The sequence below is a fragment of the Triturus cristatus genome, chromosome 6, assembly GCF_964204655.1.
Source record: "Triturus cristatus chromosome 6, aTriCri1.1, whole genome shotgun sequence".
In the NCBI taxonomy this organism is placed as follows: Eukaryota; Metazoa; Chordata; class Amphibia; order Caudata; family Salamandridae; genus Triturus; species Triturus cristatus.
In genome coordinates this window covers 1,811,601,263-1,811,745,441 of record NC_140589.1, presented here as the reverse complement: position 1 = coordinate 1,811,745,441, position 144,179 = coordinate 1,811,601,263, and the positions used below count along the sequence as shown (strand labels likewise).

At 44.6% G+C, this 144,179-nt stretch overlaps 1 protein-coding gene across 1 annotated transcript; it reads right to left on the bottom strand.

Annotated features, from left to right (window-relative positions):
• Positions 1-48,313: 48,313 nt before the first annotated feature.
• Positions 48,314-123,060, bottom strand: LOC146822060 (fucolectin-like). Its single transcript, XM_085609422.1, has 3 exons — positions 122,991-123,060; positions 113,962-114,259; positions 48,314-48,485 (listed from the first exon to the last, which is right to left on the bottom strand). The coding sequence occupies exons 1-3, from the start codon at positions 123,058-123,060 to the stop codon at positions 48,314-48,316; spliced, it is 540 nt and encodes a 179-aa protein (XP_085465548.1).
• Between the last annotated feature and the right edge of the window lie 21,119 nt (positions 123,061-144,179).

Genomic DNA, 144,179 nt, shown 5'->3' with positions numbered 1-144,179 from the left:
GAAGGGTGAAGTAGAGGGATGTGCTACTTTATCAACGGAAGTAATAATTCCTTAGTAGGGCAGAGGTAAGCGCTGCTCTCGGGAAAGACGGAATTCTCGTGAGAAAGGTCTTTTTGCTGTTCTTTGGTTAGTGAAGCGGACAATGGAGATGTTTCTATGTTGTTACTAACAGAAGTGTAGAAATTGAAACAAAAACTTACTGAGCGGATTTGTAAAGGAGGGGTAGACAGAAGCAGGAGCAGGAGCAGGAGCTGCCGCAGCGGCTGCTGACGTCAGAACGACCGCACTGGGATTGGACAGTCGGTCAGAACTGTGAAACGCCCCGGATTGGTATGTTTGTGTACGCCGCGCTAGGATTGGAGGGTGACGTAGACGCTCCTTATTGGTGCGTTAGTGTGAGTTGCGCTAGGATTCGAGGATGTGACAGTGACGTGGACGCTCTGAATGGGTGCGTTAGTGTGAAGTCGCGCTGTGATTGGATAGATTAGCGGTACAGTTGTAAAGAGGGACTAGCGTTGCGCGAAAGACAAGAAAATGTATTATGACTCACCAGAGAAGGAGAAGAAAACCTGATTAGGGAGAATTAATAAGTGGTTTAAGAAAGACAAACCAGTTAAGACTAGGGAAGGACAGTTACTTCCTCCACCGAAAACCCCTGCATCCTTTATGATTGCGAAATATGGGTATCATACTTGTATTTGGTTGGATAACTGGGTGAGATACACCAAGGACGACGGAGTATTAGCTTTCCCAGAGCATGGTTCATTTAATTTGGCTGTTTTAAGAAACTTGAGGGAAAGAATGATGAATTTGGAACCAAGACCTAGACCGACACAGTTTGAGGCTTTGACAGAATGGGAAGACGAAATGCATGAACGAGAAAGACAAAGAAGTGGTAGAGGATATAGGTACTGGTTTGGAAGACCATACGGACACGAAACGCATAGTGATCGAATGAAAAGATGGCGAGATGCGAGCATGACTGAGGGTGTGTTCCCTGTAAGAACTGTAGGAGAGAATGAAGGTCGAAAGTGTGTAGAAAAGAGGCACAATTTGGAGTCAAGAGGGTATGGAGCGAATGAGTCTGAGGATGATGTTCTTGATGATATGTGCAATAAAAATCCACCACCGTATCGATCAGAACCAGAAATGTTAACTCCAAGTGCCCCAATGAGAGTAACAATGCGAATTATAAAGTCGGAACCAGAATCCCTAAGTTTGAGTAAAAATAGTGGTACCAGGGAAGTAGAGAAGAGATCAGAAGGAAGAACAGATGGAGAAAATTCTGTAGAATTAGCAAAAACAACCCTGGAATTAACTGAGAAAATAAGAGAATTGACCAAGAATCTAGAAGCAGTAACTGTTCCAATAACAATAGGTCCAGTAATGCCCATTTTTGAAAAACAGAAGGACAGTGAGCATTGTTTGACAGTCCCTTACAGAAATAGTAACCCTGTAGAACAGCCAAGAGTGAGTCAGAATGAGAATCCATGGAGGCAAACTATGAGTGTAATGGAACCAAATTTTACAAATAATCCATTTGTAGATCAGAATTGTGCAGAGAGACGTATGACAATGATAGAGACAGTGTCAGAAGCACAAAATGATTTTGGACATGGAAGTGTAGAAAAACCAGTAGGACCATCAACAGACGAGTTAAGTGAATGGTTAAGAAGCTTGCAGAGGAAGGACAAAGAATCCCAATCAATTGATGTGGCCAAGTTACGAATGGTATTGGAAGAATTAATTGTAGGATAGATCCCGACAGAAAAATTGAAAACCTATCAGGATGAAGAATTATTATTTCTGTAAAAGTGCAACCTGGAGAGCGAAAAACTTGCATGAAAGGTTAGAAGAAGTAGCAAATGAAATGGGTATTGATATTGAAAAGGTAAAAGCCTTACAGAAACCTTATCGAGTAGAATTCACTGAAAAGGACATTGAGAACATGAACACCACAGGACGAATAGGTCAAATTAAGGACATAATCATTTTACTGAGAAAATGGGGAGACGTGGATAAATGGAGAAGCAGGTGGTATAGAAAATGCGATGATGCCTCAGATAAGACATTTTCAGCTTTTCCGGTAAGAGAAAAGGAGAAGGTAGTGACAGAGTGCCCTATGAGAGAGATTCCAGGAGGAGGATATGTACATGTCCCATGGACGAGACAGGATATTTTGTCTTTTACGAATGATTTCCCTCGACTACGCGAAAAGCCCGTCGAGTGGTACAGACAGGTAGACAGATTTGTGAAATTGTCTAAAGTACGATGGATTGATTTGAATAGTCTGTTTGACATAATAGTACCAGCAGATCTATGGTCAGAGTGCAAATTGATGATAAATTGGCCAACCAAGGAATATCCTAGGGATCCTAAAACAGGAGCACCCGACCCTGAGGTAATGAAGAAATATGAACAGGTTATGGTATTTCTGAAAAATAAAGTGCCCCCTAAAGAAACAGACTGGGTAAAAATTGATCGAACGCACCAGGAAAGTAAAGAGTCAGTACATGCGTACTATGAGAGGCTAATACAAGCTTTTAAGCAGTTTAGCGGAGATGAGAATCTGAGTGAAAAGGATTTGAGCCATTTTGTATACAGATTTGTATATGGTTTACGACCCGAAATTGGTGATATGATTAAACAGCATACGGTAGATTGGCAAAACAAGAAAATAGATGAAGTATTGAGACATGCTAAATACTTCAGTGATGAAATTGAAGCAAAACAGCGAAAGTTAAAGGAGAAGGCAATGTGGGCACAGGTAAAGGTAGCGGAGAGACAGGAAGCACAATTGGTGGAACAAGCAGGGACCAAGCCAAAATTTAATAATGGGAAGTACAAAGGGAACATTGAAGAAGCTAAGAAGAAATTTCCGTGTCATAATTGCGGCAGGATAGGGCATTGGAAATCTGAGTGTAAGTTTCCCTCGAGTACTAACAATGAAAATCCATCATTGAACCCACAGGTGCAGCATGAGGTAAATAAGCTGCCACGCGCTAGCGCTGTCTCGCAGTATTGGCTGCAACACGATGAGAGTGACGCAGACGAGAGCTATTGACGGTGCCGAAGGGAGGAAGAAGAGTGCGTACTTGGTGCAACTCTAGAAGTAGACCAGACAGGACCTTTTGTAGATGGGAGGGTTAATGATGAAAATATTACTTTCCTAGTAGATACTGGTGCTACTCGATCAACTGTTAGATCAGCTGATGTTAAGAATCTTCCTCTCTCGGATGAAACGATCCAAGTAGTGGGTGTGTCCAACAGGCAAATTAAGACTTATCTTACAGAACCAGTGAAAGTCAGCATAGGGAAATTTTCAGAAATGCACCGCTTTGTGGTGTGCGACACCAGTCATGTGAATTTATTAGTTAGGTACCTGTTGTGCAAAATGAATTGCACTATATTTTGTACTCCAGATGGAATAGCTTTTGAAACACCAGATGATGATGTATTGTATAAGATGACCCTAGCTAACAGAGAAAGTGAAGTTACAGAAACATATGCTGTATTCAACCCTGATGAATTACCAAAAGAACTGAGAAACTAAAGGCAGAGGTTTGGGATTTCACTGGAGAGGAGGTAGGACTAATGAGAAATGTAGATGCAGTCAAAATAACTGTAAAAGAAGGAGTAACGTATCCAAATGTTCCACAGTACAGATTGACACCTGAAATAATTGAAGGTGTAACTCCTATAATAGAGAAAATGATCAGACAAGGAATCTTGAGAGAAATAATGTGTAGTCCTTGTAATTCACCGATAATGGGACTGAAAAAGCCTAATGGGAAATTTAGGATAGTGCAAGATTTGAGAAAGGTGAATACAATTGTGGTATCATGTTGTCCCATTGTACCAAATCCATCAGTGATTTTATATCAGATTCCCCATGATGCAGAATGGTACACAGTAATTGATCTGTGTCATGCTTTCTTTTCCATCCCATTGCACCTTGACAGTCAGCACATTTTTGCATTTCGTTTTGGTGAGCGTATTTTGGCATGGTGCCGAATCCCACAGGGGTATACAGAGAGCCCCTCAATATTCAATCAGTTGTTAAAGAGATCTTTGGAGAGTCTAGAAATGCCAGAAAATTCTGTACTGGTACAGTATATTGACGACCTTTTGGTGGCGTCAAAAACACGTGAAGTCTGTGAAGTAGATACAATAGCCTTACTGAATCATTTGGCAGATGGAGGACTTAAAGTGTCACCTGCAAAACTACAGTTTTGCAAGAAGTAAGTGCAGTATCTGGGACACAATATTGAGAAAGGACTAAGGAAAATAACCATAGATAGAATCAGAATAATAAAAGGAATGAGAGCTCCCACGACTCAAAGAGAAGTAAGAATGTTTTTGGGAATGGTAGGGTACTGCTGTCAGTGGATAGGGAACTTTTCCTTGATTGCAAAGCCTTTTGTGCGATTGACGAGAAGTGATGTAAAAGACCCCCTTGAATTAAGCAGAGAAGAATTGGCAGCATTTAGACAATTGAGAGATGGTTTGTGTGAAGCACCTGCATTAGGCATGCCTAACTATGAAAAAGAATTTGAGTTGTATTGCAGTGAGAGGAATGGATGTGCACTTTCCGTGTTGACCCAGAAACACGGAAAAATGAGAAGACCAATAGCATATTTTTCATCAATGCTAGATACAGTGGCTGTAGGTTTACCTGGATGTTTGAAAGCGGTGGCTGCAACATGTCGAAGTTTGGAGCAAAGTGAAGGAATTGTGATGGGATATCCATTGAAAGTGTTTGTACCTCATGATGTAGCGATTCTGTTGACAAGGTGTCGTGCTCAGTATATGACCCACAGTCGGCTGACTAAGTATGAGAAGGTCTTATTAGGTGCAACTAATGTGAGTCTTGCAAGATGTGTGAATGTGAATCCCGCAACATTGTTGCCTGACGCTGAGATTGTGAAAGTAAGAGATGAAGTTGATCATGATTGTCTGGATGTACTTGATTTTTGTACCAAACCACGACCAGACATAAAAGATGTACCTTTGCCAGAAAGTGATTTTGTGATGTTCGTTGATGGGTCATGTTTGAGGACGGATGAAGGAGTGCTGAGTGCAGCGTATGCAGTATGCACAGTCGCAGCAGTAATTGAAGCCTCATATTTGAAAGGCGTGAAATCAGCCCAGGTAGCTGAACTTGTGGCTTTGACTAGAGCATGCAAGATTGGGAAGAGTGTGAGAGTGACTGTAATAACTGACAGCCAGTATGGCTTTGGAGTCGTCCACGACTTCGGCCAACTATGGCTACAAAGAGGTTTCCTGACCTTGAGTGGAACTCCCATTAAGAATGCAGAAGTGGTTGGAAAGTAGCTTGAGGCGATACAGCTGCCTAAACAATTGGCTGTTGTAAAATGTGCTGCACATATTCAAGGTGGGGATTACATTGCCACCGGGAACAGGTATGCAAATGACATGGCACAGTATTGTGCACAAAACTAGAATTCGGTCAATCGGGCTACAGGATTAAGTCCTCATGAAATAATCATGGGACGTGCAATGAGACATGTGTTTATACCAGTCAACAAGCTGATGACAATTTCTGATGACATGGTGTTGGAATACTGTAAAGGCCTGGCTGACGCAGTTCATTCTGTGTTTCATCAGGTTGGACCAGATGCCACCACACTTGAAAAGAAGCAAGCCCATGATCTGAGCCCAGGTGATTGGGTAAGGATAAAAGTCCACAGAAGAAGAAATTGTCTGGTTCCAAGATGGGGAAAACCACGACAAGTCATTTTGACCACAACTACAGCTGTGAAGTGTGCTGGACTGAAAAACTGGATCCATGCCAGTCATACATTGAGAATTCCAAATCCGGTGGACAGCACAGGAAAAGAATACTTTGATGAATCAGAATCAAGCACTGAATCAGATGACGAAGGGTCAAAGACACAAGGAAACTCTGAAAGCGGGGAAACAGAACAAAGATCAGCTTTAGTCCCCAGAAGTATCGCCCTGAGAAGAAGATTGCAGATTTCCGAATCTAGCGATTCTGGAAACGAGCAAGAAGCGCAGGGTTCCAAGAAGGAACACAGTATGAAAAGAGGAAAGAGTACTGAAGACGCAACAAAGGAAATTCGTGAAAAGGAAGTACCAGATGAGAGACTGAGAGAAATTCCACCTGAGGTAACAAATCTAAGTGAACAAGGGACAGGTACAGAGAGAGAGGGACAGATTTCTGCGGAAGACCCCCGAGGAGGTATAGGGAACTGCAACATCGAGTTAGGTGAAGGGACAAGTAGCCAGCAGGAAGATTGCGTGCCGGAGACCCGAGGAGGGACAGAAGTAGGGAAAACAAAACAAGTGGTGGAAGAAGAAGTTGCTGAAAAGACAAAGCAAGTTGAGACAGAGTCTGAAGAGAGTGAAAATGAAATACCTGAAAGTCGAGTTCTAAGAAAGAGAGGTTGGAGGAATGAAAAGAATGACAAAGGAAGTAAAGTAAAAGGAGTTGCAAGAGATGATGTTTGGCCCAATAAAATAAGGAAACTGAGATACAGACTGACACGAGTGAATTCACCGAGAGCTGAACAGGTGAATGAAGTGACAGGTCAAGAGAAATCAAAAGAAGACGAATTAACTGAAGACAAAGAGAGTAGAAGAACAAGGAAACGTAACCAGAAGTATAAGAATGGACGTACTTGGCTCTCCCTGAACAGGGAGAAGAGGCAGATAGTCAAGGAAATCCAGAGGAGACTGTACTGAAAGTGGTCTAGGATGAAATAGAATCGGAAATCCTGAGAGTTCTCTTGTCCGACATTGGAGAAGAAGAAACGGAAGTTCAGGAAAATCCATATTTGGAAGACGAAAAGAGAGTGAAGAACGATGAGATGCCAAACTGAATAAGTTAAGAAAACTATTGATGAAGAAAACAAGATATTGAATTAAAGAAAATAGTGACTGGTAGAACCAAATAGGTATTAGAACCTTAGGTTAGAAAACTAGTTGTGAAGTAAAAGAGGCTAAGTCAAAAGACACGGTCCATTTTAACAAGATAGCTAACATAGAAAGTAGTAAAGGTAGATGTACATTCATGAAAAGATGGTGTAAAATGTGTTGTTGTTGTACAGGAGTATTAATGCTTTTATGGAGCATCCTTGCTCTTGTAATTTCCTTTAAGGCTACTATAGACACATTAGAAGGACATAGTGAGAATAAATTCCAAAAGTAGTTCCAACTAGAATAGATAAAAATTATTTGCATAAAGACAGGTAAAGAAAAGATTTTTCTAACAATGTGTTTTCAAAATTATTGTATGAAAATGTAAAGACAATGGATGTACGGGACTGCTACGTATGTATGTAGTTACCTGCATCTGTTTCTGAGGGAATGACATAACATCACCTTCCGGCAACGTATGGAATAACATGTAGTGTAATAGCTAGTTTGTTTTATGAGACAGGGAAATTAGAATATTATTTTTCAGATGTAGATAACATTTTTGCGCAAGTGCCTTCTTATAATTGAACAAAGTAAAACCTGCTAAGGTATTAGGTCAATTCTTTTTAGAAACTAAGGAACTAACATTAGAGTATATTTTTAGAAACAATCTAACATGCAGTTTGAAGAAGGAGGAAAAGACGTTCCTAGACATGGTCGAGGAAAGGAGATTAAAAATGCAAAGAAAAGCAGCAGAAGGGAAAGTGGAGAAAACAATCTGGGATATAAAGAAAGAAAAACATTTGAAAGGAGAAGCTATTCCAACTATAGCTTTAGATTGACCTCAGAAAGGGAAATTTTGCATTCGAAAAAATCAAACTGTGTATGATAATTATTTTCTAGGTAATAGTGAGTGCCATAATACATATCGAATCATGGGTGGATGGCTATTCAAAGGTGGAAGAGATCCAGTCTTTCCTGGATTATATTTTATTTGCGGGAACAGGGCATATTATCGTTTGCCAGACCATTGGTATGGCACATGTTACGTAGGCCTGGTCTTTCCAAAAATCTTTCATATGGATAGAGGAGAACATGGTGTACATAGCTTAAGTAATCATTTAGCTAGGACCAAGAGAGAATCTTGGGCAGAAATTGTAGGTGACATTTTTCAGACATTGATACCAGCAGTGGGAATAACTCTGAATGCAAACAAAATTAGAAAATTGTCAACTGTAGTGGATCGATTGTCAACAAGCACCGCTGGAGGATTTTTATTGGTTAAAACTGAAATGGTTGCCATGCGTGCTATGGTAATGCAAAATCGACTTGCCCTTGATATTTTATTGGCAAAAGAGGGTGGAGTCTGTGGAATGCTGAAAGTTCAACATTGTTGTACTTACATTCCTGACGAAAGCAAATATCTGAAAACTTATATTAAGAATATTACTGAATTGCATGATGAACTTGCACCACTGGAGGTTGAAAGTGTTTGGGATAGAATTGGAAAGAAAATAGCTGCTATTAAGAATTTCTTAGTGAAAATAGGTAGTACTCTGTCTTATAGGTAAAATATTGTTTCCATTAACATGTGTAATCTGCATAGTTTTAATGATAAGATTATGTTGTATCTGCTGTAGAAACAAGAAAAATAAGAAAAGAATAAAAAGTGAAAATTCAAAAAGAAAAGATAAGAAACAAGAAAGAGAAATTGAAGAAATAGAATTGGAGGAGTGGAAGGAAAGTATTTATGAATCAGTAAAAAGAGACGACGTAGGTGAAACTGAATTATGATTAAGAGCAAGAAAACATTTTAAAGATTCCGTAAAGACAGAACAACATTTTTGGGTGGTGTGGTGATAAAATCACCAAAGGGGGGATTGCTGGAGCGGGTTATGCAAAATTTTGTATACCCACCCCATTTTGCATGTCATTTTATTAATTAGTTTAATTAATTAATTAATTATAATCGTACTAAAGGTTTGGAGTGATGTGGAAATAACTAATCAACCTTATTAATGACCAAAATACACGTGGGATTTGCATCTGCATGGCCTAAATAATTACGTGAACTAAATTTCGTTCGCATACTAATGATAGATAAATAGAACATTGCATGATATATGTCGCTTTGGTGATGTAATTGTGATTCGTGCTTTATTTAGTAAGTATAAACCGCATTGAGTGTTGCTGTTGGCTAGATAAATACACACACATATGGGTATTAGCGAGGGAATAACATTTAATTAGCCATTTCTATGTATTAATTACGTTATTGTGTTTCTTTGTTTAAGTTGACCATTTCGAGTGGCCACAAAATGGCTGACTCCTGTATCCGATGAAACTGGCTCCATTGCTCAAGGTTCGGGGTGAAGTGCGCATGCGTCACCGCTAGCAACTGTGGCCTGGACCTGACCCCAGATGAACATGTACCTTCCAAGGACAGCCTGGGAAGTCAGCCAAATATATTTGAACAAAGACTGTTGTGTGAACCGGAACTGGCAAGGGTTTAACCCAAAAGACACTTTTGTGAGAATCCAAAAGGATGATCCCTGATTGTCCAATCAGCGAACTCGGATGCCCAAATTTTGTTACTTGTTATCAACATTTTTACTATAAATTATGGTAGAATAGAGAGGTAATTAGATCGGCGGTCACTCCTTCGATTTCCTGATGATATGCTGACGGAGAGGACGGTGACACTGCAGGACAGCTGTTAGCCTGAATCTTTGACGGACTGAATTAATGCCCAAACTCCTGATGAACTGAATTTGCTAAAATTGATGGGCATGGATTTGCGAGACTGAAAAATTTGACATAGAGGACGACTTTAGCCAGAATAGGTAAATATGAATGGCAACTTGATCAAATGAATGATTTAATTTGCAATATTAATATAAAAATTGGATTTGAATATCTACAGAAATGAGTTGGGTTGTTTATTCATTGAAATGTGATAATGAAAAGGTTAATTAGAGAATTAGAATTTCACTTAAACTGCAACTAACAGATCCGTCCCGGTTATGAGGGTAATACCAAATGTGAAATTTAGGGCCTAATGAGTATTAGAAGGGTTTGTAGGTTCATTGCTCATTAGGGTAAAGTGGTATCTTCCTTTCTCATTATTCAGCGCTTGCACGGACTAATGGTAAGTGTGTGTTGGTGTTATGGGTCCCACCAGCGAATGTATGGATAGTGTGCGTGTGTGAGATCTTTTAGTCCGTGGCAGTAGGGAGGGATTTTGAATTCCGCGCTGGAGCACCGCCTCTCTCTTGCTTTCCCTGTCCCTCCCTCTCATCTATGCTGTCCTACCTCGCCTGCCCGTCTCGTGCTCTCGCTCCAATGCTTCCCCACCCGGCTGTCCTCCCCTGCGCCCTCTCTTTGGCCTCTCTAACTTCCCCGTAGTGTTTTATCAGCTTATTCGAGCCACGTTCTATTGCTACGTTCTTGTGCCAAGCTTCTTTGAGACTACTTCTCACCCAGGTGATACCGCCCTTTTTCTCCATAGCAACCCCACCACACACCAGACCCTGTGTTTTGTTGTGTGAAGATTGCCCCTGCAGCAGGGGCATCTGTGACAATTAATGCCCCCTCGCAGAATTTACAGAAGCCAAACGCAGGGCAATATCCGGAGTTGAGGCTAAAAGTACTTCAGCATATGCCACACAGTTTTGGGGGGGGGTCTTGTTCTGCTTACGAGGGGTTAAACCAGATCCAGTGCTACTAAGTGGGGGTATCACCTAGCTCCATATTGTCAGAGCCCCGTGTTTTAAGGCTTGAGTTTTAATCTGACAGCCTAGTGCATTCTGGGAGCTGCTAATCATGCCTCTGCAGGGCTCGCATCTGTAGGGATGATGATCGTGCCTCTCTGTAGGGCTCGTGCCTCTGTAGGGCTCTTGCTTCTTTCTCCATTGTGGGTGCCTTTGAAATTTTGAAAAGTCTACATTTGGCCTTGGCTAGCTCATCTATTGGAGACTTGGAAGAGAAGGAGGGGGAGGGTAGGGGAGACCGGAGGCTTGGAAGAGGAGGAGGGAGACAGACTGAGGGAGAGCAGAGGCTTGAGGGTGGAGAGGGGAGAGACTTAGAGAGGCAGCGGAGCCTTGGAGGTGGACGAGAGAGGCTGAGACTTGAAAATGGAGGAGAGAGAGACTGGAGGGAGAGTGGAAGCTTGGAGGTAAGGGAGAGAGTGGCTGGGGGAGAGCAGAGTCTGAGGAGGATGAGAGAGGAGCTGTGGAGGAGTGGAAACTCAGGAATGCATTGTTGACCTTCTTGCTTTCTCACGTTTGCTTGAAAGTGCACCATTTGCCCACTCTAAAAAAAGAGTTTTCTCAGGGTCATTCCCTCGCCTCAGGGCAATCTTCCCGAGCTTTTACGCCTCACCACTTTCAAATGTCACCAGCCACCACTGCTATTGGTGCATTTCCGTTGAAGTCCCTCCTTCATGTGTTTATCTCTCTGTCCGGGGATTTCACTCTGAGAGCATTTTCTTTGGCTATCACACAGTACAGTGTGTGATGGCCCCTCCTCCCTCTTCCCGTATGGGCATTGCATGTTTAGTGTTGTTCATAGCTCCCTCCCCTCATCTGGTTTTATTTTTTTTTGCAAATCTGTTTTTATTGCTTTTTTCAAAAGATATAGTGAATGAAGAAGACATGGTTCGGCAGGATACGTTACACACAGAAGTATATAAACACATGCGAGTCACTGATCCGTGTCTGGCCTAGCCAGCTAGACATCCCCACAGTCAAGAAATGTACCAACTGCAACCTGCCCGGGAGTTGGGTGCATGTGCCTCAGCAGTTCCAGTGTCGTCTCTTAAAGAGGGGCAGCAGCCACCATATACCAGCCCCTAGCCATACATGCCAGTGTGAGCCACCCAAGCAACTTAGACATTGAGAACAAATAAATCACAAACAGGTCAAAAAGAGAAACTCAGAACAGTGGCAGCTTGAATAGTTGTACACAGAGTGTTCCCCCCCCCCCCTTGTCTCACCCACGACCTCCCCCCCCCCCCAGTCATCCCCGGGACCGCCCCCCCCCAACCCCAAGAATGCCGTTGTCTCCCTGTGGCCGCAGGCGCCCCTATCTACGGGTCAGAAGCATCAGGGGCAATGCTATCTCATCTACGGGGCAGCGGATCGCACGCCGTCACCCGTGCCGGCAGTTCCAGCTATCCCCTCGTGGTCCGTGTGTCCCTTCCCGTCGAAACGCCGGAGCTCACAAGTAGTTGCTCCCAGCGGTCCGCCATAGGTTCCCTCCGCAGCCCCAGGGTCTCCTCCCTGCGGATGGCCGTCCCCTCCGCCCTAGCCCACGCCTGGAATGAGGAGCTCCATGCCCATGTGTGTGGTGAGTCGTGTGCCTTCCATCTCCTGGTAATGAGGCGCTTTGCAACTACGAGCCCCAGGTCCATGAATCGGGACGTCACCTTGTCTTTGGGCGGTCTCTTGAAGTGGTGTAAAATGTGCTCGTGCCAGTCAAATGGGATGGTGCGGCCCACACTCCCCTGCGGCAGCCTATTGACCTCTCTCCAGTAGGCGCTCAACCCAGGGCAGCTCCACAGCATGTGCAAGAACCCCGCCCCCAGCTCTCCGCACCTCGGGCAGAGTGCGTCATTGCGGCGAAAGTACCTGTTAATCAATTCAGGTTTGAGGTAGGCCCTGTGTACTATGAACAGCTGGATTTGTCGGAACCACATATTTCTGGGGATACGCACCGGGCCTTTAAGGCCCCTCTCCCACTCCTTATCCGCGAATGGCCGCCCCAGGTCCCGCTCCCACTTGACGCGGAGTGGGCCCAGATCAACCGCCGTGTGCTCCCGCAACGAAGCCACGAACCAGCGGACCAGGTGCCCGCCCCTCCCCATGACGTGCAGGTATTGCACGGTCAGATGCTGGCGGGGCTCCGTAGTCATGTTCCCCCATTTAGCGGTCAACCTCGCCAGGAGCGAGCGGTGTGTAAGAAACCCGCCGGGCGGGAGCCCGTCCTCTGACACCAAGGTCTCATACGGTATTAGCTCTCCGTCCCTGTATAGGTCCCCCAGCGTGTGCACGTCAGCCTCCCACCAGCCCGCCAGTGCAGGGGCTGCAAGTACCCCACCGCCTCCGGGAGAGCCCTCCAGGGGTATTGCCGGCGCATATGGAACAACCGCGCGAGTGAGGTACAGAGCCCTCCGAAAGCACCTATGTGCCACAGCTAAGAGGAGCGGCAGCGGCCCCGTGACCGCAGCTAGGGGGTGAAAGAGTCCGGTCACACGTTCCAGCGATTAGGGCGCCTCCGTCGTGGCTGTGTCGTCCCTGCCTCTATCAGCCAACCATCGTGCTACCCATTGCAGCTGGGCGGCCAGGTAGTAGTGCTCAAAACAAGGAGCCGCCAGCCCACCCCTGTCCGTTGGCAGATGCAGTTTTGCGAGCGCAAGCCTGTGCCTCGCGGTTCCCCAAACAAAATCTCGCAACATCCTAGTGAGTGTACCGAAAAAGGCGGTGGGGACATACGTCGGTAGGTTAACGAAGAAGTACAGGAGGCGGGGGAGTATGACCATTTTGGCGAGTGCCACCCTGCCCGTGGTCGTTAGAGGGAGCGTGCTCCAAAAGCGCACCTGCGACCTGAGCGCCGTGACCGCCCTTCCCAGGTTGCCATCAAATAAGTCAGTCGGGCAGCGGTATATTTGCAGCCCCAGGTACCGAAAGGTGCCCTCCCGCCATTGAACCGGCGTGCCGTTCAGGTGGTAGCCTGGGTCCTCCGTCCCTGCGCTAAAAGCATAGAGGCAAGATTTGCCTGCATTTACACGGAGCCCCGAGATGGTGGCAAAGGTCTGCAACAACTGGGCCAACTGTTCCGGGATGCGCCCCACATCCTTGACGTATACCAGCAGGTCATCGGCATAGAGCGACACCTGATGAACAGCATCTCCCAGCGGTATACCATCTCCCAGGGTCGTCCGCATGGCCACCGCCAGGGGCTCCATCGCCAGGGCGAACAGCAACGGGGAGAGAGGGCATCCCTGCCGGGTGCCCCGGCCCACCGGCACCGCCTCCGAGACATAGGGGCCCAGCCTGACACGGACCGTGGGGTTCCTGTAGAGCAGGTCGACCATCCTGAGGAACTCCCTGTCCAATCCGTACTGCAACAATACCGTGGACAAGTAGCCCCATTCCAGGCAATCGAACGCCTTCCCCAAATCAAGGAGAAGGCACCCCGCTTGGGGCCACCCGTGCACGTCCTCGCCGGCCACCCGGAAGTATCTCCGAAGGTTCAATGACGTGGACCTCGCAGGGACAAACCCGTTTTGGTCCGGATGTACCAGATGAGGGACCACTGGCGCCAGCCGGTCCGCCAGTGCCTTTGCTAGGATTTTGTAATCCACGTTGAGCATTACCAGGGGTCGGTAGGAGCTCAGGGATGTGCGGTCGCGATCCGGCTTAGGCAGGGAAACCAGGAATGCCTCCCGCATGGAGGGGGGAAGCGACCCGTCCTCTAGCGCCTTGTTGTAGAGCGCTCGCAGCAGCGGCACCAAGACTCGCGGTATGCCTTGTAGTACTCCGCGGGAAGTCCGTCCGGCCCCGGCATTTTTCCCGACGCCATGGACTGTATCGCCTCCCCGATTTCCTCCAGGGAGAGGGGCCCACTGAGTGCTGCGTTATGGTCCCTGGAGGCCACGGGTAAGTGGACGGAAGCCATAAACTCCCCAAGGAGGTGCCGGGGACCCGCCCCCTTGGCCGTGTACAGTTGCCTGTAGTGATCCGTGAAGGCCCGGTGTATTTCACGCTGCGTGTACACCACCACCCCGTCTTCCGTGCAGATCGCCCGACCGGGTCCCGACGATCCTCCTGGCGGATTAACCAGGCCAGCAGACGGCCCGCCCTGTCCGCTCTAGCATGTGTTCTGGCTGTATGCGCCGCATAATTGTGGCAACGGAGCCGCTCCAAGAGCGCCGCGTGTTTCCCACGGAGATCCTTCAGGCTACGGGAATGCCTACCCCCTCCTTCACCCTCCCTCTCATACTGCAAGAGCTCATCCTCAAGACGCGCCAGAGAGTCGGAAAGGGTCTTACGTATGTTCCACTGGGCCCCCAGGCAGTGCCCTCGAACGGCCACCTTATGGGCGTCCCATTCCACCAAGGCGCTACCTGCCGTCCCCTCATTGGCGTCAAAGTATTCCAGCACAGCCGTGCCAAGAGAGGAGCGGAACTCGGGTCCTCCAACGCGCTCGGCTGAAGTCGCCAGGTAGGCACCGGCGGGCGATCCGCCACCCAGCCAATCCTAAACCACAAAGGGTTATGGTCGGAGTGCGTCCGCCCCAGGTACTCCGACTGCTCGATAAGCGGGAGCAGGGACCGGGAGCCCACAATCCTATCCAACCGTACGTGCAGGTCATGAACTGCTGAATAGTAAGAGTATACCCTGTCCTGCGGGTGCAGTATGCGCCACAAGTCCTGCAGTGACCAGTGCGTGAGCCAGTCTCCCAGTGCCCGGGCGCCGGACTCTGCCACTGTGGCGCGGAGGGGAGGAAAGGATCTATCTAACTGGACATCCAACACCATGTTGAAATCTCCTCCTAACATCCAAGTGCACTAAAAAGGAGGCACAGGCTCCAAAGGGAAGCGCCCCAGGAAGATTCCCCCGCACGGGTGGGGCACTCAGGACCGATCACCTCTCACCCCTCAGGGCACCGCACCACTGTACTTGTCCCCCGGTACGACAACTGGCCGTCCTCCAGTCCAGGCCCTCTCCAGCCCTGCCAGGTACACCCGACCGGTGCCCGCTAGCAGATCGCTGCACCCCCCGGCGCAGGGCGTCTTGACTTCATGCGCACTGGGGCGTTAGGCAGTCCAGTCGTACCAGCCCCGTCAGCCAGCCTCACAGGGGGGGGGGGGGGGTCCCACTCCCTCAGTCTCCGCTCTCCACTCCCCGGCTCACCGTCTCATGTGGGGGGCCCGGACTGCTCCGTTGCGTGCCCGGTCGGCGACCCCCGCAGTGTCCGGCAGACCAGGCGCTTCCACGGCCGCACCCAAGATGGCGCCTCCCACTGAGCGTCGTCCGCCCTTGCGTATGCCAGGCCTCAGGTTCAGCAGCGGCCGCCCGCGGCGCGGCCTCCGGGTCCTCTGGGCTCTCTGTGTCCCTCACCGCCTTACGTCCCTCAACGCGCACCAGCTCCAGGCCACCCCAGTCCAGGCTCCTGCGCCCGCTTCTTGCCGCAAGCGCGACCGTGGATCACCCACCGATGCCAGGGCCTTCCGCCCGCACATCTCTCTCACAGTCATGGCGGGCTCACAGTCATCAGGGGGACCGGCACAGGCCCCCAGCTCCAGCTTACCGCACCGTCCAGGTCTCGATGACAGTTCGTGGCCTCAGGCTCCCCCTCACAGTCCGGACCTCCTCAGCCACGCAGGCCACAGCCCCACGATGCTCCATTTCCAGGCGCCCCACAGGGTGCAGCAGGCCTCCAGCAGGCAGTCCTGAGGCGCCGTACTCCTCCTCACGTCACCTCTTCTGGGCCCCTCGCAACGCCCCAGCACCCGGCAGGGCTCCCGCCAGGTCGCGTCCCCAGGCGCCGTGAGTTCGTAGCCCGCAGGCCTCTCCGCTCCAAAGCGCCGTCCCAGGGCCTCCGTCTAGCGCCAGCGCGGGCTCCAGCAGTCAGCCCCTCCTCACAGGCCGCCGCGCACGTCCTTGTCTTCCGAGCCGCGCCGGGTCCCGGCACCGTGAAATCACCGGGCTGCGCGGACTCCTCACAGCCCCCTCTCTCTGTGCCCGCGTTCTGCCACCACGTCCTGTCCCCTCACAGGATCATCACCAGGATTATCAGGGGATTTCGGTCGGAGCCTCAGTAGCTCGCGTCTGCCATGTTGCCCGGTTGGCCACGCCCCCTCCCCTCATCTGGTTTTATATGGTGCTTTGAAAGGCACTACAAGCTCCGGCAATAAGCATTTAAAAAGCATTTATAGACTCTGTTCGAGCAAGCACTCAGCAGTCCCCCTGGGGCACAAGCAGGCATCCACTTCAGTACTGCCTTGTAAGAAGCGCGCAGTTGGTTCCCTCCCACCTTGCTGCTTTACGCCCGCACGGCGCTTGTAAGTGCTCCATGTTATTCTAGTCTTGAGATTGTTACTGGTGTTTATACAGTGCTTGTTCTTTTGTTGTGCAGCGTCTACAAAAAGGCGAGTCCTATTTGCATTGCCGATGCCTAGTTTTAACTTTTAAGGTGAGCATGGCGCCGACTTCACGCATGCCACGCTTAATGTTAAAGCACGCTTGTTAAAAATGTATTTACATTGAAGGTGAGCGTGGTGCCCACTTCACGGACGCCTTGCTAGTGGTTTAGCATGCTTTTTCTAGCTTTAAAGATGAGCGCGGCGCCCTCTTTAGGGCTGCCACGCTGTGTGATTCAGACCCGTTCTAATTGTTTAGCACCTCTACTCTGAGGCTGCACAGAGAGGGAGGCGCTACAATATAAATTACAGTTCACCAACAACTCAATCCAGGTCTTGAAAAGGTCACCCTGCGCTCCACAATCCCAGACCTTTTACCATACTGTGTGACGCAGTGTCCACTGGTGATGGGAGCAGAACGTGGCGGTGATGGTTGTTGCAGCAAGAAAGCCCCAGGCCTGCCTCAGTCGTGCAAAGTGCAGGAGTGAAACTAGATGTGGTTGTAAGGAACACGGGTGTGACTGGTGGCATACTACAGACACGAGCAGCAGTAGCAAACGCCATACACACGGAATGGATTATACAGTTTCATAACAGTGCACCATAACTTAGTCACACCCCTTTTCTTGTCTTTTCAAAAATCTGCTCCAAGGAATATATAAGGGTTCGCTTAGCCAAATGTTCCTTTCTGTGTTGCTATGCTGGCCAATAAGTAAAGAGGTAGATAGCAAAACCTTATGAACCAATCATTGTAAGGAAATGGGTAGACCTGTTGTCATTGAAATCAAACCGGTTTCAAATTGGATCTAAAGGGCGGGGCTACGATCCCTGTCTTCTTATCACGATAAAGTAGAGTCCTCATAATGTAGAACTTGAGAGCTAACTTTCTGTGTGCGGGCATTCAAACAAAAGTAAAGCAGCTACAGATGATATGCTACTGGAATAGAAACTGCAGAATTCCTAGCATTACCAATGGAAATGTTTTCAGTACATGTGCAAAATATGTATTATTATCTTTCTACGTTTTTTTAAATACATATTTAACCACTTAGCTGCTAACCCCGTTTATGACACCGCTGTCTCTCTCGTTGTGAACAGATCTCTTTGGACAAATAGGACTGTTGCCATGGCGACCTTCAAAATACCTCACGGACACACAAATAATCTTTTTATTTAAAATTTCAAACTGGGGGGAAATCTCGCTGAGTGTGGTTGTCAAATCTGAGTGTGTCATATCTAATAATAAATGCAATTAGGAGCCTCACCAGCGTTTTAAATAATAAATTAGGCTAATTTCCCAAACTGGGTTTTCAATCTGGAGGATATCAGCATCACAAGTTTTGCAGTAAATGTATACTATGTGCATTGTGTGTAATTACCTTAAGATCTGTTTTCACAAAAAAAACACACTGATTCACATTTTCTTATTTTTAAAAACACCCACAAACACACATCTGGATCTTAGCTCCTACCTATTTGTTTTTTTTCGCCACAACAAACACAAACCTGTCCACACATTTCCACGTCACACATTTCCAATCCACACCATATAATTTGACTCCAAACCACATAATTCAAGTCATAACACTTTTATACAACACACCACATACATCCAATCCACCCCACACAATTAAACAAATTTCAACACCACACCACATTATAAAGCTCCACTTTATACCGTATGCATATGGCCATGTCTAAACTGGGGTGGTGTAGTGGGCAAAAGAACGATGGATTTAACCCAGATCTCTTGACTGGGGGAGAATGTATGCATTGTCAGCATTCCGTCCATCATTTGTTTGTTGTAACCCACTTTATACCGTGGCATATTTATTGGTACAAAGTGGATAGGTTTGGATTCTCATTTCCATTGCAACAAAAGTGCTTTGAAGCGCTCTCTGTATTAAAGAGCTGCTATATTTTCATTTCCTGTGAAAATGCGTTGGCAACATCTAACACTCCTGGAATACACATTTTTCTTTTAACCATGGCCTTTGCGCACCATCAACCTGCAGTGACTACTCTTGCAGCACATTGCCTTTTCAACTGATATGAAATTATTTGCTTCCTAAACGCCCATTGTCCTATCAGGTGAATATTGACTTTCTTCTAAATATAGGAATCCCCCTAAACTATAGCAGTTTTCCCCTTTTTCTACTGCACATTATTCTATGTCTCAGACAATGTCAAGTGAGAGTGTGTTTGTTTATTAATTGTTGAATCGCATTTTTCATTATGAAATACACTGCGTGTAATGCATTGTGGTGATTGTATGCGACATGACTTCAGGTCTGTACATTTTTAAATGCACATTGTGCCACTGTCTTTGTGTGTGCGTCTATTTTATAATTACCCATGTGCCCATGTGTCGCCTCACATAGATGATTATTTTTCCTACACATTATATGATTCTTCATGCCGAGCAGTTTGCGAGGGCCGGTTTCGGCCGATTTTGTTACAGGTGGCTGATATTGCTGACCCCCGGTAACAAAAACGGCCCCCCAGGGGCCCAAAACCGGTCCCCACTCCAACGGCCCACCGGGGAAAGGCCCGGTGCCCGCTATGGCCAGTCCGGCCCGGATTCTGTTAGCTTAGATTTACTGTGTTTCGTTTGTTCATATTATCTCAACCTCCCAAATTGCTACAAATAATCTAAGTAGTTATGCTATTTGTCAACTATTACATATCTCCCCCAGAACAGTACTTATACAATGGGAACAGAATGTGACATACAGACTAAGCTGATAAATCTGCAACTAGGGAACTACGTTTGACTCTCGGCGTCACCCTGACATCTTGTGATCTTGTGCAATTCACAGTCTTTAAGACCCTTTCAGTGTGGTGATTCCAACAACTTCTACCACCTCTTCACACTAAATACTCAGCCAGCATTTAACACAGTTTTAAGAAGGAACAATGCTTGTTTTCCACTTTTGGCCTTTGATGTTTAACCAGCTTGCTTCCAAGCTGAAGACATATGTGCCAACTACTGTCCTCGGTTCAGTTGCTTTAATAGCTTGCTGGTCGCCACTCTGTCTATTACTTGGAATTTTGCCCATTAGCTGAATTTCACTGCAAGATATTTGTTTTTACAAACCCTGCCCTTAATTAGCATCATCAACCTACAAGTGCTACTACTGCAGCATGCTGTCTTTACAACTAATATGCAATGAATTGCCTCTTTCATTCTAAGTGATTTTTAATTGTCCCCGTCTCCCTAAAAGACACATTTTCTTATCGGGGCAGTTGAAATGTCTCCTAAAAAGATTAACGACCTAGAGAGAGTGTGTATGTTTAGAAAATGCTGAACCGCATTATTCATTATGAAATACACTGCGTGCAAATGTATTGTGGTGATTGTGTGCGCACTGACTTCAGTTCTGTTAATTTTCAATGCACTTTGGGCCACTGTCTTTGTGTGTGTCTTTATTTTGTAATTATCTGTGTGTTGTCTGACATAGCTTATTATCTTATCCTGCATGTTTTGTTATTCTTCAAATGCACTAAAAGAACATTAGCACCATGTGTGGTCCATACGGAATACTTCCAAATAATAATCACAACTGACTTACTCATAGACTGGTTTATCATGGATCCACAGATTTCAAATTTAATGGGTGCATTACTTGAACAGCTGCAAATTAACTGTGACGTAAGTTTCTGTAATGGGTATCCCTTTCAATGGTATGCCTTTTCCCCTCAGAATGCTAAGCCTTTTTTTTGCTATTTGGGATAGTTTGCACATAGGCCTCTGTAGTAAGTTCCCTTCTGGACCTAATTTGGTTGTTCCTTAGTTCTGCATATTACACATTTTAGGCTGCCTTTGCTTCTCACTACCACACATAATACATTTGTTTTTGTGCCATGATATATTTTTTTAAATACTATGCACATATTATTTTTTATGTAGTTCTCCTTCTCAGGAATCAACCTGAACATTGCGTTCAAGGTCAAACAACATGGAGGCAGATTTAAAAGCCCCACTATGCGACATATTTACAATGCGACGCATCTAGTGAGATGCGTCATGTTGTAAAGCCCTGCGCTACATTATAACTGCGTCAGGTATAATGTATGCAGGGTGGGCGTTCCGTCGCAAGGAAGCCCTGTAAAAGTGACTCAGTGAAATCTACAAGATTTCAATGAGTCAAGAAGTCAAGAATACTTTATTCGACTCTAAAAGAGCAATAAAAGATTATACACCCAATTTTCATTTAGCAAAAGAACAATAAATCAAGACAGACAATAATTACAAATTTTAAAATAATCAGTATTTGCTTTGAGTCTTAAAAACAGTAAAAAGATCACTTAAAATACAATGTATGGTCTCAACTGCGCCTAGAGAGAGTAAAAACTCAATTGCCATATTATAATTCGTAATCCCTGCAGCAAGTAGTAGTGGGCGAATAAACTGTTTCCTCTGAGGGCAATATAATCTACAAAAAAGAATAAAGTGCGTATTGCTTTGCAATGAGGAACTATCACTTGGGCAGACTGGGAGTGAGGCAAACCATGAGCCTTGGATAGGGAAAGGCAACTAAGAAGTGTATTGTTTTTAACCGCAGCCTTGTGAACAGAAATTTCCTTCTTTCATTTAGATCGATTTGAAGGTACAGAACAGGTTCTCTTTGCGGCTGAGTCGGGCGCTCTGATTTATTTGTCTCACAGCGTACGGGGACAACCCGAACATAGTTTTGAAAAAAGAGTGACTTTATGGTGGCAGATGATACATTTGTAATGTTTCGGGGTTTGTTTTGGAAAACCATATTTTGACATACCTAAGCCAAGGCATGTCGAAACTATTATCCAACTTCATGCAGTCTGACAGAATTGTTTTACAGAGGACAGGCTCTGGATTATTCCAGTTTTTTTGCCAGTGCAGCAGTGGTTGGATCGCAATGAAATCTTTCAAATAATTCAGACCAACTTCCTCATGACAAAAGGAGACAGAGGAACTCTGGGTTACTGAGAGAAGTCTTCTTAGAAACGTATTCTCTATTATATGAAGTGATTTGCAATTTACGTATCCCCAGCCCCAAAGGTCGCCACAGTAAGGCTTTTGCTCTTATAAATACATAAAGGCTCCTTAGTTGGTTTACATCCCAGTCTTTTTGCAAATCCAAAAATGGCATCAATCGATTTCTGGAATTGCATAATTCTGATATCTAAAGCATGTTTCCAGATAAAATTAGTATCAAATGGCACCCCCAGATAAGTAAAATATGTAACTTTCTCAATTTCTCCCCTGCCCCATAACATTGTTCTTGTTTTGGCTTTTTTTGGACAACATTTCATAATAAATGATTTCGTAGGGTTTACTTTTAATCCCAAGTTATTCATAAAAATATTAAAAGAATCTAGCAGGATTTGTAGTGCATTTGATGTCCTGGCTATCAGGACAGCGTCCTCAGTGTATGGGGATTTGACACATATTACATCTAGGGATGTCCTTTCCCACCTTACACAGTTGGTCTCCCAGCCCATTAATATATAATAAAATAAGAAATGGAAAACACAACCCTATCTTACCCCTATATCCGAGGGAAAACCTTCCTTCGGATCTCCCTCACTGCTATAGCGAACTGTTGCTGTGGTATGTTCATGAAGTCTGCTGATCAGGGTAATAATTGCTCCCTCAATCCCCATTTCTGACATTATGGACCATAACTGACTACGATTGACTGTGTCAAAAGCACAAGTTAGGTCTATAAAAACTAAGTGGACACATCCATTTTGGGCCTTAGTGTACTTTTGGACAATTAATGCCAGATTAAGAGATTGCTCCACGGTTCCGAGTCCTGGTCGGAATCCAAATTGGTAAATTGAAAGCACCTTATGTTCCAGAGCCCAAGATTCTAGTTTCACCAAAATTACCTTGCTCAATATTTTAACTGAGCTATCGAGCAGTGAAATTGGGTGATAACAACAGGGTTGGGTTTTGTCACCCTTTTTGAAAATCGGCACTATAATTGCTTCCTGCCAGGTCCTAACTAGTGGCCCAGCTATTACAGCTTTTAAAACATTTGCAATCAGGTGTGCCCAGAAATCTGCTAGGTACTTATATAGGTCCACAGGAATTCTGTCCGGACTAGGAGCTTTCTCTGGGCGGCTTTGTTCTATGGCTAAAAGTACCTCACTCACCTCTATTGAATTACTTTAAGGCCTGGGCTATACACATATCAAAGGAAAGTTCTATGGGCGAGGGGCGATTTACTATCCTTGGTTCCGGGGAGAAAATGTTAAAAAAATGGGTAACCCAGGCTTCAGCTGGGACTATAGTATCCATTTTAGGTGTCTCATCACCAGTCATAGAGACTGAGTTAACCACCTCCCAAAAAGCACAAAAGTCTTTTACAGCTGCCGCTGCTTTTAGATCTTCCCAGGCCTTTTCCTTCAGGGACCGTTTTCTATCTCCAATTGCATTTCTATAATCTTTCCTTACTTTTATTATTTTATCCTTATTCCTCAGGTACTTTTTTAATGCTGACCGTAACGCCTTATGGGCTTCAGAGCAGATCTTATTCAATCAATCAATCATAACATTTGTAAAGCGCACTACTTACCCGTGATGGTCTCAAGGCGCTTGTGGGTGGGGGGATGCTGCTACTGCTCGAAAAGCCAGGTCTTGAGGAGTCTTCTGAAGGTCAGCAGGTCTTTGGTCTGTCGTAGGTGGGTGGGGAATGTGTTCCAGGTCTTGGCAGCGAGGTGGGAGAACGATCTGCCGCCGGAGGTCACTCTTCGGATGTGGGTGACCGTGGCGAGGGCGGCGGAGCGGAGCTGGCGGGTGGGGGTGTAGAAGCTGAGTCGTATGTTGAGATAAGCTGGTCTGGTAGTGGAGTGCCTTGTGTGCGTGGGTGAGGAGCTTGAAGGTTATCCTCTTGTTGACTGGGAGCCAGTGCAGGTCTCTCAGGTGGGGTGTGATGTGGCTGCGGCGAGGGATGTCGAGGATCAGGCATGCAGAGGCGTTCTGGATGCGTTGCAGCCGTCTCAGGAGTTTGGCTGAGGCTCCTGCGTAGAGTGCGTTTCCGTTGTCCAGTCTGCTGCTGACGAGGGCCTGGGTGACCGTTCATCTAATTTCGGTGGCGATCCACTTGTAGATCCTGCGAAGCATGCGGAGGGTGTTGAAGCATGAGGAAGAGACGGCGTTGACCTGCTTAGTCATGGAGAGGGTGGAGTCGAGGATGACCCCTAGGTTGCATGCATGGTCGGTGGGTGTTGGGGCAGTTCCCAATGCGGTCGGCCACCAGGAGTCATCCCAGGCCGAGGGGGTGGATCCGAAGATGAGGACCTCCGTCTTGTCCGAGTTCAGCTTCAGTCGGCTGTTCCTCATCTATTCGGCAACGGCCTTCATTCCTTCGTGGAGGTTGGTTCTGGTGGTGTGGGGGTCTTTGGTGGTGAGGGAGAGGATCAGCTGGGTGTCGTCGGCATAGGAGATGATATTGAGGTCGTGCAGTTGGGCGACGTGGGCGAGTGGTGCCATGTAGATGTTGAACAGTGTTGGGCTAAGGGATGAGCCTTGGGGTACGCCGCAGATGATCTCGGTGGCTTCGGAGCAGAAGGGGGGAAGGCGGACAATCTGTGTTCTGCCGGCAAGGAAGTAGCTGGTCCAGTCCTGGGCCTTCTCTAGGATCCTGGCGTAGTGGAGGCGTGTTCGTAGTGTGCGGTGGCAGACCGTGTCGAAGGCGGCTGACAGGTCCATAAGGATGAGGGCTGCTGTTTCTCCGTTGTCTAGCAGGGTCCTGTTGTCATCGGTGGCGGTGATGAGGGCAGTTTTCGTGGTGTGGTTGCTGCGGAACCACCTTGGGTGCTCAGGGACCTTTCTGCTGCATTTGGTTAATTTATCAGCCATTTAGATTTGAGAAGGCCACTATAATGTCCTCTGGGGGGGCGGTATCTGAAAGTACTGTGTCCAAGCCTGGCGTATTATTTGTCATAAGATCTTTTCCCATTTGATATTGATACCCTTATTTCTGTTATATACAGCCCTATGCTTTATTTTTTATCCCTTTCTTCTTTAATCACAGACAGATTTAGAGTTAAAACAATGGGGTTATGGTCACTCATACAAATTGCCCTAACTACACAGCTCTTAAAAAATTGTACTAAATCTTTATTAATTAAAATGGGATCTACAGTCGAAGATGAAAAGGGTCCACATATGTTTGGATCGAGGGGGAAATAACAGCATCCATATCTTGTGCAAATTTCAGGTTCTTAGCCGTAATAACTCTATTTAATGAATCCCCATATGTCGGGTTTAAGATGGTTCACAGGCTGGTCCCTCTCATCACAGATGTCACATGATTCCCGGACCCTGAGGTCACATGTTCCTATATTAAAATCCTCCACCCAGATTATTTGCAGATCCTTTCTATACTTTTTCTGGACATCTGTTATGGCATCCTCCAGCTCATCTACAATATTTGTCACAGTTGGATCAAAACTATTATAATGATAATTGATTAAAAGCAGATCAAACTACTTTGATGTAATAACTAAAAGCAGCTGATAATACTGAGATTTACATAATTCTCTTATTAAAATATGTGTTAATGCCACTGATATAAAGGTAACTAGTCCACCTCTCGCTCGGCCCGCTCTAGACAGGGCAGCTGGAATATAAAAAGAGGTAAAGCGATCAATATACTTAGGGTCCACTGCCCAAGTCTCTTGGCAACAAACAATGTGATATTGGTAAAGCAATGTTCTCCAATCCGGATTATCGATCTTAGACCGGAGGCCAGCAATGTTCCATGAGACAATACTAAGACCCTCTTTTTGTGTATTGATTGCAGGATGGAATAACGCCTAGGGGGAAGTAGAATGTTCTTGTGAAATTTCTTTACCCTCTGAGTCCAGTAACTCTCAGTCTTGTGTATCCAATACTGACAGGACTTCAAATCTATTGGAGAGCGGGAGACAGTTTGCAGGTCTCTGGATGGTGATCTTATCTCTTTTAGTATCAGGTTGCCATAAACTGTTTACGTGACCTGTCAATGTGTGGGCTTTTGGATGATAAAAGAAGCCTAGAGGCTGTGCTCTAACATCTTCAACATTGGAAGAGACTTTTAACCAAACACGGGTTCCTAAAGTTCACAATTATACAGTCCCCTGGTGATGATTTTGGTGCTAGTCCCACCCAGCTAACTTGTCTTGTAGAGATTATTTCCCTGGATAGATCATAGGACCAGTTTGAGTTTCTTTTCAGCCAAAAATAGACCTCATTTACCAGGGATATGTGAGATTCAGATTGACCTTGTTGGAGTGGAGGAACATTTTTCAAAACTATTATACATGGAGGTGCATTCTGGTGGGATATTAGGACATATATTGTTTTGGTTACTTTGATTGGTGCCACTAGGCCCTTTTGGCCCTACACGAGTTGTATTCCGTAAGTCGCATGCCAATTGTTTATCCTGCGGCAGTCCAGAAGATGGTAAGTTATTAGGCCTTAATGTTAAATTGGGTTTTAACTTTTGACTCTGAGTTAGCAGCATTTACTATGCTTTTATGGCCTAAATTTACCCCTTGGGTCACATTAGGTGTTCCTTGTTCTTCCAAAGTGCTTACTCTTCTTATGAGGGTTTCTTGGGCAGTAATTACGTTCTCGATCTTCTCCTCATAATTAGCTAATTTTTCAAATGTGCTAGAGCACAACTTAAATACAGAATTTATCTGCAGATGCAATTGGCCAAGACTAATAATGTTGTTTGTGCCCAATGTTCTCCTAGCGGTTTCCCCCTTTGTAGAATTTTTCCCTGTGCCTTTCTTTATCTTTTCACCACTTTTAACTTGAGAGCAAGGGGTTAATTCTGCAGGGTTTATTGTTGGCAACTCTCCGAGATTGTCTAAATCTTGTCTACTTTTTTGCAGGGAGGGCTATCTAGCTGTGATATTGCCTCTAGTGTAGTCAAGATTTGCGTGTCCTAAATCACACAGGGGTTTGAGGACTGACCCAGAGGGCACTCCAAAGGATTTCTAGGGGGTAATGGGTCCTCTCCGTTTAAAGTCTTAGGTGTTATCAGGACCTTGACTGCCATGTTTTCTTTGTATGTGTCGCCCCACCATCCACCTGGATAACAATTGGAATTGTGTCGCCAGGAAATATGCCTAAAAATAATGGAGTCCTTAACCCTCCATGGTCTACAGGCAATTGCATAGTTTTAAGGGCTACTCTATGTCGACGGTTACCCCATAGAAGCAAGGCCGGACTGGTGATTCTGGGCACCGGGCAATCCCCGGTAGGCTGGATGGTGTGGGGGCCGGTTTTAGCAGAGGGGGCCGGTTTTGCTGGGGCTGACGTGACTCCGTGAGTCAGTGAACTGACAGCGGGGGAAAAAGCACAACTGGCATGATTGGCATCCTGGTGGCATTTCTTTGGCCAGGACTGATCATGGCATTGATTTGGGTGCAGGCAGAGGCAGGCAGGTCAGTCAGTGATATTAATAAGGTGCCCTGCCTGCCCCTGTCCACTGCTGTGTCGGTGCGCAGCACGCAGATGTCTCCTCGTCTGCACACGCGGTCTTCCTTAGGGTGGGGCTGGGGCTGCCTGGTGACCAATTGTGTCATGCGCATTGAGGGCGAGCCACGAGGCCGAGGCTCGCGCAATTAAAAGTTCGCGTTTGGCCTTTGTCTTGCCCAGGCTAGTTCGTTCTGCTCTCCTCTGCCTGACTGTGTTTGCCGCCCGCAGGCGAGTGTCTGTCACTCAGGCCTGGACCTGGAGTCTGTTGTGTCGTCCGTCACAGTCCACTTCATCATGGGCACAATCAAGAGGGTGCAGGCGGCCGGGCCGGGATTAAATGCAAATGTAACTATAGGCCCCGGCCCGGTTCTGCATGGGATTGTATTGCTCCTCCAGTTTGTGAGAGGCTGAGCGTGAGCGTCCTCAACGGAGCGAGGTGGCTTGCGCACCGCGCGGGCCAGCATGGTGGATGATAAATCAAAATGTTTAATCATGATGATTGTCACTGTGACCATGACAATCATCATGATTAAAAATGTTGATTTATTGCAGCCACTGACCGCGAGCAGCGCAACAGCCGCAACTGCATGATGGCCCTGGGGCTGGCTGGCATCGCGTCCGGGGCCGGGACGTGATCAAAAGTAGTAGAAGACTGTCGTCTCCACTGCTGCTCACTGTGCTGTGCACAGCGCAGGACCGGACCCGGGGCCAGGCCTGTATTCATTTACAAATTACCTTCTAGGGACTAGAAGGTAATTTGTAAATGAATACAGCCCGGCCCCGGGCCGTGTTCTGCGCTGCATAGCAGTGGAGACGACCATGATTGCCAGGCCAGTTTGTGAATGTGAGAGCCTGAGTGAGGAGCGAGGTGGCCTGATGGGGAGGGGGCCCTCCATGTTCTTTGCAGGGGCCCCCCTGAAATTTCGTTACACTGTCCTGGCCACTGGGCTGCACACGGTAACCCCCCGCCCGATCATCCCCTCCATAGGGCCGGCCACAGTCACTCTCCCTGGAGTATTTAACACACAGAAAGAGGGAAGGGGGGTCCGAGGGACAAATTTTAAGACCTGCGAGTAGTTTATCTCCCCAATACGTACTGTAACACACAAATCAACTCTCGGGTCTGAGAAACTTTAGAACCAGAAAGGAGGAATACTAAGTGGAAGCTGTGTCTGAAATGGTAGTACCCTAAAAAAGAAAGGAATCCCTTTCAGGACGAATGCCCTCACTCACCTAAAGGTGACATGCTTCATCATTTGGGCTTTCTCCTCTCAGTGGGAAAACCTAGTCCCACTGAGGGCTACAACCACCGCACTGAGAGGTGGGAGCTCAGGGATGTTTTAGGGTTTTAGGATACTCAGATCCCAAAGATGAGCACTAGCGTAAAGTGAGGGCGCAGCGCAAAGAAAATATTTTTTGTTTTAAGAAAGATGTGCAAAAGTGATCCGCCTCGGGTCACAAAAACCATGGCAATTTACCCAGGCATAAGGACTAACACCAACGCCGAACACTCTGTGAACTAGCAATTTAACCAATCTACACTCCCAAGTACTCACCTCTCCGTCGGTACTCCGTCGTAGTACAAAGATTGCAACCGGAGGTACCGATGGGGTGGGAGAAGTGAGGATAAATACCCATCAGGTTTCAAGTAATTCCTTTCTTTTTTAGGGTACTACCATTTCAGACACAGCTTCCACTTAGTATTCCTCCTTTCACGCTCTGGTTCTAAAGTTGCTCAGACCCGAGAGTTGATTTGTGTGTTACTCTCCCTGGAGTCCCTGCTGCCTGCGCAGTGCGCACACGCACTATTAAATTACTGGGCAAGCAGACACTTTCACTTTTGGCACCTGGCTGCAACAACTACTCGTGACCCACTGACCCGACCAGGCCCGATCGATGAGTCACGTCACCAGAGAGACCATGTGATGATCATCTCTCATACCAGGCATCAGATTGTTGTCCTCGCACTCGCATATTTACTGCAGCATTACGATGCAATTAATGTACAGCACAGGAGCCTGTGGTTCACATCAATTGCATTGTTATGCCACATTTAATATACAAGTGCGACCAGCTATGCTCATCATCTGGGGATTCATTTGCTTTCTGCTGATAATTGCAATTACCAGACAATCAGCATTATTGTCAGTGAGGCTTAAACGGGCAAAAGTGAAGGTTTGTTGCCAGGTAAAGTCCAGTCAGTCATTAACCTAATATTGCACCAACCATGCCGTTAACAGAGGTACAACCTTTTCACAGCCTCATCTCTTGTGAGGGTTTTTGAGGATTACAGGCTTTGACTCACAACAGCGATGCAGACTAGAGCCAAGGTAATGATGAGGAGGATGCAAAGACGATTAAGCAATAGTAAGAGGGGTCCATATCCTTGTTTGAATTAGGGTTCCCTAAAACATTGCTGGGCCAGGACCACTGTCACCAATGCAGTGTAAATATTACTATGCCCACCTCATCATACCCTCCAACTTCCTTCCCTTGCCCCTGTGCCTCAGGTACCAACCTCTTTTGGGAGGACTGCCTGGTGCAGCCACACCTGATGCTGACCTGGGGTGAGCTGTGTAAAGAAATAACTTATAGGTTTAATAGCACCTGCTGCAAAGTACCTTGTGTGTAGTGTGTCCAGCAGTTTTCAGGCAACAATAAAAATGCCAAGTTAACTCTGGTGGTTAAAGTTCCTGCTGGAGAGAGATCGGAGTTTGGGCTAGTGACAGTTTTGACTCATCATAAAGTAGCACAAAGGGTTAATATGTCTGCTGCAAAGAACATGTACCATGCAAATCACATAACTGTATTTTATGTGCATAGCTCAGTGGGTACTGCTTTTGCCACAGAGATGTTTTTGTAACCAGCAGTTCCTAAATTACAATCCTAATATAGCGCAATGACCAATAAACTGTCATCAAAGAGATGCAGGCAACATTATTTTCCCTCAGTTTTTCATTATCCAAATGCTGCTAAAAATGGTTTGTTTGGGTGGAAATATATTCTTAATAGTGAAGCCAACCCCAACCACTGAGGTACATTTTAAATCCTGAGTTTGTGCTTCTCCAGAACACACATTCTTAAAATGTACTGCCTACCGGTATGGAGGATATGTGATTCCTACACCCTGCAGTTCACATTGTCTTATGTATTATTTCCTATAGACTGATTTTACACATGTATAATTCATTGTCTCCATATATAATGTGTGTGTGTTGTAAAGTGTTCACACAACCTACACTGCCTGGTATGAGTAGCGCTATAAAACAAATTAAATGCATTGTCAGAGTGGCTATGCAGAGAAGAAGGGCACTGTTGCAGGGTGTTGGCGAGGGATTCCACGGAGAAGGAGATGATGGGGTGTTCCAAAAAAGACTGTTGCCCCTGGTACCACCAGCGCTAAAGGCGGCTCTGCCTTCTTCATGTCAGAGTTTACTATTTGTACTCCTTTTCAAAGGGATTAAAGACTGGGCCCCTGGAATTCAAACCCTTGATCCACTCAAGTGCTTATTTACATGTCACCACTAGCTCAAGCCCTGTCCATAAGGCAGGGTGCAGTATGCAGAGTGTAGTGTATTTACATAGTTTGGCATTTACTTTTAAGTTTTATGTGTCCCGGAATATGCAAGACTCAATTGCTACCCTTGTTCTTTGTGTGATTCCTGAATTTTTGACAATCCCATAACTTCAGTGATGTACAATTTTCAAAGCAAATGGGGTGACCCAGTATCCCGCAGAACCTGGGCGTATATACTACAAACAACAATGGTTCTGTCGGGTACTGCTATTTCTTTGTGAATTAGAAGCAATCATATAAACAGTAATTCAAAAAGATGGCGCTAGAACACAGCCCAACGTTACACATTTACTTATGCAATTACAATAATAATTCGCTTAAATTAGGAATTTAAAATCACAAGTTTTATTCACTGAAATTTTCAAAGAAAGGCTGTCAAGTGATTCAATTACTGAAACGGCGCAAGTGATTATTATCTACAGTGACAAGGTGAATAAAGTGCATAAGTGACAAGATCAAAGTGTTTGATCTATTCGTACTAACAAACAAACGATTGACATATTTACAAATGAAGGTATTTTGAAAACAAGTCCAATAACAAACAATAATACAAGTATCTCAAGCCCAGGGGTTGAACCACATTGATTTGGAGACAAAGAGACCTATTATGGATTGGGCAATTAAAACCGTCGACGTTTCGACCCTGACAGTAGCAATAATGTAATTTAGTCAATGTGGGTCTTCTTCAGGACAAGAAGATGATGGGACAGCTGGTTCAACGAGTTGGATTGATGCCAAAAGGTTAGATATTGAAGAATAAAAATGTATTTGATCAGTGGACCCTGCACTAAGTGAATCACACTGTAAACCTTGGGGATGGAATTTAGTACTTCTTCCAACCCTAGTCCTGAATTTAATTGATACCTACTGCATTCCAACTGTATTTTTTGTATTGTCTCTCAACACATGATCCATATATTAACTTGTGTATAGATTAGGGACTTTATGTGTTTGTTTATCAAGAAAATGCGGGAACATTACATGATTTTTATATCCTGAGTTTTGTAAACAGTGCTAAAATAAAGCATCTTAAGTAAAGTGCAACAGTGCACAATATTATGATTGTTGGCGTTTTGACATTTTAAATCGTTAACATGACGTGCCTGCCTGCAGCAGATCCTTAATATGAAATACTGTCGAAAACATAACAATGTACTTCTTCTCAAACAAATGTTATATTCAATCGCACTTCACACTTCTTTGCATTAATTTGCGTCAAGAGGGTATTTCACGGATGAGATGTGGGATCCCCAAGGAAACACCTTACCTACTAACAAAGGTAGACCTAGATTTAAGACAAATGCTGACTCCTTGGTTTTCCAAGAATGCAAGTATGCTCTACAGTACAGCATAAATACACTACAGTAAGCCTTTTAAAGTTTGCCTAAGCATAGAATTTGGTAGTGGATGGATATTACCTGTTGTTTCAGTGCGAAACCTATGCTAGACATAATGCTCACAGCCTTTCACTATGGTACAAAGGTGTGTGCGTGGTGCAAAGTAGGCTCAAAGACAGCCAAAGCAAGGAGGTCAACTCTGGTTATTGCACTGTGTTGTTTGGTATTTATAAATGGCCCTCAAAATGTTGACGTAACGAGTTTTCATGTCCAGAGTACAACCTTCAAATTAAATATTTTATTAGAAGTGCTCAGCTTAGAAATGAGGTAACTTGAGCTCACATTTTAAAGTGTTACCATCCCTTGCATCAATTTGCTTTTGGATGTAAAAAGATCAATTCTTTTCTCATTGCTTACTCGAATTAAAGCATCTTTTTCCACAGACATAAGCATAAAGGCTTCCAAACGTGACTCAGAGAGAGAATTACGCAGCCTGTTCAATATGTACTAGAGCTTAGAAAAAGATCTTTCACAAGCCACCTGAGAGGAGGAATGAGTCAATGCCAATTTATAGGCATTAAAGAGAGAAGATTAGGCTTTACTGTACAGGTTATAACGCAATAATAAACTATAGCGGCAAGCAATACAGTCCTTGCAAGTCTTACACTCATACTTTTTTGGCTCAACATTGGCGTGCTGTACTATCTCATCCTCAAAGTTGAGATAACGGGTGTCTAAGTCTTGCTCATCTTGAACTTCTTGGATGATACTGTACTGTTCCTCAATACTGAGTTTTAGTCTGCTCCACTTAGATGCAAAATCAAGCAACTCAAGCTGCAGTTTTTCAACAGATGCTTTTGGATCAAATTTAGTTAACAAGCCACTTAGTCGTTGAAGAGCATTTTGGGGAAAGTTCTGAAGGACGTCTTCAAAGTTTCTGGGGTCCAGGCATGCCAAATCTGCAAACAACTGGCCAATACCTTGTGTTTGAGATAAAGGAGTGGTATTTTGCATCTGTGCAGTTAAAATGGTGTCAAATGTAACTAGTGACTTTAGAGATGAAGTGGCTTTGTATCTGATCTCATCATTGAAGTTATCTGATGTGGACATCTCTTCTGTAGTTTGAAGAACCTCAATGTACACAGATTTGCTTGGGTCATTGTATAGACCAAAGAGTTTTTTGAGTGCTACATCTTTGGCCCACCATCTTGTTTCTCCAATTATAGAGATGGACCGAAACCGTGCTTCAATACTTTTGTCTCGCCACACGTTCATTCGAAGGTATGAATCTCTGAGAAATATGGCACAAGAATTTAACAGCCCAAACAGTGATACTGCAGATACAGAGATTTTGGTGACATCAGTTATAACAAGGTTAAGTACATGCGCTTAGCACCACACATGAATCTGAAATGGTGCTTTTTTACTCAGTCATGCTGTGAACCCATTATACTGTCCCTGCATATTGGAGGCTCTATCTGTTGAGTTACCAACACAATTTGCAACGTTAATGTTCATGGATTCAAGTGTAGTGCAAACTAGCTCACACAATGCCTTTCCAGTTGTCATTGTACAATTAACAACAGCAACGAGACGTTCGTGGACAACATCGGTCACATATCTGACTATAATAGAGCACTGGTCTACAACATTTTTGTTCTGTGTTGTATCCAGCTGTATTGAGAACATTTTGGCTTCCCTGATTTCTTCAGCAATACCCTCTTTTAGTAATGAGGATATAATATCTATGATAGATTTTACAGTTGTTTACGAAATCAGGGTAACCAGATTGCCACGCCCTTTACCACTCTTTGCAACCTCATGATGTTTTTTACTCTTTTTATGACATCCTCAAGATGACTTTTCAATAATGAATCAATTTTTTTAGGATACTGAAGAAGTTCCCAAAAATGTCCATGATCCAATTTTTCATCTTCTAAGGTGGAGGTAGCTTCTGTAGTTGCTCGACAGCTCCGACCTCTTTTGACAATCAGTTTTATTGTTTCCACTACTCTTTCTAAAATGGCACGTTTTTGCTTGACTTCCTCTTGTTTTGCAGTTGTGTGCTTTTTATAAAGATGGCTACATATATCTATGTTTCTTGATCGCATCATGAAGGATTCCGAAGTACTGTGATGAAGGATGCTGTCTTCGTGCTCATCTATTCTTTGATACATATGCCTTTCATCACAACAGCCATCAATGAAAGCACTTCCATCTGTCTGTTTGCTAAAAGCTAGACATACCACACAGGAAAAGGTTGTGGCTTTGTGTGAATATGTCAACCACTGCCTTGGTTTCCCATTTTTTTGCTGATATAATCTTTTATCATTCCAACGTAGACAATCAGGTTAACAGGGATGAAACTTTAAAAAGGCATTCAAATTTTCAGATGTCGGTCTCAAAAACCATTGGTCCTCCGCTGGATCAATCAAAGTCACATCAGCATATATCCTGATTTCTCAACTATGGGGTCTTTTTGACACTTCTATTTCTAATCTTCCCCACTTTCTATTTCAATGTAATCTTCTAAACACTTGGGAGCTGCCTCATTTACTGTGGAATCACTACTCATTTCAGTCATTTGGCCTTCAGCAGTTAGTTCAACAGCGTCACTTCTGAAGCTGGTAGACTTGATGTCACCTTCGAGAGAAACCAAATCTTTTTTGGGTCTAAAAATATCACTCAATTTTTGGTAATGGCTTGCTTCTTTCTCTTGTATTTTTTTCTTCTTTTCACGTTCTTTCTCAGCTCCGCCTTTCTTGTGCACTTTCCTCTTTCCAAAAGCTCCATGAGTTAAAGTCACATCAGCAACTACAGGGTCCTCTTGACACTTCTCTTCAGAATCTACATTACTTTCTGATTCAATGTAACCTTCTATTTACTTGGGAGCTGCCTCAGTTTCGGTACCTTCACTACTTATTTCAGTTCTTTGGCCTTCAGTATATTTGAGAATCGTCGTATTCAATAATTGACTATACTATACTGGATAGACAAAATAGATGGATTTTTATTATCAATATCACTGAAATTATAGGTTAATAGCACCCAAACAACCGTCTGCGATATTATTTACCTGATAAGATTTCTTGGCAGTAATATAGTATCGGCAATTATTGAATACGGCGATTCTCAAATATGTAGCCAAATCATGGCGCACAGGTTGTGCTATGCACTGACCAGTCTTAATTGGTAAGCTCTCCCTGTCTGTATAGTAAACCTTTGGGGATAATAGGGCTATAGTTAGTAGGAATCTGATCATGTATTTCCTCTGTCTAATCCCTCAAGGCCTTTTTAACTCTACTTACGTTATCTTCATCGGTGGCTCCAACAAACGCAAATTATAAGGATTATTTGACTAATACTAAGGTATGCCACAATAAGATACTGTCTTAATATATAAAAGTAAGTAATTTTTTAATAGCTTGTGTCTAAAGGCTAATTTTGCTTCCATTTAGGTCAATCCTTTTTGTATACTATATGGGTGAGATTTTTCCTTCAACCGCTACTGAGTGACATAGAAATCCTCGCTACTTTGAAATTTTATTTAGGTAGGTTGTAGTAACATTTCTCCACACCTTTTGGATCATGTGTTGTGTATAATTTGAATTTAAGTTGTCTGAACGGAGGTAGTGGGATTATCTCAATAAATGCAATGCGTAAGCAAGATAAATGCTTTGAAAAACTAAAGATGGAAAAAAATCCTTTTGTAATTTGCTTTTAAAAAAAAGATTTCCAATTTTAAACTATGTTAATGGATTGTTTTTGTCAATCAGATTGTTTTTAGAAAACTCTGTCCTGAAAAAGGTGAAGAAGTTTCATCTCACCGAAACGCTGCGTTGACCTTTGTGTAGTTTTCTAGCGTTGTATAAATTGTGTCCGTTGGAACCAACAATATGCAGTAAAGTGCATATATACAATATTTACAAAACACAGCTGATTCTAAAACATATACACGACCATATACACGAACCAACAATATGTTTCTTCGAAAATAAGATGATTTTAAACCTACATGTAACCATTTTGTCCTAATTGTAATACATGTTATATTAACATTTCTGTCTGTATATTGCCTTCATGAATTTGTTTACCTGTTTCATTTAATTGATACCTACTGCATTCCAACTGTATTTTTGTATTGTCTCTCAACACATGATCCATATATTAACTTGTGTATAGATCAGGGACTTTGTGTGTGTGTTTTTCTGGTGCTATCCCGTCCCTTTTCTGAGCATTAGGGTACCTCTCTCTTTTTATTATCTGCACATTGTCATGTAATTTTTTTCCTCTGAACCCTTGCACAATTGTTTGAAGTTAAGTGCGTTTTTAAATGTCTTTATACTATTTTACATTAAGAAAAAATTGGTAATATTTAAATTCATGTTTCGTGCTCGAAATTAGTGTTCTCTGTAGGAATGTCTGTGATTTATGACTGGGTATCCTGGTGCTCCATAAGGTAATCATTTACCTATGCTTTAAAAGTTAATACAATCTAATATGTAATGAAAAATGTGTTGAAAAATGCATTGTTTTGGCCTTTCTGTCTCCAAATTTTCATGGGGTGAGAACCCCCCAAACTCCCCCTAGTAGTGGTTGCTCACTGCGCTTGCTCGCTAAACACCATATGGGGCGGATCTCACTTTTTCTATTTTTCACTACTCGTGTCTATTTTTGGTGCTCTCTGTAAGAATGTCTATGGGTACACATATGACTGGGTGGGTAACCTGGTGCTCATAACGGTCATCATCTACTATTTACTGTGCTTTGAAAGTTGATACAATTAAATATGTAATGAAAAATGTGCTGTTAAATGCACCATTTTGGTCTGTCTTTTTCCAAAGTTTTCTTGGGGGGAGAACCCCCCTAGTACTGGTCGGACTTGTTCGCTGCGCTCTCCCGCAATGCGCCGGACAGGGTCTGGTCTGGAAAAAATGTGACAAGGCTGCTTTCAGTTTCCAGTCCGGCCCTGCATATGAGGGAGCCGAGCAAGGAGTCCAGCTCTCAGAAAAAGGATCTAGGGGGATAACCGGTATGTTGGAAAATGGTATAGGAGTCTATGTGCTATGTTAATCTTTACTATGGCTTTTCTGCCTATTGGGGCCAAGGGAAGAGTTTCCCAGAACCGCACTGAGCTTTGTATGCCCCTCAGTACTTGTCAGTGATTGCCTTCATATAGGGTTATCTTGGGTGTGATAAAGTCGAACACCCAGGTATAGCGGGGCTTGGGCACTCCAGCCGCGTGTTATATTTCCTACCTGTACCACTTGTGGGGGGAGATCTAGAAGGCTTACACAGATATATAATTTAAGTTAGGGTTTTTCATTGTATACAGTTTGCTAGTAATTTTGATTACTTTGCTTAGTTTATAGGTTTTCTAATTGCAGCACACATGCTTAATAATAGACAACAGTAGTTTCAATAAATATTGTAAATTTTCCTCTTGTCTTTCTTTATTCATTATGAACATGCATGAATGAAAACGAAAGGTGGTGTTCTGTTTCCATGATTCTCTTGGGTACTAGAGTGTTGTGCTTTAGGTTGCCAAATCATCTGTTACTCTGGAAGATTAGGAGTTTCAGATGAGACACTGTGAGCTAGTCAGATTTGAGCCCATGGATACTGATGTGATAGGGAGACTCAGTCCTTACGTACTGACGTCCTTTCATCCCGAGGCACAGTTTTGTTTCGAAACAGAATCCCTTCACATGGCGCTACCAGTAGTGGTCTGGTACTTATTCAGCGGGTCTCCTGAATAGTACTTGTGGATGTCCATAATAGCCCTTACACCTGCCACCAGAGACGTTCGTGGTGTTAGGGATAAGTCCTCCCCAGTATTTTAGGAAACACCTAACTCTAAGTGTTGCTTGTGGAAGCTCGAACCTTTAAAAGGATAACCCATTTTGTGTTTGCTCTTTGTTTCCATTGCTCTTTTTGATCCTGGCACAGCCTCAGCCTTTTCAAATTGTAGACAATTGCAGATCTGCTGTCCATACGCATGTAACTCTGCATGGCCTTACAAATGCAGGAGGTGACTTTATCTTCGTGGTTGAATCCCACGACGACTATCATTTCAAAGTCTTTTATTCTTTCGTCAATTTTCAGGCTGTGGATGCTAATACAAACACATTTCATGAATACGCAGATGTTACGCCACCACAAGCATATAGATCATATGTTCTTTTAGAAATACCACTCTCACATTGGGAACATCAAACCTGGTTCCTTCTACATGTACTTGCAGCGGTAAGCAGGGGTCCCACTGGTAATGAAGGGGCTACCTGGCAAACTTTAGCTCTTAACACCCCATTCCCTAATTTAGAGAATTTCAATGCTCAAAGGCTACAAAAATTATGCAGTGGTCTAGTTAGACTATATAGATGCTTAACTCAGTATGTTTCGCACACCTCGCTGGCAGCACCAGCAAGGGCTGGCCTAGCAGGGCAAAACCAGTTGCCTGCAGCGCCAATCATACGTCCTGTGACTGTTCATTCAATTATAGGTGTTCCTATAAATCATGAGGACATTCCAATTTGCATCACACAGAAAATCGACCAGATCAAAGCTGTTTGCCCTTACGGGACCGCAAGACAAGCACCAAACTTTGACTACGTGCTTAACAAGTGGAATGGGTCCTCGAATAGCTGACTGTAACATTTGGGGCACAGTCTTTGCCGCAGTCTATACCATATGTGATGGTACTCCGTCTATGTCAGTGTTGCCGGAGGTGTTAAAAGAAATACGCAATGAACACTGGCAAGCTATTGCCCTGGATTTGGAGATGAAACTAATGTGAAATTTTCCTGTGGTTTCCGCAATGACTTATCGAGCTAGTGTTGAACGCACACTTTTTTATTATTGTCAGGCTCCTCCTTCTCAAATCCTCGTAGTGGTGTTGATGCTCTATGGGGGCCCACCTCACGATAACACCAAGTCTGGAATTATATACTCGCAGACTGTTGGAGTTATCAAGCGGGGGAAGGAAAGGGTAGGTACAGCTGGGAGGGAGACCTGGAAATGGAAATGACATAGGAAAACACCATAAGTATGTGTATTGCAACCTCTCTACTCCGTTTCACAACAGGTACGATTGGAAATCGGCTCTAGAGCAGTTCTCATCCCCCTACCTGTAAAAGAAAAGAAACCGAACAATGGACACCAGAAGAGAGTAGGGTGGTTGTAGGTTCCTCAAAGACAAAGAACAACATACACATTGAGCATCACTTTGTTCCAATGACCCCTTAGTAGAACGCCCCCTTGAAACCCATACATCACATACCACAGTTATATATCAGTATGGCCTTAGACGAACACTGCGAGCTTTGCCCTATACACTCTCTTCTGGAGGAAAACAAAGAGAAGAGCAAAACATGGAACAACCAAGTTGCTGGGTAGTCTGAAGGGGAGCAATGCACACACAGTCTTTGAGAAACGAAGGCAGCCCAGAGACATTGATACTTCTCAATACGCTGAGACAAATTTAAATGTACATGAAAATACGCGGCGCCAGCATACCCCTCTGATGAATCATCACTGGCAACCAGAATGTCAGGGTAGGGTGTCGCTAAGCATGCATTCTGCCCCACGTAGCCTCTACAATGCAGTTCAAGAGACAGTTCCTTTATCCGTGTTCTGGTTGAAACCTGCCTGGTTTCTGCCACCAGATAGAAATAGAGTTACCCAAAATAGCTCACCAAGTGACCGTGAGCCTTCCTCAGCAAGAGACCGTTTAGTACCGGTCCCATCCAAACACGAAAAGCCCTAGGCAAGGACCCTTCCGTGGGAGCCTATAGCCTCCTCTGCATGAGCCCAGCACAGGACTCGTCCAACAGAGGAGGTCTAGTGGAGCAACAAAGCCCAGCTCTCGGCTTCTTGCTCCAGAGTAACGCGGTACCGGGAATGTGCTAAACAGCACTCTTACCGCCTGGCAAACAAGTTTTCAGGAGAAGTCTGATTCCAGCGAGCGACCTGAATAATCGGCAGCATCTTCTCCCGAACCGCTGCCTTTACTTTGCCTCCGCCGTCGCCTCGCGGTCATGTGGGGCGTGACCCGCAGAGCATGCCGGGGGTGGTAGTTCTTTGTTCTTTACTTCCTGGTTCGCGCTAGCGGTACAGCCAATGCGCAACCGGGACAGGTTCCTGACAATTATATAAAATGGGGACATTGCCCCAACTACCCCACAAGGAAGTTCTAAAAGATGTATGGATAAATTTGCATGTTTTTCAGGGTATAATACATCAGGCCTGAATTTGTTTTTATTTTAAACTTGTCTCAAAACCACAAAAGAAATATCTGCTCACACAAACCAAACTAATATTGTCAGATTATTTTGTCACACAATTAGGTGAGAAAGGTTATGACTATTGGAAGGATACCATTGACATGAAAAACAATTTGGGGTACCAAACCTTGGCAAATTCAGGGTACAGGCACCTTATTTCGAGCCTGTTTAACCCCACACAAATGATTTTTCTGAATGATACAGTTCAGCTAACTACATGTCTGGGACTGGCTACAATCAAAGACGTGAGTGCACCCAAAATTCCATCCATTGCCCAATTTGATAATAGGCAACATTTAACAAATTACAATGAAAAACAACTCAACAGATTGTTGCAGAATGGTTCATACAGCTCCACACTTTCAGGTTCTGATATGTGGTTATTGTGGCCAGTGTACAGTAATGGTTGGTATGCTCATTTTTTCAATTTCACACCAGGGTTTAAGACAAGTAGACCCAACTCACTTTATTTTCACTCTCAACACTCAGGTATAGTCACCACTATTCACTAGGGAAATTGTGTCAACAATTGTTGGAACATTCCACACTGTATGCAGTAAAACAACATCTTTCTCTCCTGTTGGAAGATGTGAACCTATCTGATTTCTTATTCGGTTCTATGTCACCACGTTCTAAAAGATTTATTTATGCCACATATAAGGACATTTGGAGATTATTGCAAATGGAAGCTGCCTCACGCTTAAGACAAATTTATCAAGATAATTTTGATAAAGTCAGCCTAGATCTATCATGCAGCTTAGCTGAATACTTCAAGTCCTTAAGAACGGGTGTGTGCCATGGCATTACCTTAATTCGACCAAGCCATTCTTGCCTTTCAACCTGACTCATGGCAAAAAAAGATGCCACTTACACAATGTTACATCTCGAGAAGTTGGAACAACTCCCATTTACAATAGCAGAAACACCTTCCGCTGTCTGGTTAATACATGGCATAATATATTTGCCAATTTCTACATTTCAATTTACAGCTTGCATAAAACACTTCCCCATCAGTAGATATGAATCCCTAGGAGGCAGCTTCATTCATGAATTATGATACCTACCATTTTCTTATTGTTGTGAAAAAGCCAACAAAGAGGTCTTCCTTACTGGAAAAGAATGTGACTCTTCTGTCGGTCACGCACTCGTTTGTTAACACATTACCATTCACTGTGAATGCTTCAGTAGCAAATTTGGCCTGTTTCTAAAAGGAATAACAGCCCCTTCAGTTCTGCCGCTGTTGGAAGGTGGATTATTTTTATGAACAAATAGACACCAAAATGACAGAAATCCAATGTAGGGCCCGTAGATATGAATTTTTAAAGAAGTAACACTTTCTAGTGCTTAAAAGCCTATAGCTCCACTTTGTGACACCTGGTCATGCTTGACCGCGTCAAAGTCAATGTTTGAGGCCAACCGCAATGGAGCCCTGGTCGGATACATTAAGCGGGAGGCCCCAGTCAAACGTTTACCTTCACGCTTAGAAACTTTCCCGGAGTATTTTCTCTCGATGGTGAGCACAGCACTCTTTCAGACGGGATTCACAGTGTGTTGCTGGCTTGGTTCAGCTGGAGCTCTCTGTCAACTCCTGGAAGTCTGGTGCTCTGGAGCTTTCAGCCAGACAAACCTGAAATCCAGGCCTGGTCACAGTTGAAGGTAGTCAGCTTGACTCACAACGTTGGGGCATCCACTTATGCTTATGGAGATTTTTCCAAAAATTGTTTCAAACTTCTGGAACTTCTTCCTGAAGTTCCTCTTGAGGGTTTACCATGTCAAAAACTCAAATACAAGGGTCTAGAAGATCTGAGATGATCCTTGGAAGTTTGGAACTACAATTCCCACAATGTACCTGGCCAAATCTTTGTAACTCCACTGGACGCACTCCAGACTGGGGACCTCTTGAGGGAGATGGTGCAGGAAAGCTCTGTTGACCTGTTGCTTTCAGGGAGTCCACTCCTTAAACCTTTTTGAAGCAAGGCAAAGTCCTCAGAGCTGTAGTTGCAAGTGTGCAGTAGGAGCAGTCCTTCAGATTGCAATCCTTTAAGGTGCAGATCAGGGTTCCAGCAAGGCAGTCGGTCTTCTCCTTGTAGTTTCAGACAGCAAATCTGAGTTGCTATGCAGCTCTCACATATATATTCAATGATCTGGAGTGACAAGCAGGGGGGCACCCCTGTCCAATGGAATGTATGATGTTACATTGCGGTCTTCACGCCGCAATACTTTTACAAGGCAGTCATTACAACGCAAGTCGTTAAAACGACATGCGCTGGAGGGCGCTGGACTTAGGATTAGTATGATTTACTATTTCAACTCCAGCCTACGTAACAGTAGGGAAGGTATTGGAATAGTAAATCATACTGTTCTTTAGTGTATAGCGCCATCCAGCGCAAGTCATTTTAACTACTTGCATTGTAATGGCCACGTTTTAAACTTACGCGGTGTGAAGACCGCGATGTAACAGATGTCTCCCATCCAATGTGGTGCAGAGTGCCACCGAAAAGCATGAGAGTTTACTCCAAAGTGTGGCATATTCTTGTTCCATAGAGCACTGTACTTTAAAATTGAAGATGGATTTTTTCTCTCCTTTGGAGTAGGAGCTGGCTAAATCAACCCACTGGTATGGCACATTTCCCTTAACACTCCCTTTCCAGCCCTTCTGCAAATTTCATGCCTGGGGCTGCCATCTGGATGGGGGGTACAGGAAGAGGGGGTAGGACTGGCTAGCATTCCTTAATGTCCTGCTCTCTTTGAAGCCCAGTTTGATTTATGCAGCCCCTGACCTGGCATGTTCTCTGCAGCTGCAGAGCTGCCCTCTTCAGATAACATCTGCTCTATGCGCATGCCACTTATCACCTCATCATAGCAGCTTGCCTAAGCCTGTTAAGGCTGACCAGTCAGGAGAGCCTGTTGGATGGCTGAATTTTGGCTCATATAAAAGAAAGGTCCATAACTTATTTTCTGTAATAGTTATGATAAATTCAACAATTACAAGGTATTGGATTTATCGTTACCAATCTATTACGTTCTTGAATCCTTGAGTCCTTCCTATCAAAATGTATACTTAAAGAAAATATCCTAATATTAGCCTATGGAGCTAAATCTCTACAATGTGGAAAAACGAAATTAGCAGTTTTCCCTCACCAGGGCATATAAAACATCTTTTATAATGTCCCTGCATATAGTTACATAGCACCCCACCACTGGGGCACCTAAGGGAGACCACGGGGGTGACTTATATGTAAAATTAAGGTAGATTTCCACTAAGAAAGTGCCTTTAATTCCAAAGTCAAATTTGCATATAATTTACTTTTAAAGACAGTCTCCATAGCAGGACTTCCTTTAGAAATGACAGCAGGCAACACAGTAGTGCACAATCCAGTGCAGGAAATCTGCTGGGACTCTAAACCTCCCTGCTCTATTATTTACTAGAGACTTACAGGTAGTTCGAATCCCACTAGCCTTGTTATATACTTGGGGCTAACAGGGGTCTGTCATTGCCAATCGTAATCATACCACATTACCATATACCTTTTCAATCAGAGCACTGGCCCCGGGCCTGGTTAGCAGAGCACAGGGCACAGTCAGAGTCAGTTACCACCAGTATCAGTCAAACAATGTGGGTGAACAGGACAAAAAAGAAAAAAAAATTCACACCCCCTCATTACTGTCTATTCAGATGGAAGCTATCTAATGCTAAGCGACCAGGATTGTCGCAAAATGAAGGCTGGGGTCCTATATATTTTATCTGCACCCCAGATAGTGACCTGCTGTAATAACGTGCTCTTCCCTCCAGCTCAAGGGGGTTTCGATAGCTCACTGTGGCCTTCAATTCCAACTTTGAAGGCATATTTTAACAAGCTAAGACATCTGAAAGCCCTGATGTTTAAAAAAGATTAACATCTGCCAGAAAAACGTTTGAATTGCAGGTTGCAAGGACATCCAGTGAAATACAGTTTTTGTTAAACACCAACCTCCCATTACATTTCAGCGAGTTAGTGCACCGAATTTTTAATGTGTCCAGTATCGCCGGTATTGCAAACTTTTAAAAAAATATTGGGACCAGCTTAGTCAGTTCCTTCTAGAATTGTTTTTGAGTAATACCGGCTTTTATGCATTACCTTCTTTCAAGTGTATTCCGGGACCTCACATTACTGTTATTCCTCATTTGTGGCATTTTAGCTCTGTTCTTGCTTCTCCGCAACGGATGCTCCGTTTCAAAGCTCACTGAAACTACCACTGGTCCAGTTGTGCAGTGAGAATGTGTTACAAATCTTTGGAACCCCACTTCTCCAGGAACCGGGTCATTATCATTCCGACCCTCCTGGTTTGCCTGCGTACAACCTGTGTTTCATTTCCTATGGTGCCCCTTTGAATGGGCACTGGATGTCTGCTTAGCTCTGCAGATGCTGGTTCCTGTAGCCAAGAAACTGTTGATGAGGTCAAAAATGCCCCATTCTTGGAATTGTCCCATGAGCCTGACTCTGCTTCAAGATACATGTTATACGCCACACCCTCTGAGGGAGATGGGTGCTTCTGCACAGGGATTATCAAACTCTGGCTCTAATAAATTGGATGCAGGAGAGCAGGCTACTCCCTTTGCATCGCCTGATAACAAGGATCATATTTGCTATTTTCAGCTTTTGAATTGGGTGATATGCAAATCTGCAGCAAAATAAAAAACAAAAAAGCTATGCAGTCTCCCATGCATCTTTTTTTAAAGCCCCCGGGTGGGCCAAATCCAGGGGGCATGAAGGAGGTGGCTCATGGGGCCCCCCTCTTGGGCTTATGCAAAGCCCCGGGGACCGCCATGTCCCCGGGGCTATAAATAATAAAAATGTGGGGGTCCACTCAGTCCTTCGCAGCTCCAGGGACTGCCATCTCCCCGGGGCTAAATGTGGTAAATCCATGGTGGCCGTGCAGCTCCCTGCATCCCCGGTACAACCACCACCTCGGGTTTATAATGAAATATTAATTTGTAGGAGGGCTCTCTCCCCTCATGCAGCCACAGGGACTCCACCTCTCCGGGCATGTCTTCAAAATTAAATACAGGCACCATGCGACCTCCGCAGCCCTTGGGACCACTACCTCCCTGGGGCTTAATTACAATGGAGGGATGCGCAATATCCCAGGGTGACCACCCACGGGACACTGCAGTTTGCTAAGGCTTGGCAAAAGCACCACTCCCGGCAAGCCATAGCAAACTGCTCTGTTTTCAACAAGCTAGAGCAGAAAATGCTCTCACCTGTTGAAAGCAGAACATGTCTGTTTCCTTGCTAATTGTGAAGCGGGCAGGGAAACAGACATTGCTTTGATATCCAGGCAGCTGCATGTCAGCAGCTCCCTGGATCCAAAGCAATGCCTGCTCCTTCAGAAGGCGGGGAGTCGGCAGGGACTGCGGGGGCCTTGAGGCTCCCCCTGCCATCCCTAACGAAGAGGCCAGGCCCAGATATGGGATCTCCGGGGCCGATATTGGCCCAGGGAGAGGAACTGCACAGCCCCCCTCCCCTTTTTGTAAAAAATAGATATAAACGCCTGGCTCCAGGGGATGGGAACTCTGGGGCCAAAGTTGGCCTCAGGAGAGGGGGACCTCGCAGCCCCCTTCCCTTTTTCAAAGAAAAATAAAATATTAAATAAAAATAAATGTCAGGCCCCTGGGGATGGGGCCCCCAGTGCCAAGATTGGCCTGGGTGGGGGACTGTGGCCCTCTTCCCTTTTTCTTTTTTTAAGTATAAAAAAATGGGGTCCCCGGGGCATCACCAGCCCAAAGAAGGGGCGCCACGAGGCCCTGCTTCCTAAAAAATGGGGGGAAAAGCTGGCAACTCTCTGGAGGCCCGCCCCTTTTCTCTACCACTCTTCAAATGCGCCTTCTGGCACACTGCTGGTTAGGGAAGGAAGTCTCCATGGCTGCTGAGGGTCCTTAGGGCCTACAAGACCTCCTGTTACCTTCAGTAAGCCACATACAGTGGCAATGCCATGAAAGCTTGTTTAAGAATGGTGTGTTTAAGTTGCACGTAGCAGAATAAAGACGTCTAATACTAAGCTCCGTGTGTGCCATGATTATCGGCGGGTACCGAGGCTGGTATGACTCTTTACTGGTCATGTGTAACTAGAGCGGAACATACTGTCCTTATAGGTGAGTGAGAACATAGACCCTACATTACAAACAGAAGGGAAAAGTGAAATAAATCTCTCTGGGAAAAGAAGGTTAGTCATTCAAATTTAATTTAGACATATTGGTTTAGGAAGACATTTGAATCGGAAAGAATAATGTCTCTTTTTTCAACATTATTGACAATGTATGCAAGTAAGTTCAGGCACACTTTTCATTTAATGGATAAATGAAACTTATAGTTCATACATTCGCTGGCTGCAATCACCAGATCAAATTCTCTTTCTGAAATCTTTGTGTGCTCTTAGATTGGACTGTAGCCTTTCTTGAGGAAGGGAAAGGGTAGAGTGGAAACCACATCCATTCTGGCTCTCTGATGCACTCGGAAACCCTGGCAGCTTTATCTACAGTGACAGAAATCCAGAGACAGTGTTTTCAGTAAAGCATGGTAGACAATGTGAGAATAGCCCTTTTCTGTTTTCTTTTCCTTTTTTGCAGCTGGGTGTACTCTTTTGCAGCTAATCAGGGTGTGATTTTTGTGGATCTTCAAAAGCGTTGGCAAAGAAAGGTGTGTCTCAGCCTTTTTGTTTTGAATTGTATCATTACTGAGTTATCAGATGCTTCACTTGTGAGCCCAAGGACATCAGAGGCAAATAACCTCAACCCTCAAGGTTAAGGCCTACAGGGCCAGCTTTCGGGAAGTGCGACCGGTGCGGCCACCCTGGACACTGATCTGTGGAGGGGGTGCTGTGTTTAGCAATAACATATGATTGGAGAGATGAGGGGCACTTTTACCTGGTGATAGTGAGAGAAGTTGAGGGTGGTCATTGGGTGTGGTGGCACCAAAAATGATGGGGGCACCAAAAGTGATTGTTGCACCGGGTGCCACCTGCACTAAAGCCGGCCTTGAGGTTCTAGTAGCCCCTCCTGTCTACACCGTTGCCTCCAAACAGGGTCTGACAGTGAAGCATCCCCTGCAAGAACATATTATTATTGTTTAGTTCATATTATTACTTATTATTAATACTATTTTTTATTATTAATTTTCCCTTGGTGATTTGCCGATTACAAATGATGTTGAACCTGTTAATCCTGGTAAATGTCTTACTGTAAGTAAAATGTGTCTTCCTATTGAGAGTATAGTGTTCTAAGTCTGAGCTATTGGTTCAGTAAAGTTAGAATGTAATAGGGATCAAGCTGCCAACCCTCCAGGAAAGTCTTTATTGCTTGTCAGTGTGAAAGTCCTGATTTGCATACAGAGATTCTCCATTTGCAGTTGCAGTTATATTTAATTAAGAATAAACAGAAACTCTTGATTTACACAATCAAAAATCAAGACATATAAAGAATGTTCAATTAGGAGATTTGCCATCTACTTTATTCAGTTGAAATGTAAATAATTATATAGAAATCTATGTATCTTAAAGTACACTGATGCTTTGATCCTTTAGCACCAGTAATCAGCTGGGTACACATGCTGATACTGTCTCGATTCTCTTTATTCAGCAGGTGTTTGGGCAACATTGATCCTCAACGTATCCAAAGACTTGCACTTCACAGGGTGTCAAAAACTCCAGTTTACCTCTGAGGATAATATTCACATAGCGTCCAACCATTCCATCGCACTGAAAGGTTTGTGTTTCTCCAGCAGACATTGAAGTAACAGTTGCACACCTAGAATGAGAAAAGATAAGGAGCAGGTAAATGGTACATTTGGTAGAATACAAAGATTTCCACATGAGGGAATGATCTGTTGAACATGTGCTGCAGATCATCCCTAGAAATCAGTTCTAACACAGGGGTACCAAGAACTACTTCAGATGAACGAAAATAGTTCAGAGGAATCAGCTGACCTCATGGAATGCCTCATTGATAGGGGTTACCCTAGGAGCCTCCTCAAAAAGGTCCAGAAACGGGCATGGTTCTGTCATAGGGAGTTCTTACTGGAACCAAAACCCCAAAAAACATCTGAACAGGAAAGACTAGTGTGTCCCACCACGTTTTGCTCCAGGAGTAATGAGGTCAGGAAAATTGTTAATCGCCATTGCCTCTTGGTGGCGGATGAGATAGGGATCACGGAACCACCTATGCACGCCTTCAAGAAAAGAAGAAATGTGAGGGATTATGTGGTCAAATCATTGCTACCTGTGAAATCTAGAGATAGCCAAGTGACACTCTGGAATATCCCACCTGTCCAGGGACGCTATAAGTGCGGACTATGTAAGGCGTGCCCCTTGACAAGGGAAACCAAACAGTGCACCTACAACAGCTACACACATACTATACAGCAGCACACAAATTGTAATTCTGTGGGAGCAATTTCTGCCATAGTTTGCCCCTGTAACTTTATGTACATTGGTCAAGCTGTACAAAAAGTAAAAGCACGTATCCTGCAGCACTGTAGCAGGATACTTTGCATACTTTGCAATGTACAAGGTGCACCCCTTGTCGAGCACTTCAACACCCAGGTGGTGGGTTATTGAAAAAGTATGGACTAACCCACGTGGGGGTAATTTTGCTAACATCTTGAGTACCCGGGAGTGTAAATGGATACACATTTTTGATACTGTGAATGAGGGTTTGAACAAATATGAGATCACCAGGCAAATCTCCACATTTAATAATGGTTAGATATCCATTATGTATGTATGTACACTCTATGGACTATTTTGTTTTCTGATAACATGTAAATCATTTTGTATATAATTTATATGAAGCTGTGTTGATAATGTATATATTGTATTGTCGTGTATATGTTTTAGAATCAGCTGTGTTTTGTAAATATTGTATATATGCACTTTACTGCATTTGGTATATTCACCCATGTACAGACAGTTCCGTATTACGTTTTATATACATTACATTTCCCTCAATACTTGGGATCTATACTTATTACGAAATGCCCCTGTGAATTCTGTGTGGGAATTCACTAACTGCATATTCGATTAGATTCGAATACAGGATGCCTCTGATTTCTATTAAACTACACCGGGATGTGATCACCATCCTTTCCATACTATGCTAATTGCCCGAGTCTGTTTTCTCTACTGGCAACTCCTAACAGGCCCCGTGAGCGTAGAGCAGTCTTTCCTTTTCTGACAATCGGGACGCATCAGCTGTCAGCTGCATGCCCGACGGCTAAGTGCATGTTGTAGGCCGGCGCCACGTCTTTAAATGGTTTGCCTGGGGTTGCATCGGTTTTGCCATTTGGTCACAAGAGACCGACATATGCGGACCCTTATTGAATATCTTTAAGGTAAATGCTACCCCGTGCAAGCTGTGGTTTTTGTTAATGGCTTTTGGCAGCAGTGTGCCAGTATGTAATGCGTGCTCTCTGTTCTTCCAGAACTTTTGATTTATTATGGATCTATGGCAGCTTTAAAATCAATTTAAGAGGGTTCACGCGGCTATTTCCAGGCGGGTGAGTCAACTTTTATATTTGTTGAATCCTTTTAGATCTTGCAGGCAGTTTTTAGTTGTTTGTCACGGGTGTGTCACTATGATAAAAGATGCTGGCACCTGGTTTTTAGGTTCTTTAGTTTTTTGTCTATCATTTTTGCACTTTAGTTGGTAATAGATGCTGGCACCTGAGTCTAACGTAGTTTTATCTGTTTCATGTTTTTAGTGCTGAGGGGGGATTTATCCCGCAATTAAGAATTTAGTGTCCGGTGTAACTAATAATGTGATTTAACCAAACGGTCCGCCACACCGTGACCCATGTTCGGGTGAGTGTCTTTAGAATTAATTTTCACCTAGTCATTGATTTAGTCTAACATGACCATACTGGAGACTTATGTTGCACATTCCACTTACAGACTACCCACCGCGTGGGGGCAGTGGTCTGACATTGTCTAATATAGGTTAGTACTTGTGGCAAATAGTTGGCCTACCGTACTATATTCTGTTTTATATTGACTGCGGGCCCAATTTGATTGTATGGTTACCGCCTAGGTTCCCCCATTTACCCTGTCCTGAGGAAGACCAACAGCAGAGGACCCAAATTACCCATTGCGTTAGGGTCAAAACGTTGACATTTGCCTTGTGGGCCTCCATTCCATATCTACCCCTCCCTACCCCAACCACAGATGATGGCACTCTGTATCTCAATCAAAAAAAAAAATTAAAAAAAATGTAACATCTATCGATCAAGGGGCAGGCTCATCACAGTAGGGATACTGGCCTTGTTGGGAATCAACAAGAATCTAAGTTATTTATCCCTTGGATGTTTCCTTATGATTTCTCTCCTTTTATTTTTCTATCCCACACAGGAACACTAACTTTTACTCACCTCCTCCACCTTGGAGTAACTTTTTGTTGAACACTATGAATCTCTCTATGTTTTTCATTTGATGAAAAATCCAACATAAAATAAATGAATGTTTGCAATTGAAGTAAATTTGGGTACCCTCTATTTTGTGACCTATTAAGTGGAATGTGCTTATATGTTTGAGGAGTGATTGGGACATACTTCTCATTTGCATGTATTGATTGAATCGCATTTTTGAAATACAGTCTTATTAATTACTCAAATTGTTTACAACTCAACTGTACTTACGTTTTTTTTGTCTGGGACCATTTGTTGTCTTTACAGATCGATACCCAAGTCCTTGGACAGTGCACTGGGTTACCCCATTTATTATAATGGCCATGGATATAATGGGCATGTTTCTCTGCTACTGCACACTTGGGACAAATTTGTATTATAGAAGGGGCAACAGATGAATGTGCAGCCACTTCTATAATGTGGATCAAAATGTGCCCTGGCGCAGTCACAGTGGGGCAATCTCTTATTTGCATGGAGATGTGGCCCCATGCAAATCATGGATTCATTTAATCCAGAATGTGCATAAAAGCAAAGAAGCTGTCATGAGTTGCACTTACTGTGCACTATATAGAGGTGCCACACTGTCAGTGCAGCCCTCTGATGGCAGCCCTTAACAAGGAGGTCACAGGGTCAGAAGGGACCCCCAGTCATCCAACTGCAGGCCCATGCAATAACGCATGGGTCCCACCTGCATGTGGGTGCCTATCCTCTCTTTAAACAGTTGCCAATCCATGCCCTGTGAAAGAGAGGGCTGTGTTTCTAACTGCAGCCGTCTTTCACAGGATTGTTCTTCTTAGCGCAGGTGGGAACTTTCAGAGTGTGTGCCTGGTGAGGATAGTGTTTATGTAATCGGGCATGGTGTGCCCGATGTGTAATTCGGGCCTCGATTGACAGATAAAACAACACACAAACAAAGATGTATTGCTGGCTTTGAAGTTTTAAGCCAATGAACGCAGGAGACGTTCTAGATCTAATCTTCACCTCAGGCATTGAAGTGATCATTATAGAGGTCTTCCCAATTCACGATCAAAGCATTACTTGATCCTAGTAGCTCAATGATCATACCCACCAACGAAACTGCCATTTAAAGGGCCACACAATCATGTATCCTACCTTTCTCTAAATAGTCGTCAAACACAACCTCAAGGAAGCCTGTGCCACTTCATGATCCCCCTTACCTCACTCCCCAAACCTTGAGATGCTAACTCAGATCTGTTACCCTCAAACCAGCACTTATTCATGACCATAGCCCTTAGTATGGTAGTGTTATTTTGCATATCCAGTGCAGGGAAAACAACTAATACATAGAGTAGTTAATGTTTAGACAAGCTGCAAAACACCAAACCACCTCCAGTCCCACCAGTTGCCATTTTTTCTCCGTCTTAGGCAGCAGTATCTCAGCTTGATCCTTCCTGCTGCTCCGATACCACAAGCAGTACTCCAATCAAACCGTACAGCTGACCATGCATCATTACCCTCTCACCAAACACCAAGATTTGTTGTATGCCTCTCTCCTTCGAATCAGCACTTCCTGAAGCTTGCAAATGTAAACCTCACTAAACAATTATTTTCATATGTAATGGATTATATTGTACTGAGCACTAAAAAGTCGAAAAAGAGTTTTAACATACAACTAGGAGTTGTGATGCTTTTGTTGTCTTATTTATTTGATCCACAGATACTTCTTTGATAAATTTGTTCTACAGGCGTTTATGTACAGAAGTTAAAACCTCAACACAAATGGTCTCCAACCTTTTCTCTACTGAGAGCTACTTCTGATAAGTGAAAATCGTTGTGATCTCCAGAAGGCCAAGTAACTTGTTCATTATTACCAGACACGCCCTTGCCCAGCTTCATTGACTTTAAATCTAATGTCCATGGAGCCCGATACTATAGCTTGAACAAAATACTGTGACTAGGGGTACTGTGATAGGGCTGCTATATGTATCAGTGAGTGTATGATCTGTGGGGATGCTTGAACATGTGTGTGAATAAATGGGATATACGTGTATGGGTGACTGAGAGCCTGTGTCATATGTACTTGTGGCACAGGACATACCTTTCGCCACCATATGTGGCACTGTTACATGTACAACACAAACATACAACCATTTTGGTTTACAATGGGAGAAAATTAAAGTGCAGAAAAATGTTCTGTAAAAATATTCATAATAAGGAACATTTTTTTGCACTTTAAATTTCTCCCATTTAAAATAAAATGACTGTATTTTTCAGTTATAAATATGTCACTATGTCTACCTGCCACTGGGAGCAAGATGCCTGCTGTTTGTAAATGTCACACTTTGAAAAGGGAGTACATTAAATTGAAAAGTCAATTTAATCATTAGGTTAACTCTTCATTTTGATTTTCTCTCATTTTGAAAGCATTTAGAAATATAATTGTGTTCTCATTCTCCAATATTGAGTTGAGAACGATGTATTCAAGAGTTAAATATCTCAGCGCTTCAATTCTAAACCTCTGTGACCCACAAGGATTATAATTGTGAGAGGAGCACTGCTCAGTATCAGGCTCTGCTACCTGCAAGCTGATGTTATTCTAAAATAAAATTAGCCTTTCCTTAAAATTAAAAAGAAAACACAACACTTGTAGTTGTGGCACATTTGCCTCCGTCTTCCTCAGGGCTAAAATAATAAATGACCATACATCAAAATTCATACAGATGCACTCTATTGTGGTACTTTTCACCCACCAATAGATGCTCAAATCCAAACAAAATATATTAAGAAGTATAAGTTACACGTGACATAGTGTGGCACAAAAAGTAAACATTACACAAAAGTAAATGGAATGGGTTATTCAGTTTAGAAATGGACAACAAATATATATATGTAAGTGCAATCCACATACAGGGAAAGAAAAGAGGGGAAAATGTGTATAAATGAACAAGGGTGCAAGTATTAAATCATACAGGCCGTCAGCCAATAACCATGTGTTAACCCCTCCTACCACCAGGTGCCCACAAATAGGGTATGCCAAGTAGTTCAAAATAAATAACCTTATGCGTATCAAGATCAGTCACTGTCTCCTAATATCTGTAAAGTAAAAGCGTTCCATAGATTCTGGTCATGTAGGCACAATGTCCTATGAAAATTCTCATATACAATCCTTAGAGCATGTAATCCTCAAATGTAAAACATGCATGTTCAAAGCGCAGTAAAGCCAACACTACGTCAAGTAAATTTTAAAGTGAAGTGCAGCATTGAAACAGTGGGTTATGCCGTACCTACTACGTTATCCTTTAATACGGGTAAAAATATCAAAATGAGGCACATGCACATCAGGAAGTTGCACAGGCGGCACTTTAAATATCTGAACATGGCGATCAGGCCATTTGCCAATTGTAATAAGATTAACGGTAGTACCTATTCTACAGAGATCAAATATAAACAGTCTCCCTATACCCTATATCTCATGCAGTCAAGAATTAGAAATTGCCCATAAAAGCCTATAACACTTACTGGGATCTTCATTAGGAATTGGAGAGCACTCCTATATCACGGATTCTGGTGTGGGTAACATGTGCCAAACTGGAAAGTCTATTTTTACCGTATATAGTCAAGCAAGTCATGTCATGTCAAATGATAACCGGTGGCCATATTTGAATGTACCACGTTCCATGTCTTTATTATCCCTTCAACTCATCAGTCTCTTTTTTTAACCCAAAATGATGAATCATCTATATTATCAAGGGTGCTATACCAACATATAAAACCATTGTGATAAGCATATTGTTTATCCTTCCGCACACAGCAGGACTTCCAGTGACAATAACCAGAAGCACTCCTCAAATTACTCCTATTAGTTTGGCGGCCATCTTGTAATGTACAAAACGCACTGCTTTAATAAAGCACCCAATTTGTCAAAAGACTAATCATATAATTTTGCGGCAACTCTAGCCAATTGTAAATGTAAATACATACGCTAGTAGTACAGGTAAATAGTAGTGGTGGTTCAGAGGCACCAAATTCCTTGCAAAAGTACATGCACTAGTCGTACTGCATCAGTAAACAACTCAATAGTAAATCAACGGTCATCTTAAAACAAGTCCAAAGGCTCATCAGTATTAGACCTCTATAATAAACATGAACCAATCTTACATAGACAATCATTAAGCACAAATATCACTAAAAGTGTTGAGTTCTCAGTGTAAATTCCTTTGCATTTGTCCCTCCAATGTGAAGCAATACCATATAGTTAATGTACCTGAAAAGTAATTCACATATTCCATCTAAAATACAGCAGACATTGTGTTAAAACAAAAAAACATCTGTGCATGCGTGTCCAATCTATGGCCTTCAGTATCCGATGAACTGTTTGTGGAAAAATCGGGACAGAAACAGCAGTAAATAAAAAATACTAAAATGGTCAAGTTTAAGGTACCATCCTTGTCTATCCAAACCAGAGGTGGTATGCAGAAACAGAACCCTACTAAGGTCCAGATCAAATGATTATTCATGTAGACGCTATTCCCAAACAAAACCCAGAATGTTGGTGTTGCTGGCACAGAAAGCAAACCTACAGAATAAGGAGAGTACACTGACAGTAGTAATGCAAGAATACTTCATTATCAATGTTTAAACCTTGCTCTACAGTTTTAAGTCTCATAATCCATGTCACTTCTCGACGTCTAAGTTTGAGCTCATGGCTACCACCCTATACAACATTCATAATATCATCTATCATATGAAATGTCAAATTCAGATGAGTTTTTTTCGCCCCGTTTTCTAATGCATGCATATCAATAGGATATTTTTTTCATTCTCTTTGAGAGCTCTACAATGTTTAGAAATGTGCCCTCACAACGCCCTAATTGTACTCCCATCATAAACATTCTCACATTGACAGATTATTACATAGACCACATTTCGTGTCCCACTATCAATGTGGATGGTAATTATATGATTGCCAGTGCTGCCAAACAAAATCTTAAATGTTTTATCCATTGTCCAAATGCACATGTTGCAATGGTCACATTTGTAGAAGCCTTTGTTGTGTTCAGATAGCCAGGAACTTTGTGTCATAGGTGTGGGATGGCTAATACTAGTCATGCTAGCCAGTATCAAACTCCTGCGGAATGTAATGCTAGGATTAGGTGTTATCTAAAGTTGTAACATTTTGTCAGAGATAAACAGGTGCCAATGTTTATTAACTCACAGATTTATGTTTTTGGTGGTATGCATTTCTGCTACCTGACTTAACCACATCTTTTTGTAACCCCTCTTAAGGAATCTGCGTTTTATGTCTCAAAATGTTTCAGGGAATTCTCTTTCCTCACTCCAATTGCGTTAAGCTTTGAGAATTTCACCATATGGAACAGCATTGATTTGTGTCTTGGGGTGCCAATCACGGTATGTAATAGTGAGTTTCATGATGTCTTTTTCCTATGCATCCTACTCCATCTTGTTTATATAGTTCCATATCTAGGAAAACAATTTGACCATGACTGTGCTAAAAGATGAAGGACATATTGCTAGTATTAAAATTCAAATACAGAAAAAAATAATTCAGCAAAGTAATGTTCCCTGTCCAGATCATCAGGCAATCATCTATGTACCTTTCACAGCAGTGGATGTAGTTACTCCACTCAGCACCCTCAGGACCGCAGATACGCTCTGCCTCAAACCAACCCACTAAAAGGTTGGCGTAGGACGGAGCCACCTGGAGCCCATCTGAGTGCTGTTAAGTTGTTCTCTAAACATACACAAATCATTTTTAGTAAAATTTTAGTATATTCCATATGCTCAATGGATCTGGTAATAAGGAAATGTTTCAATGCAATAATAACATTGGCATGTGAGATATTGGTATAGAGTGGTACCACATCCATAGTCACTAACATCAAATCAAGCTCCCACACATCATCATTTAAGATGTTAAGGATATGTTTTGTATCTTGGATGTGTGATGGTAGATTCATAACAAAAGGTTGTAAAAATACTTCCACGTATTCTGACAGTACTTCTGTTGGTCTCCCAATACCAGCAACTATCAGTCTTCCAGTTGGAAACTGTATGTTGTTATTGACTTTGGGGTCTAGGGTTTATGTACGGATATCAAGTAATAGTACTCATCATCATTAAGTAGCCATGCCATTCCTTATGTTTTACATTAAACTTCTTGATCAAGGATAGTACCGAGCTAGTGTCAAGCTACAGTCAAGTCTGAGGTAACATGTCACATCTCCCAGTTCAGAGTTAACATCATTATCATGGTCCTCTGTATTCATTACGACCATGTTACCCCCCTTGAAAGCTTCTCCAATAATCAGATCCCTGTTACTTTCAAGCTCTTGTAGGGGCAAACTTTTAGATTACTTAAGATTACCCTTACCATCTATTTGATGTTGTGATCGTACTTTATTACTTTATCTATCAAGATCTAAATTGATAGCTTTGTAAAAGAGATCAGTGTTATTAACACTGATGTCCATCTTGATTTATATCTAAGTCCACTGTCTATACTAAGGTTAGTGCTGAGTTCAAGATCCGTAAATGATCTATACATTGTTAGTGGTTCTGCCCCACAATCTATCAGTGATGCAAACAACATTTTTTTTTTTGCTTCAATAGTCACAAAACTTTTTAAACATCATTGTTGATATCTACAAAATTAAAAAGGTGTACAGGACGAAGATTAATGTCATTCTGTTTTACCAAATACATTCCAGGTAACAGAAACAAAATTAGACAGATTAATCACATTCAAATCCTGGCCTCCACTCAAATGTCTATCCCGTGTTTGGTTTTCTTCCAGGATCTGGTCTGCATACACCCTTTGTTCCTCTTGCTGGCCCATTTTCTCTGGTTCCCCTTCTGGTCTTGCTGTTTCTTTTACCCCGGATGTGGAATTTGATTCCCTGTCTCCCATCCTTATACGTATTCACGTCTCTAATAAAAAGAACGGTCTTTATTTTGGTTGGCGCTCTCCTCACCTGCTTCCATATTGTCACTGTTAGAGAGGTTACTGGAGGGGGGATGTTTCCACTACCCACTTAGGAACTCCTACTGCTCATGGCCTGGTTATCTCTATTGACTAGATAGTCAAAACGTTTCGCAAATATGAGTACCCTCCCATTTGTATAGTCAATTTTGTCTCTTTTTAAGTTTTCTTGCCTTTCTTTGGTTAATATCATTCTGATGTTTCTGCATAATACATTTCAAGATTGCATATGTTTTCTTGGTAGGTCCTGGTAAATTCAGTTCCTCAATCTCTTGTTCAACCTCCTCAATTTCTTGTAATAGTTTAAAAACTCTTTTTTCCGAATTATCAATCAGAATATTCATGAAATTAACAGAACTATTTGTTCGCTCTTTCTTCCAATGTATCAACAAATCCTCATCCAGGTCATCATAAATGGGTGTGATTTGTGATCTAAGACCACGTGTAATTCTATTTATTCTCAGATACAATTTCAAGTGTTGGCATCCTACCACTTAGATATCTCTGCTTTCATGAGTTTTTCAAAGCGCATAAATGTATCTTTGAGGCCTTCTTTACTTTTTGTATTACCTTGTTCTATGGCATTCCAACTGTTACTCCTGCATTCAAGTTGCTGATAAGATCCCAATCTTGTGTGCAAATAATAGGATTAATCTGTATTTAACATAACATGACATGATATGGGATCTTTTGACTGGTCTCGTGTCCTGGTAGCTGCCTACCCTGATGCAAAAAGTAAAGAACCTCAAAATCATCTTCAAACAATTTTCACTTTTACCCCTCAGAGACATGAATACTGTCAATCTTAAATATCCAAGCTATAGCTTAATTTGTGCATTTTATATCTGAACACTTCCCCACGTCTTTCTACCGTCATAGATTTAGGGGTGTGAGTGTAGTTGGTAAGAAGGTTGCCGTCATAACAAGTACAGCCCAGAAGAAAGTAGTGTCCCTATTGGAACAGGAATGACTCCTGCATGGTGAACTGGTTCCCTGTAGTACCCAGGCTTTTGCGTGGTGCGTTGCTAATCTAGCGTTTGCGCAGAGGCTTAGGCTTTTCCCTAGTAATGTAAGGTCCAGAATCTGTTGTGTGAACTGGAGAGACGCAACAAGTGTTCCTCAGAGGGAACTGGACTGCAGTCAATACACTGAGTGCAGTATAACGTGTTTTATGAATAAGCAGCATCATCAGACCACCTGTTTCTCTGTATCAAGGAGAAATGAGTCTACTGTTTCTGTTGTTAAATGCTCTATGGTTATGTGACACACAGAACTTTGAGCTGTGATTCCAGGTGTGCATCAAGTATTTGTCTGTGCAGTGAATATTTAGCACATGTATGGAAGTAGGACTCTGTGTGTTGTATGGGTCTGAGTTATGGACCCTGTGAGATTCACTTTTAATTAACCTTGTTTAACATGGCACAAGAGGTAGGATAAGCATATCTTCCGCTAGACAGTGGGAGTGGAAGTGGCAGTAAGATGGAGGACATTGAAGTTAAGGAGAATGGAAACAAGGCTTCCCTTAGAAATCCAATAAGTGCCTTGTTAGCAGAGGGTGGTTGATTAGTTCTTCCTGAGCACTGCCATTTGTTGATTGGCAGGTCTAAGAAATTGGGTTACTGATGGACTGGGTATGAGCCCTGGTCAAGCAACAGCCACAATCCTTCTCAGGATAAAGCACAAAAAATAACAAATTAACCTGGGCTCATGCCTTTGGTAGCTTGACACAAAGCAGTCTGGCTTAACTTAGAGGCAATGTGTAACGTATGTGTGCAACACCTCAAACAGTCAAACATTGAAGTCCACAAATAAACTATCCCATACCAGGTTAAAAAAAAAAAAGCAAAATGTAATAAATAAAACATGACCAAAATTATAAAAATCCAATCCGTAGAACAGGAGTTCTGAATTTTAAAAAACAATAGAGTGTAAAATAGTTTAGGCCAACTGCAATGGAGCACAGGTCGATTACATCCAGCATAGTCCTGCTTAAGTTTTACATTCTCAAGTTTTGTGTCAAGAGTCCTGTTCGTGCTGGACAGGGTTGCAGGATGCAATGAGAAGGTCACAGGAGGTTGTCGGCAAGGAGACAAAGCCGGGCTTCACAGAGGGGTGGGCAAGGGCTTTGCGTTGTGCGTCAATGCTGCATTGGTCTGGTGGCGCTCAGAGCTGGCTTTAGCACTCGTGGGGCCCGGTGCAAAAATGTTCGTTGGCGCCCTCTACTGACCACCTCCACTACTGATTCCCTCATTATCACCATTTAACAGTGCCCCTCAAGTCCCCATAAAAGCTCCCTCTCAGATGCATTAAATTAGTTTCATAGCGCCACTTGTACCAGTTTAGGGTGTTAGATCACTTTTCATCACACACATATTACACAGAGACAATCAATCACACATGTGTAAGTCAGTGTATATGAAATGTTACATACGATAGAGGACCACAAGGTGTAGAGGTCACATGTCAGCCATACTGGTAGGCAGTATAGTTTAAGAGTGCTTAGCCTGGAGTAGCACACACTTGGAATTTCTGAACGTAACACCATGGTTGGGGGTTCTCTTTAATAATAAGAATTGATTTCTACCCACATGAACCAAATTTGCAACATTAGGATATTGAAAGACTGGGGAAAAATTCATAACGCTCTAACCTATACCTTGAAGTTAATGCAGCTCTTTGATTTCAGTTATTTGCTCACTGTTCTACATTCAGATTTTAACTTATAAACTGAAAGTTACAATAGGATCTCTCTGACAAAAGCAGTAACCAACGGGCCTATTTTCATTATATGCACTTTGTGATCTGCATGGCACACGTTCTTTGCAGCAGGCATATTAACCCTCTGCGCTGCCTTGGGGTGAAAACTTCCACCCGACAAAACTCTGAGCTCTCTCTCTCCAGCAAGAACATTAATCACTAGAGATATCTTGACATTTTTATTATTGCCTGAAAATACTGGAGGCAAAGAACACAGCAGCAGGTGCTCTTAAAACCATAATATATGGTGCTCCCACCCAAAGTCAGCACCCAGTGCTGCGGCACCAGTCGCACCATCCTAGAGCCGGCCCTAGTGGCGCTTCAGTGTGAGCAGTGCGGCCTTGGTGCGAACAGGCCAGTTCACAGTCACAAAGAACCCAAAAGCTTGATTTAAGCTCGCTGAGCCATTCCAGAGGTCCAGCAGCTGAGGTGCACCACTTGGGGGCCAAGACCACACTGCAGCTGGTTTCAGGAGCTGTTTGGGAAACCTGTAGGTCAGATCAGGAGGACGACAATCTAGCCCTTGGAGTCCCTCTGGGGTCCTCCATTCAAGATGAGATTGAAGGTCCAGTTCTTCCTCCCCAGGCAAAAGGGCAGCAGGCCAGTAGCTCCTTCAGAGTAGCAGTCCAGCATAGTCACAGCCCTTTCAGCAGCATAGCTGTTCTTCCTCCTGGCAGAGTATCCACAGGTCCAGAACTGTACTGAAGAGTTGGTGTCTGAAGTCCAGTATTTATACCCATATGTGCCTTTGAAGTAGGGGAGAAGCTTCTAGAGGTTTCCCTTTGAAGTCCACATGAATCCTGCCTTCCCTGTCCTGGCTCTAGACTAACTACAGGGGTATGTAGTCCTTTGTAGCTCTTGATGTGGAGGCAGGACACAGCCTATTAAACTGTAAGCCGAACTGTGCCCAGCTCCTCCTTCCGATCCTGCCAGTGATGGCCCATCCAAGCACACCAAGCTACCTATTTTAAGTGGCTGTGTAGGAGGAATACACACAGCTCAACTGTCAGCTACAAACAGTCATGTAATCCAGGTACAGGCTACAGGCACTAACTGTCTAAGGGAGCAAAATACCAACTTTCTAAAAGTATCGTTTTATGATTTACAATTTAAAAGTTACGATTTTAAATTTTGATTCCAGAGAAACCAAACATGAACTGGTTACCTATTCCCATTTTGAAGTTACACTTATAAAATATAATAAGGTAACTCCAAAATTATCATATGGGAGAGGTAGGCCTTGTAGTAGTGAAAAACAAATTCAAGACTTTTTCACTACCAGAACATGTAAAACCTAAAAGTAGAGGTCCTAATTTTTAAATAAATTGCACTGTGCCCTCGTGGCTATCCAGTGCCTACCATAGGAGTAACTTGTATGTATTAAAAAGGAAGGTTTGGGCCTGGCAAAATGTTTATTTTGCCAGGTTGAAATGGCGGTAATCTGCACACACAGGATGAAATGGCAGGCCTGAGACATGTATAATTGTCTACTTAATTGGGTGGCACAACCCGTGCTGCAGGCCCACTAGTAGCATTTCATTTACAGGTCCTGGTTACATGTAGTGCCACATTACTAGGGACTTAAAAGTAAATCAGATATGCTAATTGGGAATAAGCCAATATTACTATGTTTTAAGGAGTGAGCATATGCAGTTTAGCATTGATTAGCAGTGGTAGAGTGTGTAGAGTCCAAAGGCCAGCAGACACAAGATCTGAATACATGGAGAAGAAAGGTAAAAAGCTTGGGGGAAGACCATTGACACGTCTAACAGTAGGGGTGATGATTGGGACAGCTGTTTCTTAGTTCAAGGTGAGGAAGATTCTATCCAAGGCCTGCTCTTTTGTCTGTCTCTAAATATTGCTTCAGAAAGGCTGATGACTGCCAGATGCACTGATTTCACACTCCATTGTACCCCTGTTTTAGATTCACCTGCTGTAAAAGCCATCAACTTGCACAAAGGCTGTGCCTGAGGAGCAGCGAGAAAATATTTGAAAAGAACCACCCCAACCAGGCTCTGAAGTATTAGACAGTGGAGCCACATGCCCTTTCTGGAAAATATGTATTTAAGTGTGAGCAAACCACCTAATGTGTTCCAGTTCCAAGTTCTTAATGACTAAGGAAGGGACTGCTTGCTGAGTACTTGAAGAGCTGAATTGTGATCAGGGCTGTTGTCTGACTAACAAAGGTGAGGGGACTTAACCAGCCCTCTGTGTTGTCTACTGGAGACGCTGAGAGTCTGCCTAGTGTCCTGAAGCTTGTCTGCCTGCTGGGAGAGGGAAGAAAGGATAACTTTACTACTCCTAAACTGAGAAAAATCCTAACTTTAAGACTTTCGTTATTCACAGAAGTCATTTAGGAGTCCTAAAGTTAGGAGTCCTAACTTCTGTGAATACCGAAATGAGTAAGTGCCTTCTGTGAATACCAAAATGGTAGTAAGTTTAGGATTTTGTCTTAAGTTAGTTCTGTGAATCGGGTCCAAGGTAAATAAAGTGCCCAGGTGACAACATTTCATAATATAACACAAGTGTCTCAGGTTCAAGAATTAATCCACATTGATATGTAAGCTGGGAGACCTATTGAAGTATGGGCAACTAAAACTGTCAAAAAAGACAGTTTTAGTTGTCCATGTCAATGTTGATCAATTCTTGAGCCTGAGACCCTTGTGTTATATTATGAAATTGGACCTGTTTTCAAATTCTTCACTTGTAAATATATGTCCATTGCGTATGTTGTCACTATAATACACTGATTTTGTCACTTAGGCACTTTATTCACCTTGTCACTGTAAATAATTGTCACTTGCGCCGCTCCATTAACTGAATTATCAGACAGCCCGTTCTCATGGTAATTTTGTATTGAGAATCAAAACAGGGAAAAGGCTGAAAAAGCTATTTTCACTGTAGCAAAGCTTTCTGTCCAATGGGAAAACACTGAGTTACATTGTTACATTTAATAATGTTAATATCAGTTTGGAAACAGCTAGAAATAAAATAAAAGGACTCGTAATAGTTATGAAAAATCCAGTTGAATGGTCAGATCATATATTAATAATTATTAAAGACAAGATACTTTCAGGAAGATACCTTTTGTCTGCCTGTTGAGGTTCTTTTGCATGAGCTCTAACTGTCACCTAGCAACTGAATTACCCCTTGATGAGGTGTGAAAACTGCTTCCACAGCTGAGACAATGACATTGGGTGCGGGGAGGTGTTGTTGTCAATCTGACAGATGACCAGTAGATTGGACGCAGAAAGGCTGGACCCAGGAACTTGATTAAACTTCAAGAAGGCCTCGTGTGTCACAAGCAAATGTTAGCTGACACCTGAGTAGGCTTCTTCCTCTCTTCCCTGTCAGGCAGACATAAATCCTAATGGAAGGGGAGCTACACCCAGAACAAGTTAAGAGTGATCACAGAGGAGGGGCTGCTCATTTCTCTGGCCACACTTCCGGGGTAGACTCACAGGCTCTGCACAATGGAAGAAAGGTTACACTATCTTGGATTTAAGCACAGATGGGCATTGTGGGATTATTTACAGTAGGACACATAGGAAATGCTTTAAAGTGGGCAGACAGGCTTCCCATTCTGAACTTTTACCTTATTGGTTGGGGGGTCAGGAGTCTTCCCCCACCCAAAGACTAGTACCTTGCATAAATGTGGCATCCACAGTGCACTCCTGTGAACACTACTTGAATGGGGAAGACACTAAAGTGGACTGAACCTGCAATCTGGGACTTGAGAAGAGCCTGATGAGCTGGACCTGCTCTCTCTTATACCCAGGATCAAGAGATGGATTTCAAGGGTCAGAAGGCTGTCCTCCAGCTCAAGCTACAGGACACAACAACCTACAAGAGGCTTTTCTTGCAACTTCCCAGCTGACCAATGACAACTGGACCTTCCTTGGATCCTAGCTGCGGCCTCTGTTCAACTGAGTCTTGACCCGAAGGTGCTATCCCCAAGGTCTTGGACCATCGTGTGGTGTCAAAGTATACTCCTCCTATCACCACTGAAAACCTGGGACTTAGACACTTTTTTGCACCAAAGACCTCTGAACAACTGGTACAAACCTGCCAATCTGACCCGACGAAAGTGCACTGCCACTGTGACGAATGTTCAGGTGTCTCCAACTGTGACCCTGATACCGGTCGCAGGATGCTTGTATCCGGTCCAGGGAGGACCTGTCCTGGCAGTTCGGGCAGGACTGTTCCCACAGGGAGCAGGGTCAGGACTGATTTGCATATGGCAGGGTCCAAACTGGAATAATAGAGAGCAAAAAGACAATGGATTTAACCCAGATCTGTGACTGGGGGTGATTGTTTGATTTGTTCAGCATTCTGTTAATCATCTGTTCTTTTTGCATTTGTCACCCTAAGTGGGAAGGGTATGCTGAGACACGGGTCCGTGCTCGCTATGCCACTGGATTCAAACTAGCTTGGCTGATGAGGGGTGATACCCCAAAACTGAGTCCCTGGATGCTTGTTTCCGGTCCACAGAGGACCTGCCCTGGCAGTTTGGGCTGGACTGTTCCCATGGGGAGCAGGGTCAAGCCTGATTTGCATATGGCAGGGTCCAAACTGGAATTATGGTGAGCAAAAAATCAATGGATCTAACCCAGATCTGTGACTAGGGGTGAATGTTTGATATGTTTAGCATTCTGCCCATCACCTGTTCTTTTTCATTTGTCACCCTAAGTGGGAAGTGTCACAATCCCACTCACCAGTCCCCCCCTCTCACCTACAGACCAATCCTCCACACTGAAAACTACAGCATGGGTGATTGATCTCAAGGGGAAAGGGAGATGAATAAACCCCACTAGATATGGTTGGGGTGGAGGAAATTGGTGTCTGAAGGGGAGTCCTGGAGTGTCCCGGTAAGGGATGAAGGGCGCCACAGACAGCGTCTGTTTAGTAGGAGTCTTAAGAATGATGGGTAGGGTTTGTTTTCTGAAAGACATAAACGAGAGAGAGGCTTTAGAGGAGGGACAGAGTAGAAGGAAGCACACAACCAAGTCAAGAAGATCTTCTATTGAATAGGAAGGACAGAAGAATGTGCACTCACTTCAGGTTTTCAATGACGTCCAGAGTTCGAGTTGGAGTATACGCTATGAATGGGATGATCTCCCAAGGATCCCCAGTACTCCAGGGGGAAAAAATGAATAAAGGCAATCCAAACACTCCAACTACTTGCAAAAGTATTGGTAGCTAGACTTGGTGTTCTTGCAGGCTCCTGCTTCACACCAGAAAAGCAGATAAGTGGAACGGGTAACCGCACCCGCGGTTATGGAGAAAACGAACAGATGGAGTACGGCTCCTGCGTTGCTCCTGTTGGGGCAAAACAGGGAAGATGAGACCACACTCGTAGTCAGAGGGCAAAGTCAATACTGGCTGCTCTTGCTGCGTACCTGGGGGGGGGGACAAGAAAGAGTAATGAGACCGCACAGCGGTCTACTAGCACAGTGGGTGCTCATGGCTCCTACCACGCACCTGGAGGAACTTGAAAGAGCAATGATACCGTCACCGCGGTCAACCAACACCGTGGGTGCTTACGGCTCCTGTCGTGCACCTGGGGGATTGCCAAAATAAGGAGGAAACCGCATTCGCGGTATTGACTTGCGCTAAATGTGCTCGCGGCTCCTGCCGCGCACCTGGAGAGTCTGGCAAGAAAAAGGAAACCGCAACCGCGGTCCGCACACGAGAAGGGGCTCCCGGCTCCTGCCGCGCGCTACTTGTGTAAAGGATTACAAATACCGCATCCGCTGTATGGAAGGCAAAAGGAAGTGAACGGCTCCAGCTGCACTCCTCGGAAAAGCTCTTTGAGATACAAACCGCATCCGCGGTTTGTTAGAGTCACAGCAGCAAATGGCACCAGCCATGCACTTGGCAAACGTCCAAAGTCACGATATTGCATATGCAGCCACCAGGAAGAGAAGGGTGCACACGGCTCCTGCAGCGCACTGATGAAAGATGAGGGGGACACAGTTAGCGCTCCTGCGCTTTCACCAAACTTGAATTCCACGCGAAGGCAACGTTCAATTTAAGCCAAGCAACTCATGTTGGCTAGTGGCCTCTTTTAAATAGGGTGATCCCAGCTCACATGCTGTGACACAGCCAATGGGAAGGATAGGGGAAACAGCAGGGAAAGAGAGAAAACAAGAGATGGAATGCACAGTGAGTAAGTCAGGGACAAAAAGTAACATTACCTCCCCCGCAAGGGTCTTCTATTGGGGCACGGTTTAGCTGGATTAAGAGCATGAAACCTCTGTACCAAGTGGGGCGCATGAACATACGTGGCGGGTTCCCAGGACCTTTCCTTAGGAGGGTACCCCTTACAATCCACTAGATAATACAGTCTCCCATTTTGTTTACGTGAATCCACAATGCAGTTCACTTCGTACTTCTCTTGGTCACCAATTAGCACTGGGGGTGGTGAAATCAGGGGATGAGTAGAAGGAACAAAGGGCTTGAGAAGGGAAGTGGTGAACACTGGATGGATGCGGTATTCATCCGGTAGTTCCAGTTTCATAGCTACAGGATTGATGATTTGTACTATCTTAAAGGGACCCACAAAACTTGGCTGCAACTTTTTTGGGCCTGCTAATCGTAGATTTTATGAGGACAGCCAAACTTTATCTCCTAGGGAATAACTAGGAGCAGGGAGTCTATGTTTGTCTGCCTTGCGCTTCATGGTTTCTTTGGTCAGCTGCAACTGGGATTGGGTGGACTTCCATATCTCTTTTAGGCTTCTACATAGGGAATCTACTGCAGGGACTTTGTAAGTGGGTTGTAAGGGCACTGTTCTCGGGCGAAAACCCATGGCACAAAAGAAAGGTGACATCGCTAGAGCGGAGTTCCAGCTGTTGTTGTATGCGAACTCAGCCACAGGTAATGCTTTTACCCAACTACTGGTTAAAGTGGCTAACAAACAACGAAGATACTGCTCCATTGTTTGGTTTACTCTCACCGTCTGCCCATCCTTCTGTGGATGGTAGGCGGATGACGGATGTAGATCCATTTTTAATGTGGAACCTAATTCCTGCCACACTTTAGAGACGAACTGGGGGCCTCTATCGGAAATAACTCCAGAAGGCACTCCGTGCAACTGTATGACGTTTTGAATAAACACAGATACCAGTTCACTGGAGGTAGGGATCTTGGAGAGAGGCACAAAATGTGCTATTTTCATAAAGGAGTCCACCACCACGAAGACAGCGGTGAAGCCTTCTTCCTTCGGGAGATCAGTGATAAAATCCATGCTCACAGAGTGCCAAGGATAAGGGGGGACTGGAAGAGGATGTAACAACCCGACAGGCGGGGTGTGCGGTACTTTCTGTGTTGCGCATATGGGACAGGATTTGACATACTGCTGTATATCACTAACCATGGTCTCCCACCAGAACCATCTGGTGCAGATGTCTGTGGTCTTCTGAATACCAGGGTTGTTCACTAAAGCCGAAGCGTGGTTCCAATGTAAAACCTGATCATGATGTTTGTCCGGAATATACAGCTGATCCCCACGATACAACAACTTCTGTTTCAGATGATATTCAGACTGTTCCAACCAAGGGGACATGTCTGTTTGAGTTAGTGTCTTCTCTAGTTCGGAACAGAACTGATCAAAGGAAACGCACCCTAGTATTTTTTCAGGGGGTATTAGGGCCTCAAGGTCAAGATTTGTTCTTTTATGTGGGAGTTACACACATAAATGAGATAGCTTTGACCTGTTGTGCTGCAGGTCGATAAGTGATCAAAAAGTCAAATTCATTGAAGAAAGACACCCACCGCATTTGTCTGGGTGTGAATGCCCTAGCAGTGCGAAAGAATTCCAAATTCTTATGGTCTAAATATATGGTTATGGGATGTCTAGCTCCCCAAAGATAGTGTCTCCACTCCTGAAAGGCCTTTTTAATTGCCAACAATTCTCTTTCTGCGATTGTGTAGTTCTGTTCTGCAGGTAGTAACTACTTTGAGAAGAATGCAACGAGATGCATTTGTCCAGTCATATCTCTTTGGGATAAGACCCTCCCTACAGCGTATTGTGACGCATCTGCTTCCACAAAGAAAGGAAAAGCTGGGTCAGGGTGTATTAAAACGGGAGCAGAGGTGAATTCCGCTTTTAATGCAACAAAAGCGTGTTGTGCTTCAGGAGACCACAAAAAAGGAACTCCTTTTTTCACTAATCTAGTTAACGGTGTTACTATATCTGAGAGGTGCGTGATAAAACGTCTGTAAAAATTCGCAAATCCTAACAGAGATTGTATGTTTTTTACACAAGTGGGTACAGGCCACGACAAAATGTCTGCCACCTTCTTTATATCCATTTGTATCCCACTTTCAGAAATCCCAAAACCCAAAAACTCTACGGTGGAAAGTGCATTTCTCAAGTTTAGAAAACAGATGATGTTCCCTTAATCTCTGTAGCACTTGTTTCACAAGTCTCTCGTGTTCCTCCGAGGTTTTAGAAAAGATCAGAATATCGTCAAAATAGACGATTAAGAAATGTTCCGAGAAATCCCAGAATATTTCGTTTATAAAAAATTGGAAAGCGGCAGGGGCATTGCAAAGGCCGAAAGGCATTACACAGTATTCGTATAAGCCGAACTTAGTGCGGAAAGCCGTTGCATGTAGATGTGAGGGATAGAGCTTCGGTCGGGAATGGGGCATGAGGCACATACCAGAGGAGAGACCCATTCTATTGCCTCTTGATAACACTGTTGGACACAATGGCTGGAATCCAAGGTTACTGTTCTCCGTACCCCGTCTATCATGGGGGGTTATGTAGTTGCAACCAAGGCACTCCAAGAATCACTCCAAACGCAGGGGTGTCTATTAAATCAAAAGAGATGTCCTCGGAATGGCCATTGTCACAGACTAACGTTAGTGGGACCGTATGTCTAGTAATGAGCCCTGACGATAATTTGGTCCCATCTACAGCTCTTACGGGTTCAGGTACATTCTTCATAACACAGTCCACACCTAAAGAAGAGGCTAACCGATTGTCCATGAAATTGCCAGTGGCTCCCGAGTCTAAAAGTACCGATAACGTTACTCTGTTACTATTGGTTAATATCAAGGTGACACTAATGGTAAAATGTCTAGGCACCCTTGCCACTGAAGTGTTTTGGAGATGTTGAGCGTAAGCCACGGTTTTTCAAGGCCCAGTGGTCTTTGGTCGAATAGGGCATTCTCTCGCAAAATGACCCCCTCTACCACAATAGAGGCAAAGGTTGAGATTGCATCTTTTCTCTTTCTCCTCTCGGGATAATGTTCCTCGATACCCTCTGATTTGCATCGGTTCGGCCGGGGCTGTTCTAGGTTCTTCTTGCTTGTCGGATTTATAAACCAAGTCTTATAAAGTATTGGTTCTCCCCTTCTCACCATATCTTTCACTAAATCGGTGGTCCATCTTTATGACTAGGCCTATGAATTCTGTGCAATCATCCCGAGGATCCACTATTTGGGACAGAATATCTTTTAGTTCATCTTTGAGACCCCGATAAAACAGGGATGTCCGTTTGGCAAGGGGCCAATGGGTTTCTACCATTAATCTGTTAAAGTCGGTTACATACAAGAGCAGTGAGTTCCTACGCTGCCTAAGGTTTAGCAGTTCTGCGTCACTAGCCTGCATAAACGCATGTTTGTCGAAAAGCCTCTGCATCTGCTCCTTAAATGCCGGGAAATCATGTAACAGAGGGTCATCATCCTCTACTAACGGTATGGACCAATTAGCTGCAGTCCCCATAAGGTAGGATATCACGAATGCTACCTTGGCTGAATCATCAGGAAAGGCAGTGGGTCTACATACGAACTGTAAATGACACTGATTCATAAAACTGCGATATTTACCGCTGTCTCCACTAAATCTCTCGGGAGCTGCTAGGGGCACCGGAACAGGAGTGATCACGTTAATATTAGTGGGTGAAGCCCCACTTCCTATTCGAGGTTTATCAAAGAGAAAAGTGACCAGTTGTACTACAGAACATGACGTCTTTGGAACTGCCCCAGACGGTGAACCCCATGCTGTTCCTGCCTGTTTATTGAGGAGCTCATTCCTTAAGGAAATGTTCTCCTGTCTGAGACCTTGGACCTCTGTCTGCATAACTAGCGCCGCCTCTAATTCCTGTACGGTAGTAATGGGGGTAGAGGCTGCAGGGAACAGAGCCTCACCATTGTCCTCTAGATCGATCTCCGCTTGGGCAGTATAAGTTTTGTGGGCTTGGCTTTTTGTCACAATCCCACTCACCTGAATACCAGGAACTGCGGAAACGGAGAGGGTCCCCCTTCTCACCTCCAGAACAACCCTCCACACTGAAAACCACAGGATGAGCGATTGATCTCAAGGGGAAAGGGAGATGAATTAACCCCACTATATGTGGTTGGGGTGAAGGAAGTTGGTGTCTGAAGGGGAGTCCTGGAGTGTCCCGGTTAGGTATGAAGGGCACCACAGACAGCGTCTGTTTAGTAGGAGTCTTAAGAATGATGGGTAGGGTTTGTTTTCTGAAAGAAATAAATGAGTGAGAGGCTGTAGAGGAGGGACAGAGTAAAAGGAAGCACACTACCAAGTCAAGAAGACCTACTATTGAATAGGAAGGACAGGGGCATGTTCACTCACTTCAGGTTTTCAATGACGTTCAGAGTTCGAGTTGGAGTATACGCTGTGAAGGGGATGATCTCCCAAGAATCCCCAGTACTCCAGGGGGAAACAAATGAAGAAAGGAAATCCCAACACTCCAACTACTTGCAACACTATTGGTAGGTAGACATGGTGTTCTTGCAGGCTCCTGCTTCACACCAGAAAAGCAAATAAGTGGAACGGGTAACCGCACCGGCGGTTATGGAGAAAATGAACAGATGGAGTACGGCTCCTGCCGTGCTCCTGTCGGGGCAAAACAGGGAAGATGAGACTGCACTCGTAGTCAGAGGGCAAAGTCAATGCTGGCGGCTCTTGCCGCTTACCTGGGGTGGGGCCCAAGAAAGGGTAATGAGACCGCACCGCGGTCTACTAGCACAGTGGGTTCTCATGGCTCTTGCTGCGCACCTGGGGGATTGGCAAAATAAGGAGGAGACCGCATCCGCGGTATTGACTTGCGCTAAAGGTGCTCGCGGCTCCTGCCGCACACCTGGAGAGTATGGCAAGAAGAAGGAAACCGCAACCGCGGTCCGCACACAAGAAGGCGCTCCCGGCTCCTGCCACTTGCTACTTGTGTAAAGGATTACAAAGACCGCGTCCGCGGTATGGAAGGCGAAGGGAAGTGAACGGCTCCAGCCACACTCCTTGGAAAAGCTCTTTGAGATACAAACCGCGTCCGCGGTTTGTGAGAGTCACGGAAGCAAACAGCACCAGCCGTGCACTTGGCAAACGTCCAAAGTCACAAGATTGCATATGCAGGCACCAGGAAGAGAAGGGTGCACACGGCTCCTGATGCGCACCGAATGAAAGATGAGGGGAACACAGTTAGCGCTCCTGCGCTTTCGCCAAACTTGAATTCCACACAAAGGCAACTTTCAATTTAAGCCAAGCAACTCGTGTTGGCCACTGGCCTCTTTCAAACAGGGTGATCCCAGCTCACATGGCGTGACACAGCCAATGGGAAGGATATGGGAAACAGCAGGGAAAGAGAGAAAACAAGAGATGGAATGCACAGTGAGTAAGGCAGGGACAAAGAGTGGAAGGGTATGCCCAGAAGTTGGTCTCGTGCTCGCTATGCCACCGGATTCAATCTAGCCTGGCTGATAAGAGGGCAATAGCCAGACACCAGTCCCCGGATGCTTGGTCCCAGCCCAAGGAGGACCTAGCCTGGCAGTTTGGGATGCACTGTTCCCATAGGGAGCAGGATCAAGACTGATTTGCATATGGCAGGGTCCAAACTGGAATGATGTGATGAGCAAAAAAAATGATTGATATAACCCAGATCTTTGATTGGGGGGTGAATGTTTGATTTGTTCAGCATTCCGTCCATCATCTGTCCTTTTTACATTTGTTGCCCTAAGAGGGAAGGGTATGCCCAGACATGGGTCCCGTGCTCGCTATGCCACCAGATTCAGGAAAGCCAGGCTGATGAAGGCTGATAGCCCAAAAGCAGTTTCAGGATGCTTGTTTCCGGTCCAGGGAGGACCTGGCATGGCAGTGTGGTCTGGACTGTTCCTATGGGGAGCAGGTCCAAGACTGATTTGCTTATGGCCGGGTCCAAACTATAATGACGTAGCGAGCAAAAAAACTATGGATTTAACCCTGGATGTGACTGGGTTGAATGTTTGATTTGTTCAGCATTCCGTCCATCATCTCTTCTTTTTGCAGCTTTTTTGCAGCAGCAAATCTGATTCAGTGGGACCTCAAGGAGAAGGTATCTGGCCTCATGGAGCCCTTTTGGCTACAGCCTTCAGCCTTGCCGCGCTAGAGAAATCCAAGCTCCAAAAAGGTAACCTAGTCCGAGCGTTGGAATCTTTGCCAGGTGAAAGTACCAGAAGAACCTGGCTAGCAAGGGACTTTCTGAGGACATGAATTTCAAATTTCACCCACTCTGAGTTTTCCCGCTAAAAGTCAACAGCTTGACTGGGATGTTATCCAATGGCTATTCGATGTCATAGAGCCCCCCTCGGCCACAGCCTGCTGTCTTTCCATGCTGAAGATGTTTATCTTCCATTTCAAAAAAATGAAGTGCCAATTTTATATGTTGGTGGAGAGGGACCTCTGTTGCAAAGGAAACAGAGTTCCCTTCTCAAGAACATATTGATCTTCCTGCCTGATTTAAATGCGGACAGACCATGGTTTGATGATGGCGGAGACTACTCTGTCTCTTCCATGGTCAAACTTCTCGTATGGCCCGGCCTACACTTATTCTGGGCACCCCCATAGGATATGTTAACCTAGAGACCAGCTAGCGCACAGTGCCACCATAAGCCCCCCTAACCTTACCAGGGAACTAATAGTTTCTGGCAACCACTGATTATGACAACCCTGAACCCTCAGGGATTGTGGAAACAGGTCAGAACCTTTTGATCGGTCACTTGTGCTTACTCGTGCTCAGAGAAGTATACAGAACACACAGTGGGACGTGTTCAATACATTTATTGAACCAACGTTATTCATGTATAGAATACATGTGCGGAGATAATCAGTAGACAGAAGCAGATATATGAGATGACTCCTACTGTGCCAAACCCTACCCTAAGTGTACCCAGAGGGTGTGTGGTTGTAAAGCCAAGAATCCCCCCAAGGGACGATTCAACCCCATTATCTGGCGGGAGAGACTGTAAGAGCCCGTCTTGTTCACAAACTGGCTACCCTCTCATAGAGATGTCAGCCGCTGCGTGGTGATGTCTCAACATGCATGGACCCTTGGTGTCAGCTAAAGTACCTCCTCTGCTAATTTATCGGGATGCTCATTATTTATAATAAAAAGCAGTCTTGCGGGGGGCATGGCTTAGTCACGAATAGATGAGAATGTGCGCTCGCTACGGCTATTACCTTGAACATTCCTGGAGCTAGTGGGCCTCTCTGCATGGGATACATCGGAGAGCCCCAGGGACCCTGGAAACCCGTTGGGGGCCTTGCGACGACTCCTGACCCCGAGGAAGTCAGAGGACAGCACCCGAAGTGGCTGCCATCTTGGGCCCTGTTGGGAGACCTGCTGTCCTTGGAGGAATCCAGCCAAGCATGGTGGAGCGCCGGAGGGGCAGCCCTTCCTTGACAGGGAACCCGGAGCCTGCTGAACTGGAGTGGAGAGGCGGAGCTAGCCTTGGGGGTCCGCCGGCCTCTTAATCCACGGTGAGCGGCCTGCACTCGAACCTCGTTGCCTGGGGTACTCTGTTAGCACATAAATGAGATAGCTTTGACCTGTTGTGCTGCAGGTCGATAAGTGATCAAAAAGTCAAATTCATTGAAGAAAGACACCCACCGCATTTGTCTGGGTGTGAATGCCCTAGCAGTGCGAAAGAATTCCAAATTCTTATGGTCTAAATATATGGTTATGGGATGTCTAGCTCCCCAAAGATAGTGTCTCCACTCCTGAAAGGCCTTATTAATTGCCAACAATTCTCTTTCTGCGATTGTGTAGTTCTGTTCTGCAGGTAGTAACTACTTTGAGAAGAATGCAACGAGATGCATTTGTCCAGTCATATCTCTTTGGGATAAGACCCTCCCTACAGCGTATTGTGACGCATCTGCTTCCACAAAGAAAGGAAAAGCTGGGTCAGGGTGTATTAAAACGGGAGCAGAGGTGAATTCCGCTTTTAATGCAACAAAAGCGTGTTGTGCTTCAGGAGACCACAAAAAAGGAACTCCTTTTTTCACTAATCTAGTTAACGGTGTTACTATATCTGAGAGGTGCGTGATAAAACGTCTGTAAAAATTCGCAAATCCTAACAGAGATTGTATGTTTTTTACACAAGTGGGTACAGGCCACGACAAAATGTCTGCCACCTTCTTTATATCCATTTGTATCCCACTTTCAGAAATCACAAAACCCAAAAACTCTACGGTGGAAAGTGCATTTCTCAAGTTTAGAAAACAGATGATGTTCCCTTAATCTCTGTAGCACTTGTTTCACAAGTCTCTCGTGTTCCTCCGAGGTTTTAGAAAAGATCAGAATATCGTCAAAATAGACGATTAAGAAATGTTCCGAGAAATCCCAGAATATTTCGTTTATAAAAAATTGGAAAGCGGCAGGGGCATTGCAAAGGCCGAAAGGCATTACACAGTATTCGTATAAGCCGAACTTAGTGCGGAAAGCCGTTGCATGTAGATGTGAGGGATAGAGCTTCGGTCAGGAATGGGGCATGAGGCACATACCAGAGGAGAGACCCATTCTATTGCCTCTTGATAACACTGTTGGACACAATGGCTGGAATCCAAGGTTACTGTTCTCCGTACCCCGTCTATCATGGGGGGTTATGTAGTTGCAACCAAGGCACTCCAAGAATCACTCCAAACGCAGGGGTGTCTATTAAATCAAAAGAGATGTCCTCGGAATGGCCATTGTCACAGACTAACGTTAGTGGGACCGTATGTCTAGTAATGAGCCCTGACGATAATTTGGTCCCATCTACAGCTCTTACGGGTTCAGGTACATTCTTCATAACACAGTCCACACCTAAAGAAGAGGCTAACCGATTGTCCATGAAATTGCCAGTGGCTCCCGAGTCTAAAAGTACCGATAACGTTACTCTGTTACTATTGGTTAATATCAAGGTGACACTAATGGTAAAATGTCTAGGCACCCTTGCCACTGAAGTGTTTTGGAGATGTTGAGCGTAAGCCACGGTTTTTCAAGGCCCAGTGGTCTTTGGTCGAATAGGGCATTCTCTCGCAAAATGACCCCCTCTACCACAATAGAGGCAAAGGTTGAGATTGCATCTTTTCTCTTTCTCCTCTCGGGATAATGTTCCTCGATACCCTCTGATTTGCATCGGTTCGGCCGGGGCTGTTCTAGGTTCTTCTTGCTTGTCGGATTTATAAACCAAGTCTTATAAAGTATTGGTTCTCCCCTTCTCACCATATCTTTCACTAAATCGGTGGTCCATCTTTATGACTAGGCCTATGAATTCTGTGCAATCATCCCGAGGATCCACTATTTGGGACAGAATATCTTTTAGTTCATCTTTGAGACCCCGATAAAACAGGGATGTCCGTTTGGCAAGGGGCCAATGGGTTTCTACCATTAATCTGTTAAAGTCGGTTACATACAAGAGCAGTGAGTTCCTACGCTGCCTAAGGTTTAGCAGTTCTGCGTCACTAGCCTGCATAAACGCATGTTTGTCGAAAAGCCTCTGCATCTGCTCCTTAAATGCCGGGAAATCATGTAACAGAGGGTCATCATCCTCTACTAACGGTATGGACCAATTAGCTGCAGTCCCCATAAGGTAGGATATCACGAATGCTACCTTGGCTGAATCATCAGGAAAGGCAGTGGGTCTACATACGAACTGTAAATGACACTGATTCATAAAACTGCGATATTTACCGCTGTCTCCACTAAATCTCTCGGGAGCTGCTAGGGGCACCGGAACAGGAGTGATCACGTTAATATTAGTGGGTGAAGCCCCACTTCCTATTCGAGGTTTATCAAAGAGAAAAGTGACCAGTTGTACTACAGAACATGACGTCTTTGGAACTGCCCCAGACGGTGAACCCCATGCTGTTCCTGCCTGTTTATTGAGGAGCTCATTCCTTAAGGAAATGTTCTCCTGTCTGAGACCTTGGACCTCTGTCTGCATAACTAGCGCCGCCTCTAATTCCTGTACGGTAGTAATGGGGGTAGAGGCTGCAGGGAACAGAGCCTCACCATTGTCCTCTAGATCGATCTCCGCTTGGGCAGTATAAGTTTTGTGGGCTTGGCTTTTTGTCACAATCCCACTCACCTGAATACCAGGAACTGCGGAAACGGAGAGGGTCCCCCTTCTCACCTCCAGAACAACCCTCCACACTGAAAACCACAGGATGAGCGATTGATCTCAAGGGGAAAGGGAGATGAATTAACCCCACTAGATGTGGTTGGGGTGAAGGAAGTTGGTGTCTGAAGGGGAGTCCTGGAGTGTCCCGGTTAGGGATGAAGGGCACCACAGACAGCGTCTGTTTAGTAGGAGTCTTAAGAATGATGGGTAGGGTTTGTTTTCTGAAAGAAATAAATGAGTGAGAGGCTGTAGAGGAGGGACAGAGTAAAAGGAAGCACACTACCAAGTCAAGAAGACCTACTATTGAATAGGAAGGACAGGGGCATGTTCACTCACTTCAGGTTTTCAATGACGTTCAGAGTTCGAGTTGGAGTATACGCTGTGAAGGGGATGATCTCCCAAGAATCCCCAGTACTCCAGGGGGAAACAAATGAAGAAAGGAAATCCCAACACTCCAACTACTTGCAACACTATTGGTAGGTAGACATGGTGTTCTTGCAGGCTCCTGCTTCACACCAGAAAAGCAAATAAGTGGAACGGGTAACCGCACCGGCGGTTATGGAGAAAATGAACAGATGGAGTACGGCTCCTGCCGTGCTCCTGTCGGGGCAAAACAGGGAAGATGAGACTGCACTCGTAGTCAGAGGGCAAAGTCAATGCTGGCGGCTCTTGCCGCTTACCTGGGGTGGGGCCCAAGAAAGGGTAATGAGACCGCACCGCGGTCTACTAGCACAGTGGGTTCTCATGGCTCTTGCTGCGCACCTGGGGGATTGGCAAAATAAGGAGGAGACCGCATCCGCGGTATTGACTTGCGCTAAAGGTGCTCGCGGCTCCTGCCGCACACCTGGAGAGTATGGCAAGAAGAAGGAAACCGCAACCGCGGTCCGCACACAAGAAGGCGCTCCCGGCTCCTGCCACTTGCTACTTGTGTAAAGGATTACAAAGACCGCGTCCGCGGTATGGAAGGCGAAGGGAAGTGAACGGCTCCAGCCACACTCCTTGGAAAAGCTCTTTGAGATACAAACCGCGTCCGCGGTTTGTGAGAGTCACGGAAGCAAACAGCACCAGCCGTGCACTTGGCAAACGTCCAAAGTCACAAGATTGCATACGCAGGCACCAGGAAGAGAAGGGTGCACACGGCTCCTGATGCGCACCGAATGAAAGATGAGGGGAACACAGTTAGCGCTCCTGCGCTTTCGCCAAACTTGAATTCCACACAAAGGCAACTTTCAATTTAAGCCAAGCAACTCGTGTTGGCCACTGGCCTCTTTCAAACAGGGTGATCCCAGCTCACATGGCGTGACACAGCCAATGGGAAGGATATGGGAAACAGCAGGGAAAGAGAGAAAACAAGAGATGGAATGCACAGTGAGTAAGGCAGGGACAAAGAGTGGAAGGGTATGCCCAGAAGTTGGTCTCGTGCTCGCTATGCCACCGGATTCAATCTAGCCTGGCTGATAAGAGGGCAATAGCCAGACACCAGTCCCCGGATGCTTGGTCCCAGCCCAAGGAGGACCTAGCCTGGCAGTTTGGGATGCACTGTTCCCATAGGGAGCAGGATCAAGACTGATTTGCATATGGCAGGGTCCAAACTGGAATGATGTGATGAGCAAAAAAAATGATTGATATAACCCAGATCTTTGATTGGGGGGTGAATGTTTGATTTGTTCAGCATTCCGTCCATCATCTGTCCTTTTTACATTTGTTGCCCTAAGAGGGAAGGGTATGCCCAGACATGGGTCCCGTGCTCGCTATGCCACCAGATTCAGGAAAGCCAGGCTGATGAAGGCTGATAGCCCAAAAGCAGTTTCAGGATGCTTGTTTCCGGTCCAGGGAGGACCTGGCATGGCAGTGTGGTCTGGACTGTTCCTATGGGGAGCAGGTCCAAGACTGATTTGCTTATGGCCGGGTCCAAACTATAATGACGTAGCGAGCAAAAAAACTATGGATTTAACCCTGGATGTGACTGGGTTGAATGTTTGATTTGTTCAGCATTCCGTCCATCATCTCTTCTTTTTGCAGCTTTTTTGCAGCAGCAAATCTGATTCAGTGGGACCTCAAGGAGAAGGTATCTGGCCTCATGGAGCCCTTTTGGCTACAGCCTTCAGCCTTGCCGCGCTAGAGAAATCCAAGCTCCAAAAAGGTAACCTAGTCCGAGCGTTGGAATCTTTGCCAGGTGAAAGTACCAGAAGAACCTGGCTAGCAAGGGACTTTCTGAGGACATGAATTTCAAATTTCACCCACTCTGAGTTTTCCCGCTAAAAGTCAACAGCTTGACTGGGATGTTATCCAATGGCTATTCGATGTCATAGAGCCCCCCTCGGCCACAGCCTGCTGTCTTTCCATGCTGAAGATGTTTATCTTCCATTTCAAAAAAATGAAGTGCCAATTTTATATGTTGGTGGAGAGGGACCTCTGTTGCAAAGGAAACAGAGCTCCCTTCTCAAGAACATATTGATCTTCCTGCCTGATTTAAATGCGGACAGACCATGGTTTGATGATGGCGGAGACTACTCTGTCTCTTCCATGGTCAAACTTCTCGTATGGCCCGGCCTACACTTATTCTGGGCACCCCCATAGGATATGTTAACCTAGAGACCAGCTAGCGCACAGTGCCACCATAAGCCCCCCTAACCTTACCAGGGAACTAATAGTTTCTGGCAACCACTGATTATGACAACCCTGAACCCTCAGGGATTGTGGAAACAGGTCAGAACCTTTTGATCGGTCACTTGTGCTTACTCGTGCTCAGAGAAGTATACAGAACACACAGTGGGACGTGTTCAATACATTTATTGAACCAACGTTATTCATGTATAGAATACATGTGCGGAGATAATCAGTAGACAGAAGCAGATATATGAGATGACTCCTACTGTGCCAAACCCTACCCTAAGTGTACCCAGAGGGTGTGTGGTTGTAAAGCCAAGAATCCCCCCAAGGGACGATTCAACCCCATTATCTGGCGGGAGAGACTGTAAGAGCCCGTCTTGTTCACAAACTGGCTACCCTCTCATAGAGATGTCAGCCGCTGCGTGGTGATGTCTCAACATGCATGGACCCTTGGTGTCAGCTAAAGTACCTCCTCTGCTAATTTATCGGGATGCTCATTATTTATAATAAAAAGCAGTCTTGCGGGGGGCATGGCTTAGTCACGAATAGATGAGAATGTGCGCTCGCTACGGCTATTACCTTGAACATTCCTGGAGCTAGTGGGCCTCTCTGCATGGGATACATCGGAGAGCCCCAGGGACCCTGGAAACCCGTTGGGGGCCTTGCGACGACTCCTGACCCCGAGGAAGTCAGAGGACAGCACCCGAAGTGGCTGCCATCTTGGGCCCTGTTGGGAGACCTGCTGTCCTTGGAGGAATCCAGCCAAGCATGGTGGAGCGCCGGAGGGGCAGCCCTTCCTTGACAGGGAACCCGGAGCCTGCTGAACTGGAGTGGAGAGGCGGAGCTAGCCTTGGGGGTCCGCCGGCCTCTTAATCCACGGTGAGCGGCCTGCACTCGAACCTCGTTGCCTGGGGTACTCTGTTAGCACATAAATGAGATAGCTTTGACCTGTTGTGCTGCAGGTCGATAAGTGATCAAAAAGTCAAATTCATTGAAGAAAGACACCCACCGCATTTGTCTGGGTGTGAATGCCCTAGCAGTGCGAAAGAATTCCAAATTCTTATGGTCTAAATATATGGTTATGGGATGTCTAGCTCCCCAAAGATAGTGTCTCCACTCCTGAAAGGCCTTATTAATTGCCAACAATTCTCTTTCTGCGATTGTGTAGTTCTGTTCTGCAGGTAGTAACTACTTTGAGAAGAATGCAACGAGATGCATTTGTCCAGTCATATCTCTTTGGGATAAGACCCTCCCTACAGCGTATTGTGACGCATCTGCTTCCACAAAGAAAGGAAAAGCTGGGTCAGGGTGTATTAAAACGGGAGCAGAGGTGAATTCCGCTTTTAATGCAACAAAAGCGTGTTGTGCTTCAGGAGACCACAAAAAAGGAACTCCTTTTTTCACTAATCTAGTTAACGGTGTTACTATATCTGAGAGGTGCGTGATAAAACGTCTGTAAAAATTCGCAAATCCTAACAGAGATTGTATGTTTTTTACACAAGTGGGTACAGGCCACGACAAAATGTCTGCCACCTTCTTTATATCCATTTGTATCCCACTTTCAGAAATCACAAAACCCAAAAACTCTACGGTGGAAAGTGCATTTCTCAAGTTTAGAAAACAGATGATGTTCCCTTAATCTCTGTAGCACTTGTTTCACAAGTCTCTCGTGTTCCTCCGAGGTTTTAGAAAAGATCAGAATATCGTCAAAATAGACGATTAAGAAATGTTCCGAGAAATCCCAGAATATTTCGTTTATAAAAAATTGGAAAGCGGCAGGGGCATTGCAAAGGCCGAAAGGCATTACACAGTATTCGTATAAGCCGAACTTAGTGCGGAAAGCCGTTGCATGTAGATGTGAGGGATAGAGCTTCGGTCAGGAATGGGGCATGAGGCACATACCAGAGGAGAGACCCATTCTATTGCCTCTTGATAACACTGTTGGACACAATGGCTGGAATCCAAGGTTACTGTTCTCCGTACCCCGTCTATCATGGGGGGTTATGTAGTTGCAACCAAGGCACTCCAAGAATCACTCCAAACGCAGGGGTGTCTATTAAATCAAAAGAGATGTCCTCGGAATGGCCATTGTCACAGACTAACGTTAGTGGGACCGTATGTCTAGTAATGAGCCCTGACGATAATTTGGTCCCATCTACAGCTCTTACGGGTTCAGGTACATTCTTCATAACACAGTCCACACCTAAAGAAGAGGCTAACCGATTGTCCATGAAATTGCCAGTGGCTCCCGAGTCTAAAAGTACCGATAACGTTACTCTGTTACTATTGGTTAATATCAAGGTGACACTAATGGTAAAATGTCTAGGCACCCTTGCCACTGAAGTGTTTTGGAGATGTTGAGCGTAAGCCACGGTTTTTCAAGGCCCAGTGGTCTTTGGTCGAATAGGGCATTCTCTCGCAAAATGACCCCCTCTACCACAATAGAGGCAAAGGTTGAGATTGCATCTTTTCTCTTTCTCCTCTCGGGATAATGTTCCTCGATACCCTCTGATTTGCATCGGTTCGGCCGGGGCTGTTCTAGGTTCTTCTTGCTTGTCGGATTTATAAACCAAGTCTTATAAAGTATTGGTTCTCCCCTTCTCACCATATCTTTCACTAAATCGGTGGTCCATCTTTATGACTAGGCCTATGAATTCTGTGCAATCATCCCGAGGATCCACTATTTGGGACAGAATATCTTTTAGTTCATCTTTGAGACCCCGATAAAACAGGGATGTCCGTTTGGCAAGGGGCCAATGGGTTTCTACCATTAATCTGTTAAAGTCGGTTACATACAAGAGCAGTGAGTTCCTACGCTGCCTAAGGTTTAGCAGTTCTGCGTCACTAGCCTGCATAAACGCATGTTTGTCGAAAAGCCTCTGCATCTGCTCCTTAAATGCCGGGAAATCATGTAACAGAGGGTCATCATCCTCTACTAACGGTATGGACCAATTAGCTGCAGTCCCCATAAGGTAGGATATCACGAATGCTACCTTGGCTGAATCATCAGGAAAGGCAGTGGGTCTACATACGAACTGTAAATGACACTGATTCATAAAACTGCGATATTTACCGCTGTCTCCACTAAATCTCTCGGGAGCTGCTAGGGGCACCGGAACAGGAGTGATCACGTTAATATTAGTGGGTGAAGCCCCACTTCCTATTCGAGGTTTATCAAAGAGAAAAGTGACCAGTTGTACTACAGAACATGACGTCTTTGGAACTGCCCCAGACGGTGAACCCCATGCTGTTCCTGCCTGTTTATTGAGGAGCTCATTCCTTAAGGAAATGTTCTCCTGTCTGAGACCTTGGACCTCTGTCTGCATAACTAGCGCCGCCTCTAATTCCTGTACGGTAGTAATGGGGGTAGAGGCTGCAGGGAACAGAGCCTCACCATTGTCCTCTAGATCGATCTCCGCTTGGGCAGTATAAGTTTTGTGGGCTTGGCTTTTTGTCACAATCCCACTCACCTGAATACCAGGAACTGCGGAAACGGAGAGGGTCCCCCTTCTCACCTCCAGAACAACCCTCCACACTGAAAACCACAGGATGAGCGATTGATCTCAAGGGGAAAGGGAGATGAATTAACCCCACTAGATGTGGTTGGGGTGAAGGAAGTTGGTGTCTGAAGGGGAGTCCTGGAGTGTCCCGGTTAGGGATGAAGGGCACCACAGACAGCGTCTGTTTAGTAGGAGTCTTAAGAATGATGGGTAGGGTTTGTTTTCTGAAAGAAATAAATGAGTGAGAGGCTGTAGAGGAGGGACAGAGTAAAAGGAAGCACACTACCAAGTCAAGAAGACCTACTATTGAATAGGAAGGACAGGGGCATGTTCACTCACTTCAGGTTTTCAATGACGTTCAGAGTTCGAGTTGGAGTATACGCTGTGAAGGGGATGATCTCCCAAGAATCCCCAGTACTCCAGGGGGAAACAAATGAAGAAAGGAAATCCCAACACTCCAACTACTTGCAACACTATTGGTAGGTAGACATGGTGTTCTTGCAGGCTCCTGCTTCACACCAGAAAAGCAAATAAGTGGAACGGGTAACCGCACCGGCGGTTATGGAGAAAATGAACAGATGGAGTACGGCTCCTGCCGTGCTCCTGTCGGGGCAAAACAGGGAAGATGAGACTGCACTCGTAGTCAGAGGGCAAAGTCAATGCTGGCGGCTCTTGCCGCTTACCTGGGGTGGGGCCCAAGAAAGGGTAATGAGACCGCACCGCGGTCTACTAGCACAGTGGGTTCTCATGGCTCTTGCTGCGCACCTGGGGGATTGGCAAAATAAGGAGGAGACCGCATCCGCGGTATTGACTTGCGCTAAAGGTGCTCGCGGCTCCTGCCACACACCTGGAGAGTATGGCAAGAAGAAGGAAACCGCAACCGCGGTCCGCACACAAGAAGGCGCTCCCGGCTCCTGCCACTTGCTACTTGTGTAAAGGATTACAAAGACCGCGTCCGCGGTATGGAAGGCGAAGGGAAGTGAACGGCTCCAGCCACACTCCTTGGAAAAGCTCTTTGAGATACAAACCGCGTCCGCGGTTTGTGAGAGTCACGGAAGCAAACAGCACCAGCCGTGCACTTGGCAAACGTCCAAAGTCACAAGATTGCATACGCAGGCACCAGGAAGAGAAGGGTGCACACGGCTCCTGATGCGCACTGAATGAAAGATGAGGGGAACACAGTTAGCGCTCCTGCGCTTTCGCCAAACTTGAATTCCACACAAAGGCAACTTTCAATTTAAGCCAAGCAACTCGTGTTGGCCACTGGCCTCTTTCAAACAGGGTGATCCCAGCTCACATGGCGTGACACAGCCAATGGGAAGGATATGGGAAACAGCAGGGAAAGAGAGAAAACAAGAGATGGAATGCACAGTGAGTAAGGCAGGGACAAAGAGTGGAAGGGTATGCCCAGAAGTTGGTCTCGTGCTCGCTATGCCACCGGATTCAATCTAGCCTGGCTGATAAGAGGGCAATAGCCAGACACCAGTCCCCGGATGCTTGGTCCCAGCCCAAGGAGGACCTAGCCTGGCAGTTTGGGATGCACTGTTCCCATAGGGAGCAGGATCAAGACTGATTTGCATATGGCAGGGTCCAAACTGGAATGATGTGATGAGCAAAAAAAATGATTGATATAACCCAGATCTTTGATTGGGGGGTGAATGTTTGATTTGTTCAGCATTCCGTCCATCATCTGTCCTTTTTACATTTGTTGCCCTAAGAGGGAAGGGTATGCCCAGACATGGGTCCCGTGCTCGCTATGCCACCAGATTCAGGAAAGCCAGGCTGATGAAGGCTGATAGCCCAAAAGCAGTTTCAGGATGCTTGTTTCCGGTCCAGGGAGGACCTGGCATGGCAGTGTGGTCTGGACTGTTCCTATGGGGAGCAGGTCCAAGACTGATTTGCTTATGGCCGGGTCCAAACTATAATGACGTAGCGAGCAAAAAAACTATGGATTTAACCCTGGATGTGACTGGGTTGAATGTTTGATTTGTTCAGCATTCCGTCCATCATCTCTTCTTTTTGCAGCTTTTTTGCAGCAGCAAATCTGATTCAGTGGGACCTCAAGGAGAAGGTATCTGGCCTCATGGAGCCCTTTTGGCTACAGCCTTCAGCCTTGCCGCGCTAGAGAAATCCAAGCTCCAAAAAGGTAACCTAGTCCGAGCGTTGGAATCTTTGCCAGGTGAAAGTACCAGAAGAACCTGGCTAGCAAGGGACTTTCTGAGGACATGAATTTCAAATTTCACCCACTCTGAGTTTTCCCGCTAAAAGTCAACAGCTTGACTGGGATGTTATCCAATGGCTATTCGATGTCATAGAGCCCCCCTCGGCCACAGCCTGCTGTCTTTCCATGCTGAAGATGTTTATCTTCCATTTCAAAAAAATGAAGTGCCAATTTTATATGTTGGTGGAGAGGGACCTCTGTTGCAAAGGAAACAGAGTTCCCTTCTCAAGAACATATTGATCTTCCTGCCTGATTTAAATGCGGACAGACCATGGTTTGATGATGGCGGAGACTACTCTGTCTCTTCCATGGTCAAACTTCTCGTATGGCCCGGCCTACACTTATTCTGGGCACCCCCATAGGATATGTTAACCTAGAGACCAGCTAGCGCACAGTGCCACCATAAGCCCCCCTAACCTTACCAGGGAACTAATAGTTTCTGGCAACCACTGATTATGACAACCCTGAACCCTCAGGGATTGTGGAAACAGGTCAGAACCTTTTGATCGGTCACTTGTGCTTACTCGTGCTCAGAGAAGTATACAGAACACACAGTGGGACGTGTTCAATACATTTATTGAACCAACGTTATTCATGTATAGAATACATGTGCGGAGATAATCAGTAGACAGAAGCATATATATGAGATGACTCCTACTGTGCCAAACCCTACCCTAAGTGTACCCAGAGGGTGTGTGGTTGTAAAGCCAAGAATCCCCCCAAGGGACGATTCAACCCCATTATCTGGCGGGAGAGACTGTAAGAGCCCGTCTTGTTCACAAACTGGCTACCCTCTCATAGAGATGTCAGCCGCTGCGTGGTGATGTCTCAACATGCATGGACCCTTGGTGTCAGCTAAAGTACCTCCTCTGCTAATTTATCGGGATGCTCATTATTTATAATAAAAAGCAGTCTTGCGGGGGGCATGGCTTAGTCACGAATAGATGAGAATGTGCGCTCGCTACGGCTATTACCTTGAACATTCCTGGAGCTAGTGGGCCTCTCTGCATGGGATACATCGGAGAGCCCCAGGGACCCTGGAAACCCGTTGGGGGCCTTGCGACGACTCCTGACCCCGAGGAAGTCAGAGGACAGCACCCGAAGTGGCTGCCATCTTGGGCCCTGTTGGGAGACCTGCTGTCCTTGGAGGAATCCAGCCAAGCATGGTGCAGCGCCGGAGGGGCAGCCCTTCCTTGACAGGGAACCCGGAGCCTGCTGAACTGGAGTGGAGAGGCGGAGCTAGCCTTGGGGGTCCGCCGGCCTCTTAATCCACGGTGAGCGGCCTGCACTCGAACCTCGTTGCCTGGGGTACTCTGTTAGCTGGTCCCTGGGGACGGTGACGGTGCTGGCCTTTATCCCACATGCTGCGCCTGCTGGCGGCTGTTGTCACGGGAGAGAGGGATTGGCTGCAACAGAGATTGATCTGGCGAACACCTGGAGATACCATTTCCCAGGCGAACTTGATTATACCTTCTTCTCTCATGTGCACCGGTCTTATTCAAGAATCCACTACTGCTTCCTCTCACATTCCCTGCTTAAATCTCTAGATTCAGCAGAGATCTCAGACATATCCATATCAGCCCACGCTCATGTGGCAGTGACCTTCCCTATCCCGTGTTGACAATATGATGCCCCGGTAGATGGCGCCTCCCCCCCACATCTTACGAGATCCAGTAGACTTGGCAAAGATCCATCAGGGAGATCTCAGCTTACTTTGAGGTCAACACACACCCTGACCCACCCAAAGCCACACAGTGGGATGCTTTTAAACAACCATCTGAGGTGTTATCTCTTCTGTAACCATCGGCCGTTCCCGAGAAGCCCGCCTGGTCGAACATCGCTTATCTAATGACATTAAGGCCTTGGAACACAAGGATCATGTTACATCCTCGATAACTCTCAAGAAAAGACTTGCCATGCTTCGGGGTCAATTGAGACTACTTTGCACTAATAAAGCAGAGTGTACTCTAATGTCACTTAAGCACAGATTCTTTGAGGGGGCGACAAGGTGGGGGCTCTACTGGCACGTCATGGCCGGGCCCTGGTTGCTAAAGCTCATGTCTCTAAAATCAAACGCGCAGACAAAACCTGGGCCACATCCGAACGGGACAAGGGTCAGGTCTGTGCTGCATTTTACACTGAATTGTACACTGCAGACCCTCACTCGCCTGATGAAGCTTCCTCCTTTCTCAATGCATGCCCCTGGGACTCTCTGGACCCTCAGCCTGCGAAATTGCTGAAGGAACCAATTACCTTAGACTAAATTCAAAGAGCATTAAAACAACTGACACCAAATAAAACTCCGGGACCCGATAGCCTCCCAGTTGCCTTCTATCACGCCTTTCTGCCTCAACTTCAGGACCACCTGCTTCATCTCTTCAATACATTCTCCGACACTATGGGCCTTATCCCCAAAATGTCAGAAGCTGAAGTAGTGCTTATACCAAAACCGGGAAAAGATCCTTCTTTCTGCACCTCCTACTGGCCAATCGCGCTGCTTAACACTGACGCCAAAACATACACTAAGATACTAGCAAACCGCCTTGAGCCTTACCTCCCAGGCCTGATTGACCCCGACGAGGTGGGGTTCATCCGCCACCGACAGGGAGCTGACAATGCTAAGCGAATTGCCCATCTTATTGAAAAGGTCCAAAAGCGAGACATACCGGCCTGCCTCTTATCCCTCGACACGGAGAAGGCCTTTGATCGCGTTGACTGGCAGTTTCTCCATGCAGTACTCCATAAAACTGGCCTAGGACCAACAATGATCTCTAAGCTAATGGCCCCTTACACTTCTCCTGTAGCGCAATTCCGAATTAATGGCCAACTTATGCCTCCAAAATTGATCCGCAGGGGCACTAGACAGAGCTGCCCACCCTCCCCTCTCTTGCTTGCCTAATCAGTTGAACCCCCTAGCTATAGCCATTTGCCAATCTCCAGACTTAATGGGCATACCTATCGGGGGCCATGATCATAAAGTGCCCTTGTTTGCTGACGCTTTAATACTCTCAATTACTGTTCCGGCTATGTCTATCCCAGCCTTATCTTCGCTTCTAATCTCCTTTGAAATAGCCTCTGGTTTTAATATCAACGTGTCTAAATCTCACACATTTAGCTTTCCCTACTCCGAATCTACAGAAACTTCAACGCCTTACCCACATACACTGGGCAGACCAATCTTCGCTATCTAGGCCTCAGTTTTACCCCATCCATCTCCACCTGGACTCAGGCCAACTGGCCAGCCTGTTGTAGAGAAATTCAAGAAGAATTACGATGCTGGAAAAAGCTCCCTATCTCCTGGTTGGGGCGTCTTAATGCAGTGCAAATTACACTTCTCCCCAAGATACTTTACCTCTTCCAAAACTTGCCTACCCCGATCCCTCAGGTAGATATCCAAAGCATGCAGCATGACCTAACTTTCTTTATTTGGGGTAAAGGCCATCCGTACTTCTCGAACAAAGTGCTTATGTTGCCCCGAGACTGCGGGGGCCTTGCATGTCCTATCTCTTAGAATACTATTGGGCGGCCCATGTCCGATACTTATCTGAATTTGTGGAACAGGAGAGTGAAAAACATTGGTTCCACATGGACAGGGCAGCGGCTTGCAGACCCCTGTAGGATCTGGCATGGCTTTCTAGAATGGGCAGACCCCACAGTGCATATGCTGCAACCCCCACGAAAACAGTTCTCGAGATATGGGGCAAGATTGTGGGACCCAGAGATCTAACAACCTTCCCTTTACCTAACACACCCATTGCCTGGGAATCCTTTGTTTCCTCTGGCCTTACAACCACATGCATTTACCAAATGGAATCATGGAGACTGTCGAGTTATCCAAGATCTCTTTGAAGGCGACAAACCAGCAAGGGGCGGAAGAACTACAGTTCCAGTACCAGGACAGGTACAGCCGTTCTGTAAGATGGCCCAAATTCTTTCTTGTCCACAATTTTCTCTCTGACTAATACAAATTCTTAGCTGCAAAGCAGACAGTGGAATACAGGTTGTAGGCAAGGAAGCCAAACAATCCTGGAGGACAAAAAACAGTGCTTATTTAGTTCTCAAAGACAAGGTGTGCCAAAACAATGTCCCATGCGCACACTGCATCACAGCACACGCAGTGCTGTCTCCATTCCGGGTTGAACTGGGACTTCCATTGTGAAGATGAAAAACCTTACCATACCGTTGTCAACCACAGCCAAAGCCTTCTATAAATAAACCCTGTTGAGCAATTTTCCACAGTTCTTGTATATTCCGTATTAGAAAGCACTTTTGATGTGGGTTCCGGGGACCTAATAGAAAATCCCTGAAATCCATGTCATCAGAAGAAGGGACGAGTGTTGCTTCACCTTGGAAAGGGACAATCAAGGCACAACATCCCAACATTATATGATGTCACCACCCCAGAATGTTTGTTGATCAGGCCTATTGAACCCTTCAGTGTTATCCAGGAATCTAGTTTGACACCTGTTTGTGTTCACAGGCCAAGCCAACCACCCCTTCCAATTGAGATCTGATGAATTAAAAGAATCATTGTGTATCATTGCGTATTATGGTATCTAGTGTATCCTCACTAAAGTGTGTTAAATGCTGCCAGTTCTCAAAGCATGTGAATGCGGGAATGCAAGGTGTGTTCAAACCCTTGATTTTTGCCAAACCAAAACAGAAAGTTTGATGCACTGTTTTATTTAGGAAAATCATTTGATGTCGTATGAGGCATGCTCTAAATAAGGTCTCAGTTCCCTGAACCTGCCAGTCTCTTGTTCCCAGACAGAGTTTGTGTCTATAGTGTCTTTCTAAAAGTTGAAACCCTGTACAGACAGTTGGGAAATAAGGGAAGCAGAGTATATCAGCTTGGTGTTAGTTAGCATATTTTTCTTTGCAGGTGTAGGTGCAAGCCTATAATAATAAAAGGTTGGGCCTGATGTTTCAAAACCAGAAAAATTAGCAAACGGTTATGAAAATATTTTCATACTACTTTTTAACAGTGTTGGGCAGTGTTCCCATTGAGTATAACAGCACGGATACTAGCTCTGTGAAAGAAATGGTGACCATAATGTTGATAAAAAAACATGTCTCCAAAATTAGATGTACCATCATATAATTCATCATTAGAAAATGTTGCTAATTGCTCTAGATCTGCAAGCAAATTATGCACAGTTTCAATATCCCAATCATCAGAGAAACTACAAGAGGTGATGATATAATTTAAGGACATTTTAAACAAATATTGAATTTGTAAAAGTTCAGTAAAACCATACACAGCACACAATACCCTGCCCCACACTATTCCTTCCGTAACTGGAACTGCTGTTATGTTCACCAGGGACAGATCCCCTAGTCCACGGTGTGATGATGCATGTGGTTTCAGAACTAAGTTCACAAGTTGTACTGCAGAGCGTTCTGGGAGATAGTGTCCATTCAGAAGTAGACAGTCACCAAAGCAATCCAGAGGACTAGGAATAGTAATCCAGTTGTAATCTAGAGATGTATCCATGGAGCAACAAAGTATGCCTTTTTCAGCCAAAGATAGAGAGCACACACTCGTAGCTTGAAAAGAAGTGGTAGTGCTGGCAGCTCAGGTTCACTTGAATCTGATGAGAAGTCGTCATAATGCATGAAATAGCCATACGCCATCCGGTCTATTTTTTAGCAGGGGAACTTGGAGATGACTTTATCTTTGGCATATTTGCATAGACGTTGACGATCTTTCAGATTGAGATTTCTGTACTTGTTGATTGTACAGTTGTAGTAGTTTCAACAGGAAGAAGTATTGTTTCATTGTTTTTTACAGCTTCTCTTTGAAGAATGGAATCTTCTGTAGTTATTAAAGCTTCCATCTGAACTTCGTGAACGGTAGTGAGAGCACTCCGGCGGCTACCCAGGAGCCCACACAGCCCACTGTTGAGAATCAGCCACATAGTGTGGTTTGATCAGATTAAAAGAGACAAACCTTTTGTCCCTGCGACCAGCAAGAGGCAGAAGAACTACAGTTCTAGTACCTTCGACAGCCAGGACAGGTACAGGCGCTCTGCAAGTGTGGCGGTAGACAAACAACCTCTGAGACGTAATAGCTGGTATCCTTTTAATGTATAAAATAACTCCTTAATACGGACCCGCAGAGAAGCGGTTCACGCTTGATAACAAAGTCGGGTAGAATACAATCCAGCATTTACATTCTAGAACATAGAGGCAAGGGACAAACAATGAAAGGGGAAGAAATACTTACAGGGATGTTACACATCTTCCTTTTCTTAACAAAATTAAAGATACAAAGTTAGCACAGTAAACGAAGAAAGCATATTATGAAAAATAATATTAAACATGTGAAACACAATATTAAATATTTTCCTTTAAACTCTATAAAATCATGACATAACAAAATCCTTAAAATGAGCAGGTAGTTTACAAATTCTCCTGGAGGCTAAGGTGGAATTACAGCAGAGAGAATTTGATGGGGAACAAACGCTACCGGTATCATTCTGAGACAGGTAAACAGACGTGGTGTTTGTTTCATTTTGAGAAGGAGAAATGGATACATTGGAAGTAACAACTGGAGATTCAAACAAAATATAATCATCACAATCAGAGGTAACATCCGTTTGAACATGAATCATGGCTTGTTCTTCTGATATGGGAACAAGTCTGCTCTTATTCCACCATCTCCCATCCTGAAGTAGACAAGAACTAATGCCAACTTTCCGAATTTTGTAAGGAGAAGTAAAAGAAGATTCTCCTTTCTTAACACTAAAAGGTTTCTTAATCAAAACCCATGAATCCGGAATAAATTATTTATTTTGAAAATATTTCCGAATATCAAAATGAGACTTCTGCTTGCTTTGTGCTAAAGTAACATTTTGACTTAAAGAATCATTTTTCTTTGAAAAATTGAGTGTGTCAGAGGATGAAGAATATCTCTCAAGCCAAGAAGGCAATAGTAAAGTGTGACATTTTCTGTATCTCAATAACTCAAAGGGAGTAAAACCAGTTGTCGAGTGAGGGAAAATGTGATAAGCATTGATCTTTTCTTTAAGAAAGAGATTAACATCTAAACCAGAAGAAAGAGCAGTTTGTATTCCCTCCTTAAGGAAGCGATTAGCTCTTTCAACAAGACCATTTGCAGATGGACTATACAATGCCACTTGAATATGTTTAATATCCATTGACTTTAAAAAATCTTTCCTGGCAATAGAAACAAAATGTGTACCGTTATCCGTGACAAGTTCTTTGGGTGGACCTTCAAGTGAAAAAACAGATTTGAGAAATTTCAAGACAAAATGAGTTGATGCTGACTCCACAAAAGAAAAATAGATCCATTTAGAAAAATAATCAATCAATACCAACAAGAATTTTGAAGAACTTGGTAAAAGGTTAAAAGGACCAGCAAAATCTAAAGCAATTTTTGACCAGGGATTTTCTGGAAGAGGTACTGGACGAAGAGGGTTTTGAGTAGTCTTCCAATGTTTGTCCGAAATTACACATTGAGGACAAACATCTATATAAGAGGATACCTGAGCATTAAGTGAAGGCCACCAAAATTTTCTCTGAGTTTCTTACAGGTGGCAGTTACTCCAAGGTGACCTGCATGCGCCATAGAAATAATCTTGTTTCTAAGAGAAATTGGAGGAATAAAACAACCATTTCTTGTGCAAATGTCATTTTCCAAAGATAATTCTGAAGCAACTTGAGCATAAGATTTTAAATCATTGGAAACATTGCGAATAGGAGGCCACCCTTTAATGATGAAATTAGCAATGTTTTTGAGAGTTTGGTCGGTGGAAGAGGCCTCAATCCAATCCTTTTCTGAAATCGTACCATTTGAAATGGAAGAAGCATCAATAGATGCCACTACACAGTCAAAATCATCAACACTATCATCAATTGAGGGTAAAGGGAGACGAGAAAGACAATCTGCTCTGAAATTCTTTCCGCCCTGTATATATTTTATAGTGAAATTATATTCTTGCAATTTAGAAAGAATACGTACACGACGAGCAGAGGCCTTGCCAAGTCCATCCCCTTGTAAAAGGTAGACCAGGGGTTTGTGGTCCGTGTAAAGAGAAAATGGACAACCCCACAGATAAGTCTTGAATTTGGAAACAGCCCAAACATGCCTCTCTCTCTATTGTACTGTACCGCGATTCAGCATCAGACAGAGATCTAGATGCAAAGGCAACAGTATGGTCTTTGCCAGAACCTTGCTGACCAAATACCGCACCAAGACCATTAAGACTTGCATCAACAGTGACAGTACAATGGAGACCATGAATATAAGGGCTAAGAGTAGGGGCATTAATGACCAGTTTTTTAATATTGACAAATGCTGTATTGACATCCTCAGACCAGACAAAGGTAGACCCTTTTTTAAGAAGAGATCTTAAAGGTTGAATATATTGGGCATAATCTGGTACAAAACGAGCGTAATATTCGCAAAGACCTAAGAAAGATCTCAGAGCATCCTTGTCAGGCGGAGGCGGGGCTTTAATAATCGCCTCCACATTACTGAATTTAGGTTTGATACCTTCAGGTGTGATGTTATGACCTAAATAATCAATTTGCTCCGCTAAAATTTTGCACTTTTCAGGTTGAACAGTAATACCTCTAGCAGACAAAATGGAAAACACTTTGTGTAAAGTGTCTAAATGTGATTCCCTAGTCTCAGTGAAAACAAGGATATCGTCCTGAAAAGCCTGCACGTTTTTGACATCTTTAAAAAGAACATCCATAACTTTCTGAAAGACAGAGGCAGCCGAGGCTAAGCCAAAAGGTAATCTCAAATATTTATACGCACCAAAAGGGGTAACAAAAGTGGTAAGTTCTTGTGAATCAGAATGTAATGGTATTTGGTGATATGCAGAATGTAAATCTATTGTTGAAAAAAAATTTGCATGCCCAATATTCGAAAGCATTTGTTGAATGTGAGGAAGGGGATGACAATCAACTATAATGTTACGGTTCAATGATCTGAGGTCCACACAAAGGCGAAGATTGCCATTCTTTTTCTTTGCAAGAACAATGGGAGAAACCCACTCAGAGGAGTCAGTTGTAGTAATAACGCCCTCTGCAGAAAGTTTCTCCAATTGCTTTTTAAGATCATTACGAACACTGATAGGAACAGGTCTTACTTTGTGTGAGACAGGTATAGCGTTATTCTTCAGTCTAATAACATGCTCAAAACCCTTAATGTTACCAATTTTGTCAGTAAAAACAGAAGGAAATTCTTTTTTAAGAGTATCAATGGTACATACATTTTCTACACAACCATTAATGGCCAGTATAGGAAGATCTCCTAGAATGATAGGATTTTTGTGTCCAGGTTTAAGAATTATGCCTAATTTGGCTAAATCCCTCCAACCCACCAAGTTTCTGCCTCTGACAGCAACATATATTTTCGTGTCAATAGATCGTCCAAGAATTTGTAAAGAACCAACAAAATAACCAAGTAAGTCAATATCTTTTTCACCAAAGGCCTTTGGAGAAATGTCAGGAGCTTGAAGTTTGATGGAATGACCCCAGGTGTCATAGAAAGTAGTGTCGGCTAACACAGTGATAGGTGCTCCAGAATCAGCCATAACTTGTATTGATTTGTCATTAATAGAAGCTTGGCAAAGGGGACGTTCAAACTCAATTGAATTGAGAGGTTCATCAATAGATAAAAGAAGATTTGAAAACATATTATTACAGTCAGAGACAGAAGATGTAGAAGGTGAGTTCTGTACTTCAACATTATGAATTTTAACAACTGGAAATGAACGACGAGATTTACAAAACTCCTGAAAATTACCAGTTTTCTTGCATTTGCCACACTTTTTACCCAAAGCTGGACAAGATGGAGAATTCGCAATGTGATTTTTATTGCGAAAGCAAAAGGATTTCTTAAACTCTTTGTTAACTTTTATAGCAGATACAGTAGAAAATTCTGAATTGTCAGAAACATAGGAAATGGGAGAATGACCTTCTTGCCCTGACAATGCTTGTGAAGATATAATAGAACGCTCAATACTTTTTCCTATGTCAATAACTTCCGATAATGAAGGATTACGACAGGTTAAAAGACGTTCTTGCATTTTTTTTGAAAAACAGTTAAAAACAAATTGGTCTCTAATGGAGACGTCAGTATAATTTTCGAATTCACAGGTAGAAGCAAGAACTCGCAGAGCAGCTATATATTCTTCAACTGATTCTTCACTGGCTTGTTTCCTTTTAAAAAAACTGTGTCTCTCCAAAAGGACATTGGGTTCATCTGAATATTGTCTTTTAAGCTTGCTTGTAGCTTCAATATAAATATTCCAAGTGCCATCGCCAGAGGGTCTAGGAAACGGAGGTAAATTGTCAAAAACTTTCTGTGCTGCAATCCCCAGATGATTGTAAAGCAGAGCTTGTTTTCTTTCCGGAGAAAACTCCTTCCCATCGATGGCAACTAGATAATTTTCAAAAATATGGAATCATTGTTTCCATTGAATTTCCGGTTTGCCAGGTCTTTGCAGAAATGGAGGAGAATGTAAAGCAGTGTCTGAAGCAGACATGACGACTCCGAGATGAGAGGAAAATATTTATTAAGACAAAATCCAGAGAAAATAATGAAGGAACACTTCCTGTTATAGTATCAGGAGAAATTCTTCATGAGAAGGATAAACTGAATAATTAAAAAAAATAATAATAATAATTGGAATTCCAAACAATAAACAATAAAGGCACTTTTCTTATGGTGAGAGCCCTTGATAATGAAAGATTTCTGGCTGGAATACAAAAACAATCACTTAAAGGAATGTTTTCCGCTTTAAAATCCGAATTGGAACACTCCTGTTGTCTCTAATGCAGCTATTAGAGATGTTTTGAGGACCAGAGCGCTTAACAATGAAGAAGTTCTATTAAGCAGTGTTCTTTTTGCCGGGAAACAGTGGGCGGCTTGTTGCTAGGATGCGAGTAAACAAACACAGCAGCTCGTGTTGGATACAATGTAGCGCATTAGCATACAGCGCGTGAGGAAGGCTCGCTCACGGAGCTTAGTCTCATGCTACTGTAACCTTTATGCCTCGCAACAGTATCCAAACAGAGGAAAACAAGCGTAAATTAAAAATTTCAATCCAACCTGTCTTTGCGGGTCCTTTACGGGTCCTTTAAAGAAACGGGAACCTTGTCAAGTTATTTCTTTTTTTTTAAATGAGGATGCCGAAGCAGCAACGAAGAAGCCGGTGAAGTCGGAAGACGAGAGGTGTTGTTTCTACCCCACTCCTGGTACCAAATTATGTGGCGGTAGACAAACAACCTCTGAGACGTAATAGCTGGTATCCTTTTAATGTATAAAATAACTCCTTAATACGGACCCGCAGAGAAGCGGTTCACGCTTGATAACAAAGTCGGGTAGAATACAATCCAGCATTTACATTCTAGAACATAGAGGCAAGGGACAAACAATGAAAGGGGAAGAAATACTTACAGGGATGTTACAGCACGATGGCTCAAATTCTTTCTTGTCCACAATTTTCTCTCTTACCAGTTTCCTGTTTTTCGGGACCCAGGCAGGTCTTACCAGTATGACCTTCACTTCTCCAGCGGTGATGCACTTTACTTGGACGCTGCTTTGTGCGCCCCGAAATTCATTGAGTTCCTGTAAAGCAGCCAATCTTTCATTGATGTCAAATGGTGTTTCTGCCGCCACTGCACTGAGAATATCAAGGTCTGGGAACCGCATTCTCACACCCAACAGGAGATCATAAGAAGTACGACCCCCCCCAGGGATTTTCTTGGCATGTTATTAATGTTATTAAGTGCCCTTTTGACCCCATATAGGTGATTGAACCAACTGACACCCAAGTCTAATACCCTTGCTGTTAAGTCACAGTTTACGTCAAGTAACAGTTTTTCCTCTCAACTAATGAATTTCCCTTGGGGATGGTAGGTGGAGCAGTATGGTAAGGCCACACTCAAACTTCCCATGGCTTCTTTGTAAGCCAGAGAGCTCAACTCCAGCCCCTGGTCGCAATATAGTTTGCCAATTGTGCATGTCCCGATGAAGACTCGCAAATCCTATATAACAGTTCGAGCGTAAGCCAAGCGCTGTGGCCAAAACCACAGGGACCTGGAGCATGATTCCACTGCCTCCAAGATGTACCTGTAGGCCCCATCTAAGTATAAGGGGCCGTAGTGATCTGAATAAACAGCTACCAGAGGCTTGTCTGAGATCAAAAGAGGTGAGGAGGACATGTTACAGTGGAGCCTTTGAACTGCTGGCAGATGTCACATTTCCAGGACAAAGTTCTTGGTCTGTTTTGTTAGACCTGGTCACCAATAGCACTGCTTCAGTAACAAGACTGTTGCAGTAACCCCTGCTTGAGCTGAATCCAGACCTTGGACAGCTAGTAATAATCCCAATCTGCGATCAGTGTTTGGCATTACTCTATCCCCCACTCCTGGAATCTGAGCATACAGAATGTTTTTTTTGTTCATCTAACTTGTAGGAGTACTCGAGTTGAAAGCCTTACGGCAGGCGGGTGTGGTTGCGGGCAGCATTGACAACCAACATGATGTCCCTCTATAATCTTGTACTAGAATGAGTGATTGCAGCAGTGCAAACTGTTGCCTTTGTAGACTCATTGGCCATAGAATTTCCTTCAACGTGAATCCCAACACGTCGATGACTCAATGTGTGAATAGCAATAGCATGAGCCCATGGCAAGCATTCTTTTAACTAGTGGTTTTGCAGGTCTGGCTCCCAAAATATATCTGCGTAGCGTAGGTGTCTTAGACACTGACAAAACGAAGACCCGTTTTATGGTGGGCATGAAGGCAATTGAGGATTGGATGTCTAACGACTTTCTCCAGCTGAATCGGGGCAAAACTGAAAAAATTCTGTTTGGTAAAGCCCAAGACCTGTGGTCTACAGCCTGATGGCCTTTGGAGATAGGCAAGGCTCAATCTCCCAGTAAGGAAGTTAAATACCTCTGGGTCAAGTGGACCAGGAATTGGTGCATGAAGGAGCATGTTATAGCCACTACAGGCACTTGCTTTTTCACTTTGCACCTATTAAAGAAAGCCTTGCCGTTATTCCCACTGATAGCCAGAAAGACCTCGGTACAGGCACTGGTAGTTAATGGGTTGGATTACGGTAATGTGCTATTGGCTTCCGCCAACAAGACTTTAAAAGCCGGGGGCGTGGCTTCGCACTGAAGCGAAATGGCCGCGTAAGGGAGTAGCTCCGTCCCACACAGCCCGAAACCACACCATCCGCCACACTTATCCAATCCCCGCTCACGGGGCCAGCCTCCAGAAGTGTTCCGAATTCGGCCTGGACGGTCGCCGCCGCTGCCGCCACTAATCCACGGGGCGAGAGGGACGCCCCAGTGTTTCCGCGGCCTGCTTGCAGCAACGATCCGTGACCAGTGGTGACGGCGAAGCCCGCGAGACCTGTGAGAGCGGGCGGCCATGAGATCACTGAACGCCGGGGATTGAGGACTGACCCTGGGGGAGCGGTGCTGGAAGTATTGCGGTAGCTGCGCCCTCCCCCGTGACAATCCTGGAGCAGTGGATTCATCAAGTTCCTGATCTACGGGGCGAGTGGGACGCCCTGGTGTTTTTGCGGCCTGATTGATGCACCGATCCGGTACCTGCGGAGACAGCGAAGCCCGTGAGACCTGTGAAGGTGGGCGGCAGCGCAATTTACGAGACTCCGGGGATTGAGGCCTCCCCTGGGGAAAGCGGTGCCGGAGGTATTGCGGCAGATGCACCTCCCCCCGTGACGATTCTGGGAGCAGTGGAACCATTGAGTGCCCCCCCCTCTGGCCCATCTATGTGTGCCTGCAATCCGCTGGGCCACATCAACAACCCCAGCTGCCCCCTTTGAAACTGGTGTCACCCCTGGAGCTGCGTTGTGGGCAAACCGGTGCCCCTGTGGTGCTGCAGTGAGAGGCAAATAATGAAGTGCATGGCCCTTTGGGAGAGGAGGAAGTTGAGGCCTGTGTTCCGGGCATGGCTGCTGTGCACTCGGATTACTGTGCTCGCCGCGGCCCTGGCGGCTGAAGAACCCGGCAGACTGAGGTAGGGGGACATGAGCCGGGGCGCGGATCGCGAGGAGCCAGGTCGGCAGCCTGAGCCTGGGACTCCACCGCGAGGCCCCACGCACCAGTGTCAGTGGGTTGAATACTGCGGCCCTCCCCCCCCCGTTTTTTTCACCCCCCCCTCACTTAGATGAAAGCCTGCAGAGTCAGATCTAATTACTCACAAAGGTCATTGAGACGGTCAGGGTGTGGTGGAGAGGGGCGAAGACCTGTACAGTCCCCGCCAGCGCCACAGAAGATCTAGGACATCCACTGATGTGGAAAGGGCACCAAGCAGTCACAGTAAAGTAGACTGGATAAGTACATCTTTCCTAAGGCGGCTGTTCCTGAAACCTCCTCGCGAGAAGCACCAACAGGAGACGCAGAGGATGGTCCCCCCAGCCTCTCCTTGAAGGATGTCATGAAGGCAATAGCTGGGGTTCGCACCTCGATGGAACAGAGAACGGATGCAATAGCATTGGAGATGCCTCTCATCAGGGCGGACTTCGCAAAAATGAGGGAGACTCCACAGCCTGCAATCCTTCCGAAAATAAGCAGAGGACAAGCTGGATGACTATGAGGGGCAATCCCGGCACAACAACGTTTGCATTATTGGAGTGCCGGAGAGGGCGGAGGGGCAGACGCCTGACCTCTTTGTCGAGTAACTGATACTTAAACATCTTTGCCCTAAGGGACTGTCCAAGTTCTTTGTCATGAAACGAGCACACAGGGCTCCCGGGGGACGTCCGAAGCCTGGGCCCCCCCGATCCCTACTGGTGAGGTTGCTCAATTTCCGCGATCGGGACACTATCCTGCAGTGTGCCAGGGCGGCTCCCCCTCTCAAATATGAAAACGCAGTCATTTCCTTTTTCCCGTATTTCACTCAAGCCATCCAGAAACAAAGAAGATCCTTCCTTACCATCAAAAAGAAACAGAGACAAAGGCCTCAAATAAGCCATTCTCTTCCTGGCTAGGTTGCGGGTCGAGGCGGATGGCAAGCCATGGTTTCTCGACCGTGCTGAGGACGTGGTGGACTGGCTGGAAGGTTGGAGGGACGCAAATGAACATAACGCCCGCTGAACCCTCTCTGGTGGGAGACTCTGATCATAGGGTTGACCTACCTTTGTAGTCTCAAACATTTGTTTTGTTCCTGATCTGGAGCAGCGTCGGGCCGGCCCTAGGGGTAGCCCTGACGGACAAGAGGTACATTGACTGTTCTACTTCTCACCTGCCCTCTTTGTGATCCTAAGAGACACTGGAGACTGTCCCACACGGGGTATGATACTGTTTGATATTGGCAACTGTGGTTGGGCTGGGGGATGGCGCACCTTCTCCTTTTCCCCACATTTAGATACTTAGTTGTTTGGGTTGGGCGACAGGCACTCTGCAAGTTACTCTCATGGGTAGTTTTAGGCCCAGTGTGCAGGGGAGCAGGGAGGGGGGTGGTTAAAGTTGGGAATGGGTGGGGTTTTTTTTTGTTCGAGTTCGTTTGGCAGCACTACCCATGATGGCTTTAAAAGGCAAACCCGCACCTGACACTATCTATGGATACACAGTGGGATAGGAGTCTCACCTTGATGAGTTGGAACGTCAATGGGCTTGGTGATAGGGTGAAGCGCACCTTAGTCCTCCAATATCTTAAACGCCATTCCCCGGATGTGGTTTTTCTCCAGGAGACGCACCCCGTGTGTAACTCCTGCAGGACGCTAAACAGGTGGGGGTATATGATGATAATTCATTCTGGTTTCACCTCTGGATCCATGGGGGTGGGAATCCTGATTTTAAACGCTTTTCTTTTTTATGTACAAACAATACGCACTGATGAGTGGGGCAGGTACGACGAGGTGATGGGGCAGTGGGAGGGCAACACACTCACCTTGATGTTGGTATATGTACCGCCTGGCCTGCAGACGCAAACCTTCACCGACCTAGGGACCCAGTTCACGAAGGTCTCCCCCCCCCCCCCGCGACGTGGGCTCCTCGTATCGTTGGCTCTCAAACTTTTTGGAGTCCTTTGGCCTCTCCGATGTTTGGCGGACACTCCATCCTAGTGACATCCTGTACACATTCTTCTCAGGAGCGCATCGAAGCTTCTCTCGCATTGACTATCTCATAACTCCCACAACCCAAGCCACACACTTCCATGAGATCTGCCACCCAGCTCGGGGAATTTCTGATCACTCCCAATATGGACCCGACTGGTTCTGGGAGATGCGCTGGTGGGCATGATTGCGCCCATCAACCCCTGTTTTCTCCATAACCCCTTGTTCCGCAAAGGTCTTCTGCTCGCAATCGACCACTACTTTCAGGAGAACCAGGGCTCGGTTGACTCCCCCCTTACTCTGTGGGAGGCGTTTAAGTCTGTGACAAGGGGACAAGCTCTCACTAATTGCTGGAGTTAAAAAAGAAAAGCAACAAGACCTTGAAGCTATAGAGAAAGATATTCTCTCCCTTGAGGACAGACCTGCTGGAGAACTAGACTCAGAAGCAATCCACCTCCTACGGCTCAAGAGGGACGAATATAAAGTATTGCCACCGACAGAGCTAAGAGTTGGGGAAATGAGAGAGATGGTAGGGTATATGAGTGGGGTGATAAGGTTGGGAAACTCCTGGCCTGGTTAGACAGGAAGGAACGGGCTAACAGGATTGTCCTGGAGCTGTCCGATGAGGAGGGTGGAGTCTACACTGATCCCATGGACATAGTCCGCGAATTTGCTGCACACTATGACAGAATTTACCAATCGAGTTTGCCATTCCTTGAAGAGCCTCCTTTGTGATATCCGTTTGCCCACTCTCTCTGAGAAAGACACTAAATTCCTTGATAGCGTCATAACCAATGATTAAATAGCCCAGGCAATTAGGAGTTTATGTCCGGGGAAGGCGCTTGGGCCTAATGGCTTGTCTATTGAGCTTTATAAGCTCCGTCCCGACGGCCTCACCCCGTTTCTCTGATCCATGTTTGAGGAGAGTAGATGTGTGGGTGTCCTGCCGCCGGATCAGAGACTGGCATCCCTTGTCGTCATTCCCAAGGAAGGGAAGCCCAGAAACAAATGCACCTCTTACAGTCCGATCTCCCTCTTGAATGCGGAGCCCAAGATTCTTGCCAATCTCCTGGCCACACAGCTATCTCGGGTGATAACAACACTGATTCACCCGGATCAAACGGGTTCTATGCCCCACCGTAACACGGCCTTTAATTTGCGCAGGGTCCACGGAGTGTTGGGAAGGGCGGATACTATCAACGAGCCTGCAGTGATAGTGTCGCTAGACGCCTCCATGGCCTTTGATACCATAGAGTGGCCATACCTGCTAGCTGTCCTTGCCAAAATGGGGTTTGGACCGGTATTTATGGCATGGATTCGACTTCTATACACGGAACCTATGGCTCAGGTGATAGTTAACAATAAGCGATCAGACCCTTTCCAGCTGCCTCGTGGGACCAGACAGGGGTGCCCGCTGTCCCCTCTGCTGTTTGCCCTCGCAGTGGAGCCACTGGCGGCCTGGATCCGTGCAGACTTGATGATTCGTGGGTTGCGGTGGTCAAAAGACTGGGAGGACTGAATCTCGCTTTATGCAGATGATGTTCTCCTCTATTTAGCCTCCCCCCAAAAATCTTTCATTTGTGTGCTGGATATTTTTACAACATTTGGCAAATATTCGGGCAATGCAATCAGTTGGAGCAAGTTGCTTGTATATGTTCTGGGAGGCGCATCTCCCCCATTGCCCAGAACTTGCCCAATGCAGACGGTGAGGGATAGTTTCCGCTACCTTGGAATCTTTATCACCACTGATCCTAAACTCAGATATGAACGGAATCTGGTCCTGCCCCTGCAGTGCCTTAGAAGGGATGTGTCCTGTTTGAAGACTTTGCCGCTCTCACTGTTGGGTAGAGCAGCACTATTTAAAATGATGTTGTTGCCCCAGCTGCTATATGCCTTGCAAAATTATCCAGATCCGGTCCCAGCATGGTATTTCAGAGAAATCGAGGGGCTGCTAAGAGAGCTGCTGTGAGAGGGGAGGCCCAGAATAGCACTTAAAAAATTGGTCTTGGACTGGTGCGACGGAGGTATCAGCCTCCCTGACATTCGGAAATACTATTGGGCTTCCCACCTCCAATCATTGCACATATCACCAGCCTGATGACCCGGCTTTTGCTATGGACAAGTGGCTACTGCCCGGAGGGAATTATAATAGAGCGTTGTATTCCAACTCCCAGATGCTCTCCCTCACTGGCCCCACCAAGCACCCTGTTCTGATTTGGCACTCTGTCAATAAAAGCTTAGGTTGGGACCGGAACTCACACTGGCAACGCCTTTGTGGAACTCTGAACAGTTGGGTAGCCTCTGGTCCACGAAAGGCTTTGATAAATGGGACCTGATTGGTATATCCCGTCTGGGTGATCTCTAAGTGAAGGGCTCTATGGTTCTTTTCGCCACACTTCAGCAGCAGTTCGAGCTCTCTGGTACGGAACTCTTCCGCTATTTGCAGATTCGACATGCTAACACCGCTGCCCTTCAGAAAGGCACAACCCCCCCAGAATCATCACCATTAGAGGACCGTTTGCTGGACGGCTACCTTCCCCAAAAAGCGATCTCTCTTACATACAAGAAACTGATTAACAATACCCCTGACCCACTAGGCCACTTGCGTGATATCTAGGGGTGAGGCGGTCTGGAGTTCGATGATGAAGAGTGGCGGGAGGCGGTTGCCTCACCTAGGGAGGTGGCGATCTCAGCGCGTCTGCGATTGGTCCAGCTCAAGATACTGCACAGAGTATATATCACCGGGCCCCAACTAGTCCACATGGGGAGGAGTGAGGAGGGTGATTGCAGACGCCATTGTGGGCACGTGGGTACCTTCATTCACATAATATTGGAATGTGATCAGATACAAAAGTATTGGAGGGAAATACATGAGGTGATGGAGGCGGTGCTACACAAACCCATTCGTCCGGAGGCTAAACAATGTCTTTTAAACATGTGGGGACCCAGTGATTTAACAAGTATGGAGAGGCTCTGGGCTACGTTGGGGGCAATGGTGGCCAAACGAGATATAGCCCGGCAGTGGGGAGCGGCTGCTCCACCGTACCTGGCCTCCTGGGAGAGGAGTCTAGACTGGTGCATGTTCAGGGAGAAGACAGTATACGTAGCACGAGGATGCCCCAGAAAGTGGTCCGCAGTGTGGTCTGGGTGGAACGACTATAGGGGAGGAATTTGCATAGCCCCTGTGCACTCCTTGGAGGAGGAACCACTGTCCCCTTGATGCACCTCAAAGGATAAATTGTCACCATTGGAATCATGTAGATTGTTTAACTGTAACCACCACTGTGTTGTCTCATAACGAATGTGCTAATGCCGACTGTTTCTGCATTTGTCTTTTTTACCTAATAAAAAAAGATGTTTTAAAAAAAAGACTTTAATAGCCAATTTACAGGTCGTACAAAAACACTGCTGTACAACTGATCTGCAATCAGCCCCCCTGAAACCCTTCTGCTCCTCTTTTACAATCCTTCCATTGGTTGTCTGTGAAGAAAAGAGTCACTTTTAAAATCTGCTGCTTAACTTTTAAAGCACTCCAGGTAAAAGGATCCCAATATCTCTCTCGGAAACTCAAGTGCTATCTTCCCACTAGCAATTTGTGTTACAGTGATAAAGAGATGTCTGTGATTCCACGCATCCGTTGCACTAGATGTGATAGTAGAGCCTTTTCATATGCGGTGCCCTCCCTAAGGAACAGTTTCCTTAATTCTCTTCGAACTTGCTCCGACAGCTCAATTTTCAGGAAATCATTAAAAACAGTATTATTTTAGATCACATACAGAGGTGCTAAGTTGACTGAGCGCTGAGATGCCCCTGTGAGTGTAACTTGTGCACTATATCAAACTATGTTTATTCATAATAACAATATTAATAACTCCCTTAGGCGTTGGCAGATAGCCAATGCTACTGCTTCCCCTTTTATGTTACTTAACATAATGGTTGATACTGCGGCAAAGTTGGCCCTCAGTTTCATCCCCAAGTCCAGGACAGGTCCTGCCCTGTACTCATTCTGTACCTGTTTCAATACCTCAGGTAAAACTGCTTTTGAAGGGGTACCATGAGTTCTGGATTAAACTGCAGCAAAGACTGTGCCCCAAGTGGCACAATCTTCCACAGGGCGGGACATCCCCATTGGCAAGAAAATTGTTAATTTTCTGTGGTCGTCCTGCGGTCCCGTATTGGGGAAAAACTGCTTCAAGTTGACTTGTTTTCTGTGCTATTGAGAACGGAATTTGTTCTCGACTGATGGCAACGTTTCCCATAACAGCATTCAGCATTTGAGGGCTGATCCCCGTAGCAGCCAATTGTGGTTGTGCAGCATGAGCTGTCCGCGCATGGTTAACTGTGAGTGTTCACATAATGTACTGCGAGAGGTTTCTGTAACTTTTTACAAGATCTTTGTATAGTATTGTTATTTATGCTGCATTTAGATTAGCAAAATTAGGATGTGGTAAATAAGCAGCTAGGACCGGCCAGATTGCTCCTTCTTTACTAAGCGGACCGAGTCACATTGTCTTCAGTATTGGGGAGGGCGCCTTTAAACCAATTTATGTGTTCCTGGTAAGGTAACAGAATTTCTACGTCCACATATAGAAAGCATTCCTCTGGTGTTTCATCCTCAATGTAAGTGTGAAAAAATTGTGTACGTGCATCCACAGCCGAAATACTAACCCAGGGGTAGAATACCACTGTTCTGAATGCTTTGTGTGCCTCAACAACGAAGGCTCCATCCCCACCTGGTGCCGGGAGGCCGTGATGTAGTAATTTCATAGTAACTGCATGTCTGCAATTTTCTGTAATGTTTAGTCTAACTTCTTGTTCTTCAGTGTTCTCAAATTGTTCGGTCATTGTTGAAAAAAAGGTCATTTATGAAATAAATTTATGCTCAGGTGAGGTAGATTTTCCATCTCATCATGGACGTCTCTGGTTTTGAGGTGAGTACGCTCTCTGAGAAAAGCATAACTGAACTACTCAGATAGACTGTTGAATAAGAACCCAACCAACATTGACATTACCATCCGTAGGATCTGCGCATTTGTTAGACAACATAAACCTTGGGTTAGGTGCCTAAACTGATTCCGGGCACCCCGTAGGATATGTTGGCCTAGAGGCCAGCTAGCTCACAGCGCCACCATAAGTACCCCTAACCTTACCAGGGAGCGAATAGTTTCTGGCAACCACTGAACATGACAACCTTGATCCCTCAGGGATCGTGGAAACAGGTCAGAACTTTTCGCTCAGTCACTTGTGCTTACTCGTGCTCAGTGAAGTATACAGAATGGACACTGGAAGGTTTTCAATATATTTATTGAACCAACGCTATTCTTGTATGGAATTCATGTGCTGCGATAATCAGAAGACAGAAGCATAAAAATGTGTTTACAAGCACAAAAAGAGTAAATAGTAGATAGAGTTCTTTCCTTGTGTTAAAACAGTGTATATATGCAGGCATATAAACAAGGCAGTAATCGGGCGTACTCTTACTGTGCAAAAACCAACGTTATCCTTGTATAGAATACATGTGCTGCGATAATCAGTAGGCAGAAGCAGATATATGTGAAGACTCCTACTGTGCCAAACCCTACTCTAAGTGTACCTAGAAGGTTTGTGGGTTTAAAGCCAAGTATCCCATCAAGGGATGATTCAACCCCATTATCTAGCAGGACATAATGTAAGAGCCCGTCTTAGTCACAAACTGGACACCTCCTCACGGAGATGTCAGACTGCTGCGTGGTGATGTCTAAGCATGCAGAAAGCCTCGGTGTCAGCTGAAGTGCCTCCTCTGCTAATCTATCGGGATGGTCATTATTTGTGTTCAGTGGTGGCCAGCACAGGTAAACGCGGTGAGGCTGGGTGAGAGGGGGAAGTCGACAGATGACAGAATAGAAGTTCTTAAATAATATTCTGTTGTCTGTTGGCTTCCCCCCCTGCTGCGCCCTCCCCTGCCCCACCGCGCTTACCTGGGGTATTAGAGCGCTTTACATAGCCCCAGTTGTGTTAGATTAAGTGATTTGCCCAGAATCACAGGTTGTTCAGCGTCATTGCCGAGACTCGAACCCGGTTCCCCAGATCCGAGGTCGACCGCCCTGGCCGTTAGGCCAACTCCTCTCCCCTATGTACATTATAGATTCGCTATGTCATGGATATGTAGATAGATTTGTCACCCCGTCGATGCAGATAGAACGACATTTGCACATAGTGTGCAAAGAGGCCTTGTACATGATGTTCAAGGCATCGTGATGATGTTGTGGGAAGCTAGATGTGTAAACAAAGTAGTTTCAGAGCAACTAATCCAACATTGTCATGCATGCAAATATGTGCAAAAGTTCACGGCAGAAATCTTATTGTGAAGAATAGGACAGTGTAAGAAATGAGCAGCATCACTACATAGGCCTAACCCGGGAACATAAAAATATGTCCGCTCACCTAACTAGACGGTGGGACATATAAATGTTTTTCAATTCCAGTCACTGCCAGGAAAAATCTGGGGGTAAACATCACTAAAAAATGCTCACCCTGAGTGAAAACTCCAATGGATGGGGGACATAATTTTTTAGTTTTCAAAAACAAAATCTCGCTTTGGGAGTTTCCTTTTGAAAATAAAACAAAATTAACTTTGCTGTACTGCTCCGTCATGTTACAATACATTGGCAGGAACCACTTCAATGGTGGTTCCTGTCAATGTTTGAAATGTTTGCCAGCCTGATTTCAAAATTTGGCAGTTGGGTCCTCTACCAGGGCAATGGAGTGATTGAATCCATTGCCCTGGGGAAGGATGGCTGAACGGCCAAATATTAAATTAGTCACTAAGCCAGAAGGTAAAATTTCCAACCGGGTCAAATCTGGTTTCTGTGTTCTACTCGTGCTCCATTGTAGTCAGCCTTAAACTGTGCCTAGGTACCAGTCAAATGCAACTATATTACCCTAGTTGGCGCTCAGTGCTTTTTGTCACTGTTTTTAATTTAAATTTAAAAAATGTTTCCTTTGGTGTCATTTTATTTACTAAAATATTCTCTATTTTTCTAAATTGGTTTAGGATTTTTCTTGTGTTGCATTTTGTCCATACTTTTGTTTTGGTACTGCATAAATACTCTATACATTGCCTTCACGTTAACCCTGTCTGCTCTGAGCCATGGCTGTCAGGGGCTTGAGCTCAGGTTTGTTTAGTGACTTCAATGATTCACCCTGACAAGGATTATGATTATTAATTGAGGTGAGAGTCACCTCCTCAAATTTCTTACAAGCATAGGTCCTTCATAACTGAGCCCATGGTACTATTCAGAACTATTGTTTGTCCACTTGCTGAATTGTTGTATTTTCTATACAATCTCCAGACATAGGAGCTTATTTACAAGCCCCTTGGGCCGCTGGAGCATCACTTTTAATATGGGAGAAGGTGACGCACCAGCAGCCCAATAGTTTCTCCATGCTTTATTCATGGAATTTCTTTCCATCGTGCCCTTTCATAAAAGACATATTTCTAAAATCTGAATTCTTCCTACATTGTGTGTCTTTCCTGAGTCATCCAGAACCTAGATCTTCAAGGGGCTGAGGCAGCCCTTGCTAACGTTGGTGCAAATATACATCAGACTGTTCAGGTCGGAATACTCTACAGTCAAGCCATTCAACATCAACTCTCTGAGAGATTGTGAGCCCATGTGGTATGCCAACTACAAGGGATTCCTCAGACCCAATGATGATTTTGGAGAAGCTCAAGTAAATTGGATACCCTGGAGGTGAAAAAAGAAAGTTAACAATACAGACTAAACTTCTTTGTTAGAGGACAGTAACTGGAGGGTCTACAGACTCCCAAAGAGTAGCTTCACCTACTTTTCTAGCTTCTCTCCTAGTTTGGATCCCCACACAATATTGCTGGTTCAGCAGGGAGTTTTTCTTTTCTTTTGAGGGGTTGGATGGGTAAGGGATGAGGGGGGATTTGAGGTGAGGTGACCTTATTACCTTATTCCCAACCTATGTAGTTCACTCTAAAGCAGGAAGTTTACAACAGATGCTTTCAGTACTGATATCGTATCGTTGTGATATCGAAAGCTAGACTGCACGTCATAGAGTAGGTTGTGTGTGTGCCCAATTTTTTGGGGCTGACTTAAATATTTTCAAGATCATGCAGTGTTTGTCAGATCGAATGTTATATTACTGAACATTATGAGTGTGAATTTCTTTTAATAACATGCTCATTGTGAGATATGGGGCCCTATGTGAGAATCCAAAACGATGAATCCAGAGCTAGCAATAAACCAAGTCAAGGTTCAAAGTTTCGAATCATTAAAGAGGGCAAAAATATGGTTAGTCAGTTATTTATATCCAAACGATAACAATACATGTGTCTCACCTTTACATAATCTGAGTGACTAACTCACCTGTGAATTTCAGGAAATTGAGGTTGGCAAAGGAAACAGATAAAGGTCCTTTACAAGATGAGGAATGAATATTTGCGCTGTGTTGTGTCAATCACAAATTGGCTTCGCCTCATAAACTTTAAATACCTTCTTAGTATATATCTGACTCTGAGAGACTCTAACATTGTAACAAGGGACCAGGGTCAGAATACTTATTTGCCAATCAGCAATAGGGAACTTTATATACAGAGTCTAGACTTGTTCAGCTTTAGATTCCTTTATGTCAGACATTTTCTGCAAATCCTGGTCTTTTCTGGGGCGATCAGTTGGAGAATGAGGGCTTACAAATGCAGAGAAGACATTTGAGAGACTTTGTTTAACATTGGGTAAAAAAGACATCACCTAGACCTGGAGATGCCAAAAATCCCCAAATGTCACAGTATGGAAATGTGGCATTGACAGATACTGTATTTTCAAGATCCGAATATACGAAGATTGGGGAAATTCCCAAAACAACAACAAAAATCTAACAAATGGGAGAAGTATTATACAGAGGGGAAAAATATTGGACCCATGACAAAACTTTACACTTGCTTAAATATATCTAAGCAATAGGTCGCTTGACATGCATACACAATCACACTACACCGCTTATCCTTGAATGTGACCGCATAATCTGACAGCAAAATAAACATAGTTTGATGATGTGTTATTTGCATCTGTGATGTGTTTTGATAATGAGAAGATTTTAAAACCTCAATAAGGAAAACTATAAGATAAACACACTACAGACTAAAAGTTCTGCTTTGAGAAAGTAATTGATTGGCTTCAATCTCAAGTATAAAGTCACTATCCTATTAGGTCCAATCTGAGGTTTCAATAATTCTAACCTGAGCTCTGCCTGTGCTACAGAGCAAACAGCTTAACATAATGCAAATGCTTAAAGCATTTAGAAGTACCAAAAAGGTTGAAAAGTCTAAAACAAAATGCAATAAAAATCCCACTCCAAATTATTGCAATAAAGAAAACATTTTTACAAGCAAAGTGACACCAAATTAACAAAAATCCAATAAGATGAAACAGAGAAATACATTTTTAAAGATTTAATTGAAAACAGGGCCATAAAGCAAAAAACACCAATGGTAGTCAATGGTCGCCATAGATCGGTTCGTAGGTGCAATTTTATACCAAGCGCAATCAAGCCCGGGTAGGATACGCCAAATAGATTGGCACCACTAGGGCCTGGAAGTAAGGAAACTAAAAAAATCTTAAGAGGGTCTTTGTCATTTTCTGAGGAGAAACTCTTCTCCATGCAAGACAAACCTGAAATCTGCCGGTTGGATACTATCTTGAAGTTATGGAGCTGAAATCTGCCACAGAGCTGCCAGTCAGATACTACCTTGAAGTAATGGAGCTCTGGAATAAACGTTTGGAAAAAGATTCCAAAGTTCCATTATGTGCTCAAACAATGACAGGGCCACACTTCCAAGGCTCCCAGGACCTCAAGTCCTAGAGACTCTCACAATGTAAGGCAGAGGACACCTGCAAAGTTCAGTCCAGCTCCAGTTGTCACTGGTCAGCTGGGATTCTTCATAGGGATGTCCTCTACAGCTTTGGCATGTTACTGGAGTCACCCAGGGGGTAAGCCATATGATCCTGGGAGATGTTTCTGTTCTTGGATTTCAAGTGTAAGGTGGTCGAACCTTCTCAGGTTCTTCTCAAAAGTCACAAATGCCAAATGCAGCAAGTTCAGTCTGCCTTGTATGCTTTTGCAAGTCCATCAGTGTTCTAAGGAAGGACAAGTGAGGGTCCAGCTTTGTAGGCTTCCCCAGCCTGTGAGTGGCGGACTCCCGTAAACAGTCCTAGTTTATCTCTGACCATGGAGTAGAGGTTCCCAGTACCTGGCTGAAATACGTTTGCAGTAGATCCTGTTTGCCGTACTGCAGACAGGCCCAAAATGCTATGTGGGAAGGAAAATCCAAGATAGCGAAGGTCTTCGGCTCCACAAAACAAGGGCTCTGAGGCTGGGGGTTTGAGTGGGAAGTGTACTATGGTGATCCCAACATATAACTCTAAGATCTAGTTTGAAGCAGGCACTTCCCACAACAAACCCAGAAGCTGAAGTCTAGTAGGGCACAATCATGCTTCGTTAGCAACCAGATAGGGATACACAAGAATTGTTCTCGCATCATGTTTGCTCTCCTTGAAGGGTGCAAACCTTCTACATGTGCTTCAGACAGAATTGTCATCTAAGAGCTGACATGTTGGTGTCAACAGGAAGGGCACAGCCCACACCCTCTACATTCTATTGAGTTTGTAGGAGTCATCTCTGCCCATTCAGGTCAGCTTACTATTGTTCTGGGTGGATTTTCACACCTTTTTCACACTTCCTTCCGGGCTAAGAATAGGCTGGTAGTTGGTAAAAGCTAATACTGATTAGCGTTCTAAAAGTTCAGGCAGGTAAATGATAACTTTCTAAAAATATTTTTTTGTAATATTTATCAAAAATCAGTCTTCACCATTGAATTAGATTTTTAATAGCTATTAAAACTAATGGTTTAATTTTGTTTCTAGCTGATCCTATTGCCGAGATACACTATTAGTATTTTAATCTTAATCTTACTCTGGTTTTCTACATAGGACACCTAGGTCTGGCACAGTGAAAATAGCTTTAGGGCCTTGTTACTCTAGGGACATGGTAACATACATTTTCTACATATCCCACTTTTAACAACCATGCACCCTCCCTTATGCACCATATACCAAGGACTTATGAGTGAGTTAAATAAGCAAGCCAGGGGTTAGCAAATTCCCACATGTTTTATGGGTCAGAGCACATACACTGGGCACTGTCCCAGTGTGCAGTGTCTAAAATCCAGCAAAAAAAGCCAGCAAAAAATGGGGGTGGCCATGCAAGAAGGGGCATTTTTTCACACTTGCAGTGCAAGGTGGGTGCACTAAAACTGTTATGGTATAGATTGTGATAGTGCTTGCACTGCGCTATATCAGGTATCGAAATAAATGCCAGATCAAACTCCTCTTCTGGGCTGCTTCCTTTTAAATCGAACAATCGTAGTTCATATATCTATTGGCAATAATTACAGGATTCGCGATGTTATAGTCAACTCTTCAATTGGCCAAAAATCAACACCACTTGTTTATTAGCATGATTATTTTCAACAAAAATTTCAAGCTCATCTTTCAGGGAGGTACCATAAAGCAAACCAATTAAACTGATCTGACGCTATTTATATTGTTTATTTATTTCTCATTGCTTTTTATAAGGCGTGGGCAGCTACTTGGAGCCACTTTAAAACAGCTCTAGGACTATGATAGGTGAATTAGGAAGCAAGGCCTTATACAAGAGCACATGGCATTACGTTTGTAACCTCTCTGCATGAAGTCCATATTTGTTGAAGGGGGCTTATTGGTAAGAATATATAGTAGGAATTCCACCAAACCTATGCAGTTAAACAACACCAGAAAGCAAATTTCTCACTGTGGCCAGGAGTATCAAGGACACTTGGTAGCATGGTTCCCAGTCTAGAATAAGTGTTGGAGGCAGCTGTGGTTGTTTTGGGGGTTTAGTTGTAGGTCGTCTTGGGGGTGGCCGGGGAGGTTGACTCTGCTGTGTTTTCAGTGATGTTCTTAGAGAAGCTTTGAACGTGGTTTCAGTGCTGCTTTTATTTAAATCAGTTTTCTTGGTGAATCTAGAGGGTCAGATAGGTCATATTATCTGCTTTCAACAACATCCAGCATTTATTGAAATGTACACCTTATTTAGATGGATGTTTATTCAAATATTCAAATGTAAGACCTTGTGGCTTGATATGTGGAAGCAGCACAGTCTGCTATATTATAGTATATACTATATTTCCAGATACAACAGAAATACATATTCTGACACTTCAAAATGCAGCAACTGTTAAGGAAAGGTTTAGCTGACATATATACTTTACCTGGGATTGGTATTCCCATTATTTGCCAGGGAGTTGCCAATGAGGAGTTCAGCGCCGTTCATCCTTTCTGGAACAGTGTTTGTGATAGTGATGGTCACATACTGAATCTTATACGGTGATAATAAATCAACCCTCCACCAGGGGGACAGCTCACGGTCTGTATGACTGCAGGATGCTTGAAAGTAGTTTGAATTCAGGTTCCCATCAATGGCGTTCATGGCGTGTCCAAAGTGACCAATGTTTGTGTCAGGGAGCTGGCTTGACATGGTAGCACGACCACGTAAGGCGACATTTTCCACTAAAAAAGAGTAAATATTAAGTGACATTATGATCCGGCGCAGCATATACAATGTTTTCCAAAAAATATTCATGCCTACAATTTCTTCTGTCACACTGTGAATTTGTAAGTGGAGAAAAACACAGTCTGTAATAGGAAAGCTGCTTTGTGTTGGTTGCAGGCTAACATAATTAATCCTTATACAATAGAAATGGATTTGCGTGCTGATTTAGTAAAACATTTAACATGGGGCATTATAGAGTGTTAATGCACTAAATAATAATACATTCATAGATCATTGTCTACGGTGACAGCTTCACTGCAGCATGAGGCTCCTCTGCTGGTTGTTGAAGGACATATGCTCTCAGTGGACCCCAGATTTCTGCGTGTCTAGATTACGTAGCATCATCTCCCATTAAGCATCTGATTGTTCATTGCAACAGATCTCATCACATAACCAAGATTTAGTGCTCGCGGGGGGGGGGGGGTCCCCGGCACCAGTGGATATCAACCCTTTTCTTTGCCGGCAGCAACATCATGGCTGTGAATTTTATTGATTCCACTGGGATCGCTTGTATATGCCCCAGTGAAGCTGTCAACAGTGTCACAGGAACAAAGAGATCTTTCATGGCAACAATCTCCTGTACTGTTTTGTGCCAGAATTAATCAACCTTCAGGCACTGGCATGCTAGATGCAGGAACCTTGCCTCTGGGGCCCCACATCATGCACAATTTGAGTTGTCTTGTAGTCCTGACCTGTAGAGTCTCTTAGGGTATGATACTCTGTAAAAATGTAACATGAATTAGTCTATGTCTATGCCCAGGAGAGAGAGCACCTGCATGGGCACAGCATTATTTCCCAAGGTCGTCAGTAAGGGGCGGGCTCAATTCTGCAAACCACATCATTTTAGCAGATGTAACAGTTTGCTGCTTCTGTCTGCATTGCTGCATATAAGGGAGCTATCGATCGCCTAGGAGAAGGGGAGTTCAGTATTGTCACTAAAGTTGTGAATGTTGACCAGGCGCAGGAAATGTAGACCCAGATTTCCAAATTTCTGGTCAACGGGTCACAGGTGGAGAGCAGGAAAGCACCATGTCTTTAGAAATATAGCACTATCCTGCTCTACCCTTACCGCTGGCATAGACTTTTGCTACAGAGCACCAAGCACACGTTTGCACCATAGTGCAACTCTGTCCATGTGAGTCTAGCATAGATTTTGTATACCCTTCAAGAACAAAACACTATGCGTAGAATAAATGTAAAACTTTTCCCACTGTGGATGTATGCTGTACAGTGCAGCACACATGCAAAGTGGAAAAAATGTGTTGTAAGTTCTAGTCTTTTGGTTTAACATACATTTCATTAATCAGTTTGTCTTTCTTTCCTTTGGCTTGGCAGGAAAGTCTGACAAGTAAATCTCTCGTCTGTGCATGGAATGCATTCATTGAAAATTGTGGATCTTATTGATTGTTCCATACACTAAATTGATTGGCTTCTCCTTCACCCTCCCTCCAAATTATAAGCACACCATCATTTTAACTTTTCTCAGCTACAAAAGATATAAACTATTTTTAAAAACGTTGACTAGTAAAACCTTTGATAAGACCCAAACCCAAACTTCTTGAAAAAATGGAAATATGCAATTAAGCTATCTCTAGACAACTGGCTACTACAGATTTAATCTGTGGTGAATCTAAAACATAATTTTTAGCACTTTGAAAGAAAAGTGAGGAGTAAGTTCCTAGTAACGCATGATTACGTTTCTCAACCCCCTCTATAATTACAACATTCAAGTCCATGCCTAGATGCAGGTCTCGTGCTACTTTGCCACTGGAACCAAGCTGCACCCAACTGACGAGCTCCAGTCAGGGCAGAACCTGTCTTGGTTTCCTTTTGGTTTAGAGAGGACCAGGCTTGGTATACTACAGTAATAGCCCTGAGCATGGTCAACTGCACTGAGGAGGCATTATCTTGTATTTTCTACCTTGTACAATGAAGGACAGCATATACCAAGTAACTGTTGGAGATGTGAGTGGCAACAAAGGAGGAACTAATGCTCCTCTAATCGCTTACAGATGTGCTGAACCTAAAGCATCAGTTCTTGCTGGCACTCCGATTGGAAGAAGAGGACACTATAGCTCCTAGATATGGTCACATTTCATGCCATGAGCATATGTTGAATGTCAACTGAGAATAAGTTAATTTAGTGTATGAGCAAAGTATTGAGGTGTGGTAACATGTCTAAATAATATTTAGGATTAGCACATCTGCTGAGGCACATATAATCACAGCATTTGGAGAGTGCATTAACATTTGCAAATTGATCTACGAAATGTACATACTTGTGGAGGTGATCAGGTTGGTTTTAACCAGCCACACCACACTAGGAACAGAATGTTCTTAGACTTAACAATTCTGTTGCACTTCCCTGTGGGTGAACCTGAAAGAAGAATCTTATTCTGCACCCACCAAAAGCTGCACAGATGACTTACATGACTTAAAATATACATGTTCATGAAAGTATCTCTGTATTTTAAAAACAATGAGACACTCAGGGCATTTCGGCAGCATGTACAGGAAGGTTCAAACATTTGGTACATATGCAGGCATGATGGACAGGGTTCTCTTGTGCATACAAAGAATAATAAGTGATAGTATGACTATCTTCACTCAGTGTCATAACTTCTGATTTTCGGATGACTAAGGGGAATCATATAACATACTTCTTTTGACATTCTTCCCCTCATCTGCTGTCATATGATTTAGCCAACCTCTTCAATCGGTTAGAACCAGCGATGTTTTGACTGTCTGCTCCAGGTCCTATGTTTACTCATGTTGACATTCAAAGGTATCATTAAGGGAATTTTCAGAGGCCAATACATTTAAATTCATGAAACACAAAAAAAGGCAAACCAAACTGTTTCAGGGGTCAGTCCACCAATCTGATGTGGATATATCTGGGTGCTCAAAAAAGTGAAAGTATGAGGTTACCGGGGAGCTCAGTGAGGGGTGCTGGAGGGGAGGGAAAGAGGCTCTACTGGTAAATTACCTAAGAATAATTGAACAGTGGGGGTATGTGAGGTGGAGGAGACACAACCTCCTGTGTCCCACAGTTTAGCAATCATGGGATGTGGCACATTTTCATCAAGAGATACAGCCACTCTACACTTTAATTGTGTGTCATCTTCCTCATCTGTATCCCCAGTGACAGCTGGCACGATGTGTCCCTCTATATATTTGCCTGTATCCTCCTCTGGGTGTTCCCAGGACTCTAGCACTTCCAACCACAATTCCGCAAATGGGTGGTGTCACTCACCACAGGCATCTTCCCTAATCAGGGCTCTCTCTTCCTTTCTAGCTCTAAATCGTGACATCCTTCACCAAGTTCCAGCCACTGGTCCCACCCCAAATTTCCAAGTCAGTGCTATGCGCCTCTTAGCTAAATCCAGGGCCACATCTAGGAATTTTGTGCCCACCTTCCTTGTCCGAGGTATAGGAAGCAACACCAGTGGGCAGGTTTCCAAAGTGCAGATGAGAATGCGGCCCAGGGTTGTATTAAGTGTACGTATTGGGTGTATCAGCCTCATGTTCCTAAAGGCTTTCTTAGGGTATGCCAGGATTTTACACCACTCTGAGTCTGTGAGCTCCCACCCCAACAGTCCCCCCCATCTATCTCCTATTGCCACCAGTGGTTTCGAACCACTGCTGATAGCAACTTATAGAACCATTTCAACTGGTGTCGTGCAGTGCCCATAGAAACCAGTAGTTGTAGCACTGCATTTGCCTCCGGTTCGTCTCGTTGCCCCACCACAAGTCCCAAAAGATTCTTGTCAATGCCTCGTATGTTAAAAATCTACCCAGGGGTCACTAAATCTTCCAGTGGGTTCAGAGTTCCCAGCTGATAACCTTCACCCACTGTCATTAGTCCAGCTTCTGTCCAGGCAGCCAATTGTACATCTGTAAAAAAGGAAAGTGGGTACTGTGATGGAGCCCCACCAGCTGCAAGGCTGGTGCATAAAGTTTAGTCCTACAGTCCTCTGTGCCATTTCCAGCATTGTAAGGACACAGCACATAGTACCCCTGACTGAGGAATCTCCACCGCTGGACAGATTAGTCATGCCAGCAAAGCTCTTTGACAGCTAGACATTTCCACGAGGCCCAGTTCCTCCTGATGGACTCCATCAAGTCATTGAGTGACCCACTGTAGCTGAGCCGCCAAAAAAACAGCTCAAAATCGGTAGGCTACTTAGCCTCCCTCATCTGGGGGGCACCAAAGGACCTACAATGAAACTCTGTGGTTGCCGGTCGCCCATATTGATTCCCTAAGGAGAGTATCCAATTGCCGAAACCAGGAACCCGGTATCTTGACCGAGAGATTAGTGAAAACTATAGTAATCTCAGCAGCATGATCATTTTGGACATCAAGATCTGAGCCATGATGGGAAGTTTCAGAGATTGCCAGAAGGGGGTGCAGTTCTTTATAATATTTAGGAGCATTCCCTAGGTTACCCTGCCATTGGTCCTCCAATGAGTGGAACACATGAATACCCAGATACCGGAAGGTTGTCTGGGACCAGGTCAAGTGCCGCGGCATATTCCTGGTTTTTGGGCACCTGCTGTCAAGGGGAACATATAAGTCTTGGTCTTTTTGTCCCGGAGGCCTGAAAGTGTCTCGAATTCCCCCAGTAGGGTCACTGTGGTAGCGGCCCCCCTTGGGCCATCACCAAGCTAAAGCAGCAGATCATCCGCGTACAAGGAGAGGATGTGATCCCTGCCCTCTACAGTCACTCTCAGTGGAAAAGCATTGCCAGTGGCTCAATGGCCAAAGCAAACAGTAGATGTGATAGCGGACACCCCTGTCTAGAACCTCTACAAACATTGTATTGTGCAGGAATAGAGGAACCTTTCTTGATCTGCGAAGTGGGGGCCGAGTATAGCAATTTAACCCAGTTCTCTCCCAGCCCCATCTTATGCATGACCTCGAAAAGGAAGGAAGTGCCATCTCACCAAGTTGAAGGCCTTTTAAAGGTCCACAGACATAATGGTAGCATATGGACGGAGCATTACTTCTGGGTGATAAACCCATTTTTTGTGCAATGTATAAGTGCAGTCATATAGGGGAGTAATCTGAGGACCAGGGCCTTACTAAGGAATTTAAAATCCATATTTAACATGGATAAAGGATGGAACGCGCAGGTGTGGGCACCCAGTACCTTGGACTTGAGAAGTGGAATCACCATTGCATCTCTAGTGGCCGCAAGCAATGAACATAGACCTTGTGTTTTAGTGTATAGAGATTCCATCCTCGGGGCCAAATTCCTGGCAAACCTGGCATTAAACTTCATGGATAGGCCATCAGGGCCGGGGATTTCTCCTGAGGCCATTTCTTTGAAGGCAAATCTGATGCCCTGAGCTGACACCAGGCCTCCTAAAGCTTCCTGGGCTCCAGGAAGCTTTAGGAGGCCTGGCGGTCCACAGACCACCAGACTTGTGGGGGCATGGCAGTAGGGGGTCTCCCGACCGCCTAATTACTAGTTGGTGGTTGGACCGCCACAGCCCTGTTGGAACCGTCAGGGAACTGATGTTTCCTGACGGTGTTGCGCCGGTCAGGAGGCCGCAATATGCTTGGAGGGACAGCCACGGTCCTTTCAAGCACATTACAATTTTACTCTCCGCCGCCACTGTCATTGAGGTTCTTACTCCATCTACACCGTCATGGAGAGGAAACAGGCCCCCTGTGCCTTCTCCATATGTGGATGTTGTGCCCCCCCTGTGTGCATACACCTCAGTTCCTGCAGGGCATGGACTTTTCAGAAAGTGTTGGACTTTGGAAGGGTTACATATACCATTCCAATTCCTAAACATTTTTAAATAAACCAGTAAATACCTAACAATATTAAATCATCAAAACATATTAAAAGTAAATAAATATACACTAAACAAATACATACAATTAAATGTATAAAAGAATGATACATACATTAAACTAACAAATTGAATACATTTCAAATAAATGCACTTCCATCCATACTATCCTAAAAATTCCACAAACCCTAGTAATTTTTAAATAAATTATAAATACAACAATAACATAAACATAGTAATTCAAAACACAAATACGCCAATAATATAGAATACGTTTTACAACATTTAGCGGCTCATTACGATGCCGGTCGGACGAGCGTCCGACCAACATTCAAGTGGGAGTGGAACCGTGCCGACTAGTAGTCAGTGGTTCCACCCCCAGTTATTACAATGCGACCGCCAGAACGGTGGTCAGAAATATGCCTTTTTCAGTTGCAGCTTGTGCTATGGCCCAGAAAAGTGCAATTGAAAAAGGCATATTTTTAAACATCCATGCACCTTGTGCTAGGCACTATATGTTGCCTGGCACGTGGTGCATGGATGTTTGGGGGGCATCACATGTGCTCCCCAGGCTTCATAGCATAGGCCCAGAGGGAGCAGGGGCTCTGCTAGGAGCCCCAAAGTCCCTTTCCGTCTGCCTGTACATGGTGGTCCAACTGCCATGTACAGGCCAAGGGAAACAAACATCGTAATCCCTATGGCAGTGCCTGAGCAGGTACCACCCCTATTGTACAGATTATGGTCCCTCTGCTGCCCCGACCGGCTCCTTGAGCATGTTGGAAAAGCGGAGGCTGGTCCCTCTGCCAAATGCCTCTGATCGCTGGATCATAAACCAACAGTCGGACCACTTCTGTGGATGTCGGTGGATCCGCCACCGACAACCTTTCTGTGGCGAGCCCACCAACATCGAAATAAGACCCTTAATATTAAATAAAAATATCAGTAAATTAGCAATTAACTAAAAAAATACCAAATATATTTAATTAACTTAAAAGAATAATTTATTAAAAAAATAATTCAAATTAAATACCTTCCTACTTTATTCCCATACAAATCCAATAACCGCTAGTAAAATATAAATTATTAATTCAGGTGTAGAAAAATAAAATATACAAAAGAAATCACAAAACACACTTAAATATTTAAAATAGCAATCCATTATTCAAATTAATCACCAATTAAATGCTAATAATTACCAATAAACATTGTTTAGAGTAAAAAGATAATAATTTAGGTAAAAGATTTTTTGGGATTCGATATTTATGTCATTCTCCTCAAAGCAATGGCAACATTTGACTTCAGACTAAGGGCCCGATTACGATGCGATTCGGAAATCATTCCGACCGAATCGGTTTGGGAATGGTTTCCATCCGACTCGGATCGGGATAGTCCAACTGACCGATTACGATGCAGCCGGATGCTTCCAGATGTGATTCTGTCGGACTCCCATTGACTTCAATGGGACCCTATGTTCTGAACGAATGCATAGGCTCCCATTGAAGAAAGGGGAGGCTGGAAAAATCGGGCACCATGTGGTGGGCACCCCCTGGTGCCTGCCCCACAGTGCATGGCTGGTAAGGGGGGACCCATGGGTACCCCCACAGGCCCGATTGGGAAGGCTTCGGGTACAGGGGGGGACGCTACAGGCTCCCATAATCTGATTCCAACTGCTGATTCAAGTTGGACGGCACGATTCGGAAAGGCTGTCCGAATCCAGCATAGTAATTGGTCAGAAACGCATCCCGTAGAGAAGTAGACGTATGAAGCTGCTCTGTACGGCTCAGTCATTCTGAATGCTGTCGGGTTCAGATTAGGATATTCCTAATGCGTAACTAGCATCATAATCGGTCAGTCAGAAACTTTTCGATTCGGGCTTGAGTCTGATCTCGCTAGGAAGGCCTCCACATGGGTTCCGGAACGAGCAAATCCGATCGAATCATTCCGAACAACCAAGTATCATGCGACCGGAAGATCTCGTCCGCATTGACCGAATCGTTTTCCAACTCGATCCTGTCAGTCCGACTCATTCGCAGCTGAACTGTGCCGCTCAATGGAGCTGGCTTCGGAACGAGTTAGGACGATGCACGATTCAGACAGCTGTATCGACTCGGTTTTGCCCGAGACGAAAAGGCTGTAGGAATCGGACTTCGGGGGAGGCTGTAGCAGGACCCCCTTCACCCGGGGCCCTCTGAATCAGTCCCGTGGGGGTACCCATGGGTCCCCCCTTTCCATGCATGCACAGTGTGGCCGGCACCCCCACAGGGTGCAGGCTTTTCCCCACCCACCCCTTTTTGCTATGGGAGCCTGTGTACACGTTCAGTATACAGGCTCCCATAGAGTTCAATGGCAGTACGAGCGAACCAGTCTGTCACTATACGGATGCATCGGAATCGGTCGTTCGGACTCCCGGAGTGTGATTTGCTAGGAAAGCCCTCTGGCTCGGGCCCTCGGTCGGAAAGATATGTGCCCGATCTGATTCGGACAGAGGAAATGCTATTAGGAGGCCTTCCAAGCCACATCGTAATCGGCCCCTAAGTGCAAAAATGGAAAAAGGTGGAAGGCCTTTGTTATCTGTGGACTTAGGATCTGAATCAACATCACCCTATCCGTCAGCCCTACCCAAATTCAGGTTTGAAGACAAAACATTTCACAGAATATTACATCACAATGCATTAACCTCCACAAAACAGATAGCTCTCCTATGACTCATTGACTTTATGCTGATCCAGGACCCTGCATGGCTGTCCTCTGTCTTTGGCTAGGGTTGCGCTATAGAAATACCACATTTATACATAATAGCTATATTTCCAATTGGTAATGTTGAAAGCAAAACATGGCCTCACACTAAAGTGTTTACACAAAATGTCAAGTTCATTGAAGCCTTACATGTGCTTTCATGAGCAGCGCTGATGAAACAAACAGCATGGACAAGAACTGCTACAAATAAGCCTTTCATCCTGCAATAGAAAAACAACATCATTGTAAAATACATTTTAATTTTATAAGGTACATTATCAAGAGAGATTCTTCTGGTTTAGCAGAGGCTGCTACAATATTTACATTTCTGCATCATTTGAATACATTTATATTCTTGGCAGCCTGTCAATAATAGTAATAATCCGGTGCAAATTGTGAAACACAAATATTTGTTATCTGTGAAACATTTTAAAGTTTTACAGATGTACTGACCATGTTTTATTATTTGCATGACTGGGCAGTATCACAGTGTGTCAACGAGTGATCCTGGAGACAGTATCTGTGTGCAGAGTCTGGTGTGAGCGACAGGCTGTTCGAGTGTGCGATTGATTGCGAGCCTGCGAGCCAGTAGTTTATGTCAGTTCCGTCTGAGAGCCCTAGAAGAGCTGTTGGGCTTTAGCCTGCACTCTCTATAAGTCCTGCGATTTACACTGTTCGACTGGTTAGGCCAGCTGAATGTTATAACCAGAGCATTTCAACCTCTACAGCAACATAATTTAAAACTCTGCATTATTGGCAACCAATGTTCTCCTTTAGTGGCAAAAGCATGTCTACTGGACTAATGAAATCTGGAAGGCACCAGAAATAATAAAAACTGGCTATATTCTACACACTCTATGGCTTGCCATAAGAGCACACATCGCTAAGGGCCAGATGTACAACATTTAGGGATTGTGAATTCCTAATTGCAATTGTTATTGAATTAGGAAATCGCAATTCCAAATGTACAAAATAAGTATATATAAAATAGTGATTCCTAGTGTGATCGCAACCCGACCTACCTCATGAATATTAATGAGGTAGGTCACTATTTGCGACCAACTAGGAACCGCAGCCATCACAGGGATAAAGGCCTGATGAGGCACAGACCACCAGAAAGTAGAAGCAAGGGTAAATATGCATTTTCTTATTTATCAGGTGTCTTAGTACACAGTTAAAATGTGTGAACGTGCTAGAAATAAACAATGTCAATTGGCCTTTTGTAGTAGGTAACAGTATTTTTTCTATAAGTAATTGCTGTCATGTCACTTTAATTCACTACCAGACACTCCCTGTTCTTTTATCTCACTCTTGCAGGTTTTTGGTTTCTCTCTTAGTGAGAATCTTTCCCTCTGAAACTTCCTGCACTTTATTGTGTGAAAGGGAGATAGCAGGAATGCGCCATATCATATACAATATTGAACTTCTGCTCTCTTTGATACCTTCCTGCAAAAATACAATTCCTCAAGGCATTTTAGAGAGAGGTATCCCACAGTCTATCTGAGGTATTGGCAGTTCCTCAATCCAGAGAGAAAATGCTCCTCCACTTTTCCTACCATAATCTGCATTCCATTAGAATCCGACCTCTTGCATGAGAACAATAACTATTTCACCTGGAACAATTCAAACTTCCCAGAAGGGTCAGCAGTGTTTCATTACTTAGACATGAGGTGATTACAGTGGGATTGTCCACCTCTAGGATTAGAAGAGCCTTTGAGAATTTAAACACTGCACCGATCTTCATTGGCCAGGTACAGCTTCCTCCGACCAGTACTTTGTTCAGCTTTTGACTCTGCAACCAAGCTGTGCACCACTGCAGATGAGATGACTAGGGAGATGTAGGAGGGGAATCGTTGATGGTGACCTATCTACACACCCCAGACTGGGACTAAGGGGGTGATTAGGAAGGCGGGGGGACTTTAGTCCGCCCGCCAGCCTAGCGGTAATGGGATCGCCTGCCTGCCATGCGGTGGTCTCGCCATCCCAATTATGATGCGACCGCCCCCTTGGCAGTCGCAAATGGGATTTTAACATTGCCGCGGGTGCTGCTGGCTGCAGCACTCCTGCGATGTTAAAATGCCATGTTGTGCATTGCCATGCAGAACGTGGTATGCACCGCGGGGTGCCTGCCACCTTGTGCATGGCAATGCCGAGTGCAGCCCCCTTTCAAACGAGTAGGTTCCCATCTGCTTACATACCTCGGCAACAAATATTATTATAATGTTTTAAAGCAAGTGTGGAGTTCTAAACAAATTGGTTAGCGATATGTACTAAACAAAGTTTGGAGCAACACCTTTTATTGACATGATTTATTTAAGTTTACCATGTACTACATATGAAATATCATAAAATACCAAGGTTTATGCAATTACTTATTCATCTGGTTCAAGGTAGGGTCCTTTATCTTTAGGAGATTTCTCCCATTCCAAAAATGCACTTACTCCCTTAAGTATCAATCAATCAATTATTCATTTATAAATATATAATCAAATAGGTTACAATCTGGCAAATACAAGCATAAATATTAAAGCATAATACTATTACGTTGTCGCACAGCTGACATTAAAAAGACCACAAAGCCAAAACGGACATCTTAATCTAACAACATTTGTAGAAAACACAGTGCAATTCTGCAGGATTAACACATTTTGTTAAAAACGGATAAAATTAGCAGAAAACCATAAAATAAAGTCAAGTCTGATTAGCATATTGAACGCATAGGCAAAAACACGCAAAAACAGTACTATATTGACCTAATAAAACAGACAATAAATAATGGAAAGAGCCTGAATTTCAACAAGAGCCCTCTCTTCCATCTTCCAAAATCCATGACCAGATATGTTTCGATTTGCAAGGTTATCTGGATTGAGACATAAATCTGTATTGAAGGTCTTTTAATTTCTTTTTTTTAAATATTTTTTATTCAAATTTTATTTTTCGGAGAACAGCACAAACTCATATACCATATTTAAACAGGGAGGTTACATTTAAGCAATCCATAAAAAAAAGAAGAAAAAATATCATGAAGGAGATAAGCATTCAAAACCTCTTACATAGATAACAATCAAATTAATAATAAACCAAAAGGTCTTTTAATTTCTATATTTTCTCTTAAGTGTAGACTATCAGGGTCTTTCTAAGATCACGTTTCAAACTGTCACTGATAATATCTCGATTTAAGCGCACGGATTGTAGCAATAAGCGTAATGGTATCTTCAATATATGTAAGCCCCAGCTCCTCCTCAGAGAAATAACGGGGGCATTGGGTTGGGGTGATTCTCCTCAACCTGCAAAAACACAGTATTTTTGTAACCCCAAATCCTTGCACCATACGTAAGGATCAGAACACATTGCATATTACGAATCTCCAATTATAACATAATAGGTCTACTTCAGAAGAAATGTTAAATACTGCACCTACTGACTGTGAGATTTTTTGGTACCTACCCGACAAACAGGAAGACCGTGAATTGGCACTATCAAACATAACCCCAAGATAGCAAAATAGTTTCACTTTCACTAATATACTTCCTTTAACTTAGATGGTATGAGATCTAGTACTGTTGGGGCGACATGTCATTACAAGAAATCTGGCAAAATGTATCTCTAAAGCAAAAGATCATCCAGAAAATGTACCATTAGGCGTGCAGGCTAAGAGTAATTTCTTGTCCGTGTAAAGGAGGGCTCGAATCGGCTTCATACTCACTACTGGAACATCCTGTCTAGAACTTATCAAATAGGAGTCCACATTAATAATATACAATATAAATAAATAGGGGCCAAAATACAACCATATCCCCTGCTTGAAATTAAAAGATAGTGTGCACCACAATTCCCAAATTTGACCTTAGCCGAATGATCAGCATCAAGTGTGGATAAACAATTGACTAAGGCTTCCTTCATTCTGATTTTTCTTAGCAGCTCCCATAGTTTTGATCTATTAATGAAATTGAAAGCACTGGATAAAACCATGAAAGCTAGGTACTATGGGCAGCTCGTAGCAATGGTATAATTGATAATAATTGGATGTAAATTAAGGCAGTGTTCCATTGTACCTAGACCCTCACAGAATCTATACTGTGCATCACAAATTATATCTTTACATTGCGTGACGCAAATATATAATCAATGACAGTATTACAGCCACATCCACAAATGTTAGAACAACAGGGCAATTCTCAGACTCAAGAGTATTTACCAGGTGCCTATTGATAATATATTTTGAGAGTTTCTGCCACTGAGAATTAGACGATATCCCAAACTAGAATTATCAAACAAAAAAGTTCTAGTTGAAATCTCTGCGTAACAACAAGGTTATTGCAGAAAAATGTAGGTTGCCTGACATGCTGGTCATCAGTCAAGGTAAAAAGGTACAAATAATAACTCATTCTGTCTGGTTAAGAACAGCCTTATCAAAATGTATTAAATGAAAACAAACATCACAATACCTTTATTTTGAAGGAAAAAACTGCAGAATTCAACAATAATCAACATCAATTTTAAAAATGTGTTAGGTTAACATTTAATCTGAACCAGGTCAATGGACCTTCCCTTAGCTCTGCCTGAATTAGAAGGCATAGCACATTTTGAATAGCAAACATAACCATCTCAAAATAACTCTGACGCAACCCAGGTCTCCTAAAATGCTAAATAATTGAATTAGTGTATAAATCCCAGCCAAACATCACAATTTTGCCTGCAATATTCAAACTTAACATAAAAAAACTACCCAGGAAAATATTCAATAGAGGAAAGGTGAGCTTATCTGCTGGCATTGCATGAAAGATGTTAGACACAGCTGTGGAATCTCCAGCCTGTAAAGATGGAGATCTAAGAGACATGGCGCATCAATCTAACTTCTTAAGATTGATCAAGGTCTGAAATCTGTTGTGCAGCGAGAGGTTGTGGCCCCATGATGGGGCAAATGGCGCTTGACCTAGTGTTGAGTGGGAATCACTAATCAACACAGTTGGGTGCAAAAGAAACCCAACAACAGCTCCTTGATTGAGGTATGACCACTAGCCCCACTCCCTCGTTGAAACAACAGGTTCCTAGCATATATCTCCTTCTTGAAATTATTCACGAAGTAATCACCAGATAAAGACTTGCATGAGGAGCCAATCCATGCAACTCTTCTAAGAAATAGAACTTGATCGGAATTTACAAAAATTACATTTAAAATGGGTTGATAGCCAGTGAACTACTTTATTTTTAAGTTGATAAACATTCCCTGATATATCAGTGCACAAAATAGGTACATTTGCTAGTATAACCACGTAAGGACAAGCTGGAGGTAGGAAACTGAGGTTCATACTGGTGCAAGCCCGATACAGCCACATGAGCAGGGCACGAGTTACAACTGGGTTGCCAGGGTTGTGGACAAGGATAATGTTGAGTTGCTTGCTTAAAGGAAGTCACAGGAACGATGTGAGGAACAGAAGATTTATTGAGAAACACAACCAATCGAGTGCCGTCAGCCTAACAATCTAAGAACGCTCATGGCAGCATACTCCAGAACAGGTAGGGCAGCACCAAGAACCTGATTACACAGTTAAGTTACATTACAACACATCCTCCTCCTTAACAATATTATTAAAATAAACCTACATTGGAGCTACAGAAAAGCAAATACATTAAAAAACAACTACAAAGAAAATGTGAGTCAAACAGTGACATAATCTTGCAAATAAGAAGGTGGCTTGCGTGTTCTGACACTGCACCTTAATTGAGAACCTTCTACAACATCCTCAACCCCATGTCCCGCTGCACTCAACCCTGACAGAGAACCTCTCTCCCTTCCCTCTTATTCCAAATCAGATGACTTATCGGGAATGAACATCATACCAGAGCACTCCTCATCACCACGAGGTTGTTCAACAACAGAACCACCCCTCTGATATAGAGCTACCCTGCGCAAATTCCACTTTTGCCCTCCTTCAACCACAACAAAATGTTTCCCTACACCAATCACTTTACAAGGACTAGAGAATTTGCTTAGTCCCGCTTTGACTCTACCAAACTTCAATTTGACCCAATCTCCCACTTTAAATTTCGAATCAACAAACTCCTCAGGACGTTCACCACCCGATACAATCCATTCCCTGAGCCAACCTGGAACCAATCGAGACCCTGGTACACGTCCTCTCATGCTTTGGAACGGAGAAACTTGAGTTATACTGTGTGTGGTGACCCGATATGCCCAAAGCATCTCTTCCACAAGACGTCTAGGAGATTGCCCATTTGCCAAAGCAAGCTGAATGGTTCCTTTTACTAACCTGTTCGCCCGCTCAACCATTCCATTCCCCATGGGATTGTATAAGGAAGTGCACACTTGTTTAACACCACTCTTTTCCAAAAAACAACGCATTTCTCCAGAAGTTAATTGCGTACCATTGTCCGTTAACAACATGTGGGGTACACCTTCATCCACAAACAATTTTTCCAAAACATCGATTGTCGACTGAGTAGTGATATCCTTCAAGAATTTCACTACAAGCCATCTTGAATGAACATCAATTATTACCACAGCAAAACGCATGTCCAATGATAGTTCAGACATAGGACCAACAAAGTCCAAGCAAATGGTATGCCATGCCTTCCCTGGGTCAGTAATGTGTCCCATGACTCTCTGGTTTCCAACTTTAAGCCTTTTTCACTCTCCTTGCAGAGTGTACAACTCTCTACCCATCTACGAATTTGATCGTCCATTCCTGGCCACCAATATTCTTGTTTTACCCTTCTAATAGTCATCCCTTGACCGAGATGACCTTCATAAGCTAGTTTAAAGATGTGCAAACGCAGTCCCTCAGGAGGCACAAACCTGTCACCTCTCATCACTACATTAGGACCACTTATCGAAAGTTCATCTAGAAGTTTCCAATAAGGTCTAACACCCACCGAAACCATATTCTCACGCGGAGCACCTTTCCTGATTAAAACCAAAACCTCTAACAGCGTCCTGTCATTCTCCATTTCATGCGCCCACTGAGCTTTGGAAAATGTTCAGAGACTGCACTCCGCTACCTCACATACAACAGCTACCGCTTCCTCAGACTCTGATTTCTTCACCAAATCTTCCCACTCTAAGGACATTCTAGATAAACAATCCGCTTGCAAATTCCTCCATCCCTGTATTAGTTCAATTTCGTACGAGTACTCTAGCAACCTTGCAGCAAACCTCGCTAAGCGAGCAGATCTTTTACCAGCTCCTCCCGCTGATAAATTTTCATCAGAGGCTTATGATCCGTTCTGAGGACAAATCTTGTACCCCAAAGATACACCCTAAAATGCTCAACCCCCCATGCTGCTGCGAGTGCCTCCCGCTCAATTACAGAATAATTCCTTTCCGCCTGAGTTAAAGTTCTAGATGCAAATGCTATAGTTCTCTCACCCACACCTTGGTTTTGAGAAAATACCACACCAATCTCAGTGAGACTTGCATCTACTGTAAGAAAGGATTTACTCTTAGGCATAAAGGAAGCCAAAATTCCTGCATTACAAATACCTTGCTTAATGTTTGAGAAAGCTTCCTGCTGTTCAACATTCCAGATACATTTTGCACCTTTACGGAGAAGACACCTTAAAGGCTCAGAAACATCAGCAAAACCCCGGACAAACTTGGAATAGTACTCGACAAGGCCCAGAAATGATCTAAGTTGGTCCTTGTCTTTGGGAGGAGGCGCGTCTTTTATTGCCTCCAGCAAGTCACGTTTAGGGGCTAATCCACTGCTCGATATAGTATACCCAAGATACTCAACCTGTTCCGTCAAAAACATGCACTTGTCCTTGTTGACTGTTAAGCCTGCATCTTCAAGTTTCCAAAAGAACTTGTCTCAGAAGAGCATTATGTCCTCCTACAGTCTTTCCCGAAACCAAGATGTCATCCTGGAAATATACTACTGTCATCAAACCCTTCAACATATTGGACATCATCCTCTGAAAAACACTCGCAGCCGAGGCTAAGCCAAACGGCATGCGAGTGAATTGAAACGTTCCCTCTGTGGTGATAAACGCTGTGAGTGGCATGGAGTCTGGATGTAACCTAATCTGTTGATATGCACTTCTCAAATCTATTTTTGAAAAATACTTCCCTCCTCCAACAGATTGTAACAATTCATTGATGTTAGGTAGAGGGAAAGTATCCATCACTATATCTTTATTGAGTGACCTTAAGTCAATACAGAATCTGAGACGGCCATCGGATTTAAGTGTCAAAACCACAGGTGAAATCCATAAGGATGCCTCAACGGGTTCAATAACTCCTGATTTTAATAGATCTCGCAGAAGATCTTTCAACCCCTGTCTCACAGATAAGGGTACCTTTCTCAATTTGTGTTGCACTGGACCAGCATTTGGTTTGAGAATGATTTTATGAAGATACCCCTTTACGCAGCCCAATCTGTCTTCAAAAATGTATGTGCACCTTGCAAAATGTGATCAACTTGCACGTCATCATCAACCACCATTATTTGATTTGGAGACCTTGGATTGATAATAATGTGCAAGTCATACTGATGCATCCAACCAATGATTGGCGGACCTTCTTTGGCTACATATGCTTTACCCTGAGTACTCCTTGAACCAAATTTGATGAAACCAGACATGTACCCCAAGATGTCAATAGATTCCCCCTGATAACTTACTGGATTGATGTCCTTATCCAGCAGGGTGACACCCTGCCACAGCACGAGGAAAAGGGATTCAGGAATAATAGTGAACATGGAGCCTGAATCCACCATAAGGGTAACATTTTCTCCACACACATTAAACTCTGCAGTTGGTCTAGTTGCTCTACGTATGTCTTGAATTGATTCTTCACCCAAACAATCGGTTTTCTCTCCCAAAACTAACACGCCCTTAATAGTTTGTTGAACAACTGCACCTGGTTGAACTACATTTACCTTGTACTTAGACTTGTCTAAGATGTCTGACGATTTACACATGCGTGCATAATGTCCTTTGCGGCCACACTTTTTACACACCTGGTCCAGAGCAAAACATTTCTTATAATCTGCTAAATGATATTGACTACCACACCTTAAACATTCTCTATTCTTCGTTCTGGATATAGAAGTAGAGGCATGAACATTCTTCGCACTATTTTTTGAAACTGCCCCAACATCTACATCAACATTTTTAATGTTGTCAACATTAGCAATATCATTGTTAGATCTGTCTCTTGCCTAACTCTTTTTTACATTTCTGTGATTCTTCAATCACCTTCGCTAAATCTATCGCTTCATTTAATGAAGGATCTTTGGCAGCCCACAATCTCTCATGAATTTTTCTATCACGACATTGTACGATGAGCTGGTCGCGGATCATTTCTTCAGCCATTGTGCCAAAACGACATTTTACCGACAATTCACGTAATCTGGCCACAAAGTCATCAATACTCTCACCTTCTAACTGAGGTTGCGTGTAAAATTTATACCTCATCATAACTAAATTTATTCCCTTGGCATACCTCGTCTCAAGACGTTTGATCGCTTCTTTGTATTCATCATCCATGGGTTGACCATTTGCGCCCATAGCCACAGGAAGATATTTGAAGACACGTTGACCCTCACTCCCCAAAGCATTGAGTAGCAAAGCCTTCTTTCTTTGAGAGGAAAAGTTAACACCATCAAGGGCTATGATGTAGTTCTCTAACATCCCCACCCAATCCTCCCATATGATACTAGGTGAGCCTGGGGATGGCAAAAATGGAGGTGGCATAATAACATTGGAATGCGATTTAGCCATAACTGTAGTAGACCAAGGAAGCGATTGTTGAATCGAATTGCACAATAATAAATAAACCAAATTTGTAACTGCACGCAGGAATGTCTACACTCCCTGTAAATTTCCTCTAGTCAAATGTGATAAGTCAGGGTGTGCACATCACGTAAAAAGTACTTGAGCTCTTGTAAAATTAAATGACGAGGAGAAGTACACTGTCGCAGTTCATGACTCACCATGCGATTAAAGGATCACCGCTATAAATTTAAGTATTCACGAAGGCACCTGGTAAACTTGTTAACTTCTTGAGGTAGCGCGATTAAGTCGATCAGCTGCGGAAGATTAAAGATGGCGGCACGTAGCTGTCATCATACGTTGCGCACAGCGTTACTCACGCACAAATCCCTTTGCGCGTTCTCCGTACGCTGTGCGTTTCACCAAAGCTGACGTAAGCAAGCCGTTGACCGTTGAGTGTGCGCTAGGGCTCAAGCGAACCGCGCGACACCAACCTCCCAGAGAAATGGCCAAATCTTTCAAGATGAAGTAAAGAAACAGTACCTTGTGCCACGAAAATACTCCCAAAAAAAAAATCGTTAAACTGCAGAGCAACAACGATGAGTCGGAGCAAGAAGACAGCGAAGTGGATCACCAGGTCGCGTTGAGGAACGTCGAGGACAACGAGGATATCGTCGCAAAAAATGTTGAGTTGCTTGCTTAAAGGAAGTCACAGGAACGATGTGAGGAACAGAAGATTTATTGAGAAACACAACCTGGCATCCGACCACCTCGACGATCCAGCAGCAACTGGCATCAATCGAGTGCCGTCAGCATAACAATCTAAGAACGCTCATGGCAGCATACTCCAGAACAGGTAGGGCAGCACCAAGAACCTGATTACACAGGTAAGTTAGATTACAACAGATAACTAAAATGCAATTTGACGGTGGCTTGCAGCCAATGCAGATGGCCGCACCTTAGAGGAGCTCCAGAACCCCCGGAGGCCGCGGAGAAAATCCGTACATTAAACCGTGCCCGCAGCCTGGCAATAACGGTTGGCAAAGCCGTCGCAACCCCAGCGGCGCCCGCAGAGTGAACGGAGAGTCGGCAAATCAGAGCGTTAGCTGTGGGGCCTGAGACCGCGTTACCAGCCGGGGTCTCGAGTGCAAGCCTGCCCAGCGGGAGAACCAGACGGCAGTGACGAGGCGCCGGTGCAGACGGGGGCCGGCTTGATCGCTACCTCCCCCCCTTCCAGATCAGAGCCGTTACACGACCGAACACGCAGGTACAGTGCCCCCCAACATCGGAGATCGCCTGCGGCTGGTCTCGTGCGTACTCGCTCACAACTGTGGTGCCGCTGGGGGCGGAAACGGGTGCGGTGGCCTGCCCGGCGCACCAGGGCCGATGCGACCTCGGACCTGCAGCGACAGTGCTGGCGCCCATCCCCCTAAAGTAATGCCAAACTGCTGAGAGCGCGAAGAGGGAGCCACGGACCCCATTCCCCTGAATCACTGAGATCGAGGGGGAGAACCGAGGGGGAAAACAACAGATCTGGACCGGCTGGGTCACCGACAATGACAGGAAGGTACAAATGAACCTATGCAGAGCCCCCTGTGCCTCTATCCTGAGTCCCCTGTGACCACGCTGGCAGTGGCCATCACACTAATAGGTGTAACATCGGAAGCCAGACCCTCAGTGCCTGCCCGAGGCAACACAAGCAGCACAGTACCTGACCCCCCCATCTTGGTGGTAGAGGCATCATGCAGCTGGTGGGAAACCCGACAGGCCGCGTGCAACCCAGAGAGGTGCAGGCAGGCGACGGTGACTACCACCTACTGTTACCTAGTGACCAACGTACGCTGCACCCGGTCCGGACACCATGGGGGGCCGTGGCCAAAGGGGGTCCAACAGAACAGATTGGATAAATACGCGTATTCCAAGACTAATCCCAATGAACCAGAAGGGTCTGCCAAGGACGACGTAACGAACAAGGGGCCTACGCCAGCTAAGGACATTACCTTACAAGACATTATGTCTACGCTCAATAAGGTCCACGCGTCACTGGAATCCCGCATTGACACAGTCACCACGGAACTATCACTCATACGTGCGGATTTCAGAAACCTCAGCTCGCAGGTGACGAAAGTGGAAAAGACGACAACTGACTTAAACGCAGACGCACGTGCACTTAAGAAACAAGTGAAGCAACTGGAGTCCGATAACAAACAAATGGCGGCAAAACTAGACGATTTCGAAGGTCGCTCCCGGCGCAACAACGTCCGCATAATAGGTGTGCCAGAGGGAACGGGAGGTCATGCGATGGACCTCTTTGTGGAGGACCTGATCAAAAATCACCTACAACCAAAAGGACTCTCCAACTACTTCTCAGTGGAGAGGGCTCACTGCATCCCTGGAGGCAAACCACGACCAGGTGCCCCCCCTCGACCTATTCTCGCACGCATCTTTAATTTCACAGACCGGGATCTCATCCTGCAGAAGGCAAGGGCAGCACCGCCAATCCGATACAAACACACAACAATCTCCTTCTTTCCGGAATACACTGCATCTGTCGCCAAGCAGCGGCGAAACTTCATTGCAGTGAAGCAAGAGCTCAAGAGCCGGGACCTCAAGTACTCCATAATGTTCCCCGCCAAATTGAGAGTGGAAGCAGACGGAAAAACATGGTTCTTCAACATGCCAGACGAAGCGCGGGAGTGGCTTAAGGGCTGGCGACAAGTTTCCTACCGTAATGGGCCTGGACACAACAAAAGTTACACTAACCATTTGCCGCCAGGGACCCAATCTCACGACTGACCGGACAGAGCGACAGATTGGCTGATCGGGCCACAGTGCAGCTGATTAAGCCCTGAACTTTAGAAACTCCCAGAGGCAGGCTCTGATACAAATCGGGCACGGCAGTCACGTTCAATCCCAATAAAAGCACCCAGAAAGCGACTACCCGGATGAGAGCGGACAATAACCACCATTACAACGGAGCATGAGCCACAATAAGCCAAGAAAGGTGAAACAAGGACACGCTATATCCCATTATGAACTCGCCATGCCAGGCATGTTGGGACACTACCCCCATGAGGTGGCCGAGAAAAACCGGGGGCAACGTGTGAACGCTCCTCTCCCCCTAAAGATGTATTGGGTAAAGGGATTTAGGCCCTCTGCTAAGTTGGGGTGGCTGGAAGTTTCTATACCATCTTGCAGGGAAGCAGGGAGGGGAGAGGGAGCCAGGGTAAATAGGGGAAGTTTTGGTTTATTCTATTTGATTGTATTGTTATGTTTCAAGGCACACTGCATGCTTCTATCAGCAACCCCACTGGACCTACACCGCTACTTAGACCGTGCAGCACACACCACCATTACTCCACATGGCCACTACTCCTGACGCACCCCAAAAGGACCGACTGCGCATGCAAACCTTGCCCATGAGTTCCTGAAACGTTAATGGTCTCCGGAATAAGCTGAAACGTGGATTAGTCCTCCAATACCTAAAGCGCAAGGCGCCAGCAATAACACTGCTACAAGAAACCCACCTGACAGGAGCGGCATGTAAAGCACTCGACAGATGGGGCTTCACATTAGCGGTACACTCAGAATTCACGACCGGCTCCCGCGGGGTGGGGATCCTTATTAAAAAGCAATACCCAATTATAATTAAAAAGACGTATACAGATGACCAGGGCCGATTCGTGGCACTGACTTGTCAGCGGGAGGGCCGATTACTAAATATAGTCTCAGTTTATCTCCCCCCAGCGCTTCATTCAGCGACATACCCAGCACTAGAAGTGTTTCTGCTACAGCTCCCACAGGGCAATTTAATCATAGGCGGAGAGCTCAACGCCACGCTTGACGATACCATGGATCGCACACCCCCCAGGCACCAACATAGGACACACTCGGCCCTCACGGATTTCATAGAAACAATGGGCCTCGCGGATGTTTGGAGGCCCGTTACCCACGGGCGCGACAATATACGTACCACTCAGGCGTCCACAACAGCCTCTCACGCATAGACCACATATTAGCGCCGGCAGGTGAAGCAAATAATTTCTTGGAGATCTCTCATCTACTAAGAGGTATCTCTGACCACTCCCCTCTCAGCATTATCTACACATGGCAGACCACAACCAGACTTAGGACGTACCCCATATATCCAGGATACTTGGAAGCCCAAAGATAGAGAAGGGATTATTAGACGCTACCACATACTACTTTAACGAAAATGCAACCTCAGTCCCATCACAATGTACACTGTGGGAGGCATACAAAACTGTATTCCGTGGGCAGGCGATTTCACTAATAACATAACACAAAAGAGACAAAACCCAGAAAGTGGAAACACTTGATCGAGAAATAGACGAGCTAGAAAAGAATCAGGGGCAGGATCCTTCTGACGATGTAGCACATGAGATGCTCCTCAAAAAACAGATATATAAAGACCACTTATGGCAAGAAACCCAATCACGGCTCTCGACGACGCAACACACCATATATGAAATGGGCGACAAAGCGGGCAAACTGCTTGGCCTGGCTCGATAAACGCGAGAAAGCGGACAGATGGGTGGCGGAACTCCGGTTACCTACGGGAGACACCACACAGGACCCACAAGAAATAGTAGATCTCTTAGCACACCATTATGAACAAGTATACACCTCAGCACATGCGCGAACGCAGGAGGAGCTGGCAGACTTCCCCTGTGACATCCGACTCCCTAAAATTACGGAGGAGGAGTCTCGGCTTCTGGAAGCAAAACTTTCCACAGACGAACTAACCTTGGCAATTAATAGAATTCAGTCTGGGAAGGCCCTCGGCCCTAACGGGATCCCCATAGAATGGTTTAAACGTAACGCAACAACACTCGCGCCCTATCTTCTAACAATGTTTGAGGCTAGTCTAGAGGTGGGAGAATTACCGCGGGACCAGCGAATGGCGACAATAGTGGCCATCCGCAAACCCGGGAAACCACAGATGGATTGCACCTCTTACAGGCCTATATCACTAATAAATGCGGAAGCTAAAATCTTGGCCAAAACTCTGTCCAACCGTATCTAGCCGAGTTAATACACCCAGACCAATCAGGCTTCATGCCAGGGATAAAATACGGCCCTAAACCTAAGGCACCTCCACGGTGTCATGGGACGCAGACATACGATACAAGAAGACGCTATTGTGCTCTCACTAGATGCACGTATGGCCTTCGAAACGGTTGAATGGCCCTTCCTTTTTGCTGTCCTCCGAATACTAGGCTTTGGACCAATGTTTTGCTCCTGGATACAACTCCTCTACACTAACCCCCTGGCGCACGTGGTGGCGAATTGGCACATCTCTAAGGAATTCCCACTTCATTGCGGCACGCGGCAAGGCTGTACGTTATCCCCTTTGCTCTTCCCCCTTATATTGGAGTCCCTGGCAGCGTGGGTAGGACAAGACCCGCTCATTCGTGGGCTCCTCTGGACTGCTGACTATGAGGATTGTATATCACTGTACGCAGACGATATTCTTTTATATCTGGCCTTTCCCAGAAGATCTTTGTCGTGCCTCCTAGATATATGTGAATCCTATGGGAGATTCTCAGGCTAAACAATAAATTGGGCGAAATCCGTGCTCTATGTTCTGCATGGCCCCCCGCCGCGATTACTGGCTGGTTGTAACGTTACGATAGTGACAGATCACTTTAAATATCTGGGGATACATATCACGGACAGCACTGAGGTATTCACGGCCCTCAACCTACAGGCCCCCTTACAACGGCTTCAAAGAGACCCTAAACACTGGCAGTCGCTCCCATTAACTCTCCTAGGTAGGGTGGCACTTTTCAAAATGATGGCGCTACCACGCTTCCTCTACGCCCTCCAAAATTCACCTTTCCAGATTCCTCATTCCTACTTTCGAGCCATAGAAGCAGAGGTTACCAAGCTTCTCTGGGACAACAAGCCGGCTCGTATAGCGATGGTTAAGCTCTGCTGAACATGGTACGATGGCAGTATAGCTCTCCCGAACATACAGACCTACTATTGGGCATCCAAACTAACGGTAATTAATAACTGTCTGCACGCTCCTCACACAGACTTGGCTTATGGACTGGATAGGGTGGGATTGGGAGACGAAGGCCCGTATCATGCACTATACAACAAACCACAGACACTGCTGGGCCCGACGCACCACACGCTCCAGATATGGTACACAGTACGTAAAAAACTGGGCTGGCACAACAGAATCCCTCAGGCCACACCACTCTGGGTCACGGACAGGCTAGGTAGGCTGGGCAAGAGTAAAGGATTCCAGCAATGGGATACTACTGGCATCTCTAGGGTCGGGGATCTGTGGGTTCGAGGGAAAATACTTACCTTTGACCAACTCCAATCCAAATATGGGATGGCTCCAACAAAAAGATTCCGATATTATCAAATAAAACACGCCCTAGAGGCAGCAATCCCGCCCGACACCAATCTACCCGAGGCCTCACCACTAGCGGACAGATTACTTACGGAACATATGGATAAAAAGTCAATTTCTATGACATACAGGAAAATTATTAAAAATGCCCCTGACCCCATGCAAAAACTCTGTGAAAAATGGGTCGCGGATTTGGGAGACCTGGACGATTCAGACTGGCACTAGCCTCACCTAGGGAGGTGGCAATCCCGTCTAGACTTCGTCTGATACAACTTAAAATCTTACACAGAGTTTACTACACACTACCGACACTTCACAAAATAGGGAGCGCTGACAATCCACTTTGTTTGAGGGGCTGTGGGGAAATCGGCGAATTTTTCCACACTATCTGGGAATGCCCGGCGATAGCAACTTATTGGAAATTAGTTATGCAAAAGATCACACAGTTCAGTGGCAGCCCAGTCCCGCCTGAGCCTAAGCGCTGCCTCCTAAACTTATGGGAGCCCACAGACCTTGGCACCACGAGGCAAACATGGGCAACCTTGGGAATGATGCTAGCAAAAAAGAACATTGCTAAACAATGGGGGGCTATTACTGCCCCCACACTCACGGAATGGTGTAAAGACATGGATGTGGCTATGGTGGCGGAAAAGACTGTGTATGTACGCAGGGGTTGCCCGAAAAAGTGGATACGACTCTGGAAAGGGTGGAACACCTATAGGGGAGAGTTATGCACCTTACCAATCATTCCCCAAGACTCAGAAGTATTGTAACAGAAGTCCTCGCAGCGCTATAATGTGAGTAACATGTGCTGTAATATATATATCTGTATACATGACGGTGTAAAAATAACTACGAGGAACATTCTTATTTATGGATCCAACATACATATCCACTGTAATGGAGACTGTTTCAAAGTATGTATACTTTGCTCAAGCGCCATTTTACTATGCAAAACAATTTGGCAGGATAAGCCGAGAATCAAATGGAGGAGCAGTATTTTCGGTTACTCCAAAATCATGCGTAAAGAAAAACTAGCTCTTGCCACTTCATATTGATTCATGGACGGTGATGAATGATACACATTTGAAGAACTTTAAGGCGGCACATCAGACTACACTGCTGTGGTCAAAGAGTGGTTAAACTGAGACAAAGGTAGAGGAAAGAACACAAGGTTGCTATCTGGGATAGATTGAAAATGGGCAGGGTTTAGAGCTTTAGCCAAACATTCCACAGTGCACTCTGGCTGTTCAGCAAGTGGTTGTATTATCTTTTCCAGCAAAAGCATCCAGTTTCAATTATAAACACGTACTGCTGGACAATTGGGAAGGAAAAGCAGCGACACTGTCCATAGTTGTATTAACACCTTTATCAAATTTATTCACCGAAAGAGCAGCTCTCCTCTAATGTTTCGCTGCTGGACTGTTCTGAACAGTGGGGCTGATACAATTGGGACCAGTGTTCAAAGAAACATCTAACATGGTCTATGCAAAACCCCTAGCCTTCAAATCAGTATGCGACAACTCACCATTACTACAGGGAAGGGCAGTACTATCGACGGAGAGGCAACATTTTGCTAACCTAATCTATTTAGATATCAAACACTCAGCCCACTCCAAAAAACAGTCAATAGTAGAACCATTGGAGGTAGAATTACCCATGATTACCCATCCTAAGACTCTGCAAAGAGAGGTGGCAAAGCTTAGCCTCATGGAGTACAGACTGGCCCGCTTTAGCCCGGGAATGGTCTGAGTTTGCCCCGTGAGTCAGTAAAAAAGATATTGTGCTACATGGCCAATGACCATTACTCCATCTTCAAAGGTCACAGTGGATTATGGGCTATTGAGTTCAAAGATTCGCCCTTGTACATATATTGATGGTTTTATTTATCTGTATACATTGGCCACCTCTGCTCTGCGGTCTCTAACTATATTAGAGTGTTGATGGCTAATAGAAAGCGTTATGAGCTTTAGAGGCTATACAAGAATGATGCAATTTTTTGTTTAGTTAATTTAAATATCACCGGAATTTGGTCTGACTTATGGACCAGTATGCCATACTAAAGGTTATTTTCTCATTAATGAACCTTTTTAATGGTAAAATTGTATGAACTGTCTTTTTATCCTTCTTATTGTGTTTGTTTAAAAAAAACCTGTAAAGTGTTATCCTGTCAAACTTTTATGGTTTTGTAAACCGCAATAAAGTAATTCTTGACTTGACTTAAGTCCATGCCCACACCAGAAGTAGTCTGTTTACTATACAAGCAGCAGGAAAAAACAATGCACTTTATGCGCACTGGCCCCTCCTCCAGCAACCCTTCCCCAAAAATAGCCCCTCTAGCCATTGAGCAAGGTGGAGGGTAAAGACATTCCCTCAGTACTTGACCAATGTAAAGAGGAAGGGTAAGACAAGCACCTACTGCCATTAGGCAGGTTAGGTGGTGTTGGGCTAAGCTGCAGCTAACACATGACCCACTAATATTGTGGATTACATTCACTTCATTTCAGTGCAGGAGAGAATAAAGAAGTTAATCAACATTACTCCCTTGAGCTATGATGTGGTTATGAAACAACTAGCACCCCCTGTCCATCCTTGAACAAGCAGCCAATCACATTGCACTTCACAATGCAGGAGAGAGGGAGTTAATAAACACCCTTGCCTTTGGAAAGTATTGTAGGACTGAGGCCTTCGATCATATTTGATAATGCAAACAGGAGAAGGGGCATCTGATACCTGCCTTGTGACAATCTATTCCCCACCGTTTGCCCTTGGGCAAGGCAGGGGTGTTGGTGTGATGATAAGCCACCCTTTATACTTAGCAATGTTTGGGCTGGTGGAAAGGGGCTAACAATCTTGCAGTACACCTTTAAGCAAGGCAAGTATTGTTAAGGAAATCCACTCACGACGTACATGGAACCCCCCTTTGCCTGAAAAAATAAAGTTAGAGCGGAGTTAAAGTAGAGATGGTAAAACAGTGGCTAGAGCAGAGAAGCTCAAACAACATGAAGAATTTAATGTGTTACCTTAATCTTAGCTCACAAACGTGATAATCTTAACATTAACTTCCACCTCCATGTTATGCTCTTCCCAAACTCAAACATGTTTTCACACCCACAATACCAAATTACAAAACGTACAGTACCACACTCGACATCTATTAATAAGAATATGTATATCCACACTAAGTAAACAAAGTTCTTTAAAACAATTAAATAATGTAAGATTTAATCTGCAACCTGCTCTATTGTACAGTATGTAATATGGAATTGTAAGTGTGTAAACCGGTTTGATATTGCAAAGACTGTACGAAGGGGTCGAAGTCAGACTGTACGAAGGGGATGAAGTTAAGTGTAAGTATGAGAATCATTAGAGAGGAAATAAAGGTAGTAACACAATTTGTGAATTTTGAAAGTCTTAGGTTTTATGATACAGCCACTAATATATCCCCATCGAACAAATATAAATTTAGTTTATTCTGGTTATTTATGTGGCTTTAATTTGATATGGCAAGTATCAGGGTCCTACTAAACTGAGGTGCATATGACGCGTCATTGGATACAGTGAAGATATTGCACTTAGAAATCTCAATTACAGAAGAATAAACAGGAATTAATAAGCAAAGACATTTGAAAACAAGTGTGGGGGGGTCAGTACATTGAACTTTAAGGACTCTTTTAGGCTGCAAAGTATTTGACTACTAAACAGGAGGACATCATAGGAGCATAATTTAGATGAGAAGGAGAAGTAAACAAGACGCCAGTAGTTACTGAAGGGAATTAATAAGAGATTGAGAGGGGTCATGGAACAAAGAGTGAAAAATCTGTCTGGAGCAAAGGAAGACACATGGAGGGATTTCAGAAACACCAAGAGATTATGCAGAAGAAACTAAATAGAAGGTTTGAGAGTGTAGCCAAAGGAAAGCCAATCTCTGACACATGATTAACACAATTAAAGGCTGTGCTGAGCTCTAAGATGGAGTTTTGCAGAAAAACACTGTTGAAATAATGACAGTAATTTAGTCTGTGCAGTTGAAGTTGGGTTTTATTTATGTTGAGGTGTATAAGGACACAACTGATTGTAAACTATTCTTAAAATGAAAAGCTAGGAAATAGTAAGACGGTATGCTGGACAAAATAGACTTGTGCATGGTTTATGTGATGAATAGGTGAGCTCTGATTTAAAACAATTGGGGACAGAACTTGGAAAGTTGTTATAAAGTTATGAACAGATACGCAACATATAAGTGGCTAAAACCCTATTGTGTGTCTGATGACATCTAAAGCTTTCATTGTTTGGAGACTATCTAAGTGGATGCCCCGGATCTGCACTATAGTGATGGAAAGTTTGGGCCGCGTTACCATGCAGGACAGTTGCAGGAGCATGACAGTGTATAGAAATGAAAGGACATTAGTCAGACCCCCCAGGATATTGCGGCATAGATTCGCAAATTTAGCGGCACAAAAATTGAAATTTAGTGGCACAAATATGGAAATTTAGCGGCACAAAATTGGAAATTTTGTGGCATTAATGCACCACTTTATTTTACTCATAATCATTCCTTTTCAGTCTTAAATTATTGTAAACTGATTTAGCAGAGTATTTAACTTTTAAAAAGGCATTATAAACTGTCTGAGAGAGTTATTTTCCTCTATTATTCGTGAATCATGAAATTGCAAAATGCTGGAGGGTCTGCTCCGTGTTGCCCCTCCTCATTGCCTCCCCTCTCTCTCTATTCTGCTTCATCCACCCCTTCCTCTTGCTTCCCTCACCTCTGGGATATTCCCAAACAATAAAGTTTTGTAAAAACCCATAACAAAACAAGAATTTCCAAAAGGCTGGGTCGAACGCCTGACCTATTGGCTTTGCCAATGCTTGCATGGATGAGTTCTAGATTCTGTTAGTTAAAGTCTGTACTTGGTTCCAAGCAGCCTTTAGATTTGCTCAATAACCAATTGCACACATGGATATTTCTATCAGCTAGTAGCTACCTCACCCTTCTCTAACTTCACTTTCAACCTGCAACAACTCATCTGTCAGGAACGGCCGTTTTTTTAAATAAAAAGAATGGCTACTTTGATCAAATTAATAAAGCTTGCTAGTGTTGTTCTCCCGTCCCCCTACCCACTTCAACCTCTGATTCAGTCCCTTTCTTTTTACTCCCCTTAATTTCCTTGATCCGTCTTCCATGTTGCTCTACCTGCATCCTTGGCATT

Coding starts and splice junctions, on each gene's coding strand:
- LOC146822060 (XM_085609422.1), bottom strand. CDS start 123,060: ATGAAAGGCTTATTTGTAGCAGTTCTTGTCCATGCTGTTTGTTTCATC. Junction 114,260..122,990: donor CGCTGCTCATGAAAGCACAT/GTAAGGCTTCAA, acceptor ACTCTTTTTTAG/TGGAAAATGTCGCCTTACGT. Junction 48,486..113,961: donor AATGGGAATACCAATCCCAG/GTAAAGTATATA, acceptor TTCTCATTCTAG/GTGTGCAACTGTTACTTCAA.